This window comes from Crinia signifera, chromosome 7 (assembly GCF_055691185.1).
Source record: "Crinia signifera chromosome 7, ASM5569118v1, whole genome shotgun sequence".
NCBI classification, from domain to species: Eukaryota; Metazoa; Chordata; class Amphibia; order Anura; family Myobatrachidae; genus Crinia; species Crinia signifera.
Window position 1 is genome coordinate 126,486,381 of NC_139223.1, and position 107,025 is coordinate 126,593,405.

General features: G+C 45.6%; 2 protein-coding genes and 1 long non-coding RNA gene across 7 annotated transcripts; 1 reads left to right on the forward strand and 2 right to left on the reverse strand.

Annotated features, from left to right (window-relative positions):
- Nucleotides 1-16,671: 16,671 nt before the first annotated feature.
- SLC23A3 (solute carrier family 23 member 3) lies at nucleotides 16,672-47,575 on the reverse strand. Its single transcript, XM_083153737.1, has 12 exons — nucleotides 47,477-47,575; nucleotides 45,563-45,714; nucleotides 40,041-40,135; nucleotides 37,045-37,118; nucleotides 34,398-34,579; nucleotides 32,989-33,109; nucleotides 32,713-32,902; nucleotides 25,899-26,152; nucleotides 22,159-22,264; nucleotides 19,504-19,671; nucleotides 19,328-19,423; nucleotides 16,672-17,263 (listed from the first exon to the last, which is right to left on the reverse strand). Exons 1-12 carry the CDS (start codon nucleotides 47,573-47,575, stop codon nucleotides 17,022-17,024), a joined length of 1,779 nt encoding a protein of 592 aa, XP_083009863.1. The 3' UTR covers nucleotides 16,672-17,021.
- LOC146020540 (uncharacterized) lies at nucleotides 19,229-26,343 on the forward strand. The gene is made up of 3 exons (XR_014450804.1): nucleotides 19,229-19,699; nucleotides 22,071-22,150; nucleotides 25,846-26,343. It is a non-coding gene; the product is annotated as an uncharacterized LOC146020540 (long non-coding RNA).
- A 4,798-nt stretch (nucleotides 47,576-52,373) lies between the features above and the next one.
- PRKAG3 (protein kinase AMP-activated non-catalytic subunit gamma 3) lies at nucleotides 52,374-105,261 on the reverse strand. Of its 5 annotated transcripts, none has more exons than XR_014450805.1 (13): nucleotides 104,824-105,261; nucleotides 101,146-101,203; nucleotides 94,380-94,489; nucleotides 91,982-92,063; nucleotides 88,145-88,203; nucleotides 83,858-83,903; nucleotides 83,727-83,781; nucleotides 83,518-83,644; nucleotides 74,025-74,190; nucleotides 62,613-62,650; nucleotides 60,407-60,553; nucleotides 57,761-57,936; nucleotides 52,374-56,434 (listed from the first exon to the last, which is right to left on the reverse strand). XR_014450805.1 is itself a non-coding variant. In XM_083153742.1 (13 exons), the coding sequence occupies exons 1-13, from the start codon at nucleotides 104,854-104,856 to the stop codon at nucleotides 56,412-56,414; spliced, it is 1,023 nt and encodes a 340-aa protein (XP_083009868.1). In that variant the 5' UTR covers nucleotides 104,857-105,259; the 3' UTR covers nucleotides 52,374-56,411. The 5 variants fall into 5 exon arrangements, 4 of the variants coding, with proteins under 4 accessions (XP_083009868.1, XP_083009867.1, XP_083009866.1 ...); XM_083153742.1 differs by having other exon boundaries at nucleotides 57,843-57,936; nucleotides 94,380-94,486; nucleotides 101,158-101,203; nucleotides 104,824-105,259; XM_083153741.1 differs by having other exon boundaries at nucleotides 57,843-57,936; nucleotides 101,158-101,203; nucleotides 104,824-105,259.
- Nucleotides 105,262-107,025: the final 1,764 nt, after the last annotated feature.

Below are 107,025 nucleotides of genomic sequence, written 5' to 3' on the forward strand. Positions count from 1 at the left end.
TGGGATAGAGGATAGGGGATAGGTGATATGGGATAGGTGATAGGGGATAGGTGATAGGGGATAGAGGATAGGTGATAGGGGATAGAGGATAGGGGATAGATGATAGAGGATAGGTGATAGATGATAGGGGATAGGTGATAGATGATAGGGGATAGGTGATAGCGGATAGGTGATAGATGATAGGGGATAGGTGATAGGGGATAGGGGATAGGTGATAGGGGATAGGTGATAGGGGATAGGGGATAGGTGATAGAGGATAGGTGATAGATGATAGGGGATAGGTGATAGAGGATAGGTGATAGATGATAGGGGATAGGTGATAGAGGATAGATGATAGGGGATAGGTGATAGAGGATAGGTGATAGGGGATAGGTGATAGAGGATAGGTGATAGATGATAGGGGATAGGTGATAGGGGATAGGTGATAGGGGATAGGGGATAGGTGTTAGATGATAGGGGATAGGTGATAGGGGATAGGTGATAGAGGATAGGGGATAGGTGATAGATGATAGGGGATAGGTGATAGGTGATAGAGGATAGGGGATAGGTGATAGATGATAGGGGATAGGGGATAGGTGATAGGGGATAGGGGATAGGTGATAGATGATAGGGGATAGGTGATAGATGATAGGGGATAGGTGATAGATGATAGGGGATAGGTGATAGATGATAGGGGATAGGTGATAGATGATAGGGGATAGGTGATAGGTGATAGAGGATAGGGGATAGGTGATAGATGATAGGGGATAGGGGATAGGTGATAGAGGATAGGGGATAGGTGATAGGGGAGAGGTGATAGAGGATAGGGGATAGGTGATAGAGGATAGGGGATAGGTGATCGGGGATAGGGGATAGGTGATAGATGATAGGTGATAGATGATAGGGGATAGGTGATAGGGGATAGGTGATAGGTGATAGAGGATAAGGGATAGGGGATAGAGGATAGGGGATAGGTGATAGGGGATAGGTGATAGGGGATAGGTGATAGAGGATAGGGGATAGGTGATAGATGATAGGGGATAGGTGATAGGGGATAGGTGATAGATGATAGGGGATAGGTGATAGGGGATAGGTGATAGAAGGATAGGTGATAGATGATAGGGGATAGGTGATAGATGATAGGGGATAGGTGATAGATGATAGGGGATTGGTGATAGAGGATAGGGGATAGAGGATAGGGGATAAATGATAGGGGATAGGTGATAGGGGATAGGGGACAGAGGATAGGTGATAGATGATAGGGGATAGGTGATAGATGATAGGGGATAGGTGATTGGTGATAGAGGATAGGTGATAGATGATAGGGGATAGGTGATAGGGGATAGGTGATAGGTGATAGAGGATAGGGGATAGGTGATAGATGATAGGGGATAGGGGATAGGTGATAGAGGATAGGTGATAGAAGATAGGGGATAGGTGATAGATGATAGGGGATAGGTGATAGGGGATAGATGATAGATGATAGGGGATAGAGGATAGGGGATAGGTGATAGGGGATAGGTGATAGATGATAGGGGATAGGTGATAGGGGATAGGTGATAGGGGATAGAGGATAGGGGATAGGGGACAGGGGATAGAGGATAGGTGATAGATGATAGGGGATAGGTGATAGATGGATAGGGGATAGGTGATAGAGGATAGGGGATAGATGATAGGGGATAGGGGATAGGTGATAGGGGATAGGTGATAGATGATAGGGGATAGGTGATAGAGGATAGGGAATAGGGGATAGGGGATAGGTGATAGGGGATAGGTGATAGGGGATAAGTGATAGGGGATAGGTGATAGATGATAGGGGATAGGTGATAGAGGATAGGGGATAGGTGATAGGGGATAGGTGATAGATGATAGGGGATAGGTGATAGGTGATAGGGGATAGGTGATAGGGGATAGAGGATAGGGGATAGGAGATAGGTGATAGGGGATAGGGGACAGGGGATAGAGGATAGGTGATAGATGATAGGGGATAGGTGATAGATGATAGGGGATAGGTGATAGGTGATAGAGGATAGGGGATAGGGGATAGATGATAGGGGATAGGTGATAGGGGACAGGGGATAGAGGATAGGTGATAGATGATAGGGGATAGATAATAGGGGATAGGGGATAGGTGATAGGGGATAGGTGATAGGTGATAGAGGATAGGGGATAGGGGATAGAGGATAGGGGATAGAGGATAGGGGATAGGTGATAGAGGATAGGGGATAGGTGATAGAGGATAGGTGATAGGGGATAGGTGATAGGGGATATGGGATAGGTGATAGGGGATAGAGGATAGGTGATAGAGGATAGAGGATAGGGGCATAGGTGATAGGGGACAGGGGATAGAGGATAGGTGATAGATGATAGGGGATAGATGATAGGGGATAGGGGATAGATGATAGGGGATAGGTGATAGGTGATAAAGGATAGGGGATAGGAGATAGATGATAGGGGATAGGTGATAGGGGATAGGTGATAGGGGATAGGTGATAGAGGATAGGTGATAGATGATAGGGGATAGGTGATAGAGGATAGGTGATAGAGGATAGGGGATTGATGATAGGGGATAGATGATAGGGATAGGTTATAGGTGATAAGGGATAGGTGATAGGGGATAGGTGATAGATGATAGGGGATAGGTGATAGAGGATAGGGGATAGGTGATAGGGGATAGGTGATAGGGGATAGGTGATAGATGATAGGGGATAGGTGATAGGGGATAGGTGATAGGGGATAGAGGATAGGGGATAGGAGATAGGCGATATGGGATAGGGGACAGGGGATAGAGGATAGGTGATAGATGATAGGGGATAGGTGATAGATGATAGGGGATAGGTGATAGGTGATAGAGGATAGGGGATAGATGATAGGGGATAGGTGATAGGGGACAGGGGATAGAGGATAGGTGATAGATGATAGGGGATAGATAATAGGGGATAGGTGATAGGGGATAGAGGATAGGTGATAGGGGATAGATGATAGATGATAGGGGATAGGTGATAGAGGATAGGGGATAGGTGATAGGGGATAGGTGATAGATGATAGGGGATAGGTGATAGGGGATAGGTGATAGGGGATAGAGGATAGGGGATATGAGATAGGGGATAGGGGACAGGGGATAGGTGATAGATGATAGGGGATAGGTGATAGATGATAGGGGATAGGTGATAGGTGATAGAGGATAGGGGATAGATGATAAGGGATAGGTGATAGGGGACAGGGGATAGAGGCAAGGTGATAGATGATAGGGGATAGATAATAGGGGATAGGGGATAAGTGATAGGGGATAGGTGATAGAGGATAGGGGATAGGTGATAGGGGATAGGGATAGAGGATAGGGGATAGGTGATAGAGGATAGGGGATAGGTGATAGAGGATAGGTGATAGGGGATAGGGGATATGGGATAGGTGATAGGGGATAGAGGATAGGTGATAGAGGATAGGTGATAGGGGATAGGTGATAGGGGATAGGGGACAGGGGATAGAGGATAGGTGATAGATGATAGGGGATAGATGATAGGGGATAGGTGATAGGGGATAGGGGATAGATGATAGGGGATAGGTGATAGGTGATAGAGGATAGGGGATAGGTGATAGACGATAGGGGATAGGTGATAGATGATAGGGGACAGGGGATAGGTGATAGGGGATAGGTGATAGGGGATAGGTGATAGAGGATAGGTGATAGATGATAGGGGATAGGTGATAGAGGATAGTTGATAGATGATAGGGGATAGGTGATAGAGGATAGGTGATAGAGGATAGGGGATAGGTGATAGATGATAGGGGATAGGTGATAGGTGATAGGGGATAGGTGATAGGGGATAGGTGATAGATGATAGATGATAGGGGATAGGTGATAGAGGATAGGGGATAGGAGATAGGGGATAGGTGATAGATGATAGGGGATAGGTGATAGGGGATAGGTGATAGGGGATAGAGGATAGGGGATAGGAGATAGGGGATAGGGGACAGGGGATAGAGGATAGGTGATAGATGATAGGGGATAGGTGATAGATGATAGGTGATAGAGGATAGATGATAGGGGATAGGTGATGGGGACAGGGATAGAGGATAGGTGATAGATGATAGGGGATAGATAATAGGGGATAGGGGATAGGTGATAGGGGATAGGTGATAGGTGATAGAGGATAGGGGATAGGTGATAGGGGATAGAGGATAGGGGATAGAGGATAGGGGATAGGTGATAGAGGATAGGTGATAGGGGATAGGTGATAGGGGATATGGGATAGGTGATAGGGGATAGGTGATAGAGGATAGGGGATAGGGATAGAGGATAGGTGATAGATGATAGGGGATAGGTGATAGATGATAGGGAATAGGTGATAGGGGATAGAGGATAGGTTACAGAGGATAGGGGATAGGGGATAGGTGATAGAGGACAGGTGATAGATGATAGGGGATAGGTGATAGAGGATAGGGGATAGAGGATAGGTGATAGGGGACAGGGGATAGGGATAGGTGATAGATGATAGGGGATAGGTGATAGATGATAAGGGATAGGTGATAGATGATAGGTGATTGGAGATGGGGGATAGGGGATAGAGGATAGGGGATAGGTGATAGAGGATAGGGGATAGGTGATAGGTGATAGGGGATAGGTGATAGAGGATAGGTGATAGATGATAGGGGATAGGTGATAGGGGATAGGTGATAGGGGATAGGTGATAGAGGATAGGTGATAGGGGATAGGTGATAGGGGATAGGTGATAGAGGATAGGTGATAGATGATAGGGGATAGGTGATAGATGATAGGGGATAGGTGATAGATGATAGGGGATAGGTGATAGAGGATAGGGGATAGGTGATAGGGGATAGGTGATAGGGGATAGGTGATAGAGGATAGGGGATAGGGGACAGGGGATAGAGGATAGGTGATAGATGATAGGGGATAGGGGATAGGTGATAGGGGATAGGTGATAGGGGATAGGTGATAGAGGATAGGGGACAGGGGATAGGTGATAGATGATAGGGGATAGGGGATAGGTGATAGGGGATAGAGGATAGGGGATAGAGGATAGGTGATAGAGGATAGGGGATAGGTGATAGAGGATAGATGATAGGGGATAGGTGATAGAAGATAGGTGATAGGGGATAGGTGATAGAGGATAGGTGATAGATGATAGGGGATAGGTGATAGATGATAGGGGATAGGTGATAGAGGATAGGGGATAGGTGATAGGGGATAGGTGATAGGGGATAGGTGATAGGGGATAGGTGATAGGGGATAGGGGACAGGGGATAGAGGATAGGTGATAGATGATAGGGGATAGGTGATAGATGATAGGGGATAGAGGATAGGGGATAGATGAGAGGTGATAGGGGATAGGGGATAGATGATAGGGGATAGGTGATAGGGGATAGGTGATAGGTGATATGGGATAGGTGATAGGGGATAGGGGATAGGTGATAGATGATAGGGGATAGGGGATAGGTGATAGAGGATATGGGATAGGGGATAGGTGATAGAGGATAGGTGATAGGGGATAGGTGATAGGTGATAGGTGATAGGGGATAGGGGATAGGTGATAGGGGATATGTGATAGGGGATAGGTGATAGGGGATAGGTGATAGGGGATAGGGGATAGAGGATAGGTGATAGGGGATAGGGGATAGGTGATAGATGATAGGGGATAGGGGATAGAGGATATGGGATAGGGGATAGGTGATAGAGGATAGGTGATAGGGGATAGGTGATAGGGGATAGGTGATAGGGGATAGGTGATAGGGGATAGGGGATAGATGATAGGTGATAGGGGATAGGTGATAGGGGATAGGTGATAGGGGATAGGTGATAGGTGATAGAGGATAGCGGATAGGTGATAGGGGATAGGGGATAGATGATAGGGGATAGGTGATAGAGGATAGGGGATAGGTGATAGAGGATAGGGGATAGATGATAGGGGATAGGTGATAGAGGATAGGGGATAGGTGATAGAGGATAGGGGATAGGTGATAGAGGATAGGGGATAGGTGATAGGTGATAGGGGATATGGTGATAGGGGATAGAGGATAAGGGATAGGGGATAGAGGATAGGTGATAGGGGATAGGTGATAGGGGATAGGTGATAGAGGATAGGGGATAGGTGATAGAGGATAGGGGATAGGTGATAGGGGATAGGTGATAGGGGATAGGTGATAGGGGATAGGTGATAGATGATAGGGGATAGGTGATAGGGGATAGGTGATAGAGGATAGGGGATAGGTGATAGATGATAGGGGATAGGTGATAGGTGATAGATGATAGGGGATAGGTGATAGAGGATAGGGGATAGGTGATAGGGGATAGGTGATAGGGGACAGGGGATAGAGGATAGGTGATAGATGATAGGGGATAGGTGATAGATGATAGGGGATAGGTGATAGGTGATAGAGGATAGGGGATAGGTGATAGATGATAGGGGATAGGTGATAGAGGATAGGGGATAGGTGATAGATGATAGGGGATAGGTGATAGAGGATAGGTGATAGAGGATAGGGGATAGGGGATAGATGATAGGGGATAGGTGATATGGGATAGGGGATAGATGATAGATGATAGGGGATAGGTGATAGAGGATAGGGGATAGGTGATAGATGATAGGGGATAGGTGATAGGGGATAGGTGATAGGGGATAGAGGATAGGGGATAGGTGATAGGGGATAGGGGACAGGGGATAGAGGATAGGTGATAAGGGATAGGTGATAGGGGATAAGGGATAGAGGATAGGGGATAGGTGATAGAGGATAGGTGATAGATGATAGGGGATAGGTGATAGATTATAGGGGATAGGTGATAGAGGATAGGTGATAGGGGATGGGGATAGGTGATAGAGGATAGGGGATAGAGGATAGGGGATAGAGGATAGGGGATAGAGGATAGGGGATAGGTGATAGATGATAGGGGATAGGTGATAGGGGATAGATGATAGGGGATAGATGATAGGGGTAGGTGATAGGGGATAGGTGATAGGGGATAGGTGATAGGGGATAGAGGATAGGTGATAGGAGATAGGTTATAAGGGATAGGGGATAGAGGATAGGGGATAGGAGATAGGGGATAGATGATAGGGAATAGATGATAGGGGATAGGTGATAGGGGATAGGTGATAGAGGATAGGGGATAGGTGATTGGGGATAGGTGATAGGGGATAGGTGATAGGGGATAGGTGATAAAGCATAAGTGATAGATGATAGATGATAGGGGATAGGTGATAGAGGATAGAGGATAGGGGATAGGGGATAGGTGATAGGTGATAGATGATAGGGGATAGGTGATAGGGGATAGGGGATACGTGATAGAGGATATGTGATAGGGGATAGGTGATAGGGGATAAGGGATAGAGGATAGGGGATAGGTGATAGGGGATAGGTGATAGGGGATAAGGGATAGAGGATAGGGGATAGGTGATAGAGGATAGGTGATAGGGGATAGGTGATAGGGGATAGGTGATAGGGGATAGGGGATAGGTGATAGGGGATAGATGATAGGGGATAGATGATAGAGGATAGGGGATAGAGGATAGGTGATAGAGGATAGGTGATAGATGATAGGGGATAGGTGATAGGGGATAGGTGATAGGGGATAGGGGATAGGTGACAGGGGATAGGTGATAGGTGACAGGTGATAGGGGATAGGTGATAGGGGATAGGGGATAGAGGATAGGGGATAGGGGATAGAGGATAGGGGATAGAGGATAGAGGATAGGTGATAGGGGATAGAGGATAGGTAATAGATGATAGGGGATAGGTGATAGGGGATAGGTGATAGGGGATAGGTGATAGAGGATAGGTGATAGGGGATAGGTGATAGAGGATAGGGGATAGGTGATAGGGGATAGGTGATAGATGATAGGGGATAGGTGATAGGGGATAGGTGATAGAGGATAGGTGATAGAGGATAGGGGATAGAGTATAGGGGATAGAGGATAGGGGATAGAGGATAGGTGATAGAGGATAGGTGATAGGGGATAGGTGATAGGGGATAGGTGATAGAGGATAGGGGATAGAGGATAGGGGATAGGTGATAGGAGATAGGGGATAGGTGATAGATGATAGGGGATAGGTGATAGATGATAGGGGATAGGTGATAGGTGATAGAGGATAGGTGATAGGGGATAGGTGATAGAGGATAGGGGATAGGTGATAGATGATAGGGGATAGGTGATAGAGGATAGGTGATAGATGATGGAGGATAGGGGATAGGTGATAGGGGATAGGTGATAGAGGATAGGTGATAGGGGATAGGTGATAGATGATAGGGGATAGGTGATAGATGATAGGGGATAGGTGATAGATGATAGGGGATAGGTGATAGGGGATAGGTGATAGAGGGTAGGGGATAGTTGATAGATGATAGAGGATAGGGGATAGGTGATAGGGGATAGGTGATAGAGGATAGGTGATAGAGGATAGGGGATAGGTGATAGGGGATAGGTGATAGGGGATAGGTGATAGGGGATAGGTGATAGGGGATAGGTGATAGAGGATAGGTGATAGATGATAGGTGATAGGGGATAGGGGATAGGTGATAGGGGATAGAGGATAGGGGATAGGTGATAGGGGATAGGTGATAGGGGATAGGGGATAGAGGATAGGGGATAGGTGATAGGGGATAGAGGATAGGGGATAGGTGATAGATGATAGAGGAAAGGTGATAGATGATAGGGGATAGGTGATAGATGATAGGGGATAGGTGATAGAGGATAGGTGATAGATGATAGGGGATAGGGGATAGGTGATAGGGGATAGGTGATAGAGGATAGGTGATAGATGATAGGGGATAGGTGATAGAGGATAGGTGATAGATGATAAGGGATAGGTGATAGAGGATAGATGATAGGGGATAGGTGATAGGGGATAGGTGATAGAGGATAGGTGATAGGGGATAGGTGATAGAGGATAGGTGATAGATGATAGGGGATAGGTGATAGGGGATAGGTGATAGGTTATAGGTGATAGATGATAGGGGATAGGTGATAGGCAGGAGCCAGCACACAGCAGAGTAGCACACAAACACTGTAGTCTCTGTTAACAGCGGCTGTCAGCTCTTCCTGCTGACCCCCACCGCGCTGACACACCTCTAGGTTCTATGGTGAGATAGGAGAGCTGGGACTGGAATTACCACCTTGGCAAACCCAGCCCTCTTTCTTGTATGAAATTATAAAAGGAGATGCCAGGGAGCTAGGCCACGTCCATTTTTTTGCATGGTATCGGCTCTTTCTGTTACCATAACATTTTGTTTGGCTCATTGCCTGTGATTGGTCATCCCATGTGCTAAAATGGATTCAAAAGATCTTTTCCACAGTTTTTTTATTGAGTATTAAATGTGGAAATAAATGGGACTATGATATTTATTTCATTTTTTGGTACTTATGTATTTGCAGGGCACCCAATTTACATACGTACGGCACCGTAGGAAAATCGCATCATATTGCATACAATTTTTCTGTGCAATGTGATGTGATTTTTCATTGTATAAGCACCCATACCATGAGATGTGATGGTACTTCATTTTAAAAGCACCCATGCACACCTCCACTATCCACGTCACCCCGAAGCGTGGCGAGGGGACGTGGTTACTCGTCCTCCCGACCTTTTCATACCCCCACTATCCACGTTGGCGTGAAGTTGATTTTATAAAGTGTGGCGAGCACAGCGAGCCACCGTGCCTGAAGCGTGGCGAGGGGATGCGGATTACTTTACATGTATTACGCATTCCCTCTATGTGAGAACAGTTGCAGCTCATTCTTTGTATCTCACTCTTGGGTTCCGGGTGACACACCGACAGGGGGAATCCTGACAGTCAGTATCCGGAATCCTGACTGCCAGTGCTCTGACAGGGGGGATCCTGACTCACAGGGGCACGACCCCCATAGAGGGAGAATAGAACCTGTAGCGAGTCATCGAGCCCGCAAGGGGCTTCTTTGCGCTCGACGGAGCACCGGCAGTCTGGATTCTGACATTGGGATACTGACCATAGGGATTCCCCCTGTCAGAGCCCCATACTACACCCCTGACCCTTAGGCAGGGCTTAAAGAGGTCCTGCGGAGGTGGTGGAACTTATTTCCCTTTGCCTTTGAGTTCTTAAAAACTGTTTTTGAAGGTAAGTTCAATGTTATAAGAGTTGATATTTAAATTCTCGCAAAAATTGGACAAATCTGTAGTACTCCCCTTCTACAGAAAGAAGATGACATCAATATAGTGGAGCCAATCAGGGATATTAATCAAATATGGAATATTTAGCTTCACTCCAGGGCCATCTCAAGGTATGGGCTCACTATGCAATTGCCCAGGGCCCTTGATTCTAGGGGCCTTTGATGATTCTAGGGGCCCTTGAACACAGGCATTCTTCTTGGAAGGAAGGTATAGGATGCTGTCCGACTGCTCCGATTGTGAATGACACAGAGTGACCAGGCAGCATTCTTTTACCTGCCTCCCAGTCTGCAACCAGACAGTGGATGGCTGTCAGAATGCTTAGTGGTGGATGGCTTTAGTTATCCACCAATCATTGTGCTTACAGCCATTTACTGTATGGATGCATGTGGAGAGACTGTGTGGGACTACAGGAGAGTAAGTTTATTATTTAAATTTATTCACAAGTGCATTGCGTTCCCCAGGGCCTACAATGTTAGTAAGATGCCCCTGCACCACTCCATGATTGAATTAGCGAAGGAAAGCTGCAAAGCTAGTCCACATAGCTAATCCTTGGATTTGTAAATAGTATTGGCCTCCAAACCAAAATAAGTTTTTATTTAAAATAAAATAAATACCTTTTTTTTTTTTTTATAAATTCAGTGGTGTTATGATCCAAACTCATCATCTCTTTATTAAGAGCATGGTCTACAGGTCACATCTGCTGTTACTAAAATGCAGTTCCTGGAAGTGTTTATTAAAGATAACAAAGATAACTAAAAAACTGTAAAAGCTATATCTGGAAAAAAAGTAATATAAGTGATAAATGGAATCTTTATAAAATGTAAATATTCTCATTGTATTTATAAAACATTTGTAAAATACTAATAATACTGCAGAAATTAAAATTAAAATGTGAAGTCACTTTGTTTTAGGGAAATAATTTGGTCTCTCTGAAAAAGGTACAAGCAGTAGCCCCCTGTTATTGCAGTGTCCCGGACAGAAAGTCAACAGTATTTTCATCACTTACATCACCTAGGTTGTTCGGCAAAAAGACTAAAGGGCCCCTTACACTTGTGAGATTTTGTGAGATTTGATCCAATTTGAGTCAATTTATCTGACGAGATCTGATGTGCCGTCTGACAAAATCTTATGTGCCTGATGTGTAGGACACAATCCACAATCCTGTGCCATTGGGTATAACCAAGAGATTGGAAGAGATTGAAAGAGATTGAACCTCCTGCACATAGGATAAATCTCAAGTCAATCAGGTTCAATTTGTTGAGACAATAAGTTGACAAGTGTAAGGGGGCCTTAAGGGGGAGATTCTCTAAACTAAAAATATGGTAAAACCCCCGTTATCTGGGTTTTTACCGCATTTGGGTGCTCTAAGCATCCCCTGCCGGGTTACCGCGACGGGGGGCATTGCCAGAAAAATCTGGCGATGCCCCATAGAAGCCTATGGGCTTCTAACGCGACCCACCGCCGCCCGACCCACCGACCCCCCCCTTATCTGTGTTTGCCCGGACATGTGACCTCCTCCTCCCTGCACTATGATCCTCTTCCGGGTGCAGGGAGGAGGAGAGCCCGGCGCAGCAGCAGCACCGGGTAAGGGAGAGAGGGGAGATCCGCCGGGCAGTGTTCCCTCTAAGCTGTGCGCACGTGCGCGCGCACACAGACATTACAACAGAGCGCACAAAGCAGCAGTGGTCCCTTTTTGCAGTTGTGGACTCAATTTCACCCATTAACTACATTGTGTACTGTGTTTTGAATGTTTAAATGCTTAATATAATTTTGAAGTAAAGTTAACACAAATGCTGAATGTCATTTTCCAGTTATATATAAGTGACGCACAAAATTTTTAATTTCCTTCCAAAGTTGCACAGCCAAAATCTTTTGCCGCACACAGCCTTCGTAAAATTAGAGGGAACATTGCCGCCGGGTCCTGGTGGGACCCGCTTACTCTCACCGCAAAGGACAGCTCTTAACGCAAGAGCTGTCCTTTGCCATAATTATTGCATATGGTACAGCATATGCGATAATTATGTATGCGATGAGCAGTGAAGAAGGGTGGAGCTGGGCTAGATGGGAACGCAACAAGTGAATTTTGAGTGTTAATCTACAAGCCATATGCTTGTCAGAGTCCAATGGTTAATTCACGACAGACATATAATTGGCCTCTTTTCCATTCCCTAACAATCCACATAGGGGGTTATTCCGGTTGCTTAACTCATGTGCGAATTTGCAAGCAAACTCAATGTTCAGAAGTGCGCATGTGCATGCACCAGGTGCACGCGGCCACAGCGAACAGACTGTTTGCTGGACACACGCACCCAAGACTGCGGGCATGGGGTGGCAGGCTGAGGGATTTGTCCATGGGAACACCCTGGGTGTTCCCATGGAAAGTGCACTGTGATGTGGGTGCAGGCGGTTAGCAGCTGACATCACTGGATGTCAGCTGAATGCCCAGTTTCTGTCGAGTGTGCACGCAAATCTAAGTGACCTGAGAGTGACTTAGATATGCATGCACTTTCCACATCATTCGATGGTCGGCAACCATTGCATGATGTGTGTGTTTCCCCCTGGCCTGCGAATGGATGTTTATGTTAAACAACCATTTGCAGCTGTGCGGGCGAACCCGCTGTGTGAGGTGTGGGCTGACCGGTGAGCGGCGTCTGAGGGACTTGCTAGGCTGTGAATTTGCAGCCTTGTGAGTCAACCAGAATAACCTCCATTCTATACAACAGTCTTAAATAGAAACCAAGCAGCAAACTTTGCCTTCTTTGCTAAACTTTGAAAACATTTTTTCAGGTAAGTATAGCGCCCGCCCCCCACCCTCCTCCCCCCCGGGAGCCAGGTGAGTTGAGGTATTGCATGCGAGGTGCCACATGGGATACCTCACCCATATAGATGGTGCGATGGTCAAAATTGACTTGAAATGACTGGGGGCGGGATGTTGTAACATCCGCGCCCATTATCGCCGGCTACCGCATTATTAATAACGGCATATGCTGTAACATATGCCGTTATTAATGCAAGGGACAGCTCTTGCGATAAGAGCTGTCCCTTGCGATGCGGTGCCGGCACTGGACTTCCGGGTCTGTGACCCGGGAGGCCATCTGCGCATGCGCAGACCCCGGCGCCGGCCGCAGGGCAGGCTGGGAGGGATCCGTGACGGATCCCTCAAACACCGCTGCGGTAAGAAGCCCATAGGCTTCTGCAGGGAATCGTCAGCTTTTGCTGACGATTCCCTCCGCAGCGCTGGCACTGCGGAGGGGGCCTATAGCATATAGAAATGCGGTAAAAACCCCGAAAACGGGGTTTTTACCGCATTTCTGCTTTACAGAATCTCCACCTGAATCTTAATGTTTCCTCCCCTTCTCCTAAAGCTTATGGTGTCCTGGGTTTTGCTGCCCAAAAGTGCCATGAGCATACATTTGTACAGATGCATCCAACACTACATAACTGAATATGAACATGGTCAGCTAAGCATAATCTGTTGATAATAACTTGAGGTACAGAATAGGAACCAATTTATACATTATGTGGCTCCTATTCATTAATATCAAATGCACTAATGGTGTTTTGAGATACTGATACAAAAGGATTCCTCATTTCATAGGCATGTACTAAGTGATGACTGGGTCAATAGGCAGGTGGCAACAATCAAGTGTATTTCCCGGGGCTTCATGCAGTAGTAATCCAGTTGTGGAACCCAGTGGCTCGACATGTACCTTCTGCACATGCCTGACTCCCTGCCGCGTCTGCCTCTTCGTTCCTCCACTGTGCCACCACGAGTTAGGGGAGGTACTAACAACAGAACAAGTTCCAACTGTGGTTCCCCCATTCTTAAGTGATTGACTGCAGATGACTGATATAAATTGATGTGCAGTCATCGTGCAAATGTACTAACAGAAAACAAACAAAAATATGAAAAACTGCGCTATTTGTCTGGCACCATGTAAGAACACACCTTTACACAGATTGATTTTTGAAATGATGGTTTTTGTAAATCATCAACATTTATTGTTTAAAAATGTATTCAGGTGGCCACCTTTAAATACAACAATAATGTTATACACACTAAAATAAATTTATTGTTTAATAAACACACTATATCTTTAAAATATTTATCCACTTCGAATCAGAATATAAGGACACCTTGGAAAATATTGTTTGTCAATTAGACAATCGATGGTAAGTCTTTGCACTTGTAATTTGCAATAAATGCACAGCTGTAATATATTAATTTTGTAATAAGCACAGTTTTGTAGGTTATAATACGCCAATTGTGGCGTTTCTCACCTGCGCCTCCGTGCGCTGTAACTCCGGGTGATATTTTAGCCGTTGAGTGTCCCTCCGGTGCGGGGAGGGGAGCTGACCGACGGGGATGATGGTGGGGTCTTTGCTCTTATCCTCACGGGAACTCTCACTGGTAGTTGTTAATACCGGCAGCGCTTCTCTCACAAGGGCTCGGGTAATCAGTGAGAGTGCACGGGAGCTGCGGACCTGTGATGATAAGGTCCGGGCTGTGTTCTTGATCTCCCTGCTGTCACCGTTGTGTGAGAGGGACTGGGGTGTCTCTCCCACCGAAGATGCCGTCACCCGTACTCTCTGGAGTTCTCAAGGCCACCGGAGGTGTTGGCGTTGGAGGAAATAGATGGTATTGCAGGTGTGTCGATCTTTTCAGAATGTAGACTGGATACAAACAATCGGTCCAAGGTGTCTCTGGCTGGGGCTTCCTCTAACGCGTTTCGCCCCTAGCAATGGGGGCTTTTTCAAAGAGTGTCTGCCATTTGTTTTTTCTCAGTTAATATACCAAGTATTTATTTGTTTTTTCTTTCCAATTGGACTGAAGATAATGGATCAGGTGTGGATAATTTGTAATCCTATACAGGTGCACAACTTGCATTTGCTTTGGTTTATTTTTTAAGTTTAAAAATTCAAAATTGCTGTTTCCATTTATGTGATATTTATTTTTCTTTATTTTTATTTTTATTTTGCGATCTTATGAAAAAAGATATGCAGTTGGACTTTGAATTTTTAAACTAAAAAAAACTAAAAAACTAAAAAAATAAACCAAAGCAAATGCAAGTTGTGCACCTGTATAGGATTACAAATTATCCACACCTGATCCATTATCTTCAGTCCAATTGGAAAGAAAAAACAATTAAATGCTGGGTATATTAACTGAGAAAAAACAAATGGCAGACACTCTTTGAAAAAGCCCCCATTGCTAGGGTGGCGAAACGCGTTAGAGGAAGCCCCAGCCAGAGACACCTTGGACCGATTGTTTGTATCCAGTCTACATTCTGAAAAGATCGACACACCTGCAATACCATCTATTTCCTCCAACGCCAACACCTCCGGTGGCCTTGTGAACTCCAGAGAGTACGGGTGACGGCATCTTCGGTGGGAGAGACACCCCAGTCCCTCTCACACAACGGTGACAGCAGGGAGATCAAGAACACAGCCCGGACCTTATCATCACAGGTCCGCAGCTCCCGTGCACTCTCACTGATTACCCGAGCCCTTGTGAGAGAAGCGCTGCCGGTATTAACAACTACCAGTGAGAGTTCCCGTGAGGGTAAGAGCAAAGACCCCACCATCATCCCCGTCGGTCAGCTCCCCTCCCCGCACCCGTTCCGGAGGGACACTCAACGGCTAAAACATCAACCGGAGTTACAGCGCACGGAGGCGCAGGTGAGAAACGCCACAATTGGCGTATTATAACCTACAAAACTGTGCTTATTACAAAATTAATATATTACAGCTGTGCATTTATTGCAAATTACAAGTGCAAAGACTTACCATCGATTGTCTAATTGACAAACAATCTTTTCCAAGGTGTCCTTATATTCTGATTCGAAGTGGATAAATATTTTAAAGATATAGTGTGTTTATTAAACAATAAATTTATTTTAGTGTGTATAACATTATTGTTGTATTTAAAGGTGGCCACCTGAATACATTTTTAAACAATAAATGTTGATGATTTACAAAAACCATCATTTCAAAAATCAATCTGTGTAAAGGTGTGTTCTTACATGATGCCAGACAAATAGCGCAGTTTTTCATATTTTTGTTTGTTTCCTGTATTCTCTAAGCTGCCTAATTGGACACACGTAAGTGTGCCCAAAAATAGGCTAGCTATAGTGTACATACACTTGTGCACTAAAAAAACTGCAGCTAAAGTAAAAACATTTTTCCTTTTCATATATATATTTCTATATTATAATTATTTTTATTAAAATATATATAGACCAAAATATATATAAAAAAAACTATATAAGCGCCCTGATGGTGATATTTTTTTAAAGTGTCACCACTTTCCCCCCCCTTTTTTTCTTGAAATGTACTAACAGGCCTCAAATAGTGATCTGGTGAAACTGTGATAGGATAGTGATAGGACCAGCCCTGAGTGTCCATCTTAGCTCATTTATTTAGAGCAATTAATGTGAATATTGGAGCTATTAAACTGTTTAATAGCATCCGCCAACATTATGTGGACATTTCACAGCTTTGTAATACGAAAAGAAATGAAAAATCAGGTGGTGCTGGGGGTATGTGGAATCTTATTTGAATAGAAGTCACATACACAATGCTAGGGTAGTTCTATAACACTTTGAAAAGAAATAATAACAACAGCGTTTTGCTTAAACAGAGATAATAAGAAAATGTTTACAATTCTTTAAATATGCTACATGGTATGCCCCCCGAGCCCAGCATTGCAACCGCCACTACTGCTCCAAGGCCGATTTCTCTGGTTATCTGTCCTCCTCCTGCAGGGACAGGTCACAGTTGGGTCTGACTCTGTATGAAATAAGCGATGATGAATCATTCCCATGTAGATGGTCCAGTTTCAATGGTAGAATTCTCCACACTCAGCAGCCATGATCCCTGAACTACACAGTGACAGGATCTGTTGTCATCAACAGTTTGTCATCTTCTCCCACTATCACCACTGACTCAGATGTCAAAGGACAAAGCTGGTTGCAGGGATACACCACAGGGAAGAGGCGAGCCAGCGCAGTAGGAAGTTCATAAGCTTGTGCTAACTCTTTTTTCAGTCCTCCGTGTACGTCTTCTGTGGATGTAGCATGCCAGAGCGAGATGTTTGTAAGCAGACCCCTTTCCTGCAGCGATCCTGCACACACAGAGATTGTATTAAATGATATCATTGTGGAAAGAGAGGTAGAATAATGAGGTAATAACAGCACTAATTAAGGATATTTCCACCACTCTGCAAAGGGACTTGATTTGTGCTTCATCTCCAATCTTAATAGTATCAGATCTTGTTTAATGGACACCATTTTTAACCTTCCAGTTATACATCAACTAAAAAGTGTAACTGTATTTATTTTCCCCGACATAAAATAAGTAACACAAACACAAAATAGAATATATACAATATATGCATGGTTTTATTATACCACAAATGCAGCTAAAAACATTTACTAAAAAATGTTACATTTTTATTAGTGGTGGGTGGACAATCCACAGCCGTTTTCATGGCCCGCCCCCTTTGCGCCCATCGGCAGGCGGGACATTGAATCCTGTCTGTTGTTATGCGGTCAATCTGACCGCAAACGGGCCAGGATCACGGGTGTCATCGGGGATCGTGACCCCAGATTGCATACACCCTTTTATATCGGCTATTAACTGTGATCAAAAATATTTTAATCGTTGCCCAGCACTAATTTTTATTAATTGAATGGAGAGATGAGGAAGTAGTGGGAGGTTGGATTTAAAAGTAATGTATATTTCCACACAGCGCAACTCATATTATGCTATGTTGCTGCAAAATGTTGCATAGGGCATCAAATTGCTTTGGGCCGGCTCTGCACAGGGTTTACCCTGCAGTTAATTGATTGCGCTACCCAATTCAGTTAGCTTGTGCCTCTACGAGCACAAATGTGCTTGGATCAAAGGGGGTTATTCAGGTTGATTCGCAAGGCTGCAAATTCGCAGCCTTGCGAGTCCACCAAACCCCGCCCGGCAAACGTGCACATGCGCAGATACCCGCCTGCGCATGTACAGAAGTGATCTGAATGAGGCCCAAAGTGTGCTGGATGGACCATCTAAGCACAGCAGTATAAGATCAAGGAATGTTGTATTACACATTGAGGGCAACTTGTACAGAAAGGGTTTACATTTGGTCCACAAATATTTGTGTCCACAAAGGGTTAATATTTGCAATTTCATTAGTTTGGAATAATGATGTGGGTGTAAGTGGAGAACTAGTAAAATCCTACTGATAGTCACGCTGTTCAGGGGCACAGAGATGGGAAATGTTGGTATTAATTAACTAGGTCTGGGTTTGTTGGAGTGGCCTAGAAGGGACCCATGTCTGTAGCCCTACCACCATTTATCTCCCAGTGGCGACCTCCCCACCCCGCCCACACACACGCCACCCTTCCCACAGCAGTGCGCCTTCATGTGCAGCATATTGTTTTGGTATGGGGGCATGGAAGCACCTCCACAATTAGGTCCCCCACAGAACTCATGCCCAGCATCATTCTATATTCCTCGGCCAACATTGGTGAGACTGCCCCAATTCTCAGATTGGCAAAAGGTCACAATATGTTGGAAAGTAGTTGCCGTCTGGCTGATCATTAGCATGGGCTCCTTTGTCCTGATTGTGCCTGTTACAATGTAGGCAGGAATGGTACAGTTTTCAGCCTTAGGGCCTGATTCAGAAATGGACATACTGTAGTTTGTAACAGCAGCTGCTGTAGGAAAATATGCGAAAGCAGCAGGAGGGATCATGTTAATAGAGGCCTCCTAAATGCTTGTGTGAGTCGCTGCTGTGCCCAAAGTCACAGCATCGGATCACTTGTGTATATTATATCAACCATCATGTTAAGCAGGATGGCCAGGCTGTTCACACTGGTGAGTCAGCAAATCTGTGCCTGAAGATACAGACCCTGGTATCACCGCTCCCAGAAAATGGGGATAACTCTGCCCTGTTTTGGGAACGCTAGGCAGCTCCGATCACTCTACTGCCCCAGACACGAGGAGCCTGTCAATTAGGCTTTGGGTTGGGAGCACTGCATGCGAGGATGCAGAACCTATTCAGCACATGAGCAGCTGCCCCACCATTGGAGTTCTACCAGGTTTACATACATCTCAGGACCTTAGCGTTCATTCCCAACACAACACAATATAAACATTAACACAAACATATCATTTGTTCTGTCCTTCATTTTACCTTCAACTGTGTTGTCCAAAATAAAGGAGAAGAGTCCCCCCAGAAAAATGGGAGATGTCAGGAGAGACAAGAAGAACACATCAAGCACAGGCCAGCCTGGAAAGAGATAAAAACATCTCAGGGATGTGGAACTTATCTGCACATATGGCCTCTGATGCAATAGAGCCGCACCTCACCTGTATCCAACATTTCCGGCACTGCAGCCAACCACCTTGGCACCAACAGAGCCATGAACATAGTGAAGCCAACAATGAAGATGTTTCTTCCCGAGTCTATATCTGCATATTGGAAAAAGGAGACCCCTCCACCCACTGCCATGGAGAATGTCACACACAACGTGCCTCCTGAAAGGAGATGGTGCAACAATCACAGGTGAGACATCTACACCACCAGCATTCATTGTACCAACATAAATTCTATCCAGGTCAGTACAGACATTTAAATTATCATCCCAATATGTATTTGTTTGAAATAGTTTATAAACAGTTTATACACAAAGAGAATACCAACAAGGGGCCCTCACACCATTTAGGGCCACAGGAAGCTACAGAAAGACATAATGCATTATTGAGATTTGATATTTTCAAACTCAGTCTGAACAACTGCAGCACTATAAGGAGGCCAGCGATATCCACCTAAAGAGCCATTGTCTAATGCTGGGTATACACCAGGACGACAAGGGTCTGATCCCATCAATCTAGATCCAATTCCGACCGATTGGATGTAGATTGTGTGGTGATTGGGCCCTTTTCTGTCCTGGTGTGGTCCGATACCTATCTGATGCGCGGTCCCGCGGGTCGGTCATTATTCATATCCTACCTGCAGCAGGTAGGATCTGAAGAATGACCATACTCCCGGGTGAGGGTCGACATTGGATCGGACCCGCTCACGGTGCACATCGTGAGCGGGTCGTGCCCCCCCCCGCGTCATCGTGAGCTGGTCAGAAGAAACACTGAACAGTGTTTCAGTTCTCAAATTATTTAGACTAAACAGAGAGATAAAGTGGCGAGAGATAAGGTACCTACCAATCAGCTCAAACATAGGGTCTGATTCAGACCGGTTATCAAGGCTGCAGTTTTTGCAGACGGACACAACCATGCTGAAAGTAGTGCAAATCTAACATGTGCAGAAAGAGTTAGATTTGGGTGAGGTGTGTTCAAACTGAAATTTAATTGCAATATAAGTATAAAGCCGCCAGTATTTACCCTGCACAGAAACAAAATATCTCCCTCAAATCTAACTCTCTCCACGTTAAATCTGCCCCACCTGCAGTGTAGTATGGTTTTGCCAATTGGAAAAAATGGCAGCCTTGATAACAGGTCTGTATTCGGCCCATACAGTAATTGGTAAAATGACAGGAGCTGATAGGTTGGTACTTCATCTCTCTCCACTTATCTCTCTCCAACATTTAATAAATCTCTAGAGGAGTTGAACACCATGCACTGTGGAATGGATACAGTATAAAAATACACCGTGCTATATAATATTTAGACTGTTCAATGGTATTGTGAACTTCTCTGTTCGCAGTGTTGTGCTGTGTACACACGGTAAAATTTGCCATTCGATTTTGACAATATCTTATCTGTATCGCATAGACATTGAATGCAGATCAAACATGTTTTTAACCTTTCAATCCTAATACCGGTACCTGCCCCCATTCAGCTGAAATCTAATAGCCAAAAAGACAGTGCAGCAATGACTATATAGTACAGACCTGTACTATATAGTCAAAATTGAATGCATGCCATTCGAACCAGGATCAAATAGCAAGGCTATCGCACCGTGTGTAAACACTCTTTAAGCTTGGACAGGGACACACAGATGTATATTTATATCATTTTATTTAGAATTCTTAAGTGTGAAGAATGAGCCTTGGCATCTACAGGGGAAATAGAAATACAGTCTACAAGTGATTGCTTTCTAAAAAATTTCAGGGTTTTTGAGATGGGCTCAAATTTTTTTGAGCATCTTTTATCAGTGTTAAGGGGTGTTCACATGGTACAATTTTGCTTGCGATTCGATCCCAATTCGGTTGGGATCGAATCGAATGGCAAGCAAAACGCATTGGATTTGCCCTATATAGTACAGATCAGTACTAGGACATCACGGACGGTGTAATGGTTAGCATTACTGCCTTACAGCTGTGCAGAGTTTGTATATTCTCCCCGTACTTGCATCAGTTTACTCCGGGTGCTCCGGTTTCCTCCCACAATCTAAAAATATACTGGTAGATTAATTGGCTTCCAACAAAAATTAACTCTAGAATGAAAGCTCCACTGGCGGGGACTGATGTGAATGTTCAACTAATGCATACTCTGTAAAGTGCTGTGGAATATGTATGCACTATATAAGAAACTGTTAATAAATAAATAATACTATATAGTCTTGCCTGCACAGTCTGTTTTTGTATTCAATATCGATGCCGTGGGGATGTGCAACAGGATCAAATCAGCATCAAATGCGGCTGAAAACCAGCCAATGTCCATTCGATTTTAATTTTGAATAGAAAAATAGACCGAATCAAACCGTGTATACGGGTCATTAGGGTGTATTCCTCAAATATCCATTTACAGGGGGGCAGTGTTGCCTATAGTTGTGTATACTTTAATCTGTTCTTTAGACTATATTTTTCTCAAAAACAAATACCTACCTGACTACCTTATATAATGTACAGTAGGAATGAGTAGAAAGTCCATAAGGCAGAATAACTGTTTTTAGTTATTTAAATACTCCTCACATCTAGGGAGAAATTCCAGACTACATGTATATGCACGAAGTAATCCTGCCAGAACGATAGTTAGGATATGATTCCCCATGAAAGAGGTGCGTACCGTGCACTGCAGGAGGGATGCTCATTAGGACCTGTGTCAGCTTTGGGGAGAGGCCGAGAAGAATGAACATTAAAGCACATAGCTGGGCTGAGTGGCGAGAACCCACCTGAAATTAAACAGATACATTGTTACAAATATTCCTCATGTTCCACAATACTGGAGGTTTGGTTATTCAACACATGCTCACCTATACAGGTGTTTGAAATATTTATAGTCTTCAGGTGATTGGATAGAACACGCACCAGCCAATCAGCTCTTAACTATCTAGTTACAGGCTGTTCTAAAGCTCTGTATACATGGAGCAATATATTGCTCAGTGTTCCGTTTTCATCAGCGACCAGAGATGGTCACTGATAAAAAGGAGACTCTCTGCCAGGGAGCACGCTCCCGGCGACAGTTGCCTTGTACACATGGGGTTGTAGGTTAGAATCTCCCCGTGGGTACGGGGCTGAAGTGGTGGCATGGCATGTCATTACATTGTTATCCTTTACTAATGTTATGCCACTAGTTTATTTGTGTCAAAGCAGCTGCAAAATAACATCTATAGCTTGAGACAACTTGTGTGTTTTTAGCTTGATTTTATGCTGCAATCAGTGGCGTGACTATGGACAGGGCCGGATTTGTGCCTAGGCCCGTGAGGCACCGGCCTCAGGGCGGCACCAATTAAGGGCGGCAGGCAGGCTGACATTCTGTTAAATGGCACAGCGGGTGGGCAGCGGCGAGTGACGAGCGCCGCCGCCGCATAGATGAATTATATGTAGGCGGCAGCGCCACTAGTCACCCGCCACTGCCCACCCACTCTGCTATGCACATTACATCACCTCTGGTGGCTGGGTCCGACGGTCCCCCTGCGCGTCCGGAAATGGCTTAGGCTCACTGCTGCTGGCTTCCACCCATTGGCTACTCTACACACACACACACACAGTCTATTGGCTGCTGTGTATCCAGCAGCTGAGCTGAACGACGCGCAGATCCTGCTTGTGCTCATCACAGTGTGTGAGCCAGAGAGAGACTGACGGAGACACTGTGCTAATCACTGTACTAATAAGTGCCTCCCTCCGAGTCCTCCGTACAGTGAGCAGTCCAGAGTGCTTAAAAAAAATATTAAGGTGGGCTACAGTTACATTTTTATGACATATATATATATATATATATAAATAACAATGTATATACATATATGATTACATTAAAATGGGGGGGGGGGGGCACAAAAATGTTGTGCCTGGGGCGGCCTGACCCCTAAATTTGCCCCTGACTATGGAGGGTGCCCTTTGGGTGGCCCTGCATGCAATCCTCTGCACCCTTTTATTGTATTTAAGTAATGCTGCATGGGCAGTGTCAGTGGCTCTATCTCGTACCCCCTTCCCTGTAAGCGGCACACTGTGTGCGGTGTTGAGAAGGGAGAAAAAGTGGTTCAGCTGTTCCAGCCTCTCTCCCCATCCCCCTCCCCTCTCTGAGTGACCTGCCCCGGCGTGAATCGTGCAGCACCCCTGAAACTCTGCACTGTTCGGTAGACTGGGGGCTGCCGTGCAGAAGAGAGATGATTGGCAGAGCTGGAATGGTCTGCAACAGCTGAAGCCTGGCGCCAACAAGGGGAGCCTGTTGGAGGTACACAGCAGCAGTTATGCTTAAGCTTGTGGGGAGGGGAGGAGGTGTAGTGAGGACGTAGAGATGGGCAAAACGGGTCACTAAAAAGAGCTGGGATCAAGTGATTAATCCGTGGAAAGATCCGGATCATCGACTGACTTTGGAAAAAGGGGTAATTTGATAAAAATGAAGCATAATTTGTTTTACAATCATTTATTGCCATAAACGGTAAAAGCAACATTTTTTTTTTTTAAACAGTGAGCTGAACATACAAGACTGAGTAAAACACTGATCGATGGCTAGGTGCAGAATCGCCATAGATGGCAACCATAGATGGCGTCTGCACTGATGGCCATCCCTAGCAACAGCAGCCTGGTTATTCTTTCTTTCACTTGCAGTCGCAGCACTGTTCTCAGTCTCCGGAGTTAGTACACCTCAGCTGCCACATGTGGCAGTGCTGAGCTCAGGCAAATGCATTGTAATGAAAAACAAAAAAAGGAAAAGAATGATGGTTCACCTTTTTGGATCAGCAACTCACTCACTCTTTTATGGGATCCACCCAAAAGATCAGACGAGCGACCCATCTCTAGTGAGGAGTGAGGGGGAGGGGGAAATGACAACACAGCACTACCCCCTACTCTCCTCCTATTTCTGTCTCCCTCTCACCTCTCACTGTCTCCTCTCTACCCCCCCCCACACTAACCTGCACTCTCCCCCCTGGACTCTCACCCCCTCCCCCATCTAACCTTTCTCTCCTTCACTCTCACCCTTCTGCTCATCTAACCTTTCAGTCTTTCACTCCTGCACTCTTTACCTCCACATCTCACTCCCTCTAACCGCTATTTTTTTCTTTCTTCATCTCTCCTGCTCTCTCACCCCCTCCCATCCATCTAACCTCCCTCCTGCAATCTCTCCACCTGCCTCCTACCCCCTCCCCCTCCATTTCAACCCAGGCTCTTTAATCTTTTTCACTCTGTGGCATGGTCTCTCCCAGACTTATTCTTTCTCCCCCAGTCCCCACCTCTCTCGCAATTTCCCTCATTGTCTCTCCCACCTCTTTTTACACCAACATCCCCTCATCTTTTTCTCTGTCCCCCTCTCTTTCCTCCTGCCCCCATCTCTTTCTCTAAACACTCTCTCACTCCTCCTCTGTCCCCTTATCTGTAGTCTCTCTCTTTGTCTCTCTATTTTCACCTAGTCTCTATCTTTCTCCTCCTTATATTTCTCCTCCAACCTCTTTTCCCATGCTTCCCCCCACTGTGTTCCCCTATCAAATCCCCCCTCCCCCCTCTCCTTACCTGGCACTGTCTCTCTCTTTCTCTGTTGCTTCTTGACAACCCCTCTCACTCGCTGATATCTTCTCTCTCACTTTCTGTCTCTCTGTCTGTCTACATGACACTCCCTCTCTCTATTGTTTCCCTCTTAGCTCTCCCTCCCTGACATTCTCTCTCACTCATGCCCCTCCTCTTCTCTCCTCCCCTTCCTCTCTGACACCCTCTCTTTCACTTCTCTTTCTCGCTCTCCCTATCCACCCTTCTGTCTCCCCTCTCTTTTCCTCAACACCCTCTTTGACTCTCACTTCCTTCTGCCATTGTAATAATTGGGATGGGGGTGGGGCTTTTTTTTTAGATTTTGCTACGGCCCAAAAGGAGCTGCTGCTTCTACCCACCACATGTACTTAAATATGTTAGTATAGTTAATAGGAACATTGTGACTGTAACAGTACATATTACTTCATGGTGGCATACTACTTGTAGCTTCCTTTAAGGGGAAGTAGACCAATTTTGACTTTTTGATGAAAGGAATTAAAATCAGCTAAAAATTTACACTTCGGGGGTAAATTTACAAAAATGGGAATTCTATTGAAGATGGGGAGTTGCAATGGGATGAAGTTCAGATTCTACTTTTTATCACCTTCTAGCAGATAAAGGAGATGTTTCCCATAGCAACCAAGGATTCTAATAGAACTCCCATCTTAGTAAATGTACCCCTTTTAGTCAGTAAAACACTGCTGGGAACACATTTATATTGACATAACTGATGAAAAGTATATACAATAATCCATATTAAATGTATTTATTTCTCTTGTGTTTTATAAAGCTTGTGAATACTTGTTGGATGCTCTTATGGCGGCCCTGGGAAAATGGGGGTACCTGTGTAATCCCTGCAGTGCTGGCACTGGGGGTGTTAGATCCTGCTCCGCACACACTGCCAAGGAATCCAGAAAGGACATTTCCAACCCCTTCCATACTTATTCCTCGATTACAGGCATGTGACGGAAGCGGGTAGCAGCACACCATCCGAGCACATAAGATGTAAGAACAAAGAGAGGACATACTGGAGGTCAGAGCCATCGCAATGCCCACACCAAGGATCTCCAGACTGAACTGGGGCCAGCCCCAGGCGCCTGTATGGAAAATGAACAGACGTTTGTGGATTAGAGCGCTTACCCCAGGGGCTTACTAGAGGAAATCTACACAAGTGTAATATTTTATTGCAAGTAACGGCCTGTATCCTAACATTCGGTGGAACCATTTTCCTGTAGTCTCTAAAATAAACTACATTACTATGACTGACATCCAGTGATTCTGCCAGTTGGAGAAAATAGGAATTTGGTACTCACCGATAATTCCCTTTCTCCGAATCCGAAGGGGACACTGAAGTACTACGCTGGGGATAGTGTGGTGTTATGGAGGAGTTGGCACTTTAAGAACTTGAAGTGTGGTGTGGCTCCTCCCCCTCTATCCCCCCCTCAGACTCCAGTCTTAGTTACTGTGCCCGAGAGGAGAAAAGAGACCAGGAAACCTCTGACAGAGAGAGAGAATGAAAACAAGACACCGAAACAAAACAAAAAGTCAAAAGAACTTACATACAGACCATCGCATGCAACACAACCTGGCCACATGCGACCTGTAAAAACCCCTCCCTTACCAGAAGACCAGTGCCGGGAGGGCGCTCAGTGTCCCCTTCGGATTCGGAGAAAGGGAATTATCGGTGAGTACCAAATTCCTATTTTCTCCTTCATCCTCTGGGGACACTGAAGTACTACGCTGGGGACGTCCCAAAGCCATCCCCACGGGCGGGAAGGCGCTGGGCATCCTGAAGCACCGCGCGGCCAAACCTAGTAGAGGATGCCGCGAAGGTGTCAAACCTATAAAACTTAATAAAGGTATTGGGCCCAGACCAAGTGGCTGCCCTACATACCTGAGAAAGAGACACCCCTCTGGCCGCCGCCCAAGAAGGTCCCACCGAACGGGTGCAATGAGCCGAAACCCTAGTAGGCGGAAGCCGGGAGGCCTGAACATAAGCTTGTTTAATGGTTAGACAAATCCACCTGGCCAAAGTTTGCTTGGTAGCCGGCCAACCACGTTTTGCGGAACAGTATAGGACAAACAGAGAATCCGACTTCCTGAGATCCTTGGTTCTGTCCACATAAACCTGCAAAGTTCTGACCACATCCAGTGAAGCGAACTCTCCTGTCAAGGCCGGAACCACGATTGGCTGATTAAGATAAGCCGTCACCACCTTTGGCAAGTAATCCAATCTAGTCCGGAGTTCCGCCCTATCTGAGTGGAACACCAAATACGGAGAACGACATGAGAGAGCACTGAGGTCAGACACTCGTCTAGCCGATGCCAAAGCCAGTAAGATCACCGTCTTCCAGGTAAGTAAACGTAAATCAATAGATTCTAAAGGCTCAAACACCTCCGACTTGAGATAGTCCAGCACCAAAGGAAGATCCCAAGGTTCTTCCGGAGGTCTTACCGGAGGCTGCAGCCTTAGAACCCCATTCAAAAATGTTTGTATTTCCGGCATCAAGGCTAATCGCCTATGAAAGAAAACCGACAAGGCGGACACCTGGACCTTAAGGGACCCTAAACGAAGGCCCGCCTCAAACCCTGATTGCAGAAACCTCAACAATCGGGACAAAGAAAAAACAGCTGTAGGGCACTTGTGTCGTTCACACCACGACACATAAGCCCTCCAAATCCTGTAATAATGCCGGGAAGTAACCTCCTTCCTGGCTCTCATCATTGTGGGAATGACCTCTTTAGGTACCCCACGCCTACTCAGCAGCTCGGCCTCAACAGCCACGCCGTCAAACGCAGCTGCCTTAAATCTTGGTAGACGAATGGTCCCTGTTGCAATAGATCCTCTCTTTGAGGCAGTAGCCAGGGTTGATCTATCAGGATCCCCTGAAGATCGGCAAACCAAGGCCAACGAGGCCAATTTGGAGCTATGAAAATCACCGTTGCCTTCTCGCGCTTGATCCGTTTGAGTACTAACTGAATCAAGGGTAACGGAGGGAACACATAGATTAGATGGTAATTCCACTCTGCGGTCAGAGCATCCGTCGCCACTGCCTCCGGATCTCGTGACCTGGAACAATACTGAGCCACCTTGCAATTCCGTTTGGATGCCATCATGTCTATCTGAGGTAACCCCCAACGATTGACAATCTGGCCAAACACCTCCGGATGCAGTGCCCACTCCCCTGGGTGCACATCCTGGCGGCTTAAGTAGTCCGCTTCCCAATTGTCCACCCCTGGAATGAACACCGCCGAGAAGGCCAGAGAATTCCTCTCCGCCCATTGAAGGATCGGGCGTACCTCCTGCAAAGCTGCCCGACTGCGCGTTCCACCCTGTCTGTTGATATATGCCACAGCCGTGGCATTGTCCGACTGAATTCGGATCGGCTTCCCTCTGATGAACAGGTCCGCCTTGAGAAGAGCCAGACGGATAGCCCGAATCTCCAGAATATTTATCGGCAGCCTTGATTCCTGCGGAGACCAACGGCCCTGAAAGTGACGTCCCATCACAACCGCCCCCCAGCCCCTCAGGCTGGCATCCGTCGTGATGATAGTCCACTCCCAGACTCCGAACCGACGCCCCTTTAACAGATTGGCCGTGTGAAGCCACCAGTGAAGGGACAGCCGACTGCAGGGTGAAAGAATTACCGTCCTGTGCATGTGGACATGCGAACCCGACCACTGCCTCAACAGATCGAGTTGAAAAGTCCTGGAGTGGAAATGGCCAAAAGGCAGAGCCTCGAAGGAGGCGACCATCTTGCCAAGCAACCGGATGCAAAGGTGCACCGACACCCTCCGAGGACGAAGCACCTGCTTCACCAAGTCCTGAATCGAGGCAATTTTCTCCAAAGGAAGGAAGACCCGCTGTACTTCTGTGTCCAGAATCAGTCCAAGAAACAAAATCCTTTGGGAAGGTACCATCTGGGATTTCCCATAGTTTAGAATCCAGCCATGCCGAATCAAGGTCTGACAAGTCACGTGAAGCGCCTGTTCCAGCTGACTCTTGGATCCGGCTTTTATCAACAAATCGTCCAGATACGGAACAATCTTGACTCCTAGTGTGTGGAGAAAGGCAACCATGACTGCCATTACCTTGGTGAAAAGGCGAGGCGCCGATGACAGGCCAAAGAGCAGAGCCCGAAATTGAAAATGTTGGTCCTTGATTGCGAACCGAAGGAACCTCTGGTGTAAGTCGTAAATGGGAATATGTAGATAGGCATCCTTGACGTCCAAGGATGCCAAATATTCCCCCGGTTCCAGACCTGCCACCACCGAGCGAAGCGACTCCATTTTGAATCTGTGGTACATAATTTACTCGTTCAGCTTCTTTAAATTTAAGATCGGCCTTACCGACCCGTCTGGTTTTGGAACCAGGAAAAGAGGAGAATAAAACCCCTCTTTGCGTTGATCGGTTGGGACATGCATTACCACGCCGGCTGATAACAACCGTTGAACTGCTTGGAGTAGTAATTGAGAGTCTTTTTCCGCATGCGGAAGACCCATCGTAAAAAACTGTTGAGGAGGAGAACCGGCAAACTCTAGTTTGTATCCCCGAGACACGACTGAGAGAACCCACTTGTCCTTGCAGGATTCTTCCCAGGCCTGCCGGAAATCCAGAAGCCGCGCTCCTACTCTGGGATCCCCCAGGTAGGAGGGGAGGGCGTCATGCCGCGGGCTTTTCTGGCTGCTTGGCGTCTGAACGCCGGGAGCCAGGGTTAGCGGCGGAGGTGGCGGCGCCAAAGCCTCTACCTCTACCACGGCCCGAGGTAAAGGAACCTCTAGATTTACCTCTAAATTTCGGGGCCCCTCGAAAAGAGCGAAAAGCCAGACCCTGGTAAGGTTTTTTCGGAGGAGGCGCTGAGGAAGGGAGGAATGTAGATTTACCCCCTGTCGCCTGAGCAATTAATCTATCCAGCTCTGGGCCAAAAAGAACATCCCCCGTAAAGGGAAGAGCTTCCACTGCTTTTTTTATATCCGCCTCCGCCTGCCAAGACTTAAGCCACAAAGACCGTCTGGCTGTAATTGACAGAGCCGAGATCCTCGCCACCAGTGAGGCCGAATCCCTGGCCGCCTCTCCAATATATGCCGCGGATTCTCGCATTTGATCAGCCAACTGAGCTAACTCCTCAGGAGGCCTCTGCTCCTCCAAGCCCCTGGACAAATCCTCTGCCCATTTCTCCATGGCCCTGCTGACCCAGGAGATAACAAAAATACGACCCAAAGAGACCCCAGCCGTAGAAAAGATGTGCTTAAGCCCCGCCTCCAAACGCCTATCTGGCGCCTCCTTCAGGGCCACCGCTCCCGGAATGGGAAGCGCTGCCTTCTTTGAAAGCTTAGAGACGGAAGCGTCCGCTAACGGCGGGTTCTCCCATTTCGCCCTGGCTTCCGGGGCAAAAGGGTAAGACGCCTTAAAGCGCCTGGATAACTGAAACTTTTTTTCAGGCACTTTCCAAAATGTCCAACAGAGGCTTCTCCAACTCTATGGACCCAGGAAAAGTTACCGCAGCTTTAACAGGACGGCCAAATAGAAACCGGAGCAGGAGGTTCTTGCTCAGCAACATTAAGGGTCACCTTAATAGCCTGAATCAAGGCCTCTAAACCTTGAGCCTCATCCTGAACACCCTGCTCTTCATCCACAGGTGCAAAGGTATCATCCAACGCCTGACACTCCCCCTCCTCTAGAGGGTTAACTTCCTCCTCATCAGAGGTATCAATCCTCAAAACCAAAGGAGCACCCCTTTTTTTAGGTGGAGGGGGGGCGCTGGACTGTGTAGGCATAACGGTGGATTGTACCAGCGAATCCACTGACCTAATCAACTCTCTGGCCCATGAAGGCTCAGCAGAAGACATAGTAGACAGATGAGAATGTAAAATCTCCCTGTCCCTACGAGACGCTGCCAGCTCAGAAGCTAAGGTAGCTAACACACTTGTAACCCCTTCAGCATTAAGGAGAGCAGCTTGCTGTTGAACAGCCCCTCCTTTATAGCAATCCTTACACAGTGACACACCTTTCACATGTTGTGTAAATTGCTGATTACACTGAGTGCAGGTGAACAGCTTCTGAGAAGCCTTAGAGCCAGAAGCTTTTGTTGCCATAATGCAATCCAATACAAACACTTCCTTCACTCAGCACACTCTAACACAGCCACACAGATAGCAGTGTAAACCCAGCAGTGTAAAAGAAGGAAATACAATAGGGGGAGAGGAGCTCACCTTCCCCGAATTAGCCCACCTGAATACTCCAAGCGGGGACTCCTAAAAAGGAGAACCCCTTCACTCACCCAGCGCAGTGACACAGTCTGTCCAGTCTGGGATGAAAAACGCTTTGCTGTCCTGAAGCAGAAGGGCTCTGAAGAGGCACAACAAACAGAGGAAGGCAGCGTGGGCTTTAGGAAGGCAGCGTTTGCCGCACTGAGGATTTTTAACCTGGAGGAGACGCCCATGACACGCCTCCTCCTTCCTCCGTCCCAGCGCGCGCTGAGGACAGCGGCGCTGAGACACAGTCTGCCCCTCAGCTGGACCAGCGCGCGACTCTGATCCAGCAGTCACCCGGCGCCCAGCGCCCCAGTCCTGATCTCTCCGGCGGGTGACTAGCCAACAGAGCAGTAACACAAGCCGCGAGCGGCTGTGGCTGCTTCCCCACACCTAGAGTGCAGGCGGCTGAGGTCAGCAGCGTGCACCGCACGCAGTGCCGCTCTGACCTCCCAGAGAGCTTTATACACACTGCAGGCAGCCAGTCTAACACTCAGGCTGCCTGCACACTTCTATATAAAACAAAAAACGGACAACCAGAGACCCCTGCGGGAGCCTCTTGCCCAGGGATCCTACTCCTCCGGGCACTAAACTAAGACTGGAGTCTGAGGGGGGATAGAGGGGGAGGAGCCACACCACACTTCAAGTTCTTAAAGTGCCAACTCCTCCATAACACCACACTATCCCCAGCGTAGTACTTCAGTGTCCCCAGAGGATGAAGGAGAAATGGGGGTGGGTTCATTGATAAAAACTAAGTTGTTTTTAAGAGTCAATCACTGTATTTTATTTTTTTATATAAATTGGTCTGGAAATAATGAAATAACTGGAGGAAAATCTAGACAGAAACGTAATGGTAAGTTCCTTGATCATATAAGGACATGGTAGAATATAATAAGAATTTAGGAATTATTAAAAGTTGTAGAAAGGTACTTACAAGCAAGCCATACACCCCAAATAGAGTAATTGTACCTACATCTGCCAAAGTGCCTAATTCAGCATGAATCGCTAGGTTGAGAAAAAGCAACCTGGTCAATTATTAAACGACTGAGCATGTGAAGTGTTCGCATTGTGCATGCGAACCCGTAATTTGAAATTATGCTGCTTCAATATAATTGCATTTTAATTGAGCGGAAGCCAGGGTTTAGGGAAGGAAACATGGCATTTTCTAGGTGTGCCTTCCAGCCTGTTGCTTTAGCATTGTGGAAACCTTTGACTGTTGCAGATTGAAGGTACTCCCTCAATGTTCAGTGTATTACAAATGGTTCTGTGATTGTATAGCGCTTTGCGATGTGAACGCAATTTTTGCAATGGGCGGTTGTTCTTTCTAGGCAGCGTCTATTTGATCGCAGCAACTGCTTATGTCAAATTAGCTATCTATGCGGAATAGTCTCTTAGTTATCCATACCTAGAGAGGGGACATGAAACCATGGGGTTAGTTCGGTGGAGTTCTCTCTATGACCAGAGAAAGACTCATGCTTCCCATCTGTGACAAAGGCAGTTATATTCTGTGCTAGGCGGACCTCACTTGGAAATTCATTCTTCTCATAAACCCAGAAACTGCAAACAATCCAGATGCAAGAAATAGGGAGCAATATCTGTAGGAATCAGCAGAGAAATGGGGAAACAATATAAATGACAGTTCATAACATGAATAATTGCTACTAGTGATTGTGGAACTTACAGAAAGCATGCCGAGTACCGGAACATATCTTCTCTGTATCCCTTGTTTCATCTCCCAGGTGTACAGAGGAAAGTAAAGGGAACGGAAGGTTTGTGACAACAATCCCGTAACTGCAATAAGGCTGTAACATACAGGTCTAGCATTATTTTAGAGGTTTTCTTTAGATATGTATGAAAAAAATGGGACTTTCATATGGATGCGATCCCTGGGTCGACGATGTCTATGCCGAAAGTCACTAGGTCAGCACCTAAGAATGGTCAACATACCCTAGATTGATATTGACAGAAGGTCGACATGTGTTTTTCTTGTGTTTTGTTAGAAAATGGTGGTTTTCATTCTTTACTATCCAGGTGGACATAGAGTGTGAATATAATCTAGTGTGCCCTAAGCATGACAAGTGCGGAATTACACTTATATGGGTCTATGTAAACATAGGTCAACAAAGCCACCCCAAAAAACAAGAAACTCATGTCGATCATGCCCATGTCGACCTAAAGCTTGTGTCGACATTCTGTCAATGTCGACCATTAATAGGTGTCAACCTAGTCACTGTCCACCATTAGTGTCATAATATGCAACTGCTAGTTTCAGTTTTCCCATTTTATGTGCCACTGTACGCCATAGCACTGGCGGTGGTTCTAGCCCAGGGAATGTCAGCTGACACCTAACACACCATAAATTACAAGCTGTGTCAAACTCATGGCCCTCTGGCTTTTGTGGAACTACATGTCCCAGCACGCCATAGTGACCGTATCCCCCTGCAACAAAGTACTAAGAATCAGTACTTTGTGCTACACACCACAATACAGTCAGGACCTGAATCAGGCACCCGATGCTGTGCAATGCTGCTGGAGAGAAATGAAGTGCATAATTAACACACTTGCCGACTTTGAAGCTGCCCTCCAGGAAAGGGCCACCAGCTCAGTATGGCAGGGGGGCCGGGCCAAATCCGGGAGTAAAAAGGGACAATGCGGTGGCAGAGCATTTTAGACACCCACCCCCCCCCCCCCCCCCTGCCGTGCAATGGGAGAATTTCAGGCATTACACTGTGGGGGACGGGGCTAAAGTGCCGCAATCGCGTCATTTTACTAGCGGACCCCCCCCCCCCCCGCCGAGGGGCGGTTTGCCGCAGATGGGGTATTATGCAGGAGGGGTGCCTAGAGGGGGACGCGATTTCCAGGATAGGGTAAGCAACCCTGGCATAATAGCTTGTAACCATTGTTACATAACAGGCCACAGAGACCTGGTAAACACTGCTGTTACTTAACAGTCCCATATACATAATAGCTTATGTAACAAATTGTTGTTACATAACAGACCACGTAAAAATGTTTGGTACATAGCAGTCAATGTAAAAACTGTTAATAAATAATGGCTCGTAGTCATACAAAACCTGTTGGTACACTTACCTTAGGGAGATACCCCAGCTAGAGGAACAGAGCAGGGCTGCAGGTTTATAACAGGACAGTCCAATGATTGACAGTGCTGGTGCAAGGACCATTGGACCAGAAAACTGCAAAATCCAGCCCCAGATTCCAGAGATCCCAGAAAGAATCTGCAGAGCCCCTGAGATTACCAGTATGCCTGACACCTGCATAGAGAAAACAGCCATTTGTGGAAAGTAACCAGTACAAGCAGCTGTGGGCTTCATTCATATGAAGGTTTAGATACTAATCCAATGTCTGGGTTTGCACGGGACCCATATTTTACCTTACCCTAGCTGCAGAATTTGGGGGTGGTAAATGGGACCGTTCCACAAAACAACAGCTAGCCACGTTTTGTAGGTGTGCCAAGTCCTAGGTCTGCGTTATTGGACCCAGACTTACTGGACCTGGCTGATGCAGGAAGTGTCTATTTTCTAAAGATGCTTCTTGCGCCATTTGCATTTTATTTGTACGGTATTGCACAAGTGCTTCACAGCAGCTGTGCAATACCATGCAAATCAGAATCAGGCCTAGTGACCCATTTCTGAATTAGGGTTTGGGGTCAGATCTATTAAGCTTGAAAAGTGATAAAATGCAGAGTGATAAAGTACCAGCCAATCAGCTCCTAACTTTCATGTCACAGACTGTGTTTGAAAAATAAAAGTCAGGAGCCGATTGGTTGATGTTTATCACTCTCCATTTTATCACTTTTCTAGGATTAGTACATCTCGCCCCATGGTGAGAGAAGTAGTTTTGTGCAGAATCCTTTTGTAGGTTTGCAAGTTGCCAGGGAAGGTATGGTGGTGACAAATACTCTGATCTCCATGGGATATATGCACTAATGTGCGGCTTTATAGACATGGAGAATGTTCCCATAGCAACCAATCAGATACTACTTATGATCTTCCAGAAAGTGGGAGATACATACAGCAGCATCTGATTTTGTGCTGTGGGCAACATCTCCATTTCTATAATTCTTTAGTAAATATACATTCATGCATTTTAAGCTTGGTTCACACTAGCTAGAATAGATCATATGGTGGTCTGATCCGGCAGAATGGACCGAACATATCGGGCCAGAGGTGTAGCCACGGGCTCGGAGCATGTGTGGCATGTGGGGTTAAATGAAAGGGAAACAGCAATAAATACTATAGGCAGTTTCAAACTGTAGCATGGAGGGCAAGATATTCCATGTGCCTCCTCCTCTCTTAAAGTGCTGCTGCCCACCAGACTACCATCCCTGTCTCCCTGACACTGCCAGTCCCACAAGACTACCATCCCTATTTCCCTGACACTGCCAGTCCCACCAGACTACCATCCCTGTCTCCCTGACACTGCCAGTCCCACAAGACTACCATCCCTATTTCCCTGACACTGCCAGTCCCACCAGACTACCATCCCTGTCTCCCTGACACTGCCAGTCCCACAAGACTACCATCCCTATTTCCCTGACACTGCCAGTCCCACCAGACTACCATCCCTGTTTCCCTGACACTGCCAGTCCCACCAGACTACCATCCCTGTTTCCCTGACACTGCCAGTCCCACCAGACTACCAACTGTGACTCCCAGACACTGCCAGTCCCACCAGACTACCATCCCTGTCTCCCAGACACTGCCAGTCCCACCAGACTAGTACCATCCCTGTCTCCCAGACACTGCCAGTCCCACCAGACTACCATCCCTGTCTCCCAGACACTGCCAGTCCCACCAGACTAGTACCATCCCTGTCTCCCAGACACTGCCAGTCCGACCAGACTACCATACCTGTCTCCCAGACACTGCCAGTCCCACCAGACTACCATCCCTGCCTCCCAGACACTGCCAGTCTCACCAGACTACCATCCCTGTCTCCCAGACACTGCCAGTCCGACCAGACTACCATACCTGTCTCCCAGACACTGCCAGTCCCACCAGACTACCATCCCTGCCTCCCAGACACTGCCAGTCTCACCAGACTACCATCCCTGTCTCCCTGACACTGCCAGTCCAACCAGACTACCATCCCTGTCTCCCAGACACTGACAGTCCCACCAGACTACCATCCCTGCCTCCCAGACACTGCTAGTCCCACCAGACTACCATTCCTGTCTCCCAGACACTGCCAGTCCCACCAGACTACCAACTGTAAGTCCCAGACACTGCCAGTCCCACCAGACTACCATCCCTCTCACCCAGACACTGCCAGTCCCACCAGACTACCAACTGTGAGTCCCAGACACTGCCAGTCCCACCAGACTACCATCCCTGTCACCCAGACACTGCCAGTCCCACCAGACTACCAACTGTGAGTCCCAAACACTGCCAGTCCCACCAGACTACCATCCCTGTCTCCAAGACACTGCCAGTCCCTTCAGACTACCATACCTGTCTCCCTGGCACTGCCAGTCCCACCAGACTAACATCCCTATCTCCCAGGTTTAGTTGTAGCCAGTTTAGTTGTAGCCGTGAGCCTCCTCTGACAGCAAGGATTCCCTGGAACATAGAATAGGGTGAGCAGCCGGTGCGTGGGTTAAACGGCGAGGATCGCTTGTTTTCGGCGATCCCTACTGTTTAACCCTCTCACCGGCCGCATTGAATACGGCCCAGTGTATTCATGTTGGCTTTTTCCTGTTTCTCCATATGTTACTGACCTCTCTGATTGGCTGGAAGTCACTCTGCAGTCTGTCACATGACATACCCGTGCAATATACTGATGCCTGGGAATCTAGGATGGATAGTATAATGATAGCATATATATATACAATTCCCTTAGTTTACACATTAGTGCATTGTATAGCAGTGACGTGCGGTGAGGTTACTGGTCAGTGAGACACTGGCTTGGTGGAGCCAGCACCGCCGTACTCTGTGGGGAACGCTGGGTCCTGGTTGCTTCTGCGCTGACAGGCAGCTGTAGGAGCTGCCACCTGCATAAGCAGTAGAGACAGGCAAAATAGCTCCTGCCTGTCAGCGCGAAGGCAACTTGGACAAAGCACTCTCCGCAGACCCCATCAGCGCTGGATCCACCAAGCCGCCACCAGATTGCACTTAATATGTGACCTATAATAATTAGGCCCCATGTTCTCCCAGATATGCTATCCTCGCAAGCTACACCACAAGTAGTACCCCTTACATATTATATACCCCTTATAAACTAGAAACCTACCACCCCTCAGCAGCAGCGGCAGAACATCAGCAGCTCACAAAAAAATACTTGGGCTGTCAGAGGGTTTCTGGGCAACCAGAATGCCACCTCTGTGGGCTACAGACCCTTATATAATAAATAACAATCACCCCTAACATACACACTTAGCTTAAATACTACATATACTTAAATACTACATATATTTCACCCACACACCATATATATGACCCCTCCTATAAGTATATACTACATTTATATCACCCCTACACACCCCTAGTATCCTATATACCTATCCCCCCCCAAAAAAAACATCTCAAATACTGTATACCTATCACTCGCCCACACACTTATTTATATAATATATACCTCTAACCCCTCCACCACTGTGCCCCTTTTGTACAATATACCTTTCACCTTACCCCATATACCACACACCTTCTACTTTTAGTCTTCAGCACTCCACATGATGAGGCTGCTCTGCTCTCTCCCTGAAGGGCAGGAGGCAGAGCCAGATGGGTGATAACAAAATGAATGGGAGCCCAGCCAGGACTAGTGAAGCTTGGTTAGTGCAATAAGAATTGCTGCGGGTGCCTAGCCGGCGTCTGGCACCCATCGGCGGGTCTAGGTAAGCCACCCAACTAACCTGCTGTCAGCCCCCACTGCCTGCAATCCACACAGTCAGAGCCGCATGAGCCGGTGACAAGGAGCGGCGAGTAGATAGCAGGCGGTGAGGAGCAGTCATCAAAAGGAAGTTGAGCAGCCTTGGACTCCACTTCCAGTGGAGTAGATACTCCACTGGAAGTGCCTCAGTGACAGTCAGGGATGTGCTTTCTGCCTTTATGAAAGCACGCCGCTGTCACAGAGGCAGATGTGCTTGCCCAATCACATCTACCTCAGTGACAGTGCCCTGTAGATAGTTCATGTTTAGTCAGCAGTGGTTCCCAAACTTATTACAACCACGGCACCCTAGATTATCAGCATTTTTTCCCTGCACCACCAATAAAAAGGTTTTTTTATTGAGAATTTTATTTTTAAACTATTAAATTATGTAACTTGTGCCTATCTGACAGGTTTACCCTGTCCGTGACCCTGAACTGTTCTCGGTCTGCTCGACAGAGAAACCACAGGCGGGATTTAATGTCCTGTCTGCAGCGGGATGAGAAGGGGGCGTGGCCACGAGCTGTGGCCAGGAAGAGGCAAGCTGCAGCCGAGAGCTTGTTACTTCCCGGCCATTCTCAGCAGAAAGAGCCCGACTGCTTGTGAAGTCGGGCTTGTTCTGCTGAGATCCCCTGTTCAATGCTATCGGGGAAGACAGCAAGGAATAAGAAAACATCATTTATGTGATGGTGTACTCTTGTTCTTCTGATTATCTACATGTTTCATGATTGACAGACACTAGCGTTGGTTATCAGTAACATTGGAAGTAGCTGCTGGTCAGTACAGATGAAGCAGAGTGCTGGAATAGGGGCAGAGCTGTCTGGTAGACCCTCGGTTCTCTAAATCAGTGATTCAGGGAGTCTTAAGCATACTTACCTACTTTTGAAAACTAGTTTCAGGGAGATTATAGTTGGTAATAGAATTTTGCAATGCGTCCCATTGAGGGGGCATGTCACGGTCCACCCAAAGGGCGTGTCTAGTTCCATATATGGAGAGATTGTGAAAAGAGATTGTGAACGTGGCACCTAAAAGCGTGGGTGTGTACTGCTACATCTGAGAGAAATCTTTAAAAATGATTTATATCCAAATGTAGATGAGCCCCAAAGCAGTTAGTAAGAGATACAATACTTGCTAAAGTGCTGGGAAATGGTGCTGATGATTCAATGTAAATGTATTTATCTCTCATTCCCTTTTCCCCAAAAAATGTAACAGTGTAATGTGGGCTAGGTGAAATGAGGGAGAGATGGAACTAGACACGCCCTTTGGGTGGAGCATGACACACCCCCCTCAATGGGGGCGCTGTGCACAATTCTACTACCAACTATAATCTCCCTGAAACTAGTTTTCAAAAGTAGGCAAGTATGGGTAAGATGCTCATTCTAAAACAGCTTAGGGTTGTTCAGATTTGATGGTGAGATTGTTGTGTGCTTGATGTTCCCAAAGTTTCTGCTTTTTAACTTATTTGGTGGATGTGAAATGCCTGCAGTGGGCGTCTCTTTTTCCAAGACAGTGTCTGAGTCACTAGCATATTTCCGCAAGTCCAATAAATACGAAATAGCAGCTGCTGCATTTAGGTGCACCTCTGAATCAGGAGCCCATTTTTCCTCAAATTATTTCACTCAGGTAGACAGTGTCGACATCCGTGTAAAAAAAACAGTGAAAACCCCCATGTCGACCTTTTGACTGTCTACCTAATGCATGTCGACATAATGGTGTCAACCTAATGACTGCTTAACAACTTGCTGGTGACCAACTAATCCACACCCATCAAAATTGGTTATGGTATCTATTTGCACATAATTATTAGTAATTGCTTCCCATGTCTTTAGATGGAACAATGAGACTCACCATTCCCTGAAGAAGTTCTATTTACAGCTGAGTATCTGCTGAAGATTAGGGTTGGAACAAGTAATTCAAAAGTGGGAGCTTGCACCAATGGCAACCTAGAAAACAGGCGACATTCTATGAATATTTCATTACTAGTAAAGGGACCTGGGTCATCTCAGTGATTACCTGCTGATCTGAACTGCACCAGCACACCCTGCTCTGTCCTAATCCTGTATATGGTGGTCCATCTCTAGGCTGCATTCACACATTGGCGCATAGAAGGAGGAGATTACAACAATTCTAAAACTATCCTAATCCTCCCCACCCCACATCTCCATCCGAACCCACTCTTCACTCTTTAATTCCCACTCAGTCCCAGTCCCCTTCCCAGTGCCGCATCTATAATGGGTACAGTATATATGGTGCACATGGGCCCCTAAGTCCCAGGGGGCCCACACCACTGCTCATTTTCAAATACTTACCCTCCAGAGTCCAACGGCAGTGTTGACCCCCTATTAGTGTTGTGCATATCCTCTCACTTTACCCAATCAGAGTCCACATGGATTTTGAAGTATGGAAAAGTAAAAAAATTAAGAAAAAACATGAAAAGCTCCTGTCAACCTTTTCAGGTATTGACCTTTTTTATGTTGACCTTTTTTTTGTGTCTGCCTTTTGCATTTCAACCTTTTGTCAATGTCGAACTTTTTGCATGTCAACATTTTGGCATCTTTTGGCATCTGGACTCTATAGACCTATCAACTGGATACCGATTATCAGCAAAGAACAAGAAGCCACACAAGAATGAATTGGGATTGATTTGATGTTTCATCCATAAATTTTAGTCTAAATGTTACAGACAGTGGCAGATTGAAGGGGGGCACATAGGCAAACGCAGGGGGGGTTGATGGTTGCCTGGAAACCCCCTTCTGTTGGCAAGTGCCTTAAATTATGACAGCAATAGCACTGGTATATAATATGATCAGTAGAACTGCCACCACATCAGGCAGTGTAAGGAACAGAGCGGAGCTGCTGCACATGCCCAGTGTACCAGCTTCATCTACCACATTTACTGTATGTGTGGATCTGAGCCCTCAAACATCCCAATGGACCAGAGAGTAGCTGCCAGGAGGAAGAGACAGGAGCCTTACCATGAAGTGGGAGTTTGTGAGCTTAAAAAGTGCAATACTGGTTCTATTATGTTTGTGTATTTATTATGATATGTTTAAACATTTCCTGACAATTTAACCTTATTTAAAACAGCCTATACTATAGACCATCACTAGTATAGACCATCTGTACTGTCAAATATTAATTTTGTATTCCATACAGTATCCAGTGTATAAAAATACCAATTTTCAGGGCTGTTACCACTCCCCTAGACTCCCGTACTTCAATGCACTGCAGAGTGGGAGATTTTGGGTTACATTTGGAAACCCCCTGTGTTTGCCACTTGGGCACTAAGGCCAGCCTTACACAGGTTCCAGCACCAGCAAAAGGGAGATGCCACCTAAAATACAGAGGACCCGGTGCCAGAGCATGAAATCCAGCATCAGTGTGTGTGGATACTAATAGCATCAGGGGTTTGGAAGAAAGCTGGCAGCTGCTAGGGTTATTGTTGCAGCTGTGGTGCCTCTATCTGGATGTTAAGAGACCCAGACCACTGGAGGGTCAATGAAGAGGCCATGGCTGGTGCCATACTACAGGAGCAGGTAAGTAATGCATAATTAAGGGGTAGCTGTATTTGTAAGGCAGCATGTAAAGAAGCACAAGTGGATTTAGGCACTAGGGTTAGGCTGGATGAAAAGGTTAAGTTTAGCGGCAGGGATGGAGGGTTAGCGTTAAGTACTTAATAAAGGGGGTTAGGCTAGATGGCAGGGAACAAGGGTTAAGGTTAGGCACTAGTGTGAGAGGGTTAGGGTTTCGATACTTAGTTTACCTACCCAACCCCTGTCGGGATTCCCTCTTTCGGGATGCTGGCGTCAGTATTCTGACTACTGGCACCCACAGCGCTAGTCATTCATATGCTTCCCAATTGTACACAGAAATAAGCAGAAAGGCAAAGGCAGAGATAGACCACAGACAGAAGGCCTCTTCTCCTGTCACCATCCCCCTGTCACTCACTGCCTCTCCCTGTTCTTCACAGGGTTTCCTTTCATAACTATCTCTCCCCTTCACCCACTGCCTCTACACTGCATCGCTATATCACCATAACCTTCTCTCTCATCATCCTCTGCCCTCCTACAGCATTCCCTTTGATGCAGCAGTCCAAGTAGGCATCCAGGGACTTGGCAAATTTAAAAAATGAATGAACTGACATGGAGAAGTCGCGGGATGTGTGTTTACATCCTGTGGCTCCTTCTCCCGAATAGAACTATTGGCCACCTAGCGGCACCTGGCAGCCAATCATGGATCGCTAGGCCACTAGGCAGCCAATAGCGCTATTCAGGAGGAGGAGCTGAAGGATGTAAACACACATAGTGCGCCTTCTCCTGAGTCCATATTGGTGTCGGGTCATTCATTTTTTTATTTTGCCAAGTCCATGGATGGTTACTTGGAAAGAAGAGGATGCGATATATGCCAGAGGAACCCCCTTAGTATGGTTTCCATTCACAGGTACCCCATATGGATTATCTTCAGGACCAGTGGATGGACAATACCTACCTACATGTCAAGGTAGGTAAGTATCTGTAGGAATGGGCTCAGTGTGTAATAAAGTTGTACTTTAATGGTGTGTCTGTGTTTTTATTTAACTATTTGTACTGTTGTGGGACTACAAGTCCCAGCGGGCCATTTAATGCCCCGCATGTAGGGACTTTTGGTTCTCCATGTCCCTACATGCGGTGCAGAATTGCTGGGGCTCATAGTTGCATAGCAATACACAATAGTTATTTCTATTTTTTACAACAACATCAGCCCAATGCCCAGGGGCACCGGGGACAGTCCCAGGCTTCAGTCTGGGCAGGTAAATTCTGGAGGGGGAACCCCTTCATTGGGGGGTCCCCACTTCCCCAGGACTCCTGCCCAGACTGACCAGTTAGGGGGTTAATGTTTTGTATAAAAAGTCTCCCCCTGGCTGTGGCATTACCCTGCTGACTGGTTGGGGCTGGTGCTGGGTCACAAAATACGGGGGACCCCTACTCATTTTGTCCCCCATATTTTGGCAACCAGGACTGGCCCTTGGGCCTGGGGCTGGTTTTAAAAAATGCAGGGACCCCCTACTCGGTTTGTTCCCTGATTTTTTAAAACCAGGACCGGTTCTTTGAGCCTGGGGCTGGTTATGGCCGTGGGTGGGGACCCCACGCCGTTTTTTCAAATTATTATTATCATTTTTTTTACACTGCAGCCTGCACCGATCAGACTGATCCACGCAGGCTGCCGAATGGTATTTGTATTTAGCGGCTGTATATAAGGCCGCTAAATATGAATACGAATGCATACGCCATCGCCAAATCCAAATTCGTAAATAGGGCAGATTAATAAATCTGCCCTATTTACGAATCGTATTTTGGAAAAAAATACAGCCATTACCAGTTGTAAGCTTTCATGTTAAGAATATGAATACGACTCAGTTGTATTTGTATTCTTAGTAAATTTCCCCTTGTCTGGTTTTATTATCCGAGTTTATAATCAAAGATAGATGACATAATTTCACTTGTTTTTTTTTTTCTTGTTTTTTTTCTTTTTTGTAAAATAATAATAATAATAAATAATCACCTTGTTGTCTGTTCAACTAATGCAGTGAACTTTATTACATTTATGTTTCTGCTGTAAATGCCAAGGAGAACAACTATACTGAACCTTTGTTCCATTTCCTGTGCATTTGTGTTATTAATGTTTTCAATACATAACTTGGAGCCTTGAGATAATATCCGAACCACTCCCAAATCACTGACTTTATTTCCGAAACAGAAGCCAGTTCAGGAAAGACTACTAATAAAATGACCACCACACACACACAATACAGATATTGTACACTTAGAAATAAGTAACTTCTAATCATACTGTAGCTCTTTGTAGGCAAATACTGAGCAGGAGTCAATGAGCAATCTGACAAACATTTTGGCGTTGAGCTGGATGGCGGCTTGACACTTAAACATCAGCTATCAGCCACAATCAAATCCTCATTCTTTCATCTAAAGAACATCGCCAGAATCAAACACTTAATTCCCTCTGAAGATCTGCCAAAGTCACACATGCATTGGTATCATCTCGATTGGACTACTGATTGCTCTCTACACATGGAGCAGCTCTTGATGGAGCTGCTCCTGGCAATAGAATCGGCATCCGCCGACTTGCGCCAGCCAACGGAAGGGGACGCGCATGCACAAGACCCACCTGGTTCTGTCGGAGCCCTCCGCCGGTCCCCTGCACCACCCCGCAGCTCCCCGGAGGGAAACCGCTCCCGCTGCCGCCTTGTTGACAAGGACGCGCAAGTGTTTGAGATGCTCACGCGTCCCGGTCAGATGGAGCTCCTGTCCGCCAGCCTGCGCCAGCTCAGGGCATCTGGTGATCCTGCAGGCTCGCTGACAGACGCTCCATCTGTACCTTGGACTCCCAGCAAAAGAACTGCACTGATTACAGCTGGTACAAACACAGCTGCCAGGCTGTTAACCAACCAGCCCCATTCTAGCCTCCTATTTTTTACTCCCTTTACTGGCTGCCTATAAGATCGTGAATCATCTTAAAGATACATTTTCTGAGTTTCAAAACCACAGATTACCAAGGTCCAAGGTATCTGAAGCAGCTTCTGTTTCCATACTGTCCCACCCGAGTACTGCAATCTGTAGATGAAGGACTTTCAGCAGTCCCTAGAGTCTCCCGTAATTCATCTGGGTCAAGCTTTAAGCCATGCAACTCCGACTCTGTGAAACTTACTGCCCCGCAAAGTTTGAGAGGCCCCCACTCTAGAATCCTTCAAACACAAACTCATGACTTTCCTATTTACTCAAACATTTATGTAAGTATCGTTTATGAAAAGCTTTTCTGTACTTCATTGTTCCTGTACTGTATTACATTTATTCTATCTGTTAAGCTCCTTGAGTCCTATTGGAGAAAGAGCACCATATAAATACAATAATAATAATAATATTTATTATTATTTTGAATTCTGCTATTATTATTTTATTTGCATTATAAGTGCAGGACCTTCTTACTAAGCACACCTAAAATATTGATGAATTGGACAAAAACAACCATCTAGCAGAAGGGTGTGATTCATTAAGTTGACAATGTCTCATTAACACCAAAAGTCCAAAATGCACAAGGTCTACACTGGAAAAAGGTCAACATGTATAAAGGTCAGCAGGAGTTTTTCATTTTTTTTGTGTCAATGTCGACATCTGAGCACGTGTCCCCTATTAGTGTACCATGTCTACTTACATGGCTTACTTCGTTCCCCATATGGTTTTAACCAACTGACTATCAACCTAGACATTCTATCAGCCATCGAGATACGATAGCGGAACATGTGATGACACAGTACATACAAAATATCAGCTTGTCTACTTATCTTCTGAATAAGGTTTTGAACGAAAATCCAGTACCTTGTTCCCAGAGTGCTTTGTAAGGTGGTACCAATGCCACAGGCAAAGAGACTGCTAGCTAATAGACGATTCTGATCTGGTGGTGCCAATGGGCGACTCTGGAGGAGAAGTCTGTGACAGGTACATATCAAAGAGGCCTGGACCAGAAGATGCTGAAGGGAGACATGTCATGAAAACATATACTGTATATATATCTGTCCTACTATCATTGGATATCTGGAAATAACCAATTTAGAACCAATTCTTAAAAACGATCCGTTATTTAGGACAAAGGCTGGACTTTACCTGTATTCTGTGGAGATGTAGGATATGGTACAGATCTAAATACTCCCCTTAATAAGCCTGAAATACGACATACCACAATCTGCTGCGGTATGGTGTGTTATCAGATCTTGCTCATCTTCCCTATATATAAATGTAGAATTTCGCATATCATCCTGAGCCCTGTCTGTGATTTTTGATAATTTATGGCACAGCCCATAAGCTTGCTTATAATGGTAATGCAATATTATTGCTGTTCATAATTTGGTTAGAAATGTATATGATGTATCCAGGACATACTTAAAATGAGAGGTTAGTAAAATAAATAAAGGATATAAAAATTAACATAATGTGTATAAACAAAATACATACATAAGGGTCCAACAAATAAAAGTCAGTTAAGGTCCATACACACTGGGCGACTATGCCCAGCGTGTATGGACAGCGATGATCGCTATCATCGCTGGGGGGAAAGCCGTGGCTTTCCCCCTGCCCGGCGCCATCAGCAGGGAGATGACGGCTTTGCATAGCGCAGCGATATGCAAAGACGTCCTCAAAGCTGATCATCTGCTGGTATTACCAGCAGATGAACGGCTTTCCCGGCGATGGTGCGGGAGATGAACAGCTTTCCCGGCGATGGTGCAGGAGTGCACAGCAGCGCTCACCGCTCATCACCGGGGCATATAAACTGGGTGGCTTTGAGCTGAAACATGCTATTTTGAGCGGCTTTCATCTCAAAGTCACCCAGGCCCTTATTCTGGTTGGTGCGGCCGGAGCCGCACACGGTGCTCCGGCCGCACAAACCAATCCCCGCCCACGAGACGGATCGCCACGGCCGTCCGTACACGGACGGCTGGCGATCCGCATAAAAATGGTGGGGCGTACGCCTCCACCATGGTGGGAGCTGCCCCCTGCATTCGATGGTCGTCGACCATCGAAGGCAGGGCCGCACGCCACAGCAGCTCCCGCAAGCTGAGACCACACGGACAATCGTCCGTGTGATAGCTTGTATGGGGGCTGAGAGCTGACATCCGGCGACGTCAGCTTTCCGCCCCCATCAGTGGCGTCATGCCCTGATTAGCATGCATACGCCCCGCGTTTGCATGGGAACGCCCATGAAACGCGGGGCGTATACATAGGGAAATGAGGGTATGAAGCCCCTCACGCCCCTATACGCCCCCTTTGCGGCGGACGAAATACGTCTGCGGCGAATGGGGACCTCTGCGCATGTGCAGACTAAAAACATCGGCGGTACGGCCGCACGCGGGCCGTACCGTCCGATTCAGAATAAGGGCCCCAGTGTGTATGGGCCTTTATTCTGCTACGGCCAGCAATTTTCACCATCATCGGTCAGCATACATGCTGGGCAAAATCGCCCAGTGTGTATGGACCTTAATATACTGGTGGAAGGATTAAAACTAGTAAGTATTAAAGGTGCTCTAGGTGCCTCTGCATAAATACATCACAACTCTACCATGCCTCCATCCCTTATTTCATTATAACATAAGATGAAAAGGATAACATACATTGATTTACTGCTCCCCGTCATAGAGTGCTGCCCTAGCCATGTGCCAAGCTTGCCTCTGAGCTGAATAGAAACGCTTTAATGATATTCCTGGATATTAGTGCATATCAGGTCAGGTCTTCACTTACTTGTAGTGCAAATAAGAAACTAAGCAGCCAAGGAGGGGTGTGATGTAGTCTGTAGGAGGACTGCCGCGAAGCTTTGGTTCCACAGCAAATCATAGACATCTTTGTGCCCGGATGCAGTGCTTTCTATGCTGCACATGAAGAGAATGACCAAGGCCACTGTTTCTTGTAGACAGAGAGATGAGAAGAAGGAACTGGCAACCTTTGTCTTTTCCTCATATACCCATCTCCAGTCAGTCATTAACATTGGTGTTACACTTGCTTGCACAATAACCTCATTCTCTTGTGTATTTCACATGGATTTCCCAGGAATTCAGGGCTATGTACTAAACCCTGGAGTACATAAAGTAGGTGGAGATACAGGGGCCTTGGAGGAATATAGGGTCAGGTGCACTAACCTTCAAAAAGAGGTAGAAAGAAATAAACTACCACTCAACCAGCTCCTATCATTTTTCAAACACAGCTTTATCTCTCTCCACTTTATCACATTTTGAAGCTTAGTACATCTGGCCCATACTGGTTACGTATGACGTCGCTCAGCACCAGCTCCCCCGTCACCTCGTGTGTATGGCGCTTTAGTCTTCTTCTGTCTAACAAGATAGAGTACATCTTTGTCTTCATTATTTTGCATCTGCTTATACTGTATTTCCTAAAAGTCATCTTTTTTGCTTACACAATACTTGCTACTTTTTTTGCAAACCACACTGGTTTCCTTTTCTTTGTTTTTTTTTTATAAAACTTTTGATACAAAGGGCCTTTTTCTGGTTGGTGCGGTCCGTTCCGAATTCTTTCGGAGGGCGCTTTTTAGCCGTCTACGTCTCATGTGCCACGCATGGTCTACGTACTCGTTCTCTCTAATACCGTCCACAAATGTGCACCGACTCGACTCGGGAAATATGGGCATAATATGGGCGTCATTCGGCCCTACAAAAGGGCGTGGTTTCAAAGTGGGAAGAACTGGGCGTAAATCTGGGCGTACACGAGGGAGTGCACTAACTCTGGTAGGCGTGCATTCGGACACGACACCGACTGCAAACGAACCAACAGGCATGAAATATGCGGTCTTCATGAGCAAGTTTCACTTTGCGGAGACCACTTGTTCATGTGCTAGGCATTCGGTTCGCCCAATTAGTACGCCCGCACCTGAAGCACTCTCAGCTGAACACAATACAATCCACTCCTCTACTCATTAGTGATTAATTACACTCATCATTGGAATCATTGCTGCCTAAATGGCCCATTACTAAATACACAAATATATGCTGCAAACACCACTGCACTTTGCTATTTGACACACATATTACACTGCAAGCAATGGACAGAAATAATATAATTGTAGTCCAAATAACATTAGGCAAAAAAAAATAATACACACATACTGTGTTTAAAACTGTAGATAAGTGAGCTTTAGTATGTGTTAGTAATAATTAGCACATTGTAGAACATTGCATTTGACGTGCAATTATTACATAATATGCATACATAAAACATAGGTAAAGGGGCAACAATGAATGAATAGCACTTCACATGATGTAAGGGTTAATCTAAAGTGGTAGTAATGTGTTTAAGTATCAATTAGGTATTAATTGATTACAATTACAAATAATCCCTTTTTTTATGAGGTTGCCTAATTGCATAAGTGTGTCATGTGGCAGATGTATGAGTTCCGATTACAGTAGTGAGTTTTGCGAAAATACACGTTCGGACGCTGTAAGACCGTGCAGAATCTTTGTGTTCCCACCGCACACGTACGGTTTGGATGTTGTCCGAAAACACACCCTCTTCTTAGAGAGTGAGTCCGACCGAATGCGGACGACCTGTGGGCGTTTGTTCTTACAATGTCCGCACAGCGTTCGGTCAGCTCCGAAATAATTCGGAACGGACCGCACCAACCAGAATAAGGCCCAAAGTTCTGTGCCCTTTAGTACTGCACTTTTATATTTTCTCCACCTCTCCTGCACTAGTTCCAAGTTCCTCTACTCTGCTAAAGAATGGCTTACATTTTTACCATCCCTACAAAATCAGCCTTTCTAAAATCTAACACCTTTGTTTTTTTGTATGGGATGAGTCCGTCTCTGGGGGAAATTTACTAAGGTCCTAAAATACGACCAATACTGGGTACAAATTCATGTACAGGTACATTTTCCGGAAAATATGATTCGTAAATAGGGCCGGATTAATCCTGGAGGGCGGGACCCCATTATTGGGGGGGTCCCCACTCCCCCGGGTCCCTGCCCGGACTGATTGGTCAGGGGGTATAATGCTTTGGCCGCGGGACCTTATATAATAAGCATCCCCCGGCTGTGGCATTACCCTGCTGGTTGGTTTGGCCCGGTGCTGGTTCTCAAAATACGGGGGACCTCTACTCATTTTGTTCCCCGTATTTTGGGAACCAGGCCTGGCCCTTGAGCCTGGTGCTGGTATTAAAAAATCCGGGGATCCCCTTTGTCATTTGCCCTGTGATTTTTTTAAAGCATTACCAGCTTTTTAAGCCTGGGGCTGCTTACGCCATTTAAAACATTTTTTTACACTGAAGCCTGCACAGATCTGACTGATCCGTGCAGCCATATATTGCATACAGTATGGCGCTTAGTAAATTAGGAATGACCATTTGAATGATGTCAATTATAATGGCGTATTTGTAAATAAAAATATGAACATGCCACAAATATGAATAGGCTCATTTTAGTAACTGCCGAATATACGTGTAGGCAGTCATATTTGCAAATGACTGCCTACAAAATACGCCAGGCGTATTTCTGTTAGTAAATTTCCCCCTCTGTCTTTATTCAGAATTATACTGCTTGCTGATCATTGGATCCCAGGTGTTCACCCACTTTTATGTCAGATATTCTGGCTCAGGTTGTATTTGGTCTAATAATTGTGTCTTTGCAATTGGGGTCCCTCACCAATTGCTGGAGGAATAAAATAATAAATAAGAAAGGTGTTTGAACACAGGTGATGGCATTTAAAAGATAAGAGGGAAGTCCAGGAACAGAGCATTGTGGGGGTTATTTTGGTTCACTCTTTCTGACAAATTCCTTCTTAGATGGACAAAACCATGTGCACTGCAGGGGGGCAGATGTAAAAGGTGCAAAGAGAATTAGATTTGGGTGAGTTGTTTTGTTTCTGTGCAGGGAAAATACAGACTTCTTTATTTGTGTATGGGCTTTAATATAGATATCACTTTGAAGTAAAACCCCACCCAAATCTAATTCTCTCTGCACAAGTAACATCTGCCCCACCTGCAGTGCACATGATTTTGTCCATCGAAGAAGGAATTTGAAAGAGTGAACCCCGTGTCTCCTGAAGAGGTTCATGCTGGGAGGTATGCTAATGTTTAACACTAATGCATAGGAGTAAAAAATTAAGAGGGAAATCCAGGAACAGAGCACTTTGTCTCTACTGATAGGAAGAAAGGTATGAACCATGAATTAAGCCCCATACACACTAGCCCTCGAGAGCTACCAACAGTTCACATTTTCCGATACTTGTGTATTTTGGCGGCGCCCCCGATCTTCATTGCGCGATGTGTTAATCGCATCGCATGCCATGCACCCGATGGCATGCGATGCGATGCGATTTTTGCCCCCTGTGCGATGAAGGCACCCTAATGGGTGCTTACAATGTTAAATGCACCCCCACGCCACCCCCCCCCCCACTATAAACGTGAACCCGAAGCATGGCGAGCGGCGGCGGTACGCGTCCTCCGACCTTTTCATACCCCCACTATCCACGTCGGTGTGGAGTTGAGAATAGAAAGTGTGGCGAGCGCAGCGAGCCCGAAGCGTGGCGAGCGGACGCGGACACCTGTGAAGCCCGCGAGGGGACGCGGATACCTGTGAAGGTATCCGCGTCCCCTCGCCACGCTTCGGGCTCGGTGGCTTGCTGCTCTCGCCACACTTTCTATTCTCAACTCCGTGCCGACGTGGATAGTGGGGGTATGAAAAGGTCGGAGGACGCGTACCACCGCCCCTCGTGGGCTCGCTGCGCTCGCCACGCTTCGGGTTCACGTTTATAGTGGGGGGGGGGTGGCGTGGGGGTGCATTTAACATTGTAAGCACCCATTAGGTTGCTTATACAATGTTTAATCGCATGGAGCTAATTAGCTCACTTGTGATTCTGTGAGGAGACCTGCAAAACATGCACTGTTGGTAGCTCTTGAGGACTAGGGTTGGCTACCCCAGCACTAGAGGATACAGTCAAATGTATTGCTCAGAACAGGCTTTCTTTTACTATATCTTCGAGTGTGTACACTCATTGGGGGTTATTCTGATTCACTCGGAAAGGCACAATCACTCGCTAATGGACAAAACCATATGCACTGCAGGTGGGGATGATGTAACATGTGCAGAGAGAGTTAGATTTGGGTGTTTTATTGTTTCTGTGCAGGGTAAATACTGGATGCTTTTTTTTTACTCTGCAATATTATAGATATCAGTTTGAAGTACACCCCCAACCCAAATCTAACTCTCTTTGCACATGTTACATCAGCCCCACCTGCAGTGCACATGGTTTTGTCCATTAGAGTGATTGTGCCTTTCCGAGTGAATCGGAATAACCCCCATTGTCATTAAATATGCGCGCTCCCGCACATTGTTAACAACATCCTCCCTTGTCCTGCATGTACAGACAAGGGTGACCCTCTTTTACAAGGGCCATGCTGCAGCTGCAACACGGCCCCCACTCCCCCGCTGTCCGTCACCTGATCCCCTGCTGGCATTGGCAAGTGTGTATGCATTTTCCAATGCCATCACCCTGTCTGGTGCCCGCCACCGACAGGGATCGCTATATGTGTATGGGGCTATATATAGTTTAGAGAGATAAATTGAAAAAAATTCTAAATATTTTGCATTAAATGGTTAAAGACGATGAGCAGGAAACTAAGATGACAGCAATGTCTTTCTGAAAAATGCATAGTGGTTTTATTTTTTTTAACGAGTCAGAATAAAGCCTGCGGAGGGAAAGTTAGTGCAGACCCAGCAAAAGTCATTCACATTGATTCCAAAGTCCCAGAGCTAGTGCCCCTCTCATCACTGAGCTTATTTCATGACATGTTTTTAATGCACAACTACTGCATAACTACTTCACATACTTTGCACACGTTTAATAAAGTTGTCCACTTGGGTATTCAATTCTCTTTTTTCGGATAATGTTCCCCTAAGCAGCAATTTGGTAGGAGGTGGTGCTCCATGGCATTCCCCCTGTTTCCTTAACAGTTCACAATTATTTTCCCAGCTGAAGAACAGGAGGGGTTGGTGGAAAGAACAGAAGCAGTTGTTGCTAAACCTTCTAGTGCCACTTTAGTGAACAGCCAAATCTATGTCAGGTTTCAGTTACTTGCTGGATACTCCATAATGATATGGCAATAAAGTTATACTGAAATAACCCTCTGCATAATGGCCCTTATTCTGATCGATGCGGATATTCCCGCTTGCGTACGGGCCGCCGATGTTTATCTTCTGCGCATGTGCAGAGGTCACTCTGCGCATGTGCAGGCGATTTCGCCGCAAGGATTCTCTATACGCCGCACAGGGGGCGTAGTGGGGCGTGAGGGGCTACTTAGCCTCATTACCCTATGCATACGCCCCGCGTTTCATGGGCGTTCCCATGCAAACGCGGGGCGTATGCATGGTAATGAGGCCGTGACGCGTGGGTACGGGGCGGGCATCTGACATCGCCGGATGTCAGCTGCCCGCCCCCATACAAGATTTCACACGGACAAGTGTCCGTGTGGTCTTGTGTTGCGGGACCTGGTGGAGCGTGCGGCCCTGCATTCGATGTTCGGCGACCATCGAATGCAGGGGCTGCTCCCACCATGGAGGAGGCGTATCCCCGTCCAATTTCATGCGGATCGCCACATATCCGCGTACGGACGGCAGGTGGCGATCCGTATGGAAGGCGGGGATTCGCCTGCACGGTCGTGGCCGCATATTCTGATCGGGCCGCACCGATCAGAATAAGGGCCAATGAGAGGATAATATTACTGCAGAACAAATGTGGTGTTGAAATGAAGTAGACATGTTGCATGCTGAATTGGAAGCCAGGTGCAAATGAAAATAAGTTAACCCTGACCCTTTCCAATTTGCTCAATATAGAAGGTGAAGATTAAGGGCGAGATGTATCAAACTGAAAATGCGGTAAAACCCCTATGGGCTTCTTTTTGCCGCCCGCCGACGCAAACCCGCCACCTCGCCGACCCCCCCTCTGGCTTACCTTCCTGAAGGGTCCTCCTGGACCCTGGAAGGTAAACCCCTCCTCCCCCTAGTGAAGCAGCCGGACATCCTTCCGGCTGCTGGGGGGAGGAGGAGGCGCCGGGGACAGCCTGCTTAGCTGTCCCCGGCATGAGGAGAGAGCCAGGCGGCAGGGAGGTGACGGAGACCCCCCGCACACCAGAGTACAGGTATCGCGGGGGTTTGGCTCCGTCACCGCATCGCGATGCCAGCCGCATATGATAGTACATATGCGCTGGCATCGCGGCGGACAGCCGGCGACGGGTGGCGATGTATTTTAATACATCCCGCCCTAAAAGATTAAAATGTGAAAAAACAATGCTATTATACCTAATAAACAATGCATTTCTACCACCTCTTACAAAGAAACCTCAACAGAAGGAAAACTGAATTCCATAGTTGCCAACTGCACATAATATCAAGGGATGGGCCCTATAAATAGCATTATTTTTTAAATACTCACCTCCAATTACAGTGGCTAATCTAGTACACCGAAGTTCACTTAACCGGGTTGGTATGAAAACACAGATGGTCGGGATTTCGACACATTTCCAGATGGATCATGGTAGGTATCTTAACACTAACCTTACTCCTAGCCTACCCCTTCCACAGCCTAACCATAACCACCCTTATTTGTAGTCACTTACTAGCCCTTACCGCATAGCCTAACCCACCGCCTAGTGCCTAACCTAACCCAAATACTTACCTTGGGCATCCATTGGCATTGTGAGCAACATGATTGTGATGTCCAGATTCTGACCGTTGGGATCCCGACTGCCGTACACTGCCTCCGGCACCTACCTCAACAATACCAGTTCTTAAGCAGCTCAGCCAGACTTTACCAGCAACCCAATTTTTTTACAGCTTTATCTCCTCGCTCGGACTTTCTCTGAAGAACAAATGTTATTAGATAAATAGTGAGTGGCCACTGGTACAACCAGTGAGAGGTGACACACGATGTGAATGGAGCATTTATAAGGGGAGGTTGGCTATATATAAGATCTGAGAGCATATGGGGAATTTTAGGTGTGGGGGTATTTTGTGTCAAGCTGAAGGTTTAAGGTCACATAGTATGAGTAGCATGCAGGGCCTTTATGGGTTATGTGTATCTGAGGCAATGTAGGAGAATTTGTGGGAAAGCAGACAGGGCTGAGTGGCATATACAGCTTCTGAGAGATATGTGAGGGAACTTGGGATTGGGATGGTTTATTCTTGTTTAAGAGTAAGGTGCATCTTTTATGATGGTGACCCTTGCTGCATACCAGATTGCCCATGGGTTGGGATCATTTGGTCTACAGCATGATGGTCGACAGTCATAAGGTCGACACCATTAGGTCGATATGGGAAAGGTCGACATTGGTCTAGGTCGACATGGGAAAAGGTTAACATGGTTCTAGGTCGAAAGGTCATTAGTTCGAGAGGTCGTTAGTTCGAAAATGTTTAGGTCGACAGTCAAAAGGTCGACATCTGGTTTTTCACTGTTTTTCGACCTGAATGTCAACACAGTTGACATGGACACAGTTTAAAGTGCATCGCTTTGCTCGCTGTGCTCGCAATGTGTCGGGCACGGTGTCTCGCTGCGCTAGACACACTATTTTATTCTGCCACCACACCCTAGTATATAGTAGGGCATGAAATACCTCCTGTCTGCGCATGTTGGCTTAAAAAAACAGTGAAAAACCCCATGTTGACCTTTTGACTGTCGACCTAGCTAATGTCAAACTAATGACATGTCGAACTAATGACCTTTCGACCTAGAACCATGTCGACCTTTTCTAATGTTGCCCTAGACCCATGTCGACATTTTCCATGTCGACCATCATGCTGTAGACCAAATGACCGCATCCCATTGCCCATAACGGAGACCAAGGTTACGCATTGTGTAGAACGCCAGCTGCTGTGGAACTAAACATACCAGTATGCCCTGACACAGATCTCCTGCTAGTGTATGCTAAACCTGTGACAGGGTAAACTTAGGATGTGTAGTTCTGCAGCTCGAGTGTCACACGTTGCCTACTCCCTGACTTAGACTACATATAGCTGCATATATTATGTGTGGCAAGTTTACATTTGTTCACTCAGCAGCAGATTTACTAAGAAATTTGGCAACAATGGAATTCAATACAGAACTATGCAAAACTGAATTAGTTTTGGATCTACACTTAGCGAATAGGATGTACAGAATATGTTTCCTGCAAAATTGCTGTGACAAACTTAAGAAAATGAAAATGAGATATATGCAATGGTTGGGCACACTGTAAACAGCATATATCTGTGGACACAACACAATAATGAGTCATGAGGTCAGAGGCGCGGGCTCCCCTCCAGAGCTTCTATCAGGAAACAAACACACTTGAGTCAGAAAATATCATATTATTTCTCCATCCAAATGAAGGTTCCTGAATCAGGAAATGTCCTGCACGTTCTGATGATCAAAATGAATAGCCAGATAATTATTTCTGTCACAGGCTGGAGCCTCAGAGACTTTCCATATTCCAATTTTGCGAAGATGGATTGGTGGCTTCTCATGTGGCCGGAATGTACCAAATGATGGCTGACAGGACTATTTATGCGTTATAGAACGCTACAGCCTCCAATCCCTTAATCTCTACTGTGATGACGCAGTTCTGGCCTTTGCCCACAAAATGTCCTAAAAAAGTAGTCCTGGGAGCTGCAGCTGGCTTCGCGTGCACCCTGAGCTTCTATCACAAAGAATTGCGATCTATTCCTGAAAAAAAAAACAGAAAAAAGGCATTGTAAGCAATGTTTAAACCCACAAAGCACAGATAACAGGTAGATCATGGACAGGTAGATCACATAATGGAGGTTATTCTGGTAAGTGCGTAAATTGCCGAATTCTTTCGGAGCGGTCCGCACGCCACGCTGTGCGGACATCGTACAAAGAAACGCCCACCGGTCCTCCGCATTCGGACAGACTCACACTTTAAGAACAGGGCGTGTTTACGGATGACATCCAAACCATGCGTGTGCGGTGTACACACACATATTCTGCACGGTCTTACCGCGTCAGAACGGACGGGAACCTGCCTTTCAGCATATATTTGTGTGTTTTGTAATGGTCCATTTAAGCTGCAATGGTTCCAATTGAAGCAATGACAAGAGTGTAATTAATGAGAAATGAGCAAAGGAGTGGATTGTATTGTGTTCAGCTGACATTGGTTCAGGTGCGCCCGTACTGATTGGGCGTTCCGAATGCCTAGCGCATGACCGAGTGGTGTCCGCAAAGCAATACTTGCTTATGAAGACCGCATGTTTCCTGCCTTTTTGTTCTTGTACAGTCGGTGTGCTGTCCGAATGTACGCGTACCAGAATTAGTGCACTCCCTCGTGTACGCTCATGTTTACGCCCAGTTTAGCCCACTTTGAAACTATGCCCCTGTGTAGTTCCGAATGACGCCCATAATACGCCCATATCTCCCGAGTGAATGCGGTGCACATTTCTGTAAGGTATTAGTGAGAACAAGTACGGAGACCTTGCGTGGCATATGCGCATAGCGTTGCCCACGCATGCGCAGACGGCTAAAAAACGCCATCCGAAAGAGTTCGGGAAAGTACGCATCGACCAGAATAAGGCCCAATGTATCAATAGTGAATCATGCGTGTACTGCAGAGAAAGAAATCCATGAATTGTCAATTATTTATAACCCCGATACATTTAAACCTATGCTAACAAAAGATAAAAAACTACGCTCAAAACACTGCACAAAAATATTTTGTTTGCCTCCTTAGCGTCTGTCATAACTAACATGCAATTTCACACATATGGTCCAATGTCCATTTGTAAATAATGTTGTTTAATATAGACATCTCAGTAGGATAAAAAGATGGCATGTGTGGAGGACAGAGAAGCAAGGCCCAGGGCATCTCAGGCAGCAGCAGCAGAGAGATAAGCAAAATCTCAGGCAGTACACAAAACCTCAAGTGGGGCAGAAGTGCAGAGCTCGGCGCTTCCAAGGTGCAAAGTGCAGAGTTGAGCTGTGCAGACAATCTCTCACACTGACGTTTGCTCCTGCCAAGCGATGTAGGGAGCGTACCTGTGCCTTAGAGAGGAGAAGGAGGTGCAGGGTGAAGGTAGAAAAGAGCCTTCCCAGGGTTAGGAATTAAGGGCATCAATACCTGCAGGGGTTAAAACCAGGGCTTGAAGGATGTCAGATAGAGAAACAATCCCACTGGGGCGATGATCTGCGTCCACCAGGACCAGGCGATGAACCTGTCAAGTGATGGAGGAACATGACAGTAAAATAGATAGCTAAATATAATTGACACAGAAACCATACCAACTAGGGATGCCAATCCCGGGGCATTTTTTCAATCCCGGAAATCGGGATTGAAAAATGCTCAATCCCGGGATTTGGCATCTCTAAATCAGTTTAGGCCAAAAAACAATAAAATAAGAAGCCCAGTCCCCCCCGTCCCCCCCCCCCCCCCCCCCGCTCCAGCCGCCCCGCACATTCATTTACTTACACCAGCGGCCGGGAGCAGGGCAGACAGGAGCGGGAGGCGGCGGTAGCAGCAGCAGCAGAGCCGACGGCTGATGCTGCCAGGTCCGGTCCAGCGGGTGGCCGACGCTGCCAGGTCCGGTCCAGCGGGCGGGCAGCAGAGCGGGCGGCCGACGCTGTCCAGGTCAGAGATGATTCTGGAGCAGGTATGGGCAATCCGACCTGCGCAGCGTGATGGTCAGAGGTCACGCTGCACAGGTCGGACTGCCCATACCAGCTCCAGACTGCAGTCTGGGGATCAGGAACTCCTGGGTAGCGTCTGAGCACTCGCTCAGACGCTGCCCGGCATTAGATATGCGCATGCGCATATAATCCCGGGATTGGAAGATCCAATCCCGGGATTCAAATCCCGGCGTTTTTTAGGCCAAATCCCGGGATCCCGCCGATCCCGATCCCGGGATTGGCCACCCTAATACCAACCCATCAGGGTTTGGAACAGTAGGATGATGTATATAACAGGGCCACAACTAGGGTGGGTGCTAGAGGGGCTGGTCACTGCGCACCTCTCTGATTAAAAGACTGACACCTTTACAATCGGTCTGAGGAGTGCTGCTGCTTTGGAGACTCAAGCAGGCACAACACTCTCACCCCGCACTGCACCTAAAGACATATGCTCAATTACTGTCCTGATGGCTATCATCGTGAGCACCACACCAGTAGGTTGTGAGAGGAGCCATCCAGCCGTGACAAGCACTGATGGTAACCAGAGCAGGGTCTACAAGGACAGTGGACCTACAGCTCCCTCCAGGAGCTAGCATATCCCACAGGAGCACTGTTACCAACCAATGACTGCTCCACGAGTGTTTTAGCGATGTACAATCCCATCCCTGACTCTAGCGACATAATTAGACATTTTGGTGCCCAGTGCCAGAAGGGCAATTGGTGCCCCCATATTCAAAACAGGGACACTGGGGCAGATGTATTAAGCCTGGCGAAGAGATAAACTGGAGATAAAGTTGACCTAAAGTAGAAGGAGATAACGCACCAGCCAATCAATTCCCATCTGTCATATTTTAAACACAGCTGATTGGCTGGTGCGTTAGCTACTTCCACTTTATCTCGACTTTATCTGCAGTTTATCTCTTCACCAGGCTTAATACATCTGCCCCAGTGTGAGCCGAAAGCGCACTCCAAAAATTTAGTGGCGTCATTTAATAGGGAAGGGGCATGGCCACACAGGGCTGCCAACAGGGGGTGCTGTGGGTACAGCTGTCCTGGGCCCCAGCCTCTGGAGGAGCCCGGGCAGCTGCCCCAGATTGTGATCCCCACCACAGCCTGCCCACCCAGGTGCGGTCTCCCTCATGATTGGCAGGAATTCAATAGGGATGTCAGATTTACAGACTGTGTGGACATACACAGTCTGTACATTCGGACTTGCCTGCCTCCTTCTGCTGGCTGTCCCGCTGGATGGGACGCTTCTGTGGCTTGCTGCATTGCTGAAGGCTGGTGAGTCATGTCCTGGGGATAAGGAGCCCGTGGGTGTCACTGAGCGGCATCGGGAGAGGGAGGGTTAGTAAAAGCCACACTGGGTTATATGGTTATAGTGGGTAAGGGAGGTGTTATGGGCCACACTGGGTTAGGGTGGGTATAAGAGCTCCACCTGCGGTCTGTCAGCTCATATGGAGTGCTAGTGTGCTCCTTGAGGATCAATGGGGACACTGGGGGGGAGGGTGTTACCGTTAGCAGATCGCAATCAAATGCCAATAGTGTACCATACAAATTACTGCTGCTTTCCCAGGGATGCAGTTCACGGGTACATGAGTGACATCTTGACATCCCCCGGGGTGTGATGCTGTTATGCGGTGAGAGCGGGTCTCCTTACAAGTGTAATGCACCCCACATGGGGCAACACGCTGAGTGTTCTGAACAGTGCTAGAACGCACAGCACACAGAGATGTGTCAGCACTGTGTGCTGAGCGATCTGTCAGGGCCAGTATTCTCCGATAAGAACAATGGCCCTGACTGATTAATAACTAGTCTGCTGGTTCTTAATCGCCGGGGTGATGCACAGGGATCTACTTTCACATTATGCCACATGTGAAAGTGTCATGTGACCACGCCCCTCATGGCACATGACCACACCCATTTTCCCACGCACCTATGGCAGGACCACTAAGATAAAATTTCTACTTGCACCACTGCCTGTACATGCACACCTGCACAAGCCTATACAATCATTACCTGCTCTCTTACTATACGGTCAATCACAGCTTCCAATGTTTCATGTGGGTAACACATCAGAACACCTTCCAGACACAGGCGGCGGCGGCGCAGTGCCTCACCCACTGTTATATCCAGGTTATTATAAATCTTCTGGGCTGCCAAATGCTGGTATAAGAAAATAGGTATGTATCAATAATAATAATATGTTTTTATATAGCTCCCTTTCTCCAATAGAACTGCCGGGCTGACATTTTTGGTGTAAAAAAAAAAAAATAGAATTAAAAAATAACATTGAACTGGGCTGTGGAACGACAAGTCCCAGCAAGCTTCCTCCGCATGCAGGGACTTGGAGAACCACAAGTCCCAGCATGCGGGACATTAACGGGCTTGTAGTCCCACAGCATGACCAATGTTAAATAAATATACACTTAACAGTACAACTATAATAACATTCATGCATACACACAGTCACACATGCAAGCATGCATACTCACCTTGCTGCACACTCCTCCACAAGCTGGTCCTCTTGTCCAGTGGGTTAAAAAAATGATCTACGCGAACCCTGGACTTGCATGTAGGGTGGCCAATTGAGATTTGGCTCCAAAAACGCTGGGATTTCAATCCTAGGATTGGAGTTTCCAATCTCGGGATTTCGTGGGTCTAATGCTGGGCAGGGTCTGAGCACTTGCTCAGATGCTGCACGGCTAGTCCGGATGCCCAGCATGCGGGTCTGCGCAGCGTGATGGTCAGAGGTCACGCTGCGCAGGATGAACAGTCTCTCCGCCTGCACACAGCCTCACTGCGTCGCTCCCCAGACCTGCTTTAGCCGCCCACCAGACGCGCCTCAGCAACTCTCCCCAGCCCGGCTCCCAGACTCTCCGCCAGCCTCACAGCCAGCACAGCTCCTGGCCACTCCTGCTTGCAGGTAAATATGCAGTGTAGCCGGGGTGTTTTTTTTATTAGGGAAGCCAATCCAGAGGTCTCGGGAATCCCAGGATTGAGCAATTTCCAATCCCGAATTCCGGGGTTGAAAAAATGCCCCAGGATTGGCTTCCTTGCTCACATGCAGGTCTTCCCTGACACTGAGGGAAATCGTCACTGGGACTCCTCTCAACCAACCAGGATGACACCACCTGATTGGATGAAAACATTTGGATGTGAATTTTGAAGTACAATGTTTTGCTCATGGCAAAACATGCAAATTGTACTGCAAATCGCACACTATTACATGTGCGCTTTGCAGAGAACATGCAATTTTGGATGTTCAACATAAACTTCCATTCGCAGACTGTGGGGGAACACCCACATCGTTCAATGGTCACCGACCATTGAATAATTTGGAAGGCACACGCACTCAGGTAACCTTAGATCTGCGTCGACATCCGGCAGGAAGTGGGCAGGCAGCTGACATCCGTTGATGTCAGCTGCCCCCCCCCCCCCCCCCCCTCGGCAGCCATGTCACGGGCCGATTTCCATGAGAATGTCCATCATATTTATGGGAACGGACGTGCGGTGGGGTAAATGGCTGAGGTGTCCCTGGCAAGTACCAGAGCCAGATTTGCACCCAATTTTTGAGCCATGGGGTACATGCTGGCATTATACACATGTGCAGCAGTATACACTGCTGGAGATTCGCTGAGTTTTAATAAGAGATGTGCAGAAAAGGTAACCAGGGGAGGCACTGCCTCACCTGCCATAGACTTTTTACTCCAGAGTTTCAACTATAAAAATGATTAGAATAATGAAAATAAGATTTTTTAAATATTTTTTTGTATTTTTGAAATACTTTATAAACTCAAAACTCCAGCGTATACGTTAGTATGACAGGAAAGGCTGTGCCTCACCCCACCGCCCGCCAATGGAAACACCCATGAAATGCTGGGCGTTTCCATGGGCACGACTATCTGCCACCACCCCCCGCCCACAGTTTTGGATGCGTGCACCCAGTGAACAGTTTGTGCGCCGTGGCCGCACACACCCGGCTGCGCATGCGCATTCACCAAACACCGGTCCCCACGCGAACGGACCAGAATAACCCCCAAAGTCCCATACAGCCTGCAACTAGTAGACTATTACATTTTTAGCTATGACCTGATCTCCCCCTGGAGCATTAGACAGGTGCAGAGAAGTAAACATATGGTCTGGCATGTAGTACAGTATGCAGTTTAGGCGACGCTGCTCTGATCCCATGTATCACAAAAAGTGTATTACCGAAAATACTCACTATAACATCGAAGCGAGAGTACAGTCCTACAACCTGACCTGTAAAAATAAGATGTGAAATACATCAGAAAGATCTGATAAATCTTCCCTGCATTATAGAGATATTGAATGCTGTGACAAATACAAATATCAGCATTGTAATTGCCTTAATAGAGTAATGTTAAACGGTACTTATTTCCTAGCACGGCGCCCGCGATTTTGACTGTATTGATCGGGTCGGAAAAATACCCCCACTATCCACGTCGGCGTGGAGTCGATTCAATATAGCGTGGCGAGCACAGCGAGCCACCGAGCCCGAAGCGTGGCGAGCGGACGCGCATACCTTCACAAGTATACGCGTCCCCTCGCGGGGCTCGCCACGCTTCGGGCTCGGTGGCTCGCGGCACTCGCCAGAGTATATTGAATCGACTCCACGCCGACGTGGATAGTGTGGGTTTGAAAAGCCCTACCATCCAACTACACCCTAAAGGTTGGTAGGGCATGAAATACCGCCTGTCGGCACGTCGGCTCAAAAAACAGTGAAAAGACCCCATGTTGACCTTTTGGCTGTCAACCTTCCTCTTGTCGAACTACTGACCGTATGCCGATGTAATGATCCTGTTGACCTAACCCCATGATCATTCCCGGATTGTCCCAAAGCTATATAAATACAAACCTCCATGCTCTATACCAGGGGTTCTCAAACCCGGTCCTCAGGACCCCGACAGCTCATATTTTCCAGGTCACCCAGCAGGTGCACAGGTGCACTCATTACTCATTGACACATTTTAAAAGAGTACTTGTTTCCTAGCACGGCCACAACGATCTTGATCTGGGGCATCGCAGGTAAAAAAATTGCGTTGGTCGCATCGCATGCGGGCTAAAAAATCACATGCGATGCAACCGACGCGATGCCCGCGATTTCCCATAGGGAACAATGTAAAATGCCTCAATTTAACCAATTCACCATAGGGAACAATGTTAAATGGGCCAGAGACTCCAAAAAACCTCCCTGACCAGTGAAATGGCCCCCCAAAAATAGTTAACGACACCCCACGATCAACGTCAACCCAAAGCGTGGCGAGCGCAGCGGTATGCGTCCTCTGACCTTTTCATACCCCCACTATCCACGTCGGCGTGTAGTTGAGAATAGATTAGTGTGGTGAGCGCAGCGAGACACCGAGCCCGAAGCGTGGCGAGCGTAGCGAGCCCCGCGAGGGGATGCGGATACCTTCACAGGTATATTGCTCAGCAATCATATTGCTCAGTGTCCCGTTTTCATCTGCGACCAGAGATGGTCGCAGATGAAAATGTAAACACTGCTGGGTGAAGAGGCAGGGGATGTCGCTGGTCGGAGGAGCATGTTCCTCCGACCAGCGACCATTCAGGGGCTGAAAACGATTTATCGCTGGTGCACACTCCAATCACACTCCAATCATTGGCAATATGGTCGCTCAGCGACCATATTCCCAGCGATTTCAGCCCCTATCGCCCCCGTGTGTACACAGCATTAGGTCTACAATGACAGAAGGTCAACACAAGAGTAAGGTCTACATGGACATGGACGACACTCAAAAGTTCAACAACTTTCTCATGTTTTTTTGGGTTTATACCTCCTTGGTTCATACTTTACTATACAAGTGGGCATAGAGTGAGAATATTATAGTGTGTCGAACGCAGTGAGGCAACATGCCCGAAGCATGGCAAGCATACAGAGGGGATGTGGTACAATTATATGGTGACCATGTCAACATGTGTCGACACAGACAACAAACACTGTAAAAACTTGTGTGGATCCGAGGCAGTTTAAGGCCAAATTTCAGCAGAAAAATAGAAAATTCAGAAGGGTTTACAAACCTTTAACCCCTTCATGACAGAGCCAGTTTGTGCCTTCATGACAGAGCCCTTTTTTTCAAATCTGACATGTCTCACTTAAGTGGGGATAACTTTTTTTTGCTTTTACTTATCCCAGTGATTTTGAGATTGTTTTCTCGTGACACATTGTACTTCAAGTTAGTGGTAAATTTGGGTCGATACAGTCTGTGTTTTTTTGTGAAAAATACCAAAATATCGTGAAAAAATGGAAAATTTAGCAATATGCAAAATGTCACATTTTCTGCTTGTGAGACAAATAATCATACCACTCAAAATAGTTAATAACTAACAAAGACCATATGTCTACTTTATGTTGCAATTATTATTTCAACCTCCTTTTCATTTTTTTGGACACTAGGAGGCTTCAAATATGACTAGCAAATTCTCAAATTTTCAAGAAAATTTCAAACACTGATTTTTTTAGGGACCAGTTCAGTTCTGATGTGACTTTGAGGGACTTGTATGTGAGACACCCCCATAAATGATGCCATTTCAAAAACTGCACCCCTCACAGTATTCAAAACAGCATTTTGGAAGTTTGTTAACCCTTTAGGTGTTTCACAGGAATTAAAACAAAGTGTAGGTGAAATTTCAAAATTTCATTTTTTTTTCGGATTTTCAATTTTAATACATTTTTCTAAGGAACACAGTAGATTTTACTAGAGAAATGTGACTAAAAATTGATTCCCCCAATTCTTTGGTTTTCATAAATATCCTATATGTGGCCCTAGTGTGCACGGTGACCAAACCACCGGCTTCATAATAGAAGGAGCACCTACTTGATTTTGGAGCCTCCTTTTTATGAGATTATTTTTTAGGCACCATGTAGGTTTCTAGGCACCATAAGATGCTAAAAGTTAGGAACCCCCCCACAAGTGACCCCATTTTGCAAACTACACCCCTCAGGGAATTCATCTAGGGGTATAGTGTACATTTCAAACCCCCAGGGGTTTCACCAATTGTGGTACAACTGGGCAGTGAAAATGAAAAAAAATAATTTTTCATTTTCACAGCTCAGTTGTATCAAAATTGGTGAAACCCCGGGGGGTTTGAAATGTACTCTATACCCCTAGATGAATTCCCTGAGGGGTGTAGTTTGCAAAATGGGGTCACTTGTGGGGGGGTTCCACTGTATGGGTGTTTCGGGGGTCATTCAACCAGAATCTGTGCTGCAAAATCCAAAAATCACTCCTTCCCTTCTGAGTCCTGCCATGCACCCAACTGGTATTTTTTGGTCACATGTGAGGCATTGCCGTACCCGGGAGAAATTGGGGCACAGATTTTGGGGTGCTTTGTCTCCTTCATTCCTTGTGAAAATGAAAAATTTTGAGCCAGATCTGCATTTTTGTGTAAAAAATTAAATTTTTTACACAAAAATGCAGTTCTGGCTCAAAATTTTTAATTTTCACAAGGAATGAAGGAGACAAAGCACCCCAAAATCTGTGCCCCAATTTCTCCCGGGTACGGCAATGCCTCACATGTGACCAAAAAATACCAGTTGGGTGCATGGCAGGACTCAGAAGGGAAGGAGTGATTTTTGGTGGTGGAATGAATGGCGGGTGCTATGTCGCATTAGCAAGACCCCCGAAGCACCAATACAGTGGAACCCCCCCACAAGTGACCCCATTTTGGTCACCAGCTTTGGGAGGGGGGCTGGCGCTGCGGCTGGCGGGGGGGTGGGAGGGGTGCTGGCGCTGCGGCAGCCGGGTGGGTGGGAGGGAGGGGGGCTGCCGGGTGGGAGGGGGGGGGGGCTGGCGATCGTTGGTGATCGGTGCGGTATACGCACACACACACACACACACACATATATATATATATATGTGTGTATATATATATATATATACATATATATACATATATATACACACACATATATATATATATATATATATGTGTGTGTGTATATATATATATATATATATATACACACATTTGCACATTATTTTTTATTTTATTTTATTTTTAACTTTTCCAGCAGCAGCATGATGCTGCTGCTGCTGCTGCTGCTGCTGCGGGGGGGAGGGGGGAGGAGGGGAGCGCAGCGTGCGCTCCGGACGTAGCGGTGGAGCCGGGGGAGCTGCTGCTGCTGCCGGGTGAGTGCCCGGCGGGTGGGAGGGGGGTGCTGCCGCTCGGTGGTGATCGGTGCTGCACCGATCACCACCGTTTTCTGTGTTACCGAGCGGCTTAGCCGCCGGTAACACAGGAAACGCTGTGATTGACTGTTCAGATTTGAACAGCCAATCACAGCGATCGCCGACCGGGGGGGGCACCCCTGCCCCCCCTGGGCGGCGAGGGGGGATGTCTGCTGTCAGGGACAGCAGACATCTCTTAACTGTCACCGCGTCTATAGACGCAGTGACAGTTAGAAGCCATGACGTACATGTACGTCAAATGTCGGGAAGTACTTCCCGACCATGACGTACATGTACGCCAAATGTCGGGAAGGGGTTAAACAAATGTCACATACAGAAGTGCTCAGAGCAACCTTACACCGTCCACAACTATCGATGGTCAGCGAACCATCGAAAGATGTGAGAGGGTCCCAGTGGCATGCGAATGGATGTTTATGTAAAACATCCATTCGCAGCCAGTGCGAATGTACGCGCCTTGTGAATGGTGGGCCGGCGTACCCCCATTCGCAAGGCGTGATCTGGTTCACTCGCAAGGATGCAAATTCACATCCGAGCAAATAAACCAGAATAACCCCCTGCGTCTGTTACTGTGCGATGGCAGTGCTATTTTTATCCATGCCTTATGTGCATAACCAGCTGCTGCCTGATGATAGGAAGAAATGGACATCGCGCTGGTCCCGCTGTACAGGGTGCTTAGACACAAAGCATATTTACCAGTTGTGCACAAAATACCTTCCATTAATAAGAATATATGATTGTAAAAGGTCACTTTATCATTTGACCAATTCCACTACTTGTTTAGCAGATCATCTAGCTGGAGCACAGCTGTGTTAATTGAATAACAACAGATATTCATATGGTACTAATTATTCCTGAGGATATCTTGAAAAGTAACTTTATCGCGCAGATTTGAAAACTGTGGTGGTAATAGTAACCCATACTTGCCTACCTGACCCTCTCCATGCGGGAGAAAATGCTCTGTTCCTGGACTTCCCTGGTAATGTAGGATTGCCATCACCTGTGGGGAGCTAGGTAAAGGTGGTTTACCACAGGTGATGGCAATCATACATTACCAGGGAAGTCCAGTAACAGAGCATTTTCTCCCTCATGGAGAGGGTCAGGGAGGCAAGTATGGGTTAAACTATTACCACCACAGTTTTCAAATCCGCGTGATAAAGTTGCTTTTCAAGATATCCTCAGGAATATTTAGGCTACCCCAGGTTGGCTACCCCAGGTTTAACCTAATCACGGCATAGTTGGTGCAGTGGTTGGCATTACTGACTCACAACCAGTGGTGAAATAGTGAGTGGTGGCCATAGGTGCAACAATAATCTGTGAGCCCCCAGGCTCCAAACAAACACAGGGAATTTTCACACCTTTAGCACACGCTTAAAAAAAAGAATATGGCGTCATGGAGAAGGAAACATGGCCTTGTGGAACACGGTATCAGTATTATTCATGTACATGGTAAAATAATCTATCAAATCAGGATAATACTGATGTGATTGAAGAATTGCTTTGTACATGAATAATGATACCCTGTGTGGAGTTTGGGTTACGTATGTAAGGAATGGGTCAGACAGCAAAGCAGAATGTAAATGGGGAAGGCTGAGATTCCAAAGAATCTTTATTAACTGCAGTGTTTTGAGGGTGGCTCCTGGATTGTACCAGGTCCCCACCACCTGAGAAAGAAAGACCCCTAGACTCGGATAAGAAAGGGGGGTCCTTTCTGTCACCTAAGAATTACTACTGCACTCGCCCTCCCAGTGGAGAGCTGTTGCTCTACCATAGGTACCTCATAGGTGGGAAATATACTACTGACTAACAACAGTTAAAATACAGAGACATATAGAGATAGCCTGACGGAGAATGCCCAGAGAAGCAGGAACACAGCATCGGACCCCATAAGAATGTTGATGGGGAATACCTGTATATCAAATGACATGAGAAGGTTTCCTAGGCAAAAGAGAAGAAAAAGAGGACTCTTTTTGTGGGGCACTCTTGAATGTGTGTACTTATTAATTTAAAATGTAACTTTTATTTATTATTTGATTAAGATAAATATGACAAATAGGCCTATAGTGTTAAAATGAATCCTTCCTGCGCCCCTTGTGCAGTGAGCTTTTGCAATATATGCTATGCACTAGGGGGCTACGTGTGGTTTGGCTAGGAAGGGTTATTTTGAATAAACAATGTTATCACGCTAGACTCATGCCCAGACTGTGCCTTGGCACACAACTCTGAGCCCTGATGGAATTTGATTGATAAATTGAATTACTGTATGACCTCTCTTTGGCCCTTAATCTAGTTGAATCAGACGTATGAGTATTTTCGGACAGGAACCGAGTGTTCTTAGCCCCACCTTCCGTACGTATCGCTAACACCGTCCGAATGCGGTAAGACGCCGACCGAACGAACCGCAAGTGTATTTTTCATGTGAACACCTTCTCCATCTGTGGGAACCTCCCCCATCCTCCGATGGTCACCGACCATCGAATGCTAGACCGAGTGGTCAGGCAGCACCGAGTGCTCCAGACCACTTGGGCATTTCTCCGTGCAAAAGCAGGGATATGGGCGGGCAGCTGGCTTCCGGCTATGTCTGCCCCCCACCTGTGCATCACGGCCGCATTACCATACGTACACCAAGTGTTTTCATGGGAACGCCCATGAAACGGGAGCCATACGCATATGGTAATGAGCAAAATCAGCCCTTCACGCACCTCTGGACCCCCTGCTCGGATGGTTCCTTAAGATCATTTTCTGCATGGACCTCACACCGTGTTCAGACGTGTGAGACGTTCGCACATGCGCAGATACACCTCTGCATATGCGCAAACACCAACCATCGGCCGTCCGTCCGCATTCGGAGCCATCCGACTCAATCAGAAAAAGGGCCTTTGTGCTGTTTATCAACAGAAGGGTTGGACGGACAGATACTGTGACCATCCGCTTTCCTCTAATACAGGACTCAGCACTAACTTGGTCCTTAAAACCAGGCAATACTGTGATACAATACATGCTAGATATTGGCCTGCAGCACAGAGTACTATAATCATTGTCTATCTAATAGGAGTACATTGTTAATTCCTGTGATTTGGGCTTGTAGCAGAGAGTACCATAATTATTGGCTACCTAACAGGAGTACATTGTTAATTCCTGTGATTTTTCTATGACCAAAGTGTTGTAATTATTGGCTGTGCAACAGGAACACATTGTTAACATCTGTGATTTGTCTGTGACCAATTTACGATAAAGAGTACTACTATCATTGGCGAAGTAACAGAAGTACATTACCAATATCTGTAATAATTGTTGTAGTGGTGACCATTATAATTACTGGCTGTGTGACAAAAGCATACTGTCAAGATTTGTGATTTTTCTGTGACCAAACAGATGCCAACTTTTTTTTTCTCGGACATAGGGCCTTATTTTGGTTCATTCTTTCTGACAAAATCCTTCTTAGATGGGCAAAACCATGTGCACTGCAGGTGGGGCAGATGTAACATGTGCAGAGAGAATTAGATTTGGGTGGGGTTTTAATTCAAAGTGAGATCTATATTGCAGTGTAAAAATAAAGAAGTCAGTATTTTCCCTGCACAGAAACAAAATTACTCACCCAAATCTAATTCTCTCTGCACATGTTACATCTGCCCCCCTGCAGTGCACATGGTTTTGTCCATCTAAGAAGGATTTTGTCAGAAAGAATGAACCAAAATAAGGCCCATAGATCAGTAGATGTGGTGTTAGATTGATTTATAAGCCAGAATCTGGCATGCAACTCATGCCCCTGTCAGACCGCACTTTTTACCAGTTATTTTGCCGTTTTTTTACCGTCCACTGTTTTCTATGGGTTAAAACCGGTTCAGTGTTGTGAAGGAACAAAAACTGCATTAAACTGCATTAAAATACCATTTAAGGACAAAAACTGCACTGTCATACCGTTTAAAGACATGCAATGTGAAAGGGGTTTTAGCTGGCAGACCCGTTTTTAGAAACATTTTAAAATACCTGGTCAAAGCCAGTTTTGCGATCTGAAAGCAGCATCAGAGCATTACACAAAAATGGCTATTGAGAGTAATACATTGTTGAAATCTGCAATATTTATACTCAACTGTGAAAACAATTACTTTGTTGCAATCTGCCAAGTGTGTCTTCATCAAACGGACACAATCTGCTGCTACAGACACGTATACAACCCTCAATCACCTGACATAGGATTCTACATAACTTTTTGCCTCCAACGACCCCCAGTTAATAGAGCTTTGGCCACACTGGGTACACATGGTTTATTCAAGATTCCCAGAGGGGAATAACCCTTCCTAGCCAAATACCACACGTACCCCCAGAGTGCATAGCATATATTGCAAAAGCTCACTGCACAAGGGGCGCAGGAAGGATTCATTTTAACACTATAGGCCTATTTGTCCCATTTATCTTAAACAATAAATAAATAAAAGTAAAGTTTTAAATGAATAAGTGCACACATGCAAGAGTGCCCCACAAGAAGAGTCCTCTTTTTCTTCTCTTTTGCCTATGTTTATATTCGGACTCAGGGGAGCACCAACAACTCCAGAATAATTCATACCCCATCAGAGTGATAGACACCATTTTTGAGAATTGGTTACAGGCTACCCAGGCTGTACCCCACCACAGGTGAGAATAGGTCTCACTTGACCTCTCTAACCCCAGGTGGGTAGAACCTTGTGCGGAATCCAAAATCCACACTCCCTATGAGAAGGTTTCCGTCTCCGTGGGGACCATGGGGACCAAGCGACGCATGATTGATAGGGTCGTGGTCACACACCCCCCCTGCTGTGAAGTGCCTTGAATACAAGCACTGTGCACTGCCCACCGCTTCGACGAGCAGCATAAAAGTTTGATAACATGCTGTAGCTTATGAGATACACCAGATCTGGGGACTAGGCCTAGCTTATCCTCCACTTCTCGCATTTGTGCACATACCACTGTAGGCATGACCATTGAATGGTGCATTATTTATGACCATAATACAGCTGGAGCTGAAGAGATGGCATCTCTTCAGTGCAGGGAAGGAGGGCGGGCCGTTAGGGCTTTGTGGGCTGCCCAGTTGTTACTAGAGCGCTGAATATGCCCTTGAAATTGATGCAAAAAGGATCACAGCAATAGAGCACACTCCCATCTACCAGCTGCCACATCCACTCGCCCCGTGGCTCCGACCCCTTTTGGGAGGTATGGCAGATATTGAGTCATTGGCTTAATATTTGCTTAGTGTGTTACACCGGGGCCCTACAGTTGGTCCAAAATGCACAGAATTAACACCTGATATACCATGATATACCATGCGCTGTACACATTTATGGGCGGGATATATTAAAATACATTGCCTCCCCTCACCGAGCCACTGTAGCAATGCTAGCCCATATGTACATACATTTGCGACTAGCATCGCAATGTGGTGACGGAGGCCCCCCGCGATACCTGTGATGTGGTGTGCGGGGGTCTCCGTCACATCCCCGGCTCAGCGACTGTCCTCTTCCTCCCCCCTGCAGCCGGAAGGACTTCCGGCTGTGACCTGTTGCTAGGGGGACGAGGAGTTTCACAGAGGAAGGTAAGCCAGAGTGAGGGGGGTCAGTGTCTGCGGCGGGTGGCAATAGAAGCCCTTTTTTTTTATATCTTTGTCTCCTAGTTGGGGGAAGAGATAGCTAGGGGGCACAATGAGTGAGCTGTTTCAGCTTTATTTAGGCTGCTACAAAAAAATAGGTCTAGTCAAACCTAAATAAGAGCAAAAAAATTAAAACAATTTATGATGAACATAAAATAAAGTTTTAAAATAAATGGCAGCACAATGGACACTGTCCGTTCCTATATTTGCCTGGGGAAATCTGGGGCTAGCTTGGAATGATATAGTGACCGTCCGCCGTTTTGGGGATAAGAGTTCCGATTGTCCTGCAGACCATAAGCTGGAACCTCTCTTGCTACCTTTGAAAAAGCTATAATCTAGCGAAACGCGTCAGCGGAGCTTACTTGGCAGCACCAACTTTTTAACCTGGACACACTCCGAACCAGCCTGGAGGGACGGACTGCTTTTTACCCTTACCATAGGGTTTCAACCAAAAGTTCAACCTCAAGCCTACCATTGGGATTACAAATAAAAGAGACTCCTACCTAGAACCAGACCATCCTTGAAATTGCAGGAGAGGTTCCATCTTATGGTCTGCAGGACACACGGAACCTTTATCCCCAAAGAGGCGGATGGTAACTATATCATTCCAAGCTAGCCCCAGATTTCCCCAGGCATATATAGGAACGGACAGTGTCCATTGTGCTGCCATTTATTTTAAAACTTTATTTTATGTTCAGGATAAATTGTATTAGATGTTTTTATGTACCCCTTACCTTTATTGAAATGTACTATTGAAACCATTTCTTGGTAAAAATTCACTGTAAAGTTAATCCAATTAGTTATATATTATTTATTACCAAGGCACTGCATTTTTTAAATCTTTTTTTGGCAATAGAAGCCCATAGGCTTCTATAGGGTATCGCCAGCCAAAGGTGGCGATACCCTGCCCAGCGAAGACAGGGTGGTCAGGTCTTGCATTATTTTATAATCATTCAGAAACCGCAGTGCGTATGGTCCCCACACTGATTCCTGCTGATAATTGTATCGAGACACTAATAGGCAAGATGACTATATAGTCTAAATTGTATGCAGATAGTCTAAATTGTTATCTCATCTGGATCTCATGCAGATTGTACAAGTGTGTACACAGCATAAGAATAAAGCCATAGATTATATATTTATCTCCACACAATTCCTCCCTTTCATCCATAGAGCCTACTGCAGTCTCAGACCATGCTCTCATCTGGTTTTTGCTCACTTTGAAACCCCCCTCACTCATTAATAAATTGTGGCACTTCCCTTCTGGCCTCTCAGACTCCCAACTTTTCAGTGTATAAACCCAGCGACGTGGAAATGGCATGTGCAAGGGGGGTCAGTTGAATACTGACCGTGTGAGCTGTCACAGCTCCCAAAAAACATTAAATATACCCCAATGTCTTCAACTGTAACTCACTGTGTTCTTGTGTTGCCTAGTTATTAATGTACTTTGCGATTGGGTGCTTTGGATCCTTTGTGACGTCATATAAATAGAGGATGAGGATTATAATAATAATAATACGTTTGGGGGGGAGGTTTAAATAGGTTCAATGAGGGGAAGCAGCCGTACCAACACTGGTAATGAGAGCCCGATTTGCCCCCTTCACGCTGTCTGCAGTGACCATGTTTGAGCGAGATCCCCGATATTGTAAAGTGCAGCAGTGTCAGGTGGCTTCGCCCTGTAGTTTCTATCTAGAAACCTTCCTGATTATAGTTTTACTAGGGAATATCATAGTACAGTTGTTTCTGTCAGTGACATGAGAAGTCAGTAGTTTGAATGCTTACTCACCAGACTCATTGACTACAGGAAGAGCTGACACTCTTCTCTCTACAAAGATTTCCAGCGCACTGTAAATAGTCGATGTATCATGTATAATGGCCACATCCCTGAAGGTCCCGATGCCCAGCTCCTGGATGGTCCCCTGCAGGAATCGTGGTCTGGGAATGGAGCCGCCCTGCAGTTGTGTAAGGATAACAGTGAAGAGGTACACTATTAAAGTATACTAAATATAGGCAGAGATGTACTAACCCCTTGGAGAGTAATAAAGTGGAGACATATAAACTACCAAGTAATCAGCTCCTAAATGTCATTTTTCAAGCACAACCTATAATGGCCCCCATACATCTGCAAAATCTTGGGGCATTTTTAAATGTTTAATTATCACCGACAATGGTCGGGATTGGAGAGCATTTTTAACATCGTCAATTTTCCCGACCCGCAATGAATCGCCAATCAGCGCAATCCTGATAGCGGATCAGCATTCCTTTAAGGATCAGGGAATCAGTGCATAGGGGGGGCCATAACATGGCAGATAGCTGTTTGGTTGGTACTTTATCTCTATCTGCTCTGTCACTCTCCCATTAATACATTCCCCCCCAACCCCCCCCCCCCCCCCCCCCCCCAAGTGTCACGCTTTTTACAGTATTTCAAATCCGGATGTAATTATTTGACCTGTATTTTCCATTGCATACCTGGTAATTGTTAAGTTACAGAAATACTAAACATTCACAAATAATTATGTAACATCTTCTATTAGTGGTGTAATAACATGTTTTCTATAGCAAGAATTATTTTTCATTTTAGATGCTGATTAGGTTTTCTATACACATTATAGTATGTAATCTAGCAGTAATAAGCATTGGAATACTATACAGGTTGAGTATCCCGTATCTGAATATCCGTTAACGATACATTCCAGAAAGTGAACCAAAACATTTTTTTGCTAAAAACTTACTGGAGACATCTGTAACAGCACTACTGAGGAATGATATGTAACAGCACTACTGAGGACATGATATGTAACTGGCACTACTGAGGAATGATATGTAACAGCACTACTGAGGACATGATATGTAACAGCACTACTGAGGAATGATATGTAACTGGCACTACTGAGGAATGATATGTAACTGTCACTACTGAGGACATGATATGTAACAGCACTACTGAGGACATGATATGTAACAGCACTACTGAGGGAATGATATGTAACTGGCACTACTGAGGACATGATATGTAACAGCACTACTGAGGGAATGATATGTAACTGGCACTACTGAGGACATGATATGTAACTGGCACTACTGAGGACATGATATGTAACAGCACTACTGAGGACATGATATGTAACAGCACTACTGAGGGAATGATATGTAACTGGCACTACTGAGGACATGGTATGTAACTGCCACTACTGGGGACAGGATATGTAACTGGCACTACTGGGAACATGATATGTAACAGCACTACTGAGGAATGATATGTAACTGGCACTACTGAGGACATGATATGTAACAGCACTACTGAGGACATGATATGTAACAGCACTACTGAGGACATGATATGTAACTGCCACTACTGGGGACAGAATATGTAACTGGCACTACTGAGGGAATGATATGTAACTGGCACTACTGAGAAATGATATGTAACTGGCACTACTGAGGACATGATATGTAACAGCACTACTGAGGACATGATATGTAACAGCACTACTGAGGGAATGATATGTAACTGGCACTACTGAGGACATGATATGTAACAGCACTACTGAGGGAATGATATGTAACTGGCACTACTGAGGACATGATATGTAACAGCACTACTGAGGACATGATATGTAACTGGCACTACTGGGGACATGATATGTAACAGCACTACTGAGGACATGATATGTAACAGCACTACTGAGGACATGATATGTAACAGCACTACTGGGGACATGATATGTAACTGGCACTACTGGGGACATGATATGTAACAGCACTACTGAGGACATGATATGTAACAGCACTACTGAGGACATGATATGTAACAGCACTACTGGGGACATGATATGTAACTGGCACTACTGAGGACATGATATGTAACTGGCACTACTGGGGACAGGATATGTAACTGGCACTACTGAGGAATGATATGTAACTGCCACTACTGAGGACATGATATGTAACAGCACTACTGAGGACATGATATGTAACAGCACTACTGAGGGAATGATATGTAACTGGCACTACTGAGGACATGATATGTAACAGCACTACTGAGGGAATGATATGTAACTGGCACTACTGAGGACATGATATGTAACTGGCACTACTGAGGACATGATATGTAACAGCACTACTGGGGACATGATATGTAACAGCACTACTGAGGACATGATATGTAACAGCACTACTGAGGACATGATATGTAACAGCACTACTGGGGACATGATATGTAACTGGCACTACTGGGGACATGATATGTAACAGCACTACTGAGGACATGATATGTAACAGCACTACTGAGGACATGATATGTAACAGCACTACTGGGGACATGATATGTAACTGGCACTACTGAGGACATGATATGTAACTGGCACTACTGGGGACAGGATATGTAACTGGCACTACTGAGGAATGATATGTAACTGGCACTACTGAGGACATGATATGTAACAGCACTACTGAGGACATGATATGTAACAGCACTACTGAGGGAATGATATGTAACTGGCACTACTGAGGACATGATATGTAACAGCACTACTGAGGGAATGATATGTAACTGGCACTACTGAGGACATGATATGTAACTGGCACTACTGAGGACATGATATGTAACAGCACTACTGAGGACATGATATGTAACAGCACTACTGAGGACATGATATGTAACAGCACTACTGAGGGAATGATATGTAACTGGCACTACTGAGGACATGATATGTAACTAGCACTACTGAGGGAATGATATGTAACTGGCACTACTGAGGACATGGTATGTAACTGCCACTACTGGGGACAGGATATGTAACTGGCACTACCGGGAACATGATATGTAACAGAACTACTGAGGAATGATATGTAACTGGCACTACTGAGGACATGATATGTAACAGCACTACTGAGGACATGATATGTAACAGCACTACTGAGGACATGATATGTAACTGCCACTACTGGGGACAGAATATGTAACTGGCACTACTGAGGGAATGATATGTAACTGGCACTACTGAGAAATGATATGTAACTGGCACTACTGAGGACATGATATGTAACAGCACTACTGAGGACATGATATGTAACAGCACTACTGAGGGAATGATATGTAACTGGCACTACTGAGGACATGATATGTAACAGCACTACTGAGGGAATGATATGTAACTGGCACTACTGAGGACATGATATGTAACAGCACTACTGAGGACATGATATGTAACTGGCACTACTGGGGACATGATATGTAACAGCACTACTGAGGACATGATATGTAACAGCACTACTGAGGACATGATATGTAACAGCACTACTGGGGACATGATATGTAACTGGCACTACTGGGGACATGATATGTAACAGCACTACTGAGGACATGATATGTAACAGCACTACTGAGGACATGATATGTAACAGCACTACTGAGGACATGATATGTAACAGCACTACTGAGGACATGATATGTAACAGCACTACTGAGGACATGATATGTAACAGCACTACTGGGGACATGATATGTAACTGGCACTACTGAGGACATGATATGTAACTGGCACTACTGGGGACAGGATATGTAACTGGCACTACTGGGGACATGATATGTAACTGGCACTACTGGGACATGATATGTAACTGGCACTACTGGGGACAGGATATGTAACTGGCACTACTGGGGACATGATATGTAACAGCACTACTGGGGACATGATATGTAACTGGCACTACTGGGACATGATATGTAACTGGCACTACTGGGACATGATATGTAACTGGCACTACTGGGGACAGGATATGTAACTGGCACTACTGGGGACATGATATGTAACTGGCACTACTGAGGACATGATATATAACTGGCACTACTGGGGACAGGATATGTAACTGGCACTACTGGGGACATGATATGTAACTGGCACTACTGGGACATGATATGTAACTGGCACTACTGGGGACAGGATATGTAACTGGCACTACTGGGGACATGATATGTAACAGCACTACTGGGGACATGATATGTAACTGGCACTACTGGGACATGATATGTAACTGGCACTACTGGGACATGATATGTAACTGGCACTACTGGGGACAGGATATGTAACTGGCACTACTGGGGACATGATATGTAACTGGCACTACTGAGGACATGATATGTAACTGGCACTACTGGGGACAGGATATGTAACTGGCACTACTGGGGACATGATATGTAACTGGCACTACTGGGGACATGATATGTAACTGGCAATATATATGTGCAAGACAATGATTGCTTGGCATTTAAATTCAGTGCCTGAGATTGTACACAAACTTTGTTTCATGTTTTGAAACCTTGTTTTATGCACAAATAAAATATATTTGTGTGTATTTCATGTGTTTGATGTAAATGCAAGATACCTCAAGATACATCATTGAAATATTAAAATATTCCGAAATACGGAATAATCTGTTATCCAAAATTCTCCTGGTCCCGAGCATTTTGGATAAGGAATACTCAACCTGTACTGTATATTAAACATCCTGACCATGGACCTTATTCTGGTCCACACGCAAAGCTCGCAGATGTAAGACACCTCTATGGCGTCTTACATCTGGGAGCGCCCTGAGCGGGAAGCCGCCCCTCCCCCCCACACCCATGTCACGGGCGCAATTACATGGGATCGGCCAGCGTTTTCATGGGAACGCCAACAAAACACTGGGCGTTACCATGGGCACAGCCCCTCGCCACTGCACTACGCCCCATGCCCACACTGCTCGGTGCAGACGGGATGACAAACAAGCGATTTGCCATGCCAGCTCGCACCAAGCAGCTGCCCATGAACATACATGTGTATGCGCAGTCACTAAACATCGCTCCCCCGTACCAACACGCGGGGGACCAATTTAATCTGAATCAGGCACCATAAGTGTTTCTCTGGACTCCAGTAGAGAAAATGCAGCAAACATGTGAGGGGGTCACTAGCCACTACGCGTGGTGCATATAATAATAGTGGATGCCAGCAAATGTCATTGCTTGCTCCAACTATTTTCTTTTTAAATTAAAGCCCTGAGTGCAAAAACCGTGCTGGGGCAGGACCGGATAAAGGACCTAATGGGCCTGGAGCTAAAAATGTTTAAGAGCTTATTGTGAAATGTGGAGATGGTGAGGCCAATGCCTTGTATGCTGCGCTATATAAGAAACTGTTACTAAATAGTAATAATAGATTGCATACACTATAAGTCCTATTGTCTCCCTAAATAAATAAAAGTACTAAAATTGCACAAATGTGTAAAATAGGAATGCAGTTTTAATACTTATGATTTATGACCAACCATGTGGCCTTGTGGTGTCTGCCTGGTGATCATCATGCTGTCATTGTTAATATGGCCCTGGCTGGGGGCATGAATTTCGGACCATCTCCAAAAGAAGAAGGGCCCATTACTATCCATCTCCTCAGAGCCAAACTTCCTACTGTCGTGAAAAAGGATCTTCTAGCCCCCCCCTACTAGAGTTCAGAGGGACCATTGGGGCAAGTGTCTTCAGGCTTCCTGTCTCACAGCTCAGGGTCATCCCTGTTTCTAAAGGTCGGCTGAAGAACAAAAGGAGAGAGCCTCAGCAACTAGGGAAAAAGGTGTGGTGAAATGCAAAAAAGTACCTACAAACATGACTGACTGAATGAATGAATAAGAAGGTCAGGGTAAATAAAAAATGATCCTCTCCCTAGCCAAAAGGCCAGGGTAAATGAAAAATAGTGCATTTGAAAAGTGAAGTATCAAGTGCATCGCGCCCTACTAGTGCAAGTTATGTTCCTCGCCAGTGCACTCTTAGGTACCCCTTGCTGAAGAGGTACCAGAGGCACACAGCACATCTGGCATCAGACTGCTACCTCTTCAGCCAGAGGATCAAGATGTTCTCCATTCTTCATCAGAGTCTTCCTCTAACCCCCGACATAAGAACAGATACTACACTTGATCTTAGCCAAAATAAGGATATATATTGTCCCCATCTTCTACTTACAAATATATACAGAAATAAGGATATACAGTATATTGTCCCATCCTCTACATACACATACATGCAGAAATAAGGTTATATATAGTCCCCATCCTCTACTTACACATACATGCAGAAATAAGGTTATATATAGTCCCAATCCTCTACTTACACATACATGCAGAAATAAGGTTATATATAGTCCCAATCCTCTACTTACAAATATATGCAGAAATAAGGTTATATATAGTCCCCATCCTCTACTTACACATACAGATGGGGCAGGCCTTATGCTTGCTGGCGAATCGCCAGCAGCATGCCGCTGGCGATCCGCCAGCAGCACGGCGCGCCATCTGACTGAGACGCGCGTGCGTCCCCCACGCACGTGCGTCTCAGTATCCGGGCGGCCGGCGGGCGAGGCGGACGCAATACTGTCCGCCTCCCGCTCGAGGGGGGCTGGGGGGACCCGAAGCGGCTGTGGGGGGGTGCGGGCGCCCGGTGTGGGCACCGGGCGCCCGTCGGACGAGGACGGCAGCACCGTCGGAAGGGGACGCGCGCACACCTCGTGCGCGCGCGTCCCCTTCCGACACACAGATGGCGCCGGAGCAGGGAATGGCGAATGGCGTCGCCATCGCCATCCCCTGGAAAGATGAGCGCGGCGCCATCTGTATATACAGAAATAAGGATATACAGTATATTGTCCCATCCTCTACTTACACATACATGCAGAAATAAGGTTATATATAGTCCCCATCCTCTACTTACACATACATGCAGAAATAAGGTTATATATAGTCCCCATCCTCTACTTACACATACATGCAGAAATAAGGTTATATATAGTCCCCATCCTCTACATACACATACATGCAGAAATAAGGTTATATATAGTCCCAATCCTCTACTTACACATACATGCAGAAATAAGGTTATATATAGTCCCAATCCTCTACTTACACATACATGCAGAAATAAGGTTATATATAGTCCCCATCCTCTACTTACACATACATGCAGAAATAAGGTTATATATAGTCCCAATCCTCTACTTACAAATATATGCAGAAATAAGGTTATATATAGTCCCCATCCTCTACTTACACATATATACAGAAATAAGGATATACAGTATATTGTCCCATCCTCTACTTACACATACATGCAGAAATAAGGTTATATATAGTCCCCATCCTCTACTTACACATACATGCAGAAATAAGGTTATATATAGTCCCCATCCTCTACTTACACATACATGCAGAAATAAGGTTATATATAGTCCCCATCCTCTACATACACATACATGCAGAAATAAGGTTATATATAGTCCCAATCCTCTACTTACACATACATGCAGAAATAAGGTTATATATAGTCCCAATCCTCTACTTACACATACATGCAGAAATAAGGTTATATATAGTCCCCATCCTCTACTTACACATACATGCAGAAATAAGGTTATATATAGTCCCCATCCTCTACTTACACATACATGCAGAAATAAGGTTATATATAGTCCCAATCCTCTACTTACACATACATGCAGAAATAAGGTTATATATAGTCCCCATCCTCTACTTACACATACATGCAGAAATAAGGTTATATATAGTCCCAATCCTCTACTTACAAATATATACAGAAATAAGGATATACAGTATATTGTCCCATCCTCTACTTACACATACATGCAGAAATAAGGTTATATATAGTCCCCATCCTCTTCTTACACATACATGCAGAAATAAGGTTATATATAGTCCCAATCCTCTACTTACACATACATGCAGAAATAAGGTTATATATAGTCCCCATCCTCTTCTTACACATACATGCAGAAATAAGGTTATATATAGTCCCAATCCTCTACTTACACATACATGCAGAAATAAGGTTATATATAGTCCCAATCCTCTACTTACACATACATGCAGAAATAAGGTTATATATAGTCCCCATCCTCTACTTACACATACATGCAGAAATAAGGTTATATATAGTCCCCATCCTCTACATACACATACATGCAGAAATAAGGTTATATATAGTCCCAATCCTCTACTTACACATACATGCAGAAATAAGGTTATATATAGTCCCCATCCTCTACTTACACATACATGCAGAAATAAGGTTATATATAGTCCCCATCCTCTACTTACACATACATGCAGAAATAAGGTTATATATAGTCCCAATCCTCTACTTACACATACATGCAGAAATAAGGTTATATATAGTCCCCATCCTCTACATACACATACATGCAGAAATAAGGTTATATATAGTCCCCATCCTCTACTTACACATACATGCAGAAATATGGTTATATATAGTCCCCATCCTCTACTTACACATACATGCAGAAATAAGGTTATATATAGTCCCAATCCTCTACTTACACATACATGCAGAAATAAGGTTATATATAGTCCCCATCCTCTACTTACACATACATGCAGAAATAAGGTTATATATAGTCCCAATCCTCTACTTACACATACATGCAGAAATAAGGTTATATATAGTCCCAATCCTCTACTTACACATACATGCAGAAATAAGGTTATATATAGTCCCCATCCTCTACTTACACATACATGCAGAAATAAGGTTATATATAGTCCCAATCCTCTACTTACACATACATGCAGAAATAAAGTTATATATAGTCCCCATCCTCTACTTACACATACATGCAGGAATAAGGTTATATATAATACCAATCCTCTACTTACACATACATGCAGAAATAAGGTTATATATAGTCCCCATCCTCTTCTTACACATACATGCAGAAATAAGGTTATATATAGTCCCCATCCTCTACTTACACATACATGCAGGAATAAGGTTATATATAGTCCCCATCCTCTACTTACACATACATGCAGAAATAAGGTTATATATAGTCCCCATCCTCTACTTACACATACATGCAGAAATAAGGTTATATATAGTCCCCATCCTCTACTTACACATACATGCAGAAATAAGGTTATATATAGTCCCCATCCTCTACTTACACATACATGCAGAAATAAGGTTATATATAGTCCCCATCCTCTACTCACAAATATATGCAGAAATAAGGTTATATATAGTCCCAATCCTCTACTTACAAATATATGCAGAAATAAGGTTATATATAGTCCCAATCCTCTACTCACAAATATATGCAGAAATAAGGTTATATATAGTCCCAATCCTCTACTTACAAATATATGCAGAAATAAGGTTATATATAGTCCCAATCCTCTACTTACACAACATGCAGAAATAAGGTTATATATAGTCCCCATCCTCTACTCACAAATATATGCAGAAATTTCAGCAGCCGCTTGTGTGTAAGAATATGCAGGATGTTGCCCGATGATGGCTCCATTACTGGCAGCCTGTGGATCTTGTTCTTGATTAGTGAATAGACTGCATGGAACAGACTGGAACAGAGATACACGGTTTTATAAGATATTACAAGTAACAATACAAAGACCATTACAGGTACATTAACCACATTCCTACCTGTCAGAAGGGCAGATATAGATCAGTGGCTTGAAGGAACTTTGTAGGTACACTTCTGCAAGATAAACACAGGGAGGTTCCACAAAAACGCCAGAGAAATAACCATAAGAAATAATAATAATTCATGTTACCTCTCCATGTTTCAATTTTATGCTCCTCCAACTCGTAGATCTGTACCTAATGGCAAGCACAGTATTAATGAGACCAATATTTGAGGTGAATGTGTTTTTGGAGAACATGTAAAGGCCTTTAGAAAAAAAAAACTATAAAGAAATTAATATGACTTTAAGCTCTGAAAGAACACATGAAAAGAAAGCAAACATTAGGTTTATCTTTAGATATTGAAAATACACTTGTTATCTGGTTAAACTTGGAACTTCGGAGTGGCGTGGATACTGGGGTTGACGCTAAACAATGGCGTAGGTGCAGGTGCTTACAATTGTAAGCACCATCACATCACATACTAGGCACACATCACATAGCATCACATCTCATTGCAAGCACTCATCACATCTCATTGCAAGCACTCATCACATCTCATTGTAAGCACTCATCACATCAACACCCAATCGCACACATCGCATGGTAAAAACGTACCATGAGATGCGATTTCACTACATTTGCGTACGTAAGAAATCTGCTAGGAAACAAGTACCAATTTTTTTTTCTATCTATACCATGGGTCCTCAAACTGCGGCCCTCCAGATGTTGTGAAAATACAAATCCCAGCATGCCTTGCCACCATTTTGCTATAAGGGAGTGTTAAAACTGTGGCAAGGCATGCTGGGATTTGTAGTTTCACAACATCTGGAGGGCCGCAGTTTGAGGACCCATGATCTATACCATTAATTTACAAAGTATGAGTGCAGCATTGAAAATGATTGGATCGCACAATCTGGGGGGGGGTTTGCATATTATTGGACTTTGGGCCTAATTCAGGCTGGATCGCAAAGCACATTTTTTCTCTAATGGACAAAACCATGTTGCTTTGCAGGTGGGGCCGATGTAACATGTACAGAGAGTAATGGGCCCTACATTCGTATAGACCTACTGGGTGTTCTGAGCAATGATAGATCACTCAACATGATCGTTCAGCACACGGCGATGTGCCAGCGATGTATGCTGAGCGATCTGTCAGGGCAAGAGTTCTCTGGTGAGAACAGTGGCCCAAACCGATTAAGATCCAGCATGTTGGTTCTTAATTGGTGGTGGATACAGATGTATCTACATCACTATGGCCCCTACACACACAGCGATGTAGGGGCATTTTCTGAGCGATGTAGTTGAATTAAGTAAAATTTCTCAGGAAATGCCTGCATATCGCTACATGTAGTGTCCATTAGATTTGGGTGGGGAGTTTTCAAACTGAAATCTAGGGTGAAATTTAATAGGATGAGAGATTTGGTAAGAAATCTCCAGTTTTTTTTTAAAGCGGCAATTATTTACATGTCAAAACCAGTTTGATTTTGCAGTGTAAATGATTGCCGCTTTTAAAAAAAACCTGGAGATTTCTTACCAAATCTCTCACTTTCTGAATCTCTCATCCTATTACATTTCACCATTAAAGTGCAGTGTAAAAATAAAGCAGTCAGTATTTACCCTGCACAGAAACAAAAGAACTCACCCAAATCTAACTCTCTCTGAACATGTAACATCTGCCCCACCTGCAGTGCAGCATATTTTTGTCCGTTAGAGGAAAAAAATAGCAACCAATCAGATTCTGTTGTCCCTTTCTAGGGTGCAATAGAGAAATGATGGACAGAGTCTGATTGGTTACTATTGGCAACATCAACTCTTCATTTTTTAGAAGCTTTTGTAATCCGTTTAATGTCTCATTAATCTGTATTCACATTACAAACAAAAGTGTTTGCACTGTATTAACTCACAGGGACAAATTGAGCACAATCCACATTTTAATGTGCTATGTGAAAATGAATGCATTTTCACATATATTTACTCTTTCGGGTAAATTTACTAAAGCTTCATTTTTAGAAGCTTTAGTAAATTTACTCCGACTTTATTTCTCTTGCCAGGAGATGTGCTCCAATAAGTGCTTGTCCTGGCGAAGAGCTGGGAGCAGTGCCGTGTGATAGCGTAACAGTATAACATTGCTTCCTGGTTCAGGTCCTCTGCAACCAATGGTCATGCCTGCCCAGGTCACCAGTGGCCAACAGAGAGAGATCTGGAGGCTCTCTTAACCCTTTGAGTGCCAAATTAATTTGTCAAAATAGGTGTGAAAGTGGCAAACATTTTTATTCTCCATAATGACCTGTAATGTTTACATTATATAGGAAATATCATCTTGATTTACACATTTACATTTTTATTTCAATTTATAAATGTGAGCGCCGCCGGCATTTTTACCGGATATTTTGCACATCTCTCACAGAGATGTTGGCACTCAAAGGGTTCAGCTGAATACACACAGAAAGATTTAGCTTTCCAATCTGCCTGGTGGGAACAATAATCTGGTAATTTATGGGAGCAAAGGACAGACAATAATTTGCTCCCAAAAGCTCCAAAACAGATAAAAACTATATTTGGATTAATTGATTCAATCAAATGGCTTTAATATTTTTTTCTGCTTTCCAGAATTTGGGAGCAAATATTTGATTGTCCTATACATTATCAGATGTTTCTTCCTAACAGACAGATTGGACAGATAAATCTTTAAGTGTGTATCCAGTACACAACACGCAATAAAGGCAAACTATATGCACGATAATTATATCATTAACAATGATATTGTACAAACAATAACGATAACAATGCATGCTTCCCTGGGTCTTTATTGTCCACCTTTCTTGTCTGTACATGCAGTCTAATTTTGCCTATGTCGTTTATGAAAAGATGCATATCGTTCAGTGTGTATGAACAATAAAGTTAAAGATTTCATAAAACATCACTATCAGTGGTAAAGCAAACTCTTTATCTTTTGAAATTGTTCAGTGTGGAAGCTCTATATGGTTCATTCTGTACCGATGGGGAGTTCAAGAAAATCGTTTACTATTTCACCAGATGCCTTTATTGTATAGTGTGTATGCAGCTTAAAATCTGAATTAAAAATAAATAGCACATACAGTAGGTTACTACAGGCTAACTGCATCTGGAGATAGTGTTACCTTGGGGCCAAGTTTGCTAAATCCGACTCCATAGCAGGTTCATTAACCCTAACCTTTGGGGGCTGTTTTTTTGGTCATAAATTAAGGGACCACGGCAGATATCGTATATCCATTTCTATCCCTCCATGGTACATCTGGGGAATACATTTATTATTTATTTATTTGCAGTTTCTTATATAGCGCAACAGATTCCGTTGCGCTTTACAATAGTAAACAGTGATAAAACAAACTGGGTAACAACAGACAGACATGGAGGTAGGAGGGCCCTGCTGCAAGCTTACAATCTATAGGGATATAGGAGGGAAACACAAGGACAGGCACCAGTAATAGCATAGCAGTCCCAACAAGTTACAAGTCCAGAAGGGAAGCTATATAATACATAAGTGCCTCGGAGGGTTATGCATGTAGAATACATAATATTTGTAAGAAATCCTGTAAATATTAAAGGATAACTATAGAATTTTGATGACAGATAAGAACCACTTGGTGCATCTAGTCTGCTCTAAACTCATATAAACGCACACACTGATTTAATTTTTGTCAGGAGACAATTAACTTACCATTACATTTTTTGATTGTGGGAGGAAACCAGAGTACCTGGAGTAAACCCTCAGAAGCACAAGGAGAATATACAAGCTCCGCACAGTTAGGGCCATGGTGGGAATTGAATCCATGACCTCAGTTCTGTGACACAGTAATGCTAACCATTACACCGTGGGGGGTGATTCTGATTTCTGAACTCACACTTGCATTCGCACAGGGAGTTTGATGGTAAAGCTCTTCGCATGCGCATAATCACTTACTGTATGTGTTTGTGCAGGACTTCAATGCAGGTGCCTCCAGAGACTTGTGGGCGCCGCAAATCTAACTCACCAGAGACTGATTTAGATTAGCGAGAGCTACAGAAATCATTTGATGGTCTGCAACCATCGAATGATTTTGGGCCCGCACGCAAGCTAGTCAATGGATGTTTATGCAAAACATCCATTCACAGTGCTGCGGGGACATTCTGCATTTAGCGGGGGACGGGCATTCACATGCCCGACCAGCGCGTCACATGGCTTGCAAAGCATCGAACTACCGCCGCTTTGCGAGGCAACTAGAATCAGGCCCCACATGTTCTGCCCCACACATTATATGCTATATACTGTACTATATGTATGCCTCATAGTGTTGTATAGCTGGAGAGTGTGCTGTGTCTCTAGTACTATGGAACATTAACATGCTTGTGTACACTTTCCTTGTGGAAAATTCAAATCAATATAAACTACATATAGTACTTTTGCATATCCATACCAAGGGTGCCTTGTAGTATCTGTGTAGTATATTGATGAAGTCTGTGATGGTTAGCATTCCTGGTAAAAGGAAAATAATAGAATTTGTGCCATCAGTAATAACATTTGTAATATGTACTGTAAGCAATCATAAAGGAATACATCTTTTCGGCCATTTAACCCTTTAAGTGCCAACATCTCTGAGAGAAATGTCCAAAATATTAGCTAATGCCAGCGTCGCTCACATTTGTTATAGAAATTCAAATAAAAAAATGTTGTGTAAAAAAAAAAAAAAAAAAGTTCCTATATATACGGTAAACAGGTCATTATAAGGAATACAAATGTTTGCCTGGTAATTTCCACACCTATTTTGACAAATTCACTTGGCACTCAAAGGGTTAAATAAAAGCAGTCACTAGTAACAATGCAATGGGTATTCTGAAATACAGATTACTTTATAACTATGAATACGTTAGACAGCATAGACCATAGAGTATCTCTATCATCTTAAAATAATTTGAATTTTACCCTTATTACTTTTACTAGACACATGATTTTTGTTGATGTATTCTGTGATACGACACTGGCTTCTCTCCTTTAGTTATAGCTGCATTCCTGCAGACTTATGGGGGTACATTTTACTAAGATTCGAGTTCTATTGAAGATGTCCCCCATAGCAACCAATCAGATTATTTCTTAGAAGTAAATAAGAAGTAGAATCTGATTGGTTGCTATGGGCAACATCCCATCTTCAATAGAACTCCCATCTTAGTAAATTTACCATGTGCTGTCTACCTTAAACAATGAAAATAAATCAAGGATAAATGTTAGTTATATAAATTCACTTCAATACCATTTGCAATGTCACCAACAACGATATTAAAAAGCACTGGTCCCAAGTAGAGATCCATGGGGTTCTCCACTGGTAACCTTTCCCTCAGGTTAATGCACTCCATTTATTACAACTCTGTCTTATATCCTGCAAACAAAATCTTATCCATTCAACTATTTTCTAATCCAATGCCAATCTTTTCAGTTTATCTAGCATCCTGCGATGTGGGATCTTGTCAAAGGCCTAACTAAGGTCTAAATAAGATACATCTACACACCCTACCCCCCCCCCCCCCCCCCCCAGCCCATCCCCCTTCATTTATTACTTTAGTCATCCAGTCAAAATAGTCAATACATGCTTTTTGGGATCCTGTAAACTATTGGATTTGAGATAATCCACAGCTCTTTCTTTTAAGTGTTTCATTTATTTATTTTTTACTAAAGTAGGGGTCACTGGTTGGTAGTTATTTGCCTCTTCCTTTCTTCTACTTTTGTGCAGTGGAACAACCTGTGCATTCTTCCAATCCTCTGGAATTGCAGTCGTAGCTAGGGACTGGTTGAATAATTTGGTAATGGTTACCAGAACCCTCTTTCAGCATCCTTCGATGTATCCCATCTGGCCCCATTGATTTATCCACTTTCACTTTTGAGAGTTCCATTAAGACCTTCTCCTCTATAAACATACTTTTATCTACTTAATTTCTATGAAAGTCTATGCAAGGTAACTGCAGCCCCTTTCCTTCTATTTCTTCAAAGAATACTGAGTAAAAATTTTTTTTTTAGATGATCCTCAGTCAGGCTCTCACTATCTGGGCCAGATTTACTAGGCCTTGAAAAGTGATAAAGTGGAGAGAGATAAAGTACTATCCAATCAGCTCCTATCTGGCATGTTACAGACTGTATTTAGAAAGGATTTTCTCCTTTCTCTTATATACTTAAAAAAAGTTTTGCCCCCTTGACTGGATCATTTTCTCCCCAGCTTCCATCTTTGCACGCCTGATCACCTTCTTAGCATCCTTCCTTCTGGCAAGATACACCTCTTTGCCCACATTATTTGGAGTCTGTTTGTATTTCCTTTCACACTAGTTACTACTTCTTTCTTAACCAGCATTCCTTTTCCTGGTTCTTTTCCGAACCCTTTTTATATGGGTATGGGTCATAGGGTCGACACAGCTAAGGTCGACATGCATTGGGTCGACCACTGAAGGTCACCATGGGCTTAGGTCAACACCAGAAGAGGTGAACATGGTCATTAGGTCGACCCAAGCATAAGGTCAACATGGGCAAGGTTGACAGTCAAAAGGTCAACATGTGTTTTTCATGTTTTTCTTTGTCCCAAATGTCGACACAGTCAACATGGACACTATATTGGTGCACCGCATCCCCTTGCATGCACACTATTTTATTCTCCCACCACGCCCTAGTGGACGGTACGGCATGAAATACCACCTGTTGGCACATGTCGGCACCTTATTTGTGTCGACCATATACCTTTTATACAAAGGTCTGTTGCCTTTAGTATTGCACTTTTTATTTTTTCCCAACTCTCCTGCAAGTTTCCAAGTTCATCCAATCTTCCATATGTACATAAAACCTCCCGGGGTTAAATCAATATAACATAATCAACACATATAATAAAAATAATATATTAATGTAAGAAGAATGTAAGAATTTAACCAGAAAAAAGTAGCACTTTCCCTTTAAGGAATCATAAGGTTGACAGAAGGTGAGCAGGGAATGTCCTGATGTATATAGACATCATTATTAGGCATTAATAAATAATACATTTTTGAGCAGCATTCAATGCTGTTGGCGAGCGGCGGCGAGGGGGGTTTGTAGAGCAAGGATTGCTTTTTTTTGGTGAGGAAAAGCCATCCTCCCCGTTCAACCCCCTCGCCGGCCGCTCGCTGTATTCAATGCTCTGGGGAATTGATTCCCTTAATGGCAAGGTACATGGTTCTTTTCAGCGAGGTGAAAACAGCGAGTAAAGGGGGGCAGTTGAATACTGATGTTGAGCTATAATGGTGAGCTGTCGGCACTGCTCGCCATCAGGGCAATGAATCTACCCCTTTAAAGGATGCCTATAATTTGGTAATGTCTCCCCAGTCCAAGAAAAAAGCATCCAGCTGTTAATATCCAGCTAACCCCAAACGGGTGGTAGATGGGCTCCGCGGGCTAAGTCTGTTCTGATAAGTCCCTCAGACTTAAGATTCCTTAAAGGGAAAGTGCTAGATTTTTATGGTTAATTTCCTTATATTAATATTATAATTATTATTATATGTGTTGATTATGTTATATTGCTTTAATCCCCGGTAGGTATAAGTACATATTTTTATTGTGTATTAAATATTATCATCTATATATGTCTAATGTCCGCAGGGCCGGCTCTACCATTAGGCAGCTTTAGGCAGCTGCCTAGGGTGCCGGGATCTGGAGGGGCGCCACCAAGTCTACCGATCAAAAAAAAAAATCAAGTATGTCTGAGGATCCTTGTTGTACTTAATTCAGTTGGAGGCTGTGGTACTTCTAAGACCTCACCTTTATACTTTCCCTTGAGGCATACTTCCCTATTTACCTGTCCCCTCCTGGGGACCTCCAGGGAAAGCAGGGACCATACCCACCTTCCCAGGGGGCTGGACCACATGATTTTTGGGAGTGTTAGGCAATTATGGAATGTTAGGCAATTATGCCTTAAGGGGTTGCAAAGTGGGTATTGTGGAAGTATAAAGGGGAGGGAGAGTAGGTTGATGTAAACGCCAGCTTAAGTCTGAGAACGGACAAGCCCGGAATTTCCCTGGTCTCCGTTGTAGTGATAGATACCTAAGATAGGTAGCCAGCAAATAAACAGTTTTTTTGCTGAGGTGAATAACCCAAAACTGAGCTGGGAAATTCTTGGGTCATATGTCTGAAAGGGGTATGACACATCTCCCCATCTCTGTAACGTTAAGGTTGCTAATTCTGTCAATCAAACATTCATGCTCATTAAGAGTAATGTAACTAGAAGAATGCAATGCTTTCAAATACGTACCAACAAAACAATGTTGTTTGCTGTCCCAGAGAGGGGCTGCCCGTACTCCATTAGCAACCAATGCCAAGAAAGCTTTCTTTATCTGATGAGGAGAGACAGGAGAGTGGATGGATGCCAACAGCCTGAATATGCTGGTAACACGCACAGGACAGTACTGACTTATAATGTGTACTTTGCCTATAGATAATGGTTTCGTTATGTATGTACAAATGGTTGAATAGATTTAAGTAACACGTAATTAGGATTCTTTATGTAATATAAATTAGAAACATAAAAACATGCCAGCCTCCACATTGGAATCTACACACTCACCATGAGTGACAAACCTTCTTATTGCTGGAACTGTCTCAGTAACGAGTTTGTCATAGGAAGAAATAGATGCGAATTTTTGCCCATGAGTAAACACAGCTACCCCACTAGACAATACAGTTATATCTAGTACTACTGTTTGCACCCAGGGTATGTGTGAAAAGGCTCGGAGACACTTTTATCATCTTACCATATTTTGTGTTCAAAAATAATAATATTTTTTTTAATAAATATATATTTCATACACAGTATGCATGAGATATGATGTAGGCACAGTATAGGTTAATAGAGCGTTGTGCCACTCTTCCCTGTTAGATGAGAAATTGGGAAATTAGTGTCAGTCAACTTGTTAGGAGAAGATCTGACAGATTTTACATGTACAGTGCTCTTCAATGAAGAGTCCTTGTTATATTAAGGGCAGCGGCGGTACATCTGATGCTCACTGTCTATGTACTAACGGGTAAGGCCAGCTGTGCAAGCGCAGAGTAGCTGGCGGCCGCAGGGCATGCTGGGAGGAATCCGTTACGGATCCCTCTCACAGCAGTGCTGCGAAGAGAAGCCCATAGTACTGTACATTTCAAAATGTGATAAAAACCACGAAAACTGGGTTTTCACTGCATTTTGTCTTTAGTAAATCCCACCCTAACACTTCTTTTTTCATATATTACACACACACTTGTGCTTACAGACTAAAGGACCTGAAGGGAGGGGAGCTCACATTTATTTTTCTGAACCAATATTGCAAACGGAAGATTAAAGAACAATAAAATGGAAAATTGAAGAAGCCTTATATAAGAGTTACTAACACATTTATAATTACTCAAACCCATATGGTCACATATCATGACACAACCTGAGATGTTTTACATTATACCAATATATGTGCTGCTCCGTATTCTGTTATCAGCAAGTTTCTGGCTAAAAGGGGCTGTTTGAAATGTGTTTAAATGGGATTAATGACAAAAAGAGGCCCATTTATCATATATTGCATATCCAATGCAATTTAGGCTCGATATTAGCGGCCAGTATCGCATTGCAATATGCAATTCAGCAAAAATCGCATCATCAGGACTGCCCACCAAACAGAAGACCAGAAAGTAAAGTAGACTGGGGCACTCTTTACATTTAGATGTAACTTGTATTTATTCAGATTAATAACTTGGAGGTTATACACAAACAGGAAAACTCAAACAGATTTTTAATAAGTGCAATTTTTAGGTAATAATAAAAAATAACAGTCACAGGTAGACACAATATATATGCCACTGTAGTGTTTGGCTGTAGTAATCGATACCGGTTAGGGAGCAAATATACTGGTATAGATTATTAGATTGTACTTCTCATAAGGTTGCTGGTGGTATCAAAGCTAATAGCGAATATTTGTCAGAATGATAAATCAAAAACACATAATGCACATATTACCATTTTTAAAGGATAACCTAATCAGTCTCTTGGGAGCACCACCAACTATGCTATGACCCGTACGGTGCGTAATACATTTATGTTTATCTACAAATACTCAGGGCTGCCACTAGGAATTTTGGGGCCCAGGACTGATTTCCAGTCTGGGCCCCGCGGGGCCCCCCATCTCCATCTCCCCCTCCTCCCTTCACTTACCTCCCAACTCTTTCCACAGGTCCCTGCAATGCAGGACGCCGGTGGCCAATTAAAATCCAGTCCCGGCTGGTGAGCCAATCAGAGCATGTGTACCGGCAGCCGCTCTGATTGGCTAATGATACACAAGCTATGATTAGTTCAACAGCCAGTGCAGCATTTTAATTGGCCTCTGGTGTCCTGCATTAAAGAAGAAGGCAGCACAGCGGAGGAAGTTGGGGGGGTTGCTGTTGGGAAAATGAGCTGCCTGGGCCCTTCCAGAGGCTGGGACCCGGGACAGCTGTACCCACAGCACTCCCCTGTGAAATACTAATATCTTATCTTTTGAGTAAATCTGTTGAGATTGCCCATCGGGTACAACTCCTGTGCGGAAACAAGACTTCCCTGTACAAATGAAAAGAAAACATGCAGGTGCGGCTGTGTGACAGGTAGTGAGTGATTTAGGGGGTCTTCTATTAATGAAGATTTTACCAACCTGTAGAGAGGTGTCAAACACAACCAGCTTGCAGCTTGTAGGGATGGCATCATAACATTTACTCTTCAACATAAACTCCATGTACACCCCGGCATCCTCGCCCAGATCTGCTGGAAGAAGAATGATTTTTGGAAATTCAACACAATTTCTGTTTTATGCTTATCGGATTCCTAGATTTCTACCTGTCTGTGTTACTAGAACTCTATGACATACTGTAAGCACAGTGGAGAAAAGTCTTCTAGTGATTTTTTTTTTTTTTGTGTGTGTGTGTGTGTTTTTTTCATGTTTAAATGTATAAAGCATGTCCAAGGGCATGATTTATTTGCTCACAAGATAACGATAGTAGCATCACCCTTTGTTTTTCATGTGACATATTGTTAATGATATTCCATCATTCATGCATGCACCTTGAGACAGCAAGCCAATGAGTTTAAACCACCGGTACTTGTGTATTATCACGGCGCCCATCGCATCGCAGACCATAAGGCATGCGATGGTATGCGATGCGATATCGCGCGATGTTCCCCAATGTCATACAATGTTAAAATTGTATGGCATTGTATATGGCATACAATGCCATACAATGCGATGCGATTATAAATTGTATAAGCACCCTATTGGGTGCTTACAATGTTAAATGCACCCCCACGCGACCCCCACTATTAACGTGAACCCGAAGCGTGGCGAGCGGCGGTGGTTCAGGCCAAGGAAATGATCCGCATGGAGAGCGCAGCAATGCGCTTCCTAGTATTCAGCTCCAAAGGGCTAAGTTCCCCCACTGCTGGAGCCCTTACGGCAGTCAGACAAGAGTGACACCATCTGTCAGGGGAAACTGGTTTACAGCTGCTGTTGGCATAACTCATACCAGGTAAATGTCCTCTCACCTGGCGCTCGTAGGGGTAGATGCCCTCTCACCAGCCTCTGGCAGGGGTAGATGCCTGCTGTGCAGCCTGTGCTGCTCCCTGCTCCCCGCACCCCCGGACTCCAGGAGAGAGACATGCTGCTAAAATTCATATCTCCCGCTGGACCACTAGCCAATAGGCGCTCGCGGTCCAGCAGCCACCAATTGATTGGCTGCTGGACCGCATGCGCCCATTGGCTAGCTGTCCAGCGTGAGACGTGAATGCTGCATGTCTCTCTCCTGGACTCCATAAACAGCGGGGAGAGGGGAGCAGGGAGAGGGGTGCGGGGAGCGGGCAGGTGATGCGGGTGCTGGGCAATGACAGTATGGGCTCATACCCCTGAGCGGGCACCATGGATTTAGGACAAAAATATATAATTTACTAAAAGCCATATTGATTGATCCTCTAAACAGAACTCATTGTTAATTCCATCTGTTTCTAGACCCCCATCCTGCTGCAAAACCAGTGTGCATTTACCAAGGGTTTACTCTATTTCAATCAAGAATTTTAAGGAGAGGTTTTGGGCAGAATGCAAACTAATTTATGCTATATTTATTCAATGACGTTGGGAAACACAAACTGTAAATACAACCCTACATGACCCCAGTTTAGTAAAGCAGCCTTTCCTTCCTTAGATCCCCTATTAGACTTCCTAGTTATGAAGCCTGCACAGGAGAGGAATTAACTGTGACATTTCTATTAGTCACTGGATAGGAGGGGCCCTGTTACCAACATATAGGTCAGGGCACAGCCCAGGCATGTTACAACCTAAAAGCTGCTTACATTGCAGCAATTTAGATCCCGGTATACTGATGGTTTCCAGTTTTTGGTCTGGTAAGTTTTTTCTTTACAATTTAGTAATGTAACAAAACACAGATAATTAGTTATAACAACAAGTGTGTAAATATACTTTATTATAACTTCCCATAATTACCTCTTTGATTGCCAACATATATGTGAGAGATGTGCAAAATGTCCACTATAAATGCCAGAATCGCTCACATTTGTTATAGAAATTAAAATAAAAATTGTTTAAAAAAAAAAAAAAGATTATATTTCCTATATAAGGCAAACATTACTGGTTATTATGATGAATAAAAATGTTTGCTTGGCAATTTTGACACCTATTTTACAAATACACTTGGCATGGGGCGGGCTGGGCCGGGGGGCAGGGTGCCACATGCCCCCCAGGCCGGTATGTACTGGCTGGACCCGGGCCGGTGGGCTGTCCCCTGCTGCCGCAGCCGCCTCCTCCAGGCTCCATGTCCACTGCCGCACTGTGCTTCCCGGCCGCCCGAATGTAAGGCGAGGGCCCCTGCAAAAATGGCAGCCGCCTTGATGGAGACAGACACTAGGGGCGAAATGTAATAGGGTGCGATTTTTTTAGACATGTGCGATTTTTGGTCAAAAACGGCCGAAATCGCACATTTTCCGAAAATCGCACATTTAATAGGTTGAAAATCGCGGTAAAAAATCGCACTTTTTACCGCGAAATCGCACTTTTAGAAGTGCGATTTTTAGTCACATTTCAATTCGCATCCAGATGTTTTCCCATTATAAAGTATACAACTCGCAAATGTAATAGGGTGCGATTTTTGGTCAATGTTACCAAAAATCGCAAAAAAAATAGACCAGGTTCTGACAGGCGAATTTGACAGAACCATGCACAGATCATTGAGATCTGTGCATGGTTCTGTTAATAAAAATGTGTAAAAGTGTTTTTATAAAAAAAAAAACGGCGTGGGGTCCCCCCTCCTAAGCATAACCAGCCCCGGGCTCATTGAGCCGGACCTGGTTCCAAAAATACGGGGGGACAAAAAGCATAGGGGTCCCCCGTATTTCTGAAACCAGCCCCGGACTCTTGGACCGGTCCTGGTTCCAAAAATACGGGGGACAAAAAATCTGGGGGTCCCCCGTATTTTGAAACCAGCACCGGGCTCCAACAGCCCGCGGTGTCATGCCACAGCCGGGGGACACTTTTTATACAAGGTCCCCCGGCCAAAACATGAGCACCGTGGCTGGTCAGCCTTGGACGGGGTACCTGGAGGAGTGGGGACCCCCCCAATAAAGGGGTCCCCCCCCCCCAGGCTTCACCCGTCCAGGGCTGAAGCCCGGGGCTGTCACCGGCGTCCGTGGCCAGTGGACGCCGGCCTGATAGGGTTAAATCCATCATACATATCATTACATTGCTTTTTACTGGCGAACTACAAGTGCCAGCAGACCTCCCCCGCATGATGGGACTTGGAGAACCACAAGTCCCAGCATGCGGGGCATTAATGGGCCCGCTGGGACTTGTAGTCCACCTGTAAAAAGAATGTTTATAAAAAACACACACACAGAGAAGTACAAGTTTATTACACACACACACCTCAATTTTACACCAGCGTTACTTACCATTCCTGGATCCAGCGCTGGTCTGGCTGCTTCACAGCCGGCTCTCCCCCCGCACTGACAGGCAGCGGGGAGAACCGTCTGTCTCCGTCGCTTCTAACAGCCTCTGTAGCGCTGTCCGAGTGCTACAGAGGCTGAGAGCGTGATTGGCTGAGCTACAGTATGCGTCTCCATGGAGACGCATAGCTCAGTCCTGATTGGCTGAGCTATGCGTCTCCATGGAGACGCATACTGTAGCTCAGCCAATCACGCTCTCAGCCTCTGTAGCACTCGGACAGCGCTACAGAGGCTGTTAGAAGCGACGGAGACAGCCGGTTCTCCCCGCTGCCTGTCAGTGCGGGGGGAGAGCCGGCTGTGAAGCAGCCAGACCAGCGCTGGATCCAGGAATGGTAAGTAACGCTGGTGTAAAATTGAGGTGTGTGTGTGTAATAAACTTGTACTTCTCTGTGTGTGTGTTTTTTATAAACATTCTTTTTACAGGTGGACTACAAGTCCCAGCGGGCCCATTAATGCCCCGCATGCTGGGACTTGTGGTTCTCCAAGTCCCATCATGCGGGGGAGGTCTGCTGGCACTTGTAGTTCGCCAGTAAAAAGCAATGTAATGATATGTATGATGGATTTAACCCTATCAGGCCGGCGTCCACTGGCCACGGACGCCGGTGACAGCCCCGGGCTTCAGCCCTGGACGGGTGAAGCCTGGGGGGGGGGGACCCCTTTATTGGGGGGGTCCCCACTCCTCCAGGTACCCCGTCCAAGGCTGACCAGCCACGGTGCTCATGTTTTGGCCGGGGGACCTTGTATAAAAAGTGTCCCCCGGCTGTGGCATGACACCGCGGGCTGTTGGAGCCCGGTGCTGGTTTCAAAATACGGGGGACCCCCAGATTTTTTGTCCCCCGTATTTTTGGAACCAGGACCGGTCCAAGAGTCCGGGGCTGGTTTCAGAAATACGGGGGACCCCTATGCTTTTTGTCCCCCCGTATTTTTGGAACCAGGTCCGGCTCAATGAGCCCGGGGCTGGTTATGCTTAGGAGGGGGGACCCCACGCCGTTTTTTTTTTTTTGGAACAAAATCGCATTTATGAAAATGCGCACATTTTCATGACTGAAAATGCGCACATTTTCATGACTAAAAATCGCGGCAAATCGCGGCAAATCGCATTTTTTGCCGCTAATTCGCATCTCATTACATATGCGAATTCGCGGCAAAAAATGCGATTTTTAAAGGTGCGATTTGGTGCGATTTTTTTTTAGTCTAAAAATCGCACCCTATTACATTTCGCCCCTGAGGTACTGCCATACCTCTAGTGTCTGTAAGATGAGAACAGCGCAGCCAGCGTTACCCGGAAGTGCGGATTCGGGTAGCGCTGGCGCGCTATTTAAAGGTAGAGAGACTAGATGGAAGCATGGAACCCTTGACAACGAGCAAGTACCCTGTCTCCCACCTGACAAAAAATATCACTCCCCATGGCAACAGCACTCATGGAGCATTACATGCCCCTTCCTCCAGCAAAAAGCATGTAGCACTCCATAGCAACAGCATGTCATTTCCACTAGCAATGAGGATGTAAATCCCCCATGGCAACAAATGAAACCCCTGGCAAGAAGCATGTCACCCCTGGCAACGAGCGATATTCATCTAATAATGAGCATGCAGGTAAGCAGCATTTAAATGGTATAATATGTAATAGGCATTATTATGTTTAATCGGTATCACGGTGTTGGCATTCTGTGTAATGGGCAGTACGGCGAGTGTCATTATTTTTTATGGGCATTACATTGTTGGTATTATGTGTATTAGGCATTACAGTGTGTGGCATTATGTGTAATGGGCATTACGGTGTTGGCATAACGGTGTGTGGCATTATGTGTAATGGACATTACGGTGTTGGCATTATGTGTAATGGGCATTATGGTGTTGGCATTACGTGTAATGGGCATTACGGTGTTGGCATTATGTGTAATGGACATTACGTTGTTGGCATTATGTGTAATGGACATTACGGTGTTGGTGCTATGTGGAATGGGCATTACGATGTTGGCATTATGTGGAATGGGCATTACGGTGTCTGGCATTATATCTAATTGGCATTACAGTGTGTGGCATTTTGTGTAATGGGCATTACGGAGTTGGCATTATGTCTAATGGGCATTATGGTGTGTGGCATTATATTTAATTGACATTACAGTGTGTAAAATTATGTTTAATAGGCATTACGTTGTTGGCATTATGTGTAATGGGCATTACATTGTAAATTTTTGCACCACGCCATCCGCGCTCACTGTCCCCATTTCTGGTGTATATGTGTGTGTGTGGGAAAATGATTGTTTAAACCATGGGTCCTCAAACTGCGGCCCTCCAGATGTTGTGAAACTACAAATCCCAGCATGCCTTGCCACAGTTTTAACACTCCCTTATAGCAAAACTGTGGCAAGGCATGCTGGGATTTGTAGTTTCACAACATCTGGAGGGCCGCAGTTTGAGGACCCATGGTTTAATCCTTGCTGCATACTTGAAGTGAGAGGGTAGGGTGGTGAAATGATGGCGATGGTGGTGGGCCACTTGCTTGTGTAGCCCCCCAGGCTGAAAGTTGCCAGCCAGCCCCTGCACTTGGCACTCAAAGGGTTAAACCTTATATAACTGTGATAGGCATAAAGTAGAGAGACAGAGTATCAAACAATCAGCTGCTGTCAATAACAGAGGCTGATTGGCTAATACTTTATTGCTTTCCAAAGGGCAGATTCATACCCCTTTCAGACAGAAAAGTCTGAAAATCCCGGCAAATACCCGGCATTTCAAATGCCATGTCATTTTGCCGGGAGCAGCCTGACCCCCCTTCACACAGAAGAACAAATTACCGAGTTGGAAATTTCTACCCGGTAATTTGCTGAATAACACGGGTATTTCTTCTGTGTAAAAGGGTCAACACGGGTCATAAATCCCGTCCTCGACCCTGTTCCAATGGAGGGGGGTCTGCGCATGTGCGTATTTGCGCATGCGCAGACCCCCTGTGTGAAAGCCTTCGTGAAAAATGGGATATGTGTAGGGGAGAGAGGGGGGCTGGCAGGGTAGCACCCAGCATTTTATGGGCATCCCCAGATGGGCCAATGCCTGCTCGGGGACATCACATGACATCAGCGCCGCCCCTTTTCGGTGGATAGCGGCTGTAAAAAAAAAGTCAGTTCACTGACTTTTATTACCAAAGGCAGGAGAAATCATGAGTTATCCTGCTAGTGGCCACATGCGAGGGGATGTGCTAGCAAACACATCCCCCGTATGCCAGCAAAGGGATTTGGGTGCATGGGGGGGGAGCTATTCTGTGGGTGAGGTTAAGGTGCGCGCTAGGCAGCGAATATACTCCTAGTGACCCAACCTGAATTAGGCCCATAGTTATACTTTATTATCAAGTCATACAGAAGTAGCACCAGCTGATAATGGAAATGCATACTACATATACACAACAGAGACTTACGTACATTTCACATTACCTGGAGCGGAATAAATGGGGAACTCTGGAGTTGGGAAGATTTCCTCCTGCAATGTAAAATAACTCTAGTATCACTTTCTGCTATACAAAGGGACCTCAGTCCCAGAAAGACAAGTCTGACCAAAATAATTCACTAAATCTTATATATATATATATTTATATATATATATCCCTTTAAAAAGAGCTAGCATTAACATTCAGAAATTGACACAAATTTTGGTAAGTACAGCAACATTGCGTTATTTTGTTGTACAGTGAGTGTGATATGTTTTTTAACTACCTTTTATTGGTTAAATGAAGGTGCCAGAAGGATACATGAATGGAATTTGTGGTACTTGTGTATTATAGCGGCGCCCCCGATGTTGGTCGTACGATGTTTTTATCGCATCGCATGCCATACACCCGATGGCATGCGATGCGATTTTTGCCCCCTATTCGATGACAAATTGCATAAGCACCCTAAAGGGTGCTTTTAAGCACCCAAATGGGTGCTTACAATGTTAAATGCACCCCCACGAGGTACGCGTCCTACGACCTTTTCATACCCCCACTATCCACGTCGGCGTGAAGCTGAGAATAGAAAGTGTGGCTAGCGCAGCGAGCCACCGAGCCCGAAGCGTGGCGAGCGCAGCGAGCCCTGCGAGGGGCCACGGATACCTTCACAGGTATCCGCGTCCCCTCGCAGGCTTCACAGGTATCCGTGTCCGCTTGCCACGCTTTGGGCTCGGTGGCTCGCCACACTTTCTATTCTCAACTCCACGCCAACGTTGATAGTGGGGGTATGAAAAGGTCGTAGGACTCGTACCGCCGCCGCTCGCTACGCTTCGGGTTCTCGTTTATAGTGGGGGGTGTCGTGGGGGTGCATTTAACATTGTAAGCACCCATTAGGGTGCTTATACAATTTTTTATCGCATCGCATTGTATGGCATTGTATGCCTTATACAATGTCATACAATTTTAAAATTGTATGACATTGTACAACATCGCGCGATATCGCATCTCATACCATCGCATGCCTTTTGGTATGCGATGTGATGGTCGCCGCTATAATACACAAGTACCGAATTTGTTAAAGGAAGTCTGCAGTGTTTATGTTGATTGTGTCGAAAAAAAACAAAAAAAACCCATGTAGACTTTTTCACTGTCGACCTTACCATGTCGACATAATGACCCTGTCGACCTTACCCATGTCGACCTAATGACCCTGTCAACCATACCCCTGTTGACCTACTGACCCTGTTGACCTTATGACCCTGTCAACCTAACCCATGTCGACCTTCCTGCATGTTGACCTAATGGTGTCCACCTAATGACTGTCTAACAACTCGCTGGTGACCAACTGATCCACACCCAACTTTTCAGGGGGTCTTGGGTCGAAAAGGCATGGGTGAAAAATTATTAAAAACTGGTCGAAAACACCTGTAATTTTGAACCCCTAACAAAAACATGTTTTTCGCTCATGCTAAATTCTACACCTAGGTGAAACATTTTCCACTTTATTTGAATGCGTCAAAGCAAAATTTGACAACAAAAGCCAGCAAATAGTACTGTTTTTTTTACCTAAGCGAAGAATCGTCTTCAAATGATATATTCATCTTACATTCACAGTATTAAGCTCATGACAATAAGCTCCTACCTGCCATGTCACAGACTGTGTTTGAAAAATATTAGGCAGGAGCTGATTGGCTGATTGTTTATCACTCTCCAATTTATCACTTTTGAAGCCTAGTGCATTTGGCCCTAAGGACCTTATTCTGGTCAATTCGCAGACAGCGTTCATCCGCATAGGGACTGATGTTTGGAGTATGCGCAGCCGCATTTCTGCACATGAGCATACGCCGGGTGCGTGCAGCCACAGTGACTAGACTGTTTGCCGGGTGCACGCACATAAAGCTGCTTGGCGTTCCAATGGTAATCAGGCTGTGACGCAGGGTGCGTGCGGCCACAGTGAACAGACAGGTGCACGCGCACAAGGATGCTGGGCTTTCCCATGGTAATCTGCCGTGACATCAGGGGAGGGCGCCTACTTCCTCCTGAGGGTGCACGCAACTGTAAGTGACCTGAGAGTCCCTTAGATATGCGTGCGCGTTCCACATCATTCAATGGTCGCGACCATCGAATGATGTGGGTATTCTCCCACAGGCTGTGAGTGGATGTTTATGTTTAATAGCAGCAAGTGAGTCCAAATAAAGGTAGGTGTGCAGGGGGAGGTGCCGGAGGATTGTGCAGGGGGTGTGCCGGAGGATTTTGCAGGGGGTGTGCAGGAGGATTGTGCAGGGGGTGTGCCGGAGAAATGTGCAGGGGGTGTGCCGGAGAAATGTGCAGGGGGTGTGCCGGAGGATTGTGCAGGGGGTGTGCAGGAGGATTGTGCAGGAGGATTGTGCAGGGGGAGGATTGTGCAGGGGGAGGTGCAGGAGGATTGTGCTGGGGGAGGTGCCGGAGGATTGTGCAGGGGGAGGTGCCGGAGGATTGTGCAGGGGGAGGTGCCGGAGGATTGTGCAGGGGGTGTGCCGGAGGATTGTGCAGAGGGTCGTGCCGGAGAATTGTGCAGGGGGTGTGCCGGAGGATTGTGCAGGGGGTGTGCCGGAGGATTGTGCAGGGGGTGTGCCGGAGGATTGTGCAGGGGGTTTGCCGGAGAATTGTGCAGGGGGTGTGCTGGAAGATTGTGCAGGGGGTGTGCCGGAGGATTGTGCAGGGGGTGTGCCGGAGGATTGTGCAGGGGGTGTGCCGGAGGATTGTGCAGGGGGTGTGCCGGAGGATTGTGCAGGGGGTGTGCCGGAGAATTGTGCAGGGGGTGTGCCGGAGAATTGTGCAGGAGGATTGTGCACGGGGTGTGCCGGAGGATTGTGCCGGAGGATTGTGCAGGGGGTGTGTCGGAGGATTGTGCAGGGGGTGTGTGTCGGAGGATTGTGCAGGGGGTGTGCAGGAGGATTGTGCAGGGGGTGTGCAGGAGGATTGTGCAGGGGGTGTGCCGGAGAATTGTGCAGGGGGTGTGCAGAAGGATTGGGGTGGGGATGTGCAGGAGGAGCAGCAGGAGGGTGCGCAAATAGACTGTTACGGGTAAATTTACTACAGCTTTTAAAAGTGGGTATGTTGTTTATAGCAACCAGTCAAATTCTAGCTCTCATGTCTCTACTACAACCTAGAAAATGATAGACAGATCTGATTGGTTGCTGTTGGCAACATCCCCAGCTTTTAACTTTTAGAGGCTTTAGTACAGTAAATTTACCATTAAAGTAGGAACTTGAAAGAATCGAGTTTCCACAACAGAGAGGCTGGCAGTCTAGCCATAGCTATCCACTTGTGGAACTACAAGCGCCAGAATTCCCTGCATATATTATGACGGGTACAGCATATGAAAATTCATTTATTACCTACACTGCTATTAGATATCACCTGTAAACAACATTAGGGGCTTATATTAGTCAAGTGTTTGTCTATTCATGCTATCTATAAGATGCTCTGCCGCTTTTCCTGTTGTCTGTGAGATGCTCTGCAGTTATTCCTGATCTCTATGAAATGCTCTGCAGCTATTCTTATTCTGTACGGTATACCTTTATGCAACTGGAATCAGTGATAGTGCACCTCTTAGATACATTATATAATGGTGGGACAAGGACTGTGTGAAGGGTCCACCATCAGCATTATAATATATTATGTCTGTTACCTGTCGGGGGTCTTCTTGCTCCATAACCTCCATGATTCCCCTGGTCAGATGGCTCAATCTTCTGCTGCTTGGAATCCTATCCCATCCTCAGTCAGGCACCTCATACACACACCATTGTTTCCTTATCTCTCTCTGGCTCTATTATTGGAAAGTATGTGCCAACAAGCCGAGGAGCGATGCAGAAACTGGGTCACTGTGCCTCACACCTCCTCCCCCGGCTTTATCCACCTCTTGTCATCTGTAGTATCCCCTGCCTGTTATATCCATAACCCAGCACGAATGCATCTGGGCTCCCAGGCTCTCCCTTCTCCTCCTGGTGCTGGGAACTTCGATTCCTCCTCTTCCTCCCTCCCTTCCTCCCCTCCTCAGCAGGTTTCTCCCCGGATAGAATGTCATTGCTCAGATGGCTGTACATGGGTAACCGCTGCTGCAGCACCTTCCCTGCTTTCCTAGCACTGACAGCCCCCAGCTGCTCTGCAATGTACTACAGTATACAGTATGTCATGTTATTTTACCAGATCAGACTGACAGTAATGTACATGCCTAATGGATGTCTCTTACCACTTTTACACCAAAACTGCCGGGTCGCACCTGGGTTTTTGGACCCGGATGCGACCCGGCAGTCGTTCCCTTTTACACTGGCGTCCCACCGGCATTATGCCGGGTGGGCGACGCCGGTGAATTCAGGCCCTGAGCCGGCGCTCAGAAATGACATCATCTCCAAGCGCCGGGAAACCCGCCGACCATCACCAACGCAATGCCGACCGACATACTAGGGGCAAGCCCAGTGCCCAGGTAAGCAGCTGGGCTGCCCCCAGCCTCCGTTCATGAGGTGAATGGATGCCGCACACAGGCATCCATTCACCTCTGCTGCTGTCTGCATAGTACCGCAGACAGCAGCCATTGCCCAACCTCCATACTGACCTCAGGGCACTGCAGTCCGGAGGTTAGGGCTCTCTGATTGGAGGAAATGGGTCCCTGGGTCGGATGACCCGGGTTACCCATTTACATGGCCCCAGAACATTTGCCGGGTCGGACACCGGGTAACCGGACCAGAGTTATTTTTTTTCCCCTCTTACACCAAGCCCCGGCCCGGACTGGAGCGGCAATAATCTGGATCGCGGCTCTGGTGTAAAAGGGGTATCTGATGCTTTTTATATATGGAGGCTTCCATAGCAGATTATGGGCCAGATTCTCTAAGCTTCAAAAGTGATACAATGGAGAGTGATAAACAGCCAGCCAATCAGCTCCTGTCTGACATTTTTCAAACACAGTCTGTGACATGGCAGACAGGAGCTGATTGGCTGGCTGTTTATCACTCTCCATTTTATCACTTTGAAGCTTAGAGAATCTGGCCCTTAGGACGAGATGTAATTAGCACCTTCGGCTAAATTTCTCTTTGCCGAGGTGCTCGCAGCCTAAATGACCCCCGTCCCCCCACACTCATAAGGCTGTGAGCGTGCACTCGGCGAACAGACTTTCTGCTGAGTTCACACACACCCAGCATGTACTGTACACGACAAGAAATGCTGCTACGCATGTGCATATGTAAAACATCAGTTCCCGTGCGAATTCGTGGCAGAGCAAGTCAACCAGAATAAGGTCCAAAAACCGCTGTGCGTTTCCCTGCTCCAGCTCCCCTCACTGAACAAACGCCTCAGGGGGTGTGAGACTCGGCGAATGCATATGTGCATACTCGCGCATGTAAATATAAACATCTATGCAGGGGTTTATGTTCAAATGAAACTCAAATATCCATACCCCCAGCTCTGCTGCACTACCCCCACATTTGGCTCCTTCCTAGCTGGACTCGTCTGCTTTCCATTGCCCCCCATGCTCCCCAGCTTGGACCTTTATCTGCCCCCTGCCATTGGCTGCTATCCCATACATTAAAGAGGGTTATCATTACTGTATAGGATAGAGGCTCACCAATTCCTTCTCAGTGGTTCCTTGTCTAAGTAATGCCTTGCAGAGGATGGTTACAGCACACACAGGGCCACAGTGGGTGAGACTACAGTGAAGCACCAGTTAAATTGGTTTTATTATAAAGTGGTTAATACTGTATGGTTGGTTTAATGGGGGTTATTCAGACCTGATTGCTGGGATGCGTATTCACAGGCTGGCCAATTATTGATTGTCTGTGCATGCATACGGATAGTAGCATGCAAGAGGCCAGTCGTTCGCAAGTTGATTGACAGGAAA

Coding starts and splice junctions, on each gene's coding strand:
- SLC23A3 (XM_083153737.1), bottom strand. CDS start 47,575: ATGTCTATGATTTGCTGTGGAACCAAAGCTTCGCGGCAGTCCTCCTAC. Junction 45,715..47,476: donor GTTTCTTATTTGCACTACAA/GTAAGTGAAGAC, acceptor GTCTCCCTTCAG/CATCTTCTGGTCCAGGCCTC. Junction 19,424..19,503: donor GCCGGAAATGTTGGATACAG/GTGAGGTGCGGC, acceptor ATCTCTTTCCAG/GCTGGCCTGTGCTTGATGTG.
- PRKAG3 (XM_083153739.1), bottom strand. CDS start 104,856: ATGGAGGTTATGGAGCAAGAAGACCCCCGACAG. Junction 92,064..94,379: donor TGTTTGACACCTCTCTACAG/GTTGGTAAAATC, acceptor TCTCCTCATCAG/ATAAAGAAAGCTTTCTTGGC. Junction 74,191..83,517: donor TGAAATTTCTGCATATATTT/GTGAGTAGAGGA, acceptor ACACAACTGCAG/GGCGGCTCCATTCCCAGACC.